Source organism: Podarcis cretensis (genome assembly GCF_951804945.1).
Source record: "Podarcis cretensis genome assembly, chromosome: 18".
Lineage (NCBI taxonomy): Eukaryota > Metazoa > Chordata > Lepidosauria > Squamata > Lacertidae > Podarcis > Podarcis cretensis.
Window position 1 is genome coordinate 4,106,980 of NC_137188.1, and position 134,220 is coordinate 4,241,199.

Below are 134,220 nucleotides of genomic sequence, written 5' to 3' on the forward strand. Positions count from 1 at the left end.
TAATATTCTTCATTTTCTTTTATCCAATTGTCCCATTCCCCGGTGTTGCTTGGTTATTTTACTTGCCAATGAATTTGTTGTAGCATCAAGCTGCATGTGACAAGAGTGGACTGTTCTGCATGGACATTTATGCCATGGGTATCTGGTGTGGCTCCCTCCAGATTCTGTTGGACTGCAACTCCCATCAGCCCTGCTCTGAGCACTGGTCAACCTGGCTGTGGCTGATGAGAGCTGGAGTCCAGATCGATCTGAATTTCACAGCATGTTATTCCTTAAAGGGGAACTACTTGAAAATGATTTACAGATGGTGTTTAACTCAGAGTAGACTTGCTAAGATTTATAAGACTGAATCAGATAAGTGTTGGAGAAGCAAGGAGGCGGAGGGAACGTTCTTTGAACATATGGTGGACATGTAAAAGGGTAAAAGAGTATTGGGAAATAATCCATAATGAACTGAAAAAAATGTTTAAAAGCACCTTCCCCCCAAAAAACCAGAGTCCTTTTTTGGGGGGATAATTCAGATGGAAATTCCCAGGTGTCAATAAAAGGATTATTATGTATGCCACTACAGCAGCCCGTGTTTTGTTAGCCCAAAAATGGAAAACGAACGAGGTCTCAACTAAAGAAGAATGGCAACTTAAACTGATGGAATATGCGCAGTTTGCAGATCTAATGTATAGAATAAGAGAACAAGAAGGGCATTCGTTTAAAGAAGATTGGAAAATGTCTATGGAATATATGGGGGGGGATTGTGTACACTTGAAAACGTTGGCAGCATTAATATACAGTGGTACCTCTGGATACGAACGGGATCCATTCCAGAGTCCTGTTCGCATACTGAAGTAAACGCAACCTGTGTCTGTGCGTGCGCAGGTCGCGATTCACCACTTCCGTGCATGCGCATGATGTCATTTTGACCGTCTGCGCATGCGTGAGTGGCAAAACCCGGAAGTAACGCGCTCCGTTACTTCCGGGTCGCCACGGAGCGCAACCCGCAAGTGCTCAACCTGAAGCAACTTCAACCCGAGGTATGACTGGAAATCCAGCAGTGTAAATAAGTTTTGATGGGAGTAATAGTAATGGAATACCAAATGGTTTAGTTTATATAAAATATGCAGGGATTTCTGCTATGTAAAATGAACCATGGAAAGAGAAGAAGGGAAGTCATTGATATTTTAAGGTTTGTATAAATGAATACTCTACATTGTAAAACAGAAAATTTAATAAAAATCACAGAGAGAGACAGAGAGAGAGAGATTTTTTCTTTAAAAAATGTTTGGGGGAACTCTCATTTTGACTCAAGTAAACCACCATTTTACAGTTCAATTGTGGTTCCAGCTGTTTTATCCCTCTGCTGCTGTCATCTGGGTTTTTGGGCTGAATGTGGAAAGAAAGGGGGAAAGGAGTAATAGAGAAACAATCCAGAATTACAGGATCATTTATCTTATTTTCATTTTTCGTCCCCCCAGGCCACTTAGCATAAAAGCTGCTGCTGACTGCTGGATGTTTACACCGAATCGCAGAGAAAATAGAATGTCCTTCAACAGCCCTCTGGTGGAAGAAGAGTGAAATGGACATTTTTCTCCCTTTTCAAATAGCGCTAAAACTCAGGATCTGCCCCAGTGAGATCGACAGTAGATTCAGAGAGAAAGGACTCGTTCACACTAAACCCTGGTGGGGTCTCATGAGGATTTCCTCCGCTCCACTTCAAAATCACAAACTGAGGTGGAAATGTGGAGCTCTGAAAATGAAAGAATGAGAAATGGAGAAAAAGAGAAATGGATAGATATGCAAAGCTTCCCCAATCCCCAGGTAATTCTACTCACTTTGGCTTCTCTTGGCTTTTCTTCAGCTGGACATACTTCACTTCTAATTTCTAACTTGTAATGGATCCACATCACCACAGACAGATCCGAGGGGCTGTTAGATTTTGCCTTCTCAAATATCAGGGAACAACCCGTGTAAAAAAGGTAAAGGGACCCCTGACTATTAGGTCCAGTCGTGACCGACTCTGGGGTTGCGGCGCTCATCTCGCTTTATTGGCCAAGGGAGCCGGCGTACAGCTTCCGGGTCATGTGGCCAGCATGACTAAGCCGCTTCTGGCAAACCAGAGCAGTGCACGGAAACGCCGTTTACCTTCCCACCGGAGTGGTACCTATTTATCTACTTGCACTTTGACGTGCTTTTGAACTGCTAGGTGGGCAGGAGCAGGGACCGAGCAACGGGAGCTCACCCTGTCACGGGGATTCGAACCGCCGACCTTCTGATCGGCAAGTCTTAGGCTCAGTGGTTTAACCCACAGTGCCACCCGCGTCCCTAACAACCCATGTGTGTGTTCACAATCATGTATGTGGAAGAATAGACTGTTAGACCTTTAAAATACACCCTTGTGAATGTCAATGCTTCCCTCTTCCCCCAGCATAGGAAAAGAGCGCATGATGGTAGGTTAAGAATGGTTTACTTACAAATTATTCAAAGGTCAGATTTCATACAGCATTCAGAAACAGTTGCACAGGCAATAAAACTTGGCTTAGTGGCGAAAGTTCCTGAATTGTTGGTATAGAAACACAAGAACAGTTTGTGAGAGCCATGGGGCTAAGCTGGAGCAACCCGCCTAGCTGAGTCAGGTAGACTGGAAGGGAACAAAGCCTTGATTACCTGGTCCCTCCCAAGGTGAGCTAAGTCTGGCAGGACAGCTTACTCTATGGTCTTAACCCCTTCATGCACTAATTACAGGTGAAACTCCAAAAATTAGAATATTGTGGAAAAGTTCATTTATTTCAGTAATTCACCTTAAAAAGTGAAACTAATATATGAGATAGACTCATGACATGCAAAGCGAGACATGTCAAGCCTTTATTTGTTATAATTGTGATGATTGTGGCATACAGCTGATGAAAACCCCAAATTAACAATCTCTTTTTAAAAAAATAATATTTATTAAAGTTTTGAAAGTTACAGAAAGAAAAAAAGAAAAGGAATTAAACATAACAAAACCATACAATACAACCCAAAAACAAAAATATTACATATACATAACAAAAATAAAACAAAAACAGTTTAAAAAAAGAAAAAAGAAACACAACCAATACTTTCAATGTTATTAACTTTATTTTGCTTGTTTCAGCGACCTCCTCACACCTCCCTTTTTTGTATTCCACTTCAATTACTGTATTTTTCGCCCTATAGGACGCACCTTTTCCCCTCCAAAAATGAAGGGGAAATGTGTGTGCGTCCTATGGGGTGAATGCAGGATTTCGCTGAAGCCTGGAGAGCGAGGGGGTCGGTGCGCACCGACCCCTCTTGCTCTCCAGGCTTCGCGCACCTCTCCGCAAGCAGCGGGAGCCCAGGGCTGGGCTCCCACGGCTTACAGAGAGTTGCCTGTTTGGGGGCTGGGGTCGGGGGAAGCTCGGGCTTCCCCCGCCCCAGCCCCGCGCCTGGGGGGGAAATAATTTTTTCCCCTTTATTTCCCCCCCCAAAAACTAGGTGCGCCTTATGGGTCGGTGCGTCCTATAGGGCGAAAAATACAGTATTTGTTTCAGCAAATCCTTTCCATCTTCCTCAGACTTCTGTCCTATTATTTAACTTAACAAATTCTAACATTATTTTTTCCTTTAATCCAATTACATTCTATTATACTTAATTCTTTATAACATTTCTGCTAAAGCCATGTAACTTCATTCCAACATCTTTCTAACATTCCTTAATTTTACAATATTTCTGTAAATAATCTTTAAATTTCTTCCAATCTTCTTCCACCGACTCTTCTCCCTGGTCTCGGATTCTGCCAGTCATTTCTGCCAGTTCCATGTAGTCCATCATCTTCATCTGCCATTCTTCCCGGGTGGATAGATCTTGTGTCTTCCAATACTTCCCGATGAGTATTCTTGCTGCTGTTGTTGCATACATAAAGAAAGTTCTATCCTTCTTTGGCACCAATTGGCCGACCATGCCCAGGAGAAAGGCCTCTGGTTTCTTCAAAAAAGTATATTTAAATACCTTTTTCATTTCATTGTAAATCATTTCCCAGAAAGTCTTAATCCTTGGGCATGTCCACCAAAGGTGAAAGAATGTGCCTTCGGTCTCTTTACATTTCCAACATTTATTATCGGGCAAATGATAAATTTTTGCAAGCTTGACTGGGGTCATGTACCACCTGTAAATCATTTTCATTATATTCTCTCTTAAGGCATTATATGCCGTAAATTTCATACCTGTGGTCCATAACTGTTCCCAGTCAGCCATCATAATATTATGTCCAACATCTTGTGCCCATTTAATCATAGCTGATTTCACCGTTTCATCCTGAGTGTTCCATTTCAACAGCAAGTTATCCATTCTTGACAAATTCTTACTTTTGCGATCTAACAGCTCTATTTCCAATTTTGATTTTTCCACCTGGAAGCCAATTTTTTTGTCCAGATTATATGCCTCCATTATTTGATAATAATGGAGCCAATCCCGCACTCTATTTTTTAGTTTTTCAAAACCCTGTAGTTTTAATCTGTCTCCCTCTTGTTCCAGAATTTCCCAATACTTCGGCCATTTGGCTTCCATATTGAGCTTTTTCTGAGCCTTCGCTTCCATTGGTGACAACCACCTTGGGGAAAACACCAAATTAACAATCTCAGTGTTATGCACTGAGTGGAATAGGATCCAAAAGGCAGCAGTCTGATTGGTCCTAGAACAACAGGATTCAGAATGCAGCAGTCTGGTTGGTCCTAGAACAATAGGATTCAGAATGCAGCAGTCTGATTGGTTTTCCACTGCCTCCTGCAGTTTGGTCAAACTCATGCTGGTAGCTTTGAGAACACTGTCCAACCATCTCGTCCTCTGTCGCCCCTTCTCCTTGTGCCCTCCATCTTTCCCAACATCAGGGTCTTTTCCAGGGAGTCTTCTCTTCTCATGAGGTGGCCAAAGTCTTGGAGCCTCAGCTTCAGGATCTGTCCTTCCAGTGAGCACTCAGCGCTGATTTCCTTGAGAATGAAGAGGTTTAATCTTCTTGCAGTCCATGGGACTCTCAAGAGTCTCCTCCTTCATGAATCACTGCCTTGCCATGGCGAAGGAGCTTGAACAACTCAGAGAAGCTATGAGCCATGCCATGCAGGGCCACCCAAGATGGACAGGTCATAGTGGAGAGTTTTGACCAAACATGATCCACCTGGAGCAGGAACCGGCAAGCCACTCCAGTATCCTTGCCAAGAAAACTCCCATTGTAATTGCTGAAATAATTTGTTATGTGAAAATAATCAATAAAAATTTCTAAAAATAAAATGTGTGCATTAAATTGCAATTGCCCATGCAATGTTGATGAGAATTTTCATGCAGGCCTTTTAAAAAAAAACCCATAACAAACAGCTTTAAACTGGGAAAAAACATGATTTTGACACCTCTGCTCAGCCTTACTCCCGCCAGCACACCTGCTGGGGGGGGGGGTTGTCCTATAAACCTCCTCCTCTTCCTCCCCCCGCCCCCCGCTGCTTATCCTCCTCCTCCTCCTCCTCCTCCACCTGTCCGTCATGTGCCACAGAGCCTTCCTCCCACAAGGAGGGACTTGATGTGCAGGCAAGGCTTTAATTCTCGTCTTTCCCCTCCTCCCCGTTTGCAGAGGTGAATTTCTGAAGGCAGGAAGGAAACCTTGGGCTGAAATCCCTACAGCTCTCATCGGGGGGGGGGGGCGGGGAGTGTCAGCTGGACAGAATCACAGCAGCAGAAAGTGGGTTGGTTTGGGGTGGGGTAAAGGGAAGATTGCATGCGGTTCCTAGACATATTGAGCCTGCTCCTTCCTTCCTCCTGCCTCCTTCCTTCTCTTAACCATCTTTTGCCATCTCGCGGAGCCTGACTGGTCCTTGCGGATAAATGAGGTGAGGATGCTCTGATTTCTATATGCGTTTATATTTTTTTTGCACCAGTCCTTTGAGGAATGCGTTTCCAGGGAAGGGAAATGGAGGCGCGGGGAGGTAGTAATAGGGAGGTCTGTGCAAAGAGGAAGGGAAATGGCCAAGGAAACTGGGGGAAAGCAGCCGAAGAGATCAGCCAGGATTTGCAAAGCTTTAAGGAGCTTTGCAGGCGTGCCAAGGGTTCTTGGAAGCATAGCAACAACAAGGGCTTGTTTGCATGTCGGATCGGAGGCATCGGGAAGGTTGTCCTCTGCGGGTTGCGCGCGGTTCTTGCTAAAAATAAGAATAATTAGGTGCGTTGCCATTTCAGCAGGAGGTTGCTGCAGCTGGCCAGGGAGACATTAAGGGGGGGGGGAGGGAATTACCACCCCCCCAAGCTTCCAACGCATGCATTGGAAAGGACAATATCCAAGCAAGGTCAGGGTGCGTGCAGGAGGGCCTGGGATGGACGCTGGTCTCTGTCTCTGTGTGTTTTTGCAAAGTCAGGCCCTTGTGCATCTTGGCTCAGTGTTGCTGCACTGACTGGCAGCCGCCCTCCAGGGCTTCAGGCAAAGGATCTTCCCGGCTGCCATATACAAACCCATTGTTCCATCTATTTCAGTACAGTCTACACAGGCTGGCAGCAGTGGCTGTCTAGGATTTCAGACAGGGGTCGTCCCCGCCCCCCAAGATTGGATCTGAAACCCCCTTAATGCAAAGCTGATGGCCTACCCCAGAGCTCTGCCCTTCCCTTAAAAACAGATCAAGATTCTAGTCCTCATGGACTGAATTAAACAGAAAGCGGCCTTCTACTGTTCCATCTAAGCTCATCACTGTCCACACTGACCGGCAGTGTCCCGCTGGGGTCTCTGGCCCTACCTGGATATGCTAAAGGTAAAGGTAAAGGGACCCCTAACCATTAGGTCTGGTCGTGGCCGACTCCGGGGTTGCGGCGCTCATCTCGCTTTATTGGCTGAGGGCGCCAGCGTACAGCTTCCGGGTCATGTGGCCAGCATGACTAAGCCGCTTCTGGCGAACCAGAGCAGCGCACGGAAACGCCGTTTACCTTCCCGCCGGAGTGGTACCTATTGATCTACTTGCACTTTGAGGTGCTTTCGAACTGCTAGGTTGGCAGGAGAGGGACCAAGCAACGGGAGCTTACCCCGTCGCTGCGGGGATTCGAACTGCTGACCTTCTGCTCGGCAAGTCCTAGGCTCTGTGGTTTAACCCACAGCGCCACCCGCGTCCCGCCTGGATATGCTACCAGAGATTTAACCTGTTCTGTGATCTCTCCCCCGCCCCCCAATTCAAAGAGGCTTCCTATCACCTGAGATGCTCCCATCCAGCTTTGCAATTCTGTGATTCTGCAAAATGGGCACAGCAAAGGCTTTGCGGGGAAGTGTGGCTTTGGCACGTCGCAGCCCCCCAAGCGGAATGGTGTCTTTGGCAGCCGTGTTGCAGCCCCCTCCTCCCAAAAGGCCCCAGACAAACCCAGATTTATATGTTTAAAAGCAGTACATAAATATTGCAGCCAGGGTGATGTGGATTCTGTGACGACATTTGTGAAACCACAATAATTGGCCTTGAGAAGAGAAATCACACCCTGGAGAATTTTAACTCTCAGTTTTCCTTACCAACATCCCCACTTTTTTTTTTAAAAAAAAATACCAAACACCCCAAGTTTCTAGACCACAAGGGAGCCAATACGCTTGAAGTCACATTTTTGGACTGGCCATATCCCGAAGTTTTAGAGTTGATAAATCATGTTTATTTTCTGTGTTTGCACCTGTCTTGCAGGACTCCTGTTTATGGGCGAGGGATGGAAAATGGGAGACAGTTGCTGAATTTGGTGCTTACTCTGTGCCCCAGTCACCCCCCCCTTTTTCCAGAGGACTTTGGATCAAACTAGGTGTAACAGCAGAGCCTAGGGCTTGCTGATCAGAAGGTCGGCGGTTCGAATCCCGCAACGGGGTGAGCTCTCGTTGCTCGGTCCCAGCTCCTGCCAACCTAGCAGTTCGAAAGCACATCAAAGTGCAAGTAGATAAATAGGTACCGGCGGGTACCTCCGGCGGGAAGGTAAACGGCGTTTCTGTGTGCTGCTCTGGTTCGCCCGAAGCGGCTTAGTCCTGCTGCCCACATGACCCGGAAGGAAGCTGTACGCTGCCTCCCTCAGCCAATAAAGCAAGATGAGCGCCACAACCCCAGAGTCGGCCACGACTGGACCTTATGGTCAGGGGTCTCTTTACCTTTACCTAGGTGTAACAGCAGCAGGCTTAACGTGCCAGAGTTTGCTAAAACTATATGAACTTGTTTGGGTTGAAAGCAGTGTTAGAAACTCAGATGAACAAAGAAACAAGGCTCCTTAAACTAAGGCTGAAACCAAGGTTGCCAACGCCAAAACACAATGCCTAGTTGTGCTTTTGAGGCAAGACGGCTCTAAAGTCTTATTTTCCAAATGATGGACTGACTGTGATGGATTCTCAGTTCAACATCTGGCTAGTTCGGAGGACAACCTTGAGCCAGGTTAAGAACTTTGAGAACTTAAAAGAAGAAAAGTCACTTGATCCAAAGATGGTCCACCTATCTATTGGCCTATTCCAACCTCTTTCTCATAATGGTGACTCAGACCGTTCATAACATAGGAATATTCTTCCCAACTGAGCAGGGCAGTGGGAGAAACAAAGACAAGCGACAACAATTCACTATAACGTCGTTCACTGCTCCTGCTCAGGCTGCACTGAAAAAGCATTTTGGTTGCTGAAATTCATTCCAATCGTGCAGATAAAATATATTGGAGAGAATTCTACAGGAGGGGGTGTTGGTGTTTGAAAACAGTGCAGATCCAAGGATCCCTAGATGGGGGAGATGTCAGGCACAGTTGTGGTGCCCAGACATCTTCACTTGGCAGATAAAAAGGTAAAGGGACCCCTGACCATTAGGCCCAGTCGTGGCCAACTCTGGGGTTGCGGCTCTCATCTTGCTTTATTGGCCGAGGGAGCCGGCGTACAGCTTCCGGGTCATGTGGCCAGCATGACTAAGCCGCTTCTGGAGAACCAGAGCAGCGCACGGAAACGCCGTTTACCTTCCCACCGGAGCGGTACCTATTTATCTACTTGCACTTTGTGCTTTCAAACTGCTAGGTTGGCAGGAGCAGGGACTGAGCAAAGGGAGCTCACCCCGTCATGGGGATTCGAACCACCGACCTTCTGATCAGCAAGCCCTAAGCTCTGTGGTTTAACTCACAGCGCCACCCGCGTCCCGTCACTTGGCTGATAGTAAGGTGCAAAATGTACCTGGCTAATTTTGAACACTGGTTGAAAGTCCTGTTTGAGGACTTCCCTTAGGGCAGCGGTTCTCAACCTGTGGGTCCCCAGACGTTGTTGGACTACAACTCCCATCATCCCTGAGCTCTGACCTTGCTAGCTAGGGATGATGGGAGTTGTAGTCCAACAACAACGTCTGGGGACCCACAGGTTGAGAACCTCTGCCTTACGGGCATCTGCTTGGCTGCTGAGGGGACAGGCTGCTGGACCATGGGGCCACCCAGCTGCAGGCCCCTTCTTATGGAACCTCCATGCCCACAGGGGCATTTGGCCACTGTGGAAACAGGATACTACTAGATGGGCCCCCTTTGGCCTGTTCCAGCCAACCCCTTGAGATGGAGGGGAATCTCCAGCTGGGACATAATCTTTTTGGGTGGGAGGCATTGTGGCCCCCTTAATATCTGCTCCCTGCTTCGTGGTGAGTTGGCAGAGCTGATGCCATCTGGCTCCTGTCAATACGCCTCCATTGGCTTAGGGTACAAGGCGTTTAACCGGTTTACCCTCCCACTGCCAACTGGAGCAGGGTAGGAATGTTGTCACCCCCTCTCTCGGATATAGACGTCATCCCAGCAATGTGGGCGGTGCTCCGAGCCATTTTGTTGTGCCTTGTGCTTCACACCCTCGCTTTCAGGGCCTTGGAGAAGGGTCGAGCAAAAGAGCCCTTTGTGCATGCTCATTGGGCAGGAGTGTGTCGGTGCTTTGGAAACCAAGCTTCCAGCTGAAGGTGACAACAGAGGCTTGTCGGTGGTAGCCCCAAACGAGCATATAAAATTCCTTGTACATTCTGTGCAGACTTTCGGCTAGAGGTGAAGGTAAAGGGACCCCTGACCATTAGGTCCAGTCGCGGATGACTCTGAGGTTGCAGCGCTCATCTTGCTTTATTGGCCGAGGGAGCCGGTGTACAGCTTCCGGGTCATGTGGCTAGCATGACTAAGCCGCTTCTGGCGAGCCAGAACAGCACACGGAAACGCTGTTCACCTTCCCGCTGGAGCGGTACCTATTTATCTACTTGCACTTTGATGTGCTTTCAAACTGCTGGGTGGGCAGGAGCAGGGACCGAGCAACGGGAGCTCACCCCGTTGTGGGGATTCGAACCACAACCTTCTGATTGACAAGCCCTAGGCTGTGTGGTTTAACCCACAGCGCCACCTGCATCCTATCTATCTATCTATCTATCTATCTATCTATCTATCATTTATAATTCCCCGCCCATCTGACTCAGTTGCTCCAGCCACTCTGGGTGGCAGGCAGCATATACAAAAAATAAAACAAAACATTGTACATTAAAAACCTCCCTATATAGGGCTGCCTTCATATGTTTTCTGCAGGTTGTACAGTTTCTTTTCCCCTTGACTTCCGATGGGAGGGTGTCCTCATCAGTTCTATGCAGCTGTGATTTCCACAGATGTCCCATGCCATTTTAAAGGGGGGGGGGCAGGGAAGTGTGCAAGGCTTTGAAACTCAGTGTCTATCATTATCTAACTGCATCGCTCTGCCGTTTCAGCATAAAACACACACACACATTCTTCCAGTCCACATTCCCAAGAGGGAGAAGCGCAGACAGACAGCGCATCTGCTTTGCGTGCACAAGGTCCCATAGTTCAATCCCTGGCTTCTCCAGATGAGGCCAGGAGGAGGCGCCCTGCATGGAAACTGTGGAGGGCAGCTGCCAGCCAGTGCAGACAATACTGAGCTTAGTGGGCCAATGAAGGGTCTGACTAAGCTAAGGTGTAAGACAGCATCCCATATCCCTAAAGAAATGGGATTGGAGGGAGAATTGCGCCCACTGAGCCTAGAGCTTGCCGATCAGAAGGTTGGTGGTTCAAATCCCCTGACGGTCAGGGGTCCCTTTACCTTTAGATAGGTAAACAGACAGACAGACAGACAGATATAGAGAAATAAATATAATTTCTGCATTGCAGGGGGTTAGACTTGATGACCCTTGGGGTCCCTTCCGACTCTACAGTTCTGTGATTCTATGATTCTACTCAAGGTAGACCCATTGCAATTACTATAAAATCTTATACCCTACACCCTTTATCAGTAGATCTCAGGGCAGTTTGCAACATAAAATTACAATAAAAAAGCCACAAACAGCATAATAAAAATAAGAACCAACCCCCCCCCCAATAATGTCCCCTCCCACAACAAATATAAAAGGACATCAGATGCCAACCAGCCAAAGGCCTGGCTGGAAAGGAATGTTTTTGCCTGGCGCCTAAAGGTGTACAGTGGTACCTATGGTTACAAACTTAATTCGTTCCGGAAGTCCATTCTTAATTTGAAACCGTTTGTAACCAGAGGTAAATGTAAAGGGACCCCTGACCATTAGGTCCAGTTGTGGCCAACTCTGGGGTTGTGGCGCTCATCTTGCTTTATTGGCCTAGGGAACCGGCGTACAGTTTACCTTCCCACCAGAGCGGTACCTATTTATCTCTTTACACTTTGATGTGCTTTTGAACTGCTAGGTTGGCAGAAGCTGGGACCGAGCAATGGGAGCTCAAACAAGATGAATTTTAACAGGGAGAAATGTAAAGTATTGCACTTGGGCAAAAAAAATGAGAGGCACAAATACAAGATGGGTGACACCTGGCTTGAGAGCAGTACATGTGAAAAGGGTCTAGGAGTCTTGGTTGACCACAAACTTGACATGAGCCAACAGTGTGACGCGGCAGCTAAAAAAGCCAATGCCATTCTGGGCTGCATCAATAGGAGTATAGCATCTAGATCAAGGGAAGTAATAGTGCCACTGTATTCTGCTCTGGTCAGACCTCACCTGGAGTACTGTGTCCAGTTCTGGGCACCACAGTTCAAGAAGGACACTGACAAACTGGAACGTGTCCAGAGGAGGGCAACCAAAATGGTCAAAGGCCTGGAAACGATGCCTTATGAGGAACGGCTAAGGGAGCTGGGCATGTTTAGCCTGGAGAAGAGGAGGTTAAGGGGTGATATGATAGCCATGTTCAAATATATAAAAGGATGTCACATAGAGGAGGGAGAAAGGTTGTTTTCTGCTGCTCCAGAGAAGCGGACATGGAGCAATGGTTCCAAACTACAAGAAAGAAGATTCCACCTAAACATTAGGAAGAACTTCCTGACAGTAAGAGCTATTTGACAGTGGAATTTGCTGCCAAGGAGTGTGGTGGAGTCTCCTTCTTTGGAGGTCTTGAAGCAGAGGCTTGACAACCATATGTCAGGAGTGCTCTGATGGTGTTTCCTGCTTGGCAGGGGGTTGGACTCAATGGCCCTTGTGGTCTCTTCCAACTCTATGATTCTATGATTCACCCCGTCACGGGGATTCGAACCACCGACCTTCTGATCGGCAAATCCTAGGCTCTGTGGTTTAACCCACAGCGTCACCAGAGGTACCACTGTATAATGAAGGCACCAGCCGAACCTCCCTAGGGAGAGCATCCCACAGACAGGGAGTTGTAGATTGGTCGTAGCCCATGAGAACAGCCCTGAAGCAACTAGATCAGGCCATAGGTGTGGAATCATAGAATTGTAGAGGATCCCTGAGGATCACCCAGCTAGTTCTCATGCTTTTGCATAAACAGCTAATTTAATTGAAGGCACTGCCTTAGACCCTTAATCTGTCTAGCTCAGTTTTGTGTACAATGGGAGCAGCTCTCCAGGATTTCAGACTTGGGGGGTGGGATATCTCTCAGCCCTACCTGGAGATACCCCTGGGGATTGAGCTGCAAGAAAGGAGAGCACAACTGAAGAAGAGAAATTAGCTAGAAATTAGCCAGGCGCCAGGAGCATTTTGCCCGTAACATTGGAGAGATGCTGCTGCTGCTGCCAGTCAGTGTGGACATTACTGAGGTAGATGGCACAGCATCAAGCAAGCATCTCGTGCTGCTATCCACCGGTGAGTGGGTGTGGTTTTCTCGTGTAAGGAAAGATTCCTAAAAGGAGGGATACGCATCTACTGAATAAATAAAGATATATCAAAACCGACGTACCAAGACTGCCCTCTTTTATTGGAGGGGTTCCTGGTTCTTTTGTTGAGTGGGGCCCTGGACACCTGCCCAAAAATTTTCCCCTGCCATATGCACACAGCAGCTGTTTATATCCTCCTCTTTCTCTCCCTTTCCTTCCTTCCCTCTCTATTTCTCTCTCTCCCCAGTCTGTGGAATGCAAGAGGAGGCGGGGCTCTGTGGTGGAGCAAGAGCCATGCACCCAACAAAATATCGGCCGGGGTGGAGGTGGGTGAGGGGGTGGGTGCACATAGCTGGCATGATTTTTAAACAAAGAAGGGAAGAAAACACTCTCCCGTCCTGCGGTTTTCCAGATAGTGGCATTCAAAAGCCTTTCTGCACCCGAGTCCGACTGTGGAGACACAGAGGCAGACCAACAAGCGAACGTGTTTGCATTAGGAAATGCCCTCAAGTAGAAGACCTTATGCATTATATCTTGTGTTGCCCCTTATACAGTCATACCTCGGGTTACAGCCGCTTCAAGCTGCGTTTTTTCGGGTTACGCCGACTCTGGGGTTGCGGCGCTCATCTCACTTTATTGGCCGAGGGAGCCGGCGTACAGCTTCCAGGTCATGTGGCCAGCAGGACTAAGCCCCTTCTGGCGAACCAGAGCAGCGAACGGAAACGCCGTTTACCTTCCCGCTGGAGCGGTACCTATTTATCTACTTGCACTTTGACGTGCTTTCAAACTGCTAGATTGGCAGGAGCTGGGAGTGAGCAACAGGAGCTCACCCCTTCACAGGGATTCGAACCGCCAACCTTCTGATCGGCAAGCCGTAGGCTCTGTGGTTTAACCCAGGGTTTCCCAAACTTGGGTCTCCAGCTGCTTTTGGACTACAGCTCCCATCATCCCTGGCCACTGGTCTTGCTAGCTAGGGATGATGGGAGTTGTAGTCCAAAAACAACTGGAAATCCAGGTTTGGGAAACACTGGTTTAACCCACAGTGCCACCCGCATCCTCAGAGACTACCTTACACTGCATTTAAAACCAAAATCGCATTTGGGTAGAAACTGTTTCTCAGGCGGCTAGTCCTAGTCTTTATAACCCTGGACCTTCTTCCAGAAGGCAGAAGGTGAAAGAGATCATTTCCGGGGTGCACACTATCCTGCGCTATCTCTGCAGCTTTCCTATGGCACCTGGAAGCGTAGATTTGATCCAAGGTGGGAAGAGGGCACCCAATTATTCTCTCCGCAGTCTTTTACAACCCTGGACAGCATTGTTTCCCCCCCCCCCCCGTGTGTGTGTTGCACACTAGTTACAAGCCTCATTCCTCTCTTGATATGGGTGGTGTGGGCCTTTTTTGTTGGGGGGGGGGTTTGCTTTTGTCATTTGGGTGCTTGGAGGTGTGTGAGTTTCTCAGGGTGGAAATACCCAGGGTTTTTTTTTTTTTCAAAGTAGGTGTTTAATGCCCCATGGGGGGGGGCAGTTTGTCTAGGTGGGGTGCTAAAAAGTAAGGTGGCAGCAGGGGGGGGGACGTTCGTTGGAGGTGTAAAGAACTGTGTGAAAAGCTGGCATCGCTGGATCAATTTCATCAATTTTGTTGAATTAATTAAACTTAAGTTTCAGCTGGATTTTGAGTAAGTGGGCAACTAATTGTCACTGCTTTGAATGTTATTGTTTCTATGATTCCATATGTATGCTTTTGTTGAGATAATAATAATAATAATAATAATAATAATAATAATAATAATAGTAATAGTTATTATTATTATTTATTTATATCCTGCCCATCTGGCTGGATTTCCCCAACCACTCTGGGCGGCTTCCAACTGAATATTAAAAACAATACAGCATCAGACATTAAAAACTTCCCTAAGCAGGGCTGCCTTCAGTTGCCTTTTAATAGTAAAATAGTTGTTTATTTCCTTGACATCTGCTGGGAGGGTGTTCCACAGGGCAGGTGCCACCACCGAGAAGGCCCTCTGCCTGGTTCCCTGTAACCTCACTTCTCGCAGCGAGATTCCTTCACTGCAGACAGTGGACCCCCAGGCTCCCTCCCAACACTACAAGCCGATGATTATTTTTCTTGGTGGGTCGTGCAAACTGCTATGATGATGGTGATGATAAATTATTATTTATACCCCTCCCATCTGGCTGGGTTTCCCCAGCCACTCTGGGCAGCTTCCAACAAAATATTAAAATACAATAGTCTATCAAACAATGAAGTGTTTTAACTTTGTTGTTAGCTGCCTTGAGCCCGGTTTTTGAACCGGGAAGGGCGGGGTACAAATAAAAATTTATTATTATTATTATTATAGTCTGAATATTTTTTTTTATTGGGCATGGGACACTGGGGATGAGTTTGTGGAACCAAGGTGGCAGGGCCCCCCCAAAAAAGTTTGGGCATCAGTGATATGAGCTGTCTTATCCCTCACTCAACAAACAGAACACCCCTCTGTCCCTTTGTGGGTGCCTTTTCCGCCTTCCCTTCTCAACCACTTGCTCTCTCTCTCTTTTCTTTCGAAGCCGAAGTCCCGTTATATAAAATCCAGGCTCGCTCAGCTTGAATTAGGTCAAGAGGAACTGCTCACGCCCCTCCACAATTCTGTTCTCCTTCTAAAGATTCAAGCGATGGGGAAGGGATGTGAGCTTTTGGAGGGTGTGTGTGTGTCTGTTTGTGTGTCCCTTGTTGCCCATAATTTGAATGCATCCCTCTTGGAAGAAGAGCTTGCCCCTGGATGAAAGGGGAGAGGCCAGCTTCCATTCCCAGAAGGATTACTCCCTTGGCCTGTTCCTAAAAGCTTTTAATCCTGCCTCTTTCTCTCTTTCTTTTAATTTGAAGGTGCAATTTTGCAAGCAGGAAACATAAAAGGCTTTTCAGGCTATTCATTCCACCCACTGTTTGTCGTATTCAGAGTTCCGGCTGAAGCTCAAAAATTATCTTCAGTTTGCAGATTAATAATAATAATAAAAAAAATTTATTTCTATCCCGCCCTCCCCAGCTGAAGCCGGGCACAGAGCGGCTAACAACAGCAACAATTATTATTATTATTAATATTCATTTCGTTTCTACACCTCATTATATTTTTAAGATAGGGAAAGTCTCTGCGGCAGAACAGCTGCTTTGCATGCAGAAAGTTCAGTCTCCCCTGGCATCTCAGAAATACCCTTGTTTTGAAACACTGCTGCTGCTGCCAGTTCGTGTGGACAGCACTGACCTAGAAGGCTGCTTCCTATTTAAACGGGTCATTGCTTTCCTTTTAAAGGGCAGGGCCGCAGCTCAGCCGAAGAGTGTCAGCTTTGCATGCCAAAGGCCCCACGTCCCCTCTCCCGAAGGTATCTCTAGGTAGGTCTGGGAGAGCTGCTGCCAGTCAGTGTGGACAGTACAAAGCTAGATGGAGCCCTAACCTGGAGAGAAAACAGCAAAGACCTGATGAAGAGATCACAGCAGAGGTTATATTTTCTGAGAATCCTCCGGAAAAACCATCTCTCAAAGGACCTGAGGGATCAAAATGCTTGATGGCATTTTACCATTGTACTGTGGAGAGTGTATTGACTTTTGGTCTCTGTGTGTGTGTGTGGTTTGGGAGCTGCACGGCCAGGGAAAAAGACTGCGGAGAGAATACAGTGGTACCTCGGGTTACATACGCTTACAGACTCCATTAACCCAGAAATATTGCTTCAGGTTAAGAACTTTGCTTCAGGATGAGAACAGAAATCGTGCTCCGGTGGCGCGGCAGCAGCAGGAGGCCCCATTAGCTAAAGTGGTGCTTCAGGTTAAGAACAGTTTCAAGTTAAGTACAGACCTCCGGAACGAATTAAGTACTTAACCCGAGGTACCACTGTAATTGGGTACACTCTTCCCACCTTGGATCAAATCTACGCTTCCAGGTGCCATATGAAAGCTGCAGAGATAGCGCAGGATAGTGCGCACCCCAGAAATGATCTCTTTCAGCTTCTGCCTTCTGGAAGAAGGTCCAGGGTTATAAAGACTAGGACCAGCTGTCTGAGAAACAGTTTCTACCCAAATGCAGTGTAAGGAGTCTCTATGGGAGTATACTGTATTTAAAAATGGGGTATTGAGGCATCTAATCATAAGCCTGCATTTTTATTAAGGCTTGATCAGGGCCTGTATTTTAAAATGAGCTTAAAGATTTTCAAATGTTCATGCCAGGCAGAAGACCAGCTGCCTAAGAACCTTGGCAAAATGTTTATTCTCCTGGACAAGGGCCCCCCCTGATTTATAGCAGAAAACAATTCTCAAAGTCAAAGGGAATTACAGGCTGACAGCCAAGGTTACACTGACCCTACATATTACAGAAGATAAAAAAAGAGATAAACATAATTAAGAGTGGGTAAATAGTAAAATAAAACCATGTGCCTCCCATTAAACTTGAGCCATATTTTCCTAAGGTTGAAAGGTCAAGAGCAGTGAAAAAGGCAACTGGCTTGGCTGGAGAAGAGAGGTTTTCTTTCTATCTTATTTTGAGGCTGGAAACTGTTCCTTCCTTTTTTACTTTGAAAAGGTTTATTCTTCTAAAAAGCTATCTATGTTATGTATTAAATATATTGGCTTAAATGTAATTATGCAAAGGAATTAGAAGCTAAGAAATGTTAAATCCTTATGCTAGATTCTTATTTCATATAGTTGGAAGAGATCACAGGGGCCATCAGCCACCAGCCCAGCCCCCCTGCCAAGCAGGAAACATCATTAGAGCACACATATGGTTGTCAGGCCTTTGTTTAAAAGACCTCCAAGAGAAGGAGATCTTTCAATGATGATGTGAACTCAAGATCCTTGACATCTGTTTAAGATAAAAATTTAAGATTAAACCATTTGTTTTGGAGGGCAATAGGGCGAGGTGAGCTGGTAATTAAGGTTCCTTGTTGAGACACATGTAAGATATATTACTACTTATTTGTCATTTATAGATAGAAGAATATATAGCTTTTTGATTCCCATAAAAGGACAGAAGGAAATGGGTGTATCTTTTGTGATTGGTTCTAGCAAACAGCCAATAGGAATTTCAACCAGGCTGATTGGACAGAGGCAGCCAGAGGAGGAGCAAGGGGGCTGGATTAAGGAAATATAAGTGCTGGCCAGAATGGCAGGAGGCCAGGCCAGAGCTTGGTAACCATATACCACTGTGCCTCATATTTATTTGTCTGACAAATAAATTATTATTTTAATTTCTCTATTGCTGCGTTGAATATTTCATTCCAGCTAAGCGTTAACCACAAGCAGGGTGCTACAGTATCACAGTTTTTAGGGGGCTAACCAGGCTGGGATAGCAGGCTTTTATGTCGATTTTTCAATTTCGTTGTTCTGTATGGGACAATGACAATAAAGACTATTGTATCGTATGGCCTGACTCAGTGTAAAGCAACATACCTGCATTGTACAGAAAGAGCTAGATATATGGGTAAATGGAAGTCGAACCTGGAGGCAGCTGTTTTGAAGGAGGGCGCGTTCATCGGCGTATGGAGGCTTCTAGTGTTAGAAATTAACCACGAAAGACTTCAACAAGGGACAAGGAAGCGTCGTATTATAATCAGGATCAAGAAAGTCAGCAGAGGGGGCATGGAAGTGACTCGAGAGCCTCAGACATTAGAACACCCGACTGAAGGTTAAGACCTAAAGGACAGACACAACCCGAAACCAGGAAGAAAGGGACGATGGACAAAATTAGAAGAGAACTTTCTTTTATATATCTTGTTCTCTCTGAGTAATATTAACGAAATAATAGATTGTGCCGGAAAGGAAATAATTGGCTTTAGCAGAAAGACTTGAAGGGATTAAGTATAAATATAAATTTAAATTCTAAACTTTAAAGTTTATGGTCTGGAAGGTAAAGATAAAGTCAAAGATAATATTGATAAATTGAGATTGATTGTTAAGATAAATTATTTTTGACAAATATGGGAAGAATTTGCTGAAATAATGATTAAATTGGAATACAAAAAGGGAGGTATGAGGAGGTCTAAGACACAAGATAATGAAATGAAGTAATTTTGAATTTATATACTTTTTTCTCTTTTCTCTTTTTTCTGCCTTTTTTCTTTTTGTCTTTGTTTTTTTTACTCTGTTGATGTTTTTAATGTTTTTGTATTTTTGAAAATTTGAATAAATATCACTTATAAAAAATAATAATATAGAAATTAGCTGGGTGCCAGGGGCGTTGTGCAACTGTTGTGGGTCCCTGCAGAGATTCCTGGATGCCAGGTGGGCGACGGGTATCTCCACCTGGCTGGCTCCTCCAGCTTCCTTAAGTAGGTCAGCAGAAGAGCTCGTTTATTTCATTTATCTCCCATCTTTTTCTCCAAGGAGTCCATGGTCCCCCCCCCAGTTAATCCCACAACGACCCTGTGAGGTGGGCCAGGAGTCTGTGACTGAGACTCCAAGGTCGCCCAGTGAGTTTCATGACTGAGTGGGGACTCGAACTCTGATCTCCCAGGTCCTCGTCCGACACTCTAACCACTACACCACCCTGCCTTCCTAGAGCCCTCCTGCTATAGGTGAGCTCTATAAATTAAGTAGATAAATCAGTGGGGGGAGGAAAGCCAATTGTCCTTGAGAGAAGGATCTGAAATATTTTCCTGGAAGTGTGAATTTGCTTTATTCTGGAATGTTTTATTTGATGTTTTTATGTGTTGAAAACCGCATTGAAGCTTTTTCTTTAAAATAGAAATGAAATGAAAAATAATGGTGATAATAACAAATTGCATCGTAAAAAAAAAAGAGGCGCCTAGACATCTTAACCTAGATTTAAGGTGCCAATTGGCGATGAGATTATATATCTCAGTTTCTAACGCTTGGAGACTCCCCCAATTTCTGCCTGGGTTTTTGTCCTCCTCCAAACTCGGACTCCACTTTGCATAAGAATGTTCCGGAACCTGTTTGGAACCTCGGAACTGCCTGCGCATGCGAGCGCCGCCAAGTTCCAAGGTATTGTCTGGGACAGAGGGACCCCTCAGAATTAGTCACATTTGAAAGAGGGGGGGGGAGAGAGAAAAGGAGAGCGGAGAGGTTTGCCGCCTCGGCTTTTGACAAAGCCTCTTTTGGAACAGATTTGGAATAAGTTCCCCTCCTCTGTGCCATGCCTGCAATTTGGCCACCGCCAACGCTTTCCCTGCAGAAGAAACGGGTCCCATCGGGAAAAGAGCCATTCATGGCCAGTTTCCTAGGAGACCACAGAACGCACCTCAGAGATGGCCACATCCTGCGGAACTTCCTCCCACCAATCTAGGTAAAGGTAAAGGGACCCCTGACCGTTAGGTCCAGTCGTGACCAACCCTTGGGTTGCGGTGCTCATCTCTCTTTATTGGCTGAGGGAGCCGGCGTACAGCTTCCAGGTCATGTGGCCAGCAGGACTAAGCCGCTTCAGGCAAACCAGAGCAGCGCATGGAAACGCCGTTTACCTTCCCGCCGGAGTGGTACCTATTTATCTACTTGCACTTTGATGTGCTTTCGAACTGCTAGGTTGGCAGGAGCAGGGACCGAGCAACGGGAGCTCACCCCGTCATGGGGATTCGAACCGCCGACCTTCTGATCGGCAAGTCCTAGGCATAGTAAAGGCAAAGTAAAGTGACCCCTGACCATTAGGTCCAGTTGTGGCCGACTCTGGGGTTGCGGTGCTCATCTCGCTTTACTGGCCGAGGGAGCCGGCGTACAGCTTCCAGGTCATGTGGCCAGCAGGACTAAGCCGCTTCTGGGGAACCAGAGCAGCGCACGGAAACGCCGTTTACCTTCCCGCCGGAGTGGTACCTATTTATCTACTTGCACTTGACGTGCTTTCGAACTGCTAGGTTGGCAGGAGCAGGCACCGAGCATCGGGAGCTCACCCCGTCGTAGGGATTCGAACCGCCGACCTTCTGATTGGCAAGTCCTCGGCTCTGTGGTTTAACCCACAGCGCCACCCACGTCCCTCCCACCAACCTAGATGTCTTTAAAAGGCGATTCACACAAGAGGAGGCTATCAGTGATTACTAGCCAGGATGGAAACCACAGGAGAACGTTGCTCTTGTGCCCGGACCCAGTAGAGGCATCTGGTTGACCACTGTGAGAACACAATGATGGTTTAGATTGGATTGATCTAGAAGCCAGACTCTTCTTGCTTTCGTATCGAACCTCCAGGACCAGAGGCAGTCTATCTCGGCTCCTAGGAATTCTGGGATATTTGGCCATTGTGAGAACAGGATGCTGAATTTGGTGGCTGTTCTGTCCAGCAGGCTGTTCTTACATTTCTTGTGTGTTTCTCTTCCTTTCCTCCCTCTGGAACCTGCAGTCAAGGCATGGTGTCTGCTGTTTTTGCTTCGATTCATTTTGTGTGTGTGTGTGTGTGTGTGTGTGTCTTTTGATAAGCGGAAGCAGAAACGGTTCCTGCAGGCCAAAGAAAGCCTGCAATTTTGCTTTCCGCCTTTTTCCCATGTTTCACCCAAACCCATCCTTACTGGGTGGGTGGTGGCAGTGGCGTAGCGTGGGTTGTCAGCACCAGGGCAAGGCAAGTAATTTGCGCCCCCTAACCCTAACCCCCAGATGTTGCGCCCGGTGCGGCCGGCCCCCCTGCACCCCCCACGCTACGCCACTGGGTGGTGGAAAAGAGGGGAGACAGTGGTGGCTTATGTAACATGGACTCAGAAGCAACGTTATGCAACCGGCTCTTAGTTATTTGAGTTGCTCAGATGGTGGTACCCGACTCCACCTTGGTTGCCATGGTGACCAGCATCTCTCTCTCTCTCTCTTTCTGTGCAATGTGTTTTCTTTCAACAAAGGTCCCCTGCATTTATTCGTCTTTCAATCGTATTTTCTGCTCCGTGGAAGAAGGAGCCCTTGACACAGAGGGGTCGATAGCAGCACACTATAATTGGCAGCCATTTCCCCAGCTCCTCAACACGCAAATCTTCCCTCGTTAATTGACTCGTGGATTCGCAAGGATGGGAGATGGGGTCGGGGGGTCAGTCCTTTTGCAGATTTTGAACTAAAGGTTAATCTGGCGTGGGAGTATTGGGTAGGCCTTGTTTGATGGCTTCAGCACTGCTTTTGGACCGAGGGCCACATTGCCCTGGTAGAAATCCATTGGGGGCCACATTCCAGCAGTGGGGAGGGTTAGGAAGTGGTTGGTTGTGGGGTAGATTTGATTTAGTTTGCACTGAAAGGTGGATCTGTCCAATCTGAACTTTCTGAAATGATACAAGATCGGAAAGTCATGTTATGAAATCCACACATAATTCAATTTTGTGATGTAAGCTTCTCCAGCCAGCCAGTTTATGCAAAAAATACCTGTACTGCATTGTGGGAAATGGTGCATAAAATGCATATCAGTGCAAAGAACATCAAAAACGTGCAGTACGTTGAGGAAAACTGCTTGCAAAAATGCGTTCATTAGAATACCGTATTTTTCGCCCTATAGGACGCACTTTTCCCCCTCCAAAAATGAAGGGGAAATGCGTGTGCGTCCTATGGGGCGAATGCAGGCTTTCGCTGAAGCCTGGTGTGCACCGACCCCTCTCGCTCTCCAGGCTTCAGGAGAGCCGCAGCGCCAGCCCCACAAGGTCGAGGGACAGCGGGGAGGCGGAACGCCGCCATCCCGCTGTCTCCCGATGTGGTTTGGAGGCTGACGGCGGGGAGATGCGTGCTTCTCCCGGCCGCCAGCTCCGCAAGCTCCGGGGACAGCTGGGAGGCGCAGTGCGTCTTCCCGCTGTCCCCGGACCTGGTCTGCAGGTGGGCGGCGGGGAGAAGAGCGCTTCTCCCCGCTGCCGGCCCCACAAGCGCCTGGGGGGGAAATAATTTTTTTTCCTTTATTTCCCCCCAAAAAAACTTGGTGCGTCCTATGGGCCGGTGCGTCCTATGGGGCGAAAAATATGGTAAATTCGTACGTAAATGCTGATTTGAATTTTCACGAGGATTTAAAAGAAAGGCTCACATTGCTGGAGAAAATGTGGAGGAATGAAGATTGAATAAATGAGAAACTGAGGCCACATCCACACCTTGCATTTAAAGCTATATCATTCCACTTTAAACAGATATGGCGTTTCCCAAATAATTATGGAAACTGCAATTTGTTAAGAAGGGTGCTGAGAGTTGTCCAATTCCCCCCAGAGAGCTGTAATTCCCAGAGTCGTATAATCCTCAATCCTTCTTCATAGGGAAACCTGAGAATTGTAGTTCTGTTAGAGATGAGCGCCGCAACCTGAGTCGGCCACGACTGGACCTAATGGTCAGGGGCCCCTTTACCTTTACCTTTTAGGGACGCGGGTGGCGCAGTGGGTTAAACCACAGAGCCTAGGACTTGCTGATCAGAAGGTCGGCGGTTCGAATCCCCGCGACGGGGTGAGCTCCTGTTGCTCGGTCCCTGCTCCTGCCAACCTAGCAGTTCGAGAGCACGTCAAAGTGCAAGTAGATAAATAGGTACCACTCTGGCGGGAAGGTAAACGGCGTTTCTGTGCACTGCCCCTGGTTTGCCAGAAGCAGCTTAGTCATGCTGGCCACATGACCTGGAAGCTGTACGCCGGCTCCCTTGGCCAATAAAGCAAGATGAGCGCCGCAACGCCAGTCGGTCACGACTGGACCTAATGGTCAGGGGTCCCTTTACCTTTACCTTTTAGAGGAATAGGGGATCTCCTAACAACTCTCAGCACCCATAACAAACGACCGCTCTCAAAATTCTTTGGAGGAAGCCCTGAGTGTTTAAAGAAATGTCCTCTGGTGTGAATGTGTCCTGAGAGAACCAAAACCAGCAGATCCTTGTGTTCCTAGATTGTGCATGAGAATGGCAGGAGAGCGCTGCTGGGGTGATAAGTTGGCAATGTGGGTCCGTCTCCCCCCTCCCCCCGTGGTGCATATTTCCTGGTTTTTTCCAGTGTGTCTGGTGCTTGTGAGATGGGGAAGTCCAGAGTATTCTATGCTCCGCTCCGCTCGGCTTGCTTCTAATCATGTTGACTCTAATTAGTTAATTAAATAAGGAGGTCTCCTGGAAGTCTGGCCTCCCTACCATGTTTCTATGGGGGCCGCTGGGGCTGTGTTCTCGCCACAGTTTGGCAAGGATCCCCTGTCCACTCGATGATTAGCCAGTTTTTCCTTCCAGGGGGTGGGGACACACCATTTTCTGGGGATTTTTTATATGGGGGAGGGAGAGAAGGAGTTGAATGCTTGGTTGGTTGGCATCCATCTCTCCCCCAAGAGACAACGGAGTGCCGTATTTTTCGCTCTATAAGGCGCACCAGACCACAAGACGCACCTAGTTTTTGGAGGAGGAAAGCAAGAAAAAAAATATTCTGAATCTCAGAAGCCAGAATAGCAAGAGGGATCGCTGCGCAGCGAAAGCAACGATCCCTCTTGCTGTTCTGGCTTCTGGGATAGCTGCTCAGCCTGCTTTCTCTCCATAAGACGCACACACATTTCCCGTTACTTTTTAGGAGGGAAAAAGTGTGTCTTATAGAGCACTCACCGCAGGGCTCTATAAGCCACCCCAAATCCTCCCTCCTTAAGTGACTTGTGGGTTTGCAAGGATGGGAGATGGGGGCAGGGGGGCAGTCCTTTTGCAGATTTTGAACTAAAGGTTAATCTGGCGTGGGAGTATTGGGTAGGCCATGTTTGATGGCTTCAGCACTGCTTTTGGAGCGAGGGCCACATTGCCCTGGTAGAAACACTTTGGGGGCTACATTCCAGCAGAAGTGGTTGTGTTGTGGGGCAAATTTGATTTAGTTCGCACTGAACGGTTGTTGTTGTTGTTGTTTAGTCGTTTAGTCGTGTCAGCCTCTTCGTGACCCCCTGGACCAGAGCACGCCAGGCACTCCTGTCTTCCACTGTCTCCCGCAGTTTGGTCAAACTCATGCTGGTAGCTTCGAGAACACTGTCCCACCATCTCGTCCTCTGTAGAATCATAGAATCCTAGAGTTGGAAGAGACCCCAAGGGCCATCGAGTCCAACCCCCTGCCAAGCAGGAAACACCATCAGAGCACTCCTGACATATGGTTGTCAAGCCTCTGCTTAAAGACCTCCAAAGAAGGAGACTCCACCACACTCCTTGGCAGCAAATTCCACTGTCAAACAGCTCTTACTGTCAGGAAGTTCTTCCTAATGTTTAGGTGGAATCTTCTTTCTTCTGGTTTGGAACCATTGCTCCATGTCCGCTTCTCTGGAGCAGCAGAAAACAACCTTTCTCCCTCCTCTATGTGACATCCTTTTATATATTTGAACATGGCTATCATATCACCCCTTAACCTCCTATTCTCCAGGCTGAACATGCCCAGCTCCCTTAGCCGTTCCTCATAAGGCATCGTTTCCAGGCCTTTGACCATTTTGGTTGCCCTCCTCTGGACCCGTTCCAGTTTGTCCGTGTCCTTCTTGAACTGTGGTGCCCAGAACTGGACACAGTACTCCAGGTGAGGTCTGACCAGAGCAGAATACAGTGGCACTATTACTTCCCTTGATCTAGATGCTATACTCCTATGGATGCAGCCCAGAATTGCATTGGCTTTTTTAGCTGCCGCGTCACACTGTTGGCTCATGTCAAGTTTGTGGTCAACCAAGACTCCTAGATCCTTTTCACATGTACTGCTCTCAAGCCAGGTGTCCCCCATCTTGTATTTGTGCCTCTCATTTTTTTTGCCCAAGTGCAATACTTGACATTTCTCCCTGTTAAAATTCATCTTGTTTGTTTTGGCCCAGTTCTCTAATCTGTCAAGGTCGTTTTGAAGTGTGATCCTGTCCTCTGGGGTGTTAGCCACCCCTCCCAGTTTGGTGTCATCTGCACATTTGATCAGGATGCCCTTGAGTCCATCATCCAAGTCGTTGATAAAGATGTTGAATAAGACCGGGCCCAAGACAGAACCCTGTGGCACCCCACTAGTCACTCTTCTCCAGAAATTGAGTTTAAATTGAGTTTAATTGTCGTCCCCTTCTCCTTGTGCCCTCCATCTTTCCCAACATCAGGGTCTTTTCCAGGGAGTCTTCTCTCCTCATGAGGTGGCCAAAGTACTGGAGCCTCAGCTTCACAATCTGTCCTTCCAGTGGGCATTCAGGGCTGATTTCCTTAAAAATGGATAGGTTTGATCTTCTTGCAGTCCATGGGACTCTCAAGAGTCTCCTCCAGCACCAGAATTCAAAAGCATCCATTCTTTGGCGATCAGCCTTCTTTATGGTCCAGCTCTCACTTCCATACATCACTACTGGCACTGAACGGTGGATCTGTCCAATTTGAACTTTCTGAAATGATACGAGAACGGAAAGTCATGTTTTGAAATTGACACATAATTCAATTTTGCAATGTCTCTCCTGGGAGAGCTTGGGCGCCCGCAGGCTCCCCGCTGCCCAAACGGTCCACCCGCTGCCTCCCCCCCAGCTGTAGGGCGGCTGAGCAGGAGGAGGCAGGGCCCTTCCTCCGACACTGATGACAAGACCCCCTTCTCGGCCTGGCTGATGTGTCCCAAAGGAAATCAGAGCAAGACGTTTGGTACCACCTGGGCTGCAGGAGTTGCCGGAAGGAGGCGGTCAAGGCGCCATCTAACTGCCTTAGGGACTCCATTCCGGATTTGTGTAGGGTTTGCCCTTCTCCCAAAGATGTCCCACAAGGCAGTGGAGGTTTAGGGCCAGAGTTTTCCTTCTCCTAGATGGGCTTCCTTTCCAAGTGGATGAGCCCCACCTGCCCCTCATTTCCCTTTATGGCATGGGCAGAAACTGCCTTCTTGACCATTGGTTTTTTTAAAAAAATAATATTTATTGGTGTTTCAAAAAGTTACAAGAATAAAAAAGAAAGAAAAACAAAAACAAAAAATACAAAATACAGAAAAATAAATAAAAAACAATTAAGAACAAATCCATCTTTCCATATCTTATCTATCATTTGCTTGTTTCCTTGTCCTCCTCACACCTCCCTTTTTTGTATTCTAGTTCATTAGTTGTTTCAGCAAATCCTTTCCTTCTTTGTTTTTATCTTACTAATTTATCTTAATATATTGTAACTTTACATTCTGACCTGTTAACAGTCCATTTTTACTTAATCCTTTATAACATTACTGCTAAAACCACATAGCTTCATTCCAGCATCCTTCTAACATTCCTTAATTTCGCCTTCTTGACCATTGGGTCCACTCTTGGCCTTCTCGGTGGTGGCGCCCGCCCTGTGGAACACCCTCCCATCAGATGACAAAGAGATAAACAACTACCAGACTTTTAGAAGACATCTGAAGGCAGCCCTGTTTAGGGAAGCTTTTAATGTTTAACAGACCACTGTATTTTAATACTTTGTTGGAAGCCGCCCAGAGTGGCTGGGGAAACCCAGCCAGATGGGTGGGGTATAAATAATAAATTATTATTATTATTATTATTGGTCTCATCTGCTCCATCTGCCAGAGCGGGTTTTCACATGCCAGAGAAGCCCCTAACTCACTGAGGGTTTGAGACCCATCAATTCCCCTCACCTGATTTAGCTGGCCAGTCGAAGTCGTTTTTCTTTTCACGATCTAGCAGAATATTTTTTTTACAAAATAAATAAAAAGATAAGTACAGTGGTACCTTGGGTTACAGATGCTTCAGGTTACAGACGCTTCAGGTTACAGACTCCACTAACCCAGAAATAGTGCTTCAGGTTAAGAACTTTGCTTCAGGATGAGAGCAGAAATCGCGCGGTGGCGGCAGGAGGCCCCATTAGCTAAAGTGGTGCTTCAGATTAAAAACAGGTTCAGGTTAAGAACGGACCTCCAGAATGAATTAAGTTCTTAACCTGAGGTACCACTGTAAATAAACTTTACAAAATGAATAGCAGATTATAGGCAACATACCCTTCTGTCAAGGGCTTCCCTCTCTTCTCCCCCCAAGTTTCCTTCCCAGCCTCGTGCTTTCCTTTAATTTATTTAAGAGGCATTTTGCCATCTGCCCAGGAGCTTTGGCACTTGAGTTTTATTTTAGTGTTGTATATGCTTTCAATTTTTATTTTTATTTTGCTTTGATCTGAGTTAAGTTCTGTTTGACGTGACCTTGTGTGGCTTCCACGCTGTATAAAGCTTTTGTGATGGTCCGATGACTTGTATACAAATGGATCTGTTCTTATCTGAGGTTATTTTAAAAGTGCATTTGGACTGATGGTTTGTGTTCTTTGTGGTTTCTGTGCAATTTGTTTTCTTTCAACAAAGGTCCCCTGCATTGGCTTTATTTTAATCTTTCATCATTAAGAGCCCAAGAAGCTCATAATCTGCTGGGCTCCCTCTAAAAGCAAACTCAAGTTGTGGATGGAGACAGGATTGGCACCAGTGAGAAACAGGAAAGGGGCCGTATCAGCACACACACCATGTTTGAAGCATTAAGAAGTACACGTTTTGAAGTACAGGCAGTCTGGTGTAGTGGGTAGAGCGCTGGTCTGGGAGAGACCAGGGTTCAAATCTTCCCACTGAGCCCTGAAGCTTGCAGGTGGAGGGTGGGGTTTGTTACTGTCTCTCAGCCTTACCTTCCTCAGAGATTCGGGGGGGGGGGGGGCGAGGAGAACTATGTGCCTTGTAACCGTGAGCTACTTGGAGGAAAGGTGCAAATGGAGTACCGTATTTTTCGCTCTATAACACGCACCCGACCATAACACGCACGTAGTTTTTAGAGGAGGAAAACAAGGAAAAAAAAATATTCTGAACGAAACAGTGGATATATGATTTTTGTGGTTCATGCTGTGGCCACAGACATGTGATCTGACAGTGAGTTTGGAGTAAAAGGTAAAGGTAAAGGTACCCCTGCCCGTACGGGCCAGTCTTGACAGACTCTGGGGTTGTGCGCCCATCTCACTTAAGAGGCCAGGGGCCAGCGCTGTCCGGAGACACTTCCGGGTCACGTGGCCAGCGTGACATCGCTGCTCTGGCGAGCCAGAGCCGCACACGGAAACGCCGTTTACCTTCCCGCTGGTAAGCGGTCCCTATTTATCTACTTGCACCCGGAGGTGCTTTTGAACTGCTAGGTTGGCAGGCGCTGGGACCGAGCAGCGGGAGCGCACCCCGCCGCAGGGATTCGAACCGCCGACCTTTCGATCGGCAAGCCCTAGGCGCTGAGGCTTTAACCCACAGCCCAATGCAAAAATCCTGAGGATCCATGCGGATCCGTGCTTTGTAATCACATTTTAAGTGGGGAAGGAAGGAAAAGCACTCAAGGGACAAGGAACACGCGTGGGGTGGGTGGAGAAGGATGCTGCTAATAATGAAGAAGAGGGGTATAAGGGGAGAAGGCTCCTCTCCCCTCCCGCTTTGCTCCTTTAAAGAAGCAGGCTCTCTGTCCCTCTCTCCTCCCCACTCCGCAGCTCTTCTCCCTCTTTGCTGTTTCAAAGCGAGCCACGGAGGAGGGAAGGAAGGGGAACCATGGATCCTCTGCTCACAACTACAGCAGATCCCCTCCGCCACCCGCAGGCGTTTGCTCCATAACACGCACAGACATTTCCCCTTACTTTCTAGGAGGAAAAAAGTGAGTGTTATGGTGCAAAAAATACGGTAAATCATAATTTAAGAAGCCAAGGGAGTAAAACAACAGCAGACACTGGATCTGAGCGCAATCCAGTCAGAAAAGAAAACTGAGAAGTGGAATGGAATGTTCCTGCAGGGATAGCTGGCAGCTGGACCAAGAACATTCCTGTTAGAAAATTGGTAGTTATAATGAGGCTCCTATTGGAACGATGCAGGGGACGCAGGTGGCGCTGTGGGTTAAAGCCTCAGCGCCTAGGGCTTGCCGATCGAAAGGTCGGCGGTTCGAATCCCTGCGGCGGGGTGCGCTCCCGCTGCTCGGTCCCAGCACCTGCCAACCTAGCAGTTCGAAAGCACCTCCGGGTGCAAGTAGATAAATAGGGACCGCTTACCAGCGGGAAGGTAAACGGCGTTTCCGTGTGCGGCTCTGGCTCGCCAGAGCAGCGATGTCACGCTGGCCACGTGACCCGGAAGTGTCTCCGGACAGCGCTGGCCCCTGGCCTCTTAAGTGAGATGGGCGCACAACCCCAGAGTCTGTCAGGACTGGCCCGTACGGGCAGGGGTACCTTTACCTTTTATTGGAACAATATTGCAATACAGTCATACCTCATGTTACGTCCACTTCATGTTACGTTCTTTCAGGTTACATCCCACGGCGACCCGGAAGTACCAGAATAACAATAACAACAATAACAATAACAATAATAAATTTTTATTTATATCCCGCCCTCCCCAGCCGAAGCCAGGCTCAGAGTGGCTAACAACAGTAAAACGATACAACATTCTAAAATCATTTCATTATAAAATCAGTTCAAATCAGATTAATGGCAACCATTGGGCTAGAGTTCTGTGAAGTCCTGGTGGAACAGCTCTGTCTCGCAGGCCCTGCAGAAAGATGTCAAGTCCTGCAGGGCCCTAGTCTCTTGGGAAAGAGCGAAAGGGTTACTTCTGGGTTTTGCTGCTCGCGCATGAGTGCAAAATGACGTCACGTGCATGCGCAGAAGTGGCGAATCACAACCCGCGCGTGCGCAGACTCTCCGCTGCGGGTTGTGCTCTTTTCATGTTGCGAACGGGCCTCCGGAACGGATCACGTTCGCAACCAGAGGTACCACTCTCTCTCTCTCTCTCTCTCTCTCTGTGTGTGTGTGTGCATAAACATATATGAACATTCCTGTTACACACACACACACACACACACACACACACCTGAACTGCAGCAAAATTTTGCAGCGCACCGTCATGTCCTAATGACAAACGCCGTTGGTTCAGAGCCCACCATCAGTTTGGAAGCAAAATGTAAACCCTCCCTGCAAAAAAAACCCGCAGTAGTTTTTACATATTAATTTATTTCCTTCAGCTTTATTTAATGTGGGGAGGGAATATGGGGTCCCCTAGCAACTTTCAGGACTCTTCTAAGTAATTACTGTTTCCCCATTTTTTGGGGGGGGGGGAAGCCATGACTGTTGTGGTATCAAAGTGCTTTCAATGTGTGGGGAGAACGTGATCCATGTCTTTTCATCTGTAGCACAGGAATCTGGGACCCGGGGATAATGACACTGGCCTACCTCACAATGTTAATGTTGTTGTGAGGATTCTCTTTCAGGGAACCCATGTCAAACCCACGACCCCGAAAGAGACTCACGCACTATTGTGTCATTTCCCCCCCCCCAACTCCTCTCGATGCAGGAATCACAATGTTCACCAGCATCACGGACGGGCTCCTGTGTTGCCTGATGGGCAAGACCCCCAACGCCGTGGGTCCCCTGGAGAGCGTCGAGTCCAGCGACGGATTTAGCTTCGTGGAGGTGAAGCCCGGCCGGGTCCTGCGGGTCAAGCACCTGGCCCCCGCCCGCCCACCGGGGGCCGAGGACGCGCCCCAGACGGCGGGCGTCGTGCGCTGCAAGCGACGCATCACTGTTTACCGCAACGGGCAGATGGTCATCGAGAACCTGGGCGACGCCGTCCGCGCCGACATCCTCCACTGCCAGAACGGCTCCGAAGCCAACGGTACGATGGAGCTGGAGGTCTCGGATGCTGCCACCCCCTCGGCCAACCCCCCCGGTCCCGGCCCTGCCAAGCGCCGCCGGCGGAAGCCGAAGAAAGTGGTCAACGTCGACTGCACCAAGTTCATCACCAGCTGCAAGGGCACCCATGGCGACGTGGTCCTCTTCTTCATCCACGGCGTGGGGGGCTCTCTGGACATATGGAAGGAGCAGCTGGACTTCTTCACCAAGCTGGGCTACGAGGTGGTGGCCCCCGACCTGGCCGGCCACGGGTGCAGTTCGGCCCCCCAAATCGCCGCCGCGTACACTTTTTACGCCCTGGCAGAAGACATGCGGGCCGTCTTCAAGCGCTACGCTCGGAAGAGGAACATCCTCATCGGGCACTCCTATGGGTAAGGGCGAGGGGAGGGTCCTGCCCTGCTCCCAAACCCCGTTCACTCCATTCCATGGAATGCTGGTTTCATTGGAGCGGGCTGGGAGTGTGTGTGTGTGTGTGTGTGTGTGTGTGTGTGTTGATTTCTAAAGCTTATTCTAACCTTCCTCGCAAGGTTGTTCTGGGAATTAAATGAGCAGGGAGGGGAGAGCCATTTCTGAGCTTCACCCCCCCCCGCACACTCCATTTCACTCTGCCCCGTGGTCCATCAAATGTCGGTTTTGCTGTGGGGGATTTCTGCAGCTTAAACCAGAACTGGAGACCATCCCCTGAGAGGAGGGAGAATTTAGCTTAGGTATATTTCGAAGGGAGCAGTAGGTTGGAGCGTATGAACCGAAAGAAAAGGAACGCATCACTGAAACCGTTTTTTAAATTGTAAACGTAAGGGAAAGAAAGAAGACCGAGACTGGGAAATGCTGTCTTGGCAGCACAGTGATAAAAAGACTGCAATGTGAGAAAAATCAGAAGAGCCCATCTAATGCTGTATTGTGTTTTTAATATTTGATTGGGAGCTGCCCAGAGTGGCTGGGGAAACCCAGCCAGATGGGCGGGGTATAAATAATGAATTATTATAATATATTAATGCAGCCTCCTGCCCCCACAGGGGCCAAAAAGATGCCCCCAAAGGGAAGCCCCCAAGCAGTATTCAAGTACAAGGCCTCTCTCTCCCCCCCTCCATTACGGCCTTTGAACGTGGAGGCAGAGCAAAGCCAAGGGTAGAAATATTTGATGTAATGGATGTGTCGTCTCCCAACTTCAGACACAAATTCACAGGTACGCTGCAGGTGACCTGAATGAAGCCATTGGTAGTCTGCAGACCACAGTTTAAATCATCATCATTATCATCCCAGGAAGCCAGGCATAGGGGCACCTTCTGTTATTCCCCCCACCCCGGAAACGTGAAGGTAGACTGCTCTTGAAAATGGAGGCTCTTTCAACACACGTGAATAGCAGTTGTTGGCAAGCTTCCTCCTTTCTGGCTTTTGATATGACCCAGCCTACTCACAACTTGGTGTTCTGGACTACAGTTTCTATCATCCAGGGTGGGCTCCAAACATCATCATCATCATCACCACCATTATTATTATTATTATTATTATTATTATTAGTATACCACCTTATACCTGCAAGTCACAGGGTGGTTCACAACAAAATCACAACATAAAAACACAAAATACATAATAAAAATGAAAACAACACAATAAACTCACCAACACATTTTAATAGGGCATCGGATGACAATCAGCCGAAGGCCTGGTTAAAGAACATTTTCTCCTGATGGCCAAAGGTAAACAACAGCAACAGCAACAGCAACAACAACAACAATTTATTATTTATTTCCCCAGCCACTCTGGGCGGCTTCCAACAATATTAAAATACAATAACCTATTAAACATTAAAAGCACCCCTAAACAGGGCTGCATTCAGATGTCTTCTAAAGGTCTGGTAGTTGTTTTTCTCTTTGACATCTGAAGGGAGGGCATTCTACAGGGCGGGTGCCACCACCGAGAAGGCCCTCTGCCTAGTTCCCTGTAACCTCACTTCTTGCAATGAGGGAACCGCCAGAAGGCCCTCAGCCCTGGATCTCAGTGTCCGATGGGGGTGGAGACGCTCCTTCAGGTATACTGGACCGAGGCCATTTAGGGCTTTAAAGGTCAGCACCAACACTTTGAATTGTGCTCGGAAACGTACTGGGAGCCAATGTAGATCTTTCAAGACCGGTGTTATATGGTCTTGGCAGCCACTCCCAGTCACCAATCTAGCTGCCGCATTCTGGATTAATTGCAGTTTCCAGGTCACCTTCAAAGGTAGCCCCACGTAGAGCGCATTGCAGTAATCCAAGCGGGAGATAACCAGAGCATGCACCACTCTGGTGAGACAGTCTGCAGGCAGGGAGGGTCTCATCCTGCGTACCAGATGGAGCTGGTAGACAGCTGCCCTGGACACAGAATTGACCTGTGCCTCCATGGACAGCTGTGAGTCCAAAATGACTCCCAGGCTGCGCACCTGGTCCTTCAGGGGCACAGTTACCCCATTCAGGACCAGGGAGTCTTCCACACCAGTCCGCTCCCTGTCCCCCAAAAACCGTACTTCTGTCTTGTCAGGATTCAATCTCAATCCATTAGCCGCCATCCATCCTCCAACCGCCTCCAGACACTCACACAGGACCTTCACCGCCTTCACTGGTTCTGATTTGAAAGAGAGGTAGAGCTGGAATATTTGGAAAAATATGTTAATATTGAAATCTTAGAATAGCTTTGGAAGTGGATAAAGGCGGTAGGGTTAGAAGTAGAAGATTTTATAAATGATAAAATGTGAAGTTTTTTTATGGTTAAAGTAAGCGTGGGGGAAAAAGATGGTTAGAAATTATGATATATGTAAACTGCTAAAGATGAAGTAAAATGAAAATCAGATAGGTGGGGCTTGGGGAAGCCCACTTAACAATGTTTAGAAAAATAAGGATATGACAAGAATTTGTTTGTATTATTTGTCTTTTCTGTTTGTGTTTTTATTTGTCTTATAAAATGAATATTTTTTTTTGAAAAAAATATAAAAAATAAAAGAGAGTTAGAGCTGGGTATCACCTGCATATTGATGAACACCCAGCCCAAACCCCCTGATGATCTCTCCCAGCGGCTTCATATAGATATTAAAAAGCATGGGGGAGAGGACGGAGCCCTGAAGCATCCCACAAGTGAGAGCCCAGGGGTCTGAACACTCATCCGCCACCACCACCCTCCAACTTATTGCACACTCCAACTTGCCCGCTTGTTTCTTCCCACAGAGTCTCCTTCTGCACCTTCCTGGCACACGAATACCCGGATCTGGTCCACAAGGTGATAATGATCAATGGCGGGGGCCCCACGGCCTTGGAGCCCAGTCTCTGCTCCATCTTCAACATGCCCACATGCGTCCTGCGCTGCCTCTCTCCTTGCCTGGCCTGGAGCTTCCTCAAGTGAGTAGCCATCTTCCTTTTTGGGCGTCTCTGGGGGTCCCCAAGACAGATCTGTCACTCTGCGTTCTTACTGAGTATAGCAGGAGATGATAAAACAGGAAAGAAATTGTTCTTTTATGCAACTGCAGCAGCCGGGTTATTCCTTGCAAAGAACTGGAAAGGGAATTAAAGGTCAAGGGACCCCTGACCATTAGGTCCAGTCGTGACCGACTCTGGGGTTGTGGCGCTCATCTCGCTTTATTGGCCAAGGGAGCCGGCGTACAGCTTCCAGGTCATGTGGCCAGCAGGACTAAGCCGCTTCTGGGGAACCAGAGCAGCGCACGGAAACGCCGTTTATCTTCCCGCCAGAGTGGTACCTATTTATCTACTTGCACTTTGGATGTGCTTTGGAACTGCTAGGTTGGCAGGAGCAGGGACTGAGCAACGGGAGCTCACCCTGTCGCGGGGATTCGAACCGCCAACCTTCTGATTGGCAAGTCCTAGGCTCTGTGGTTTAACCCACAGCGCCACCTGCAGCCCGGAAAGGAGATTAAGGTAAAGGTAAAGGTACCCCTGCCCGTACGGGCCAGTCTTGACAGACTCTGGGGTTGTGCGCCCATCTCACTTAAGAGGCCAGGGGCCAGCGCTGTCCGGAGACACTTCCGGGTCACGTGGCCAGCGTGACATCGCTGCTCTGGCGAGCCAGAGCCGCACACGGAAACGCCGTTTACCTTCCCGCTGGTAAGCGGTCCCTATTTATCTACTTGCACCCGGGGTGCTTTCGAACTGCTAGGTTGGCAGGCGCTGGGACCGAGCAGCGGGAGCGCACCCCGCCGCAGGGATTCGAACCGCCGACCTTTCGATCGGCAAGCCCTAGGCGCTGAGGCTTTTACCCACAGCGCCACCCGCGTCCCAACAGGAAATTACATACCCACAAAAGAGGATTGGCTATATAAATTAACAGAATTTGTAGAACTGGCAAAATGAACTGCGGCAATAAGATATCAAACACGTCAGAAATAAAGGTCACAATGGTTGTGGTTCGAAGAGTATATGAGTAAACACTGCTCTAAAGATAACATGATGGTATGTTTAGACTAAGGTCGTAAAGCTGTCTTGATAATATAATAGTATACTATAAAAAATAATGTAGTGGTACATGATTCGCAATGTAAATAAGAACTTGAATGAAAAAATGACAAGCACTGGTGGAGGGAAGTCACAAAGGTGTATTATCATCCTCCTATTTTATTTACTTCTTAACTTTTTTCTTTTGTTTTTCTTCTTATCCTTTCCCCCCTTTTTATTGTTATTTTTTGTTGTTATCATGATATTATGGTTGTAAGTGTATGTGTATTAATGTTTGTATGAATGTCTAATCAAATTAATTATTTTGTTATTATTATAAATGTTTTTATTAGCAATTTCAACATAACAACATATCAAAACGTATCATATTCATTATTTCTCTCTCTTTTTTTTAAAAAAATAATATTTATTACCTTTTCCAACAGTTTAAACACTACATATTCATTATTTCTCTCCTTCCCCTCAAACTCTCCCTCAAACCCTCCCCCATTAATTAATTAATTTAATTAATTAATTTTTTTAAAAAATACCTGTCACTCTGCATTCCACAGCTTCTGAGAGTGATCTGTCCTCACTGGGCTGTTGATGTGTGTGTGTAGCTTTTATTTTTAAATTTCCTTTTGTGTCATGTCTTTTTATAGTCTAAGCCCTGGGTTTGCTTATTTCCTTCTCCCTCCTGGAGTATATTCCTTTTGTGCCATGTCTTGGTATATCGATCTCATTCCTTTTCTTTCTTTCACCGATTTCTCAGCTGCCCCGGGAGCCATTTTTTAAAAAGCCGAAGAGCGTGGCGATAAATGAATAAATAAAAAACGAATAAATATCCGTGCTGAATTAACCCTGCCTGTTTGGCTCCCCTTGCAGGGCTGGCTTTGCCCGCCAAGGCACCAAGGAGAAGCAGCTGCTGAAGGAAGGGAATGCCTTCAATGTCTCATCCTTCGTCTTGAGAGCCATGATGAGCGGCCAGTACTGGCCGGAGGGGGATGAGGTCTACCATGCTGAGCTGACCGTGCCCGTCCTCCTCGTTCACGGCATGCACGACAAATTTGTCCCTGTGGAGGAGGACCAGCGGATGGCTGAGGTAACGCTTTTGCAAACATGCCCTGAATCCCCGTGAAATCCCACTCCAATCCCCTGCCTTTCTCCTTGCCCAGGAGTGTTTCTTACTGTAAAGGTAAAGGGACCCCTGGCCATTAGGTCCAGTCGCGGATGACTCTGGGGTTCCGGCGCTCATTTCGCTCTATTGGCCAAGGGAGCTGGCATACAGCTTCCGGGTCATGTGGCCAGCATGACTAAGCCACTTCTGGCAAAACCAGAGCAGCACACGGAAACACAGTTTACCTTCCCGCCAGAGCGGTACCTATTTATCTCCTTGCAGTTTGACGTGCTTTCAAACTGCTAGGTGGGCAGGAGCAGGGACCGAGCAACGGGAGCTCACCCCGTCATTGCGGGGATTTGAACCGCCAACCTTCTGATTGGCAAGCCCAAGAAGGCTCTGTGGTTAGATAAAGGTTCACTGGACGGTTAAGTCCAGTCAAAGGGGACTCTGGGGTTGCGGTGCTCATCTCACTTTATTGGCTGAGGGAGCCGGCGTACAGCTTCCGGGTCATGTCGCCAGCATGACTAAGCCGCTTCTGACGAACTAGAGCAGCGTATGGAAACACCGTTTGCGTTCCCGCCTGAGCGGTATCTATTTATCTACTTACACTTTGACGTGCTTTTGAACTGCTAGGTTGGCAGGAGGTTTCTTTACTGTAGAATTCTGCAGAACAGCAACTTCACCTCTGGCCAGAGAAACGGGATAATGTTTTCTGGTGTGCCTCAGTGCACTTGAGTGCTGTTCAATTCTATGGTTATATGCCTAGAAACAGGGAACTCCTGGAGGGTCATAAGAACCTGAAATTTGCACCAGCTGCGGCCTAAGGCAAGCTGGGAGGTGCTTCACACAGCAGTTTAGCAAGCTGCTGGGGGTAGTTCCTCCCCTCCTTTAAAAGCTTGGGGTGGGGCTTGGATAAAGAGTGGAGGGTCCTTTGGTGGGGACAGGTTAGGGGCGGGTGAGGTGTAAAAGGGCAGGTGAGGTGGGGAGCAAATGGGTAGACAAGATTGGTGAGCAGAGTAGCCCCGGTGTTGTAGTTATCTACCACTGAGTGAGTGCCCTTCCCTTCTTCCTTCTTTTAATGATAATAGTATATACAGTGGTGCCTCGCAAGACGAAATTAATCCGTTCCGTGAGGCTCTTCGTATAGCGGTTTTTTCATCTTGCGAAGCAAGCCCATTGACAGCTTAGCGGATTAGCGCTATTAGCGGTTTAGCGGCTTTTAGCGATCAGCTGTTAAGCGGCTTATCAGCGGATCAGCTGATAAGCGGCTTAGCGGCTTAGGAAAAGAGGGGAGGAGGGAAAAAAACCCGCAGGAACTCGCAAGACATTTTCGTCTTGCGAAGCAAGCCCATAGGGAAATTCGTTTTGCGAAGCGCCTCCAAAACGGAAAACCCTTTCGTCTAGCGGGTTTTCCGTCTTGCGCGGCGTTCGTCTTGCGGGGCACCACTGTAGATGATGATAGCTTAAGGATCACCTCTCTCTGTATGAACCGACTCAGACCCTGCGCTTGTTATCTGAGGCCCTTTTTTATGCCCCCCCCGAGAGGTTTGGAGGGTGGCAACAAGTGAGTGGGACCTTTTCGGTGGTTGACTCCCCTATTGTGGGATGCTCTCCCTGGAGAGGTTTGCCTGGGGCCATCGCTACATGTCTTTAGGTGCCAGGCAAAAAACTTTCCTCTTTACCCCAGGCCTATGGCTATTCTATGTGGCCTGTGAAAGTGTGGGGGAGAGGACTGTTATTATGACTATTTTATTATTAGGCTGTCTGTCACTATTTTTTTATTATTATATTTTTATCATTAAAGTTCTGTAATGTGTTTTTAATGTTGTACACCGCCCTGGAATCTTCTGTTTAAGGCCAGTACAGTCATACCTTGGGTTACAGCCGCTTCAGGTTGTGTTTTTTCAGGTTGCGGACTGCCAAAACCGGAACGGGTTACTTCTGGGTTTTGGCAGTCACGCATATGCCGAAGTGCTAAATCGTACTTTGCGCATGCGCAGAAGCGCCGAATCGCAACCTGCACGTGTGCAGACACGGGCTGCGAACGCTGCGGGTTGCGAACATGCATCTTGCACGGATCATGTTCGCAACCCGAGCGTCCACTGTATATAAATTGAAAGTTTTTATCGGTGGTTGCAAGAACCAGTGGTCCCTATATTCTGAACAGAATGCTTGTTTAACCTGGAGGTAGGCTGTATGAATTGTGTATTGCTTTGTAACGATTTGTTGGGTCTCTGGACCGTAATAAAGGTTGATGATGAAATTGAAATAAGTAAAGTAATTATTATAGTAATTATTACTGTTACAACAACAACAGTTAAGGTGGTCGTGAGATTAGCCCTCTAGGCTTCCACGGAGCAGGGAACTGCCTTTCAAAACTTCTCCTGCCCCTTTCCTCCCCCCCCAGATCTTGCTCATCGCTTTCCTGAAGGTGATTGACGAAGGCAGCCACATGGTCATGATGGAGTGTCCGGAAACAGTGAACACCCTTTTGCACGAGTTCCTGTTATGGGAGCCAGAGGCTGTCCCAGCCGTGGATGGAACAGAAGCAGAGAAGAAATAAGAAATAAAAAACCCAAAACCCTTAACAGCTACTTCGTGAAACTAGCGGCCTGCTCACGTTGCTGATTCCAGAGGGATGTTTTTTTCTGGTTTGGAGCCTGCGGCAGTAGAAGGTGCAGCTGTGGCTGGCGGACACCTCCTCCCGGCGCTGCGGGACGGGCAGAAAAGGCTCTTTCCTCCGCCTCCTCCGCAGAGAAGCAGACTGGACCTTCGTGGGCTGGGCACATGCAGGGTCGTGGCCGAGTGAGGAGGACCCTCAAGACAGGTGGGAGGGAAGGGGTCGGCCGCTCTCTGAGCTTTTGCCCTCGCCTTTCCCTTTGTAGTGTCCTCGTTCGTTTTTTCACGCTCAGCCTCTGGCAGGCTGCAGAAAAGAGGTTGTGGCACTTCCACAGGACGTGTCCCAAGATGGCAACCTCGACTCCGTTTGGGAGCCGGCCAAGCTGACTCAGGCGCGATTGAACCCACCCGGATTTGTGTACGCAACTTATTAAATCGGCGACCCTTCTCTCCCCGAATTCCCTCTGCCCCTCAAAGGCCCACCGGGTGTGGTAAACAAATTCTCCACATTGGCTGAGCCAGGAAGGAGAAGGCAGTGGGGAGATTCGAACACTTGCCCATTGCTTGAGACGAGTGCCAGTGCTAGGTTCTGCCATGGGGCAGGTGTTCCCAAGCCCCTTGGCAAGAGGTTCAGGGGGCAGGCCTCCCCAGTATTTACTCACCCATCAAACACCTCCTCCTCTTCTCTTCACATCGCCTCCAAACCTCCGCATTCTCTGGGCAGAAGGTCCTGGAGCCCTTCTGGAGTTTGGGGGTACCTCGTTCGCTTCTGGTCTTTGGCAGCTTGTAAATGTACTGTGAAAAATTGCACCACCCTAAGGTATTTCAGGGTAAAGGCACCTCTCTGCTCTCCACAATCTTTGGCACTTTGTTTGGGAGAGCAAAGTCCCCGTAACTGAGTAATTCCTTATTTTGCCAATGCCCGATTCCTCCGTATCAAACCTTCGAAAAGCTCCCCTCCCTTCCCATTCACCAGGAGAAATGGAAAAGATTTGCAAAAAAGAGTTCTGGCTGGGAATGGGGCTTTTGTTTCATTTTGTTCATCTTAGGAACAGCTGCTTTGGTCTAATGATAAAGACTTGGATCAGAAGGAAGCGGCAGGGCACAGAAAAAGGCGACTTCTCAAAATCTGCTCCTTGATGTTGCTGCTCCAAAATCTGGCGAGGCTTTAGGGGGAAAGGGCACAAACCCAGATGGATCCGGGGTGGGAGACCGTTTTGGTTTCGTGGGCTGGAACCGGATCAGGACGGGCCTCGCAGGCTGAATTTGACCCTCCCAGTCACATGACATCGCTATGATGGCACAATAGACAGGTGAGCCCCGCATCTCACCTTGAAATTGACAGATACCTTTTTCTTCCTCTCCCCCACTCTCTTAAATGAGTGGCTTCAAACAGCTTTAAGCGCCGCTCGTCAGCTGGAATTAAGCCCCACTGCCTTTTCTGCCGTAAGGCTTTCTTCCCAGCCACGGTGCACAGCCAGTGCAGGATTAGACCCAGATGAGCAGGGGGAAGGCATGGTTTGGGGAAGATGGCAACACAGGCCTGCAGGCCAGAGATTCCTGACCTCTAAGCGTTCGCCTTACTCAACAACACACCCAGGACAGAGAAATTTGCAGCCATTTTAAAAAAATTAGTATTCCAGCATTTTGCTGGGTTTGAATCGTATACTCGCAATGGCTTTGCCACCTCTCCCAATCCTAACTTTGTATGTGCTCTTCTTGATGGTTTGTTTTTTCACCAACCCAGAACCTGCCAAGCCGCAACATTCACACAAGCCACAGTACGGCGGGGAGGGTGGCCAGAGACAGATCAGTTCAGAATTGCAGTGGTGCACTGCCTGACAACTCTCTTTTGTCCCAAATTAGATTTTAAAAAGTTATTATTTGATCCTGCTGCGAGCAGGCCTCCCTGACTCAGGACTCCTATAAGCGGCTCCAAAAAAACTGTTATTTGGTTGGAACAATTCACAAACACACATACACCCTGACCATTTCAAATGCTATCTCCATCCACTCTACACGATTACCTGCCTATCCTAATCCAGCTCACGGTCATTTTGTGCAACATGTAAGAGAGTATGGGATTGCAGTTTGGGATTCTGGAATTCCAAGGCAGCCTGTGTGTGAATACCCACCACAACGACCAAACCCTTGTTGCGCGTCCACGGAAGGGCAGCCAGGACTTTGCTTGTTATGAGCACACAAAAGCAAGCCAGTGTTGAGCCTCCTTAGTAGCATCGTAACCATAATAAACAGCTTAATACCTTTTTTATTATTTTTTAAAAATCTGTATTCTTAGGAGACTGTTTTAACCAGCTTGGAAGTTGATCCATGGTTTAGTTTTGTTTTTATTTATTTCGAGCTGTGAGTTCCACAGATCCAGGCTCCTTCCAGCCAGGAGACGAAACGGGATTGTGCGATAAGTGTCACCCTAGACCCTCAAATAAAAGTATTATATTCTCAACAGATAAAGGAGTCGTTTCTTGGATCTGTCGAAAAGAGTTGAGATGGTAGAGGCTTGGAAGGATAAGTCTCCGACACAGCTGTGGAACCTATCATTGAGGGCCACATTTCCTTCTGAGAAACTTTCTGGGGGCCAACGGCAGGTAGAACAAATAGGAAATTTGCTTTTGTGCAGTAGGGCTGGTTCCTACCCTCTTGTGTCTCCTTTCAGGCAGTTAAGAGACTGGTTCTGAGTTCAGGTTTCTCCCGTCGCCTGTCCCATCCTCGTAACGACCCTCCAATGGAGGTTTGCTTGAGCCTTTCTGACATCTTCAGCCTTTACCACAAAGCAGACTAGAAATTTGCCCCTTCCAAGTGAAAGAATGAGGAAACCATAGTTGGCAAGGGGACTCCTGAAGGTCAACTAGTCCACCCCGCCACTGGAGGAAGGAAATCTAGGGCAGCCCCCGCAGATGGCTGTGCAGCTTGGAGAAATCAAGGAAGGAAGAGCTCACCCACACCTCAAAGTTATTCCTGAACTTTTAAAAAAAGTTACCGTATTTTTCGCTCCAAAAGACGCACCTAGTTTTGGGAGGAGGAAAACAAGAAAAAATTATAAATCCCAGAAGCCAGAACGGCAAGAGGGATCTGGCTTCTGGGATTCCGTGTGGCTGTTCTGGCATCCGGGATAACCGTGCCAAGCCTCTTCAGGGCAGCGGGATGAAGGCTACACCTGCCCGAAGAGGCATGGCTAAGTTAGAAGCCAGGACAGGTGTGTTGCTGAAGGGGCGCTGCGCAGTTCTCTCTCTCTCCTTCACAGGAGAGGCGCTGTGCAGAGAGGGAGAAGCCGCAGCGGCTGTCCAGCAAAGCTGGAGAAGGAACAGAAGGAGACCCTTCTCTTTCTCCTCTAGCTTCTGGGACAGGCGGGTCGCCGCGAAGCTGGAGGAGGAACAGAAGGGACTCCTTGGTGAACAGAAGGGAGTCCTTGATGGACTCAAGGGCAACCTGATCAAATTTGCAGATGACACCAAACTGGGAGGGGTGGCTAACACCCCAGAGGACAGGATCACACTTCAAAACGACCTTGACAGATTAGAGAACTGGGCCAAAACAAACAAGATGAATTTTAACAGGGAGAAATGTCAAGTATTGCACTTGGGCAAAAAAAATGAGAGGCACAAATACAAGATGGGTGACACCTGGCTTGAGAGCAGTACATGTGAAAAGGATCTAGGAGTCTTGGTTGACCACAAACTTGACATGAGCCAACAGTGTGACGCGGCAGCTAAAAAAGCCAATGCAATTCTGGGCTGCATCCATAGGAGTATAGCATCTAGATCAAGGGAAGTAATAGTGCCACTGTATTCTGCTCTGGTCAGACCTCACCTGGAGTACTGTGTCCAGTTCTGGGCACCACAGTTCAAGAAGGACACTGACAAACTGGAACGGGTCCAGAGGAGGGCAACCAAAATGGTCAAAGGCCTGGAAACGATGCCTTATGAAGAACGGCTAAGGGAGCTGGGCATGTTTAGCCTGGAGAAGAGGAGGTTAAGGGGTGATATGATAGCCATGTTCAAATATATAAAAGGATGTCACATAGAGGAGGGAGAAAGGTTGTTTTCTGCTGCTCCAGAGAAGCGGACATGGAGCAATGGCTCCAAACTACAAGAAAGAAGATTCCACCTAAACATTAGGAAGAACTTCCTGACAGTAAGAGCTGTTTGACAGTGGAATTTGCTGCCAAGGAGTGTGGTGGAGTCTCCTTCTTTGGAGGTCTTTAAGCAGAGGCTTGACAAGCATATGTCAGGAGTGCTCTGATGGTGTTTCCTGCTTGGCAGGGGGTTGGACTCGATGGCCCTTGTGGTCTCTTCCAACTCCATGATTCTATGATTCCTTCTGTTCCTCCTCCGGCTTCGCAGGACAGATGCTGCACAGAGAGGTAGAGCTGCGCAGCACCCCTTCAGCGAAGCGGGAGGAGGAACAGAAGGGGCTCCGTTCCTCCTCCCGCTTCGCTGAAGGGGCGCTGCGCAGCTCTACCTCTCTGCACAGCGCCATTCGCTCCATAAGACGCACTCACACTTCCCCTTACTTTTTGGGAGGAAAAAAGTGCGTCTTATGGAGCGAAAAATATGGTAATCATTTTTAAAAATTGTTATGAAGCCAGCTCCTTTTGGGTCCAGGTGTTCCTGATGCTGTTTCGAGGTCTGCGTGCTCAGAGGTGATGGTTGGAGGTGCTTCAGCAAAAGATGGACAGCTATAAACTGCAGGTCCTGCGTTAAAGCAGGGGTTTGTGTGTGCCAGGGTGGGATGGATGTCCTCACAGTGGCCCGTTTCAGCTCTTAGGTCCTCCTCCCCCCTTCTTGAAAGAGCTGCGAGAGCAGAGGCCGGAAGCCACATCGCCCACCAGGGGCAGGAGGAGTGGGGTGGGTGTGAGAAAAGAGGACAGGAGGCCACGCGTTTCTGCCCGATCCTAGAAAAACATTTAATTTTCACCAACTCTACATGATCCAAAGGAAGAGGAGGACCGAATTAGAAAGCTACATATAAAAAAAGTACAAAAGCATAAATTACAACATTAAAAACAGTAAAAGCACACGTCCGACGGCTACATATATATGTGTTTCTGAGAAGGGCACAGGAGACTCTGTTTAAAGAGAGATATGAACATTCAGTTCTGTCAATGTGCATCAAGAGCGAATTCAAGCTTGTCCAACACTGATCCTTCTCTCCTGTTGAGACATTGGGGAATCCAGTGGCAGGGAGTTCCGCATTCCCCATGAACTCCCAACTCCAAGCCGAGCTGGAGGGGGGTGGAGAGCCAACAAGGCAAGTCCTAGCCCAGGCATCCTCAACCTCGGCCCTCCAGATGTTTTGAGACTACAATTCCCATCATCCCTGACCACTGGTCCTGCTAGCTAGGGATGATGGGAATTGTAGGCCAAAAACACCTGGAGGGCTGAGGTGGAGGAAGCCTGTCCTAGCCCAAGCCCTTGGGCATGATGTGACGACTGCCTTGACCAGGCCACGGGTATCGTGTCGGTCGGGTCCAGCTGGTTGGGTGCTGGCCGCGCCGAGAGCGCCTCGCGAGCCAGGCAGCTGTCACTGGCCTGTGCGGATGTCCGCGGGGCGCAGCTGCCGCTCCCCCTCTGCCAGGAAGATCTGCATGGCTCTGTGAAGGAGGTGGGTGCCCAGGCAGCGCCTCCGCCTCATAGGCCAGCCTGCCACGATGCCGTAGTAATTCCCTTTCTTCTGATTGGTCAGCATCTTCAGCCCTGGAAGAAGACACAGGGGGAGCGTGAGCCGGTTGATCTCCCTAGATCTCCCAGTGGCTTTCAATACCACTGACCATGGTATCCCCGCCCCCTCCCCGGAGTGGATGTCTGAATTAGGACTGGGGGGGGGGGGAGGGTTTCCAGGAAGTGCTGCTTGGAGCTATGAGCTATCCTCTCTCTCTCTCTCTTTCTTATTTATTTATTTAGTAATTAAACCGCCCTATACCCACAGGTCTCAGGGCGGTTCACAAGATGCAAAATCACAACATAAAATACAAAATGCATAATCAAAATAACAACAACAACAATAATAATATATTATTACTATTACTATTACTATTATTATTACTATTTATACCCCGCCTTCCCTGGGCAGAGCCAGGCTCAGGGCAGCTAACACCAGTAAAATTACAACAAAAACATAATGGGGGGGACAATTTAAAATGCAGGTTAAAATGCAATTTAAAATGCAGCCTCGTTTTAAAAGTAGCCCATAGATCTAGACCATAAGGGGAGGGAAACATATGGGACAGACTGAGTCTAAACCAAAGGCCAGGCGGAACAGCTCTGTCTTGCAGGCCCTGCGGAAAGATGTCAAGTCCCGCAGGACCCTGGTCTCTTGGGACAGAGCGTTCCGCCAGTGCTGAAAAGTCCCTGGCCCTAGTTGCGACCAATCTAACCACCTTGCGACTTGTGACCTCCAAAGTGTTGTTATAACAACAACACAATAATCCCCCCTTCCCTGACACATTTTAAAAGGGCACACCCCCAATGTGGGGATCAAACCCATGACCTTGAAATTAAGGGGCTCACGCTCTACTGACTGAGCTATCATGGGATGGAGCCTGCCCTTCAGCCTTAGCCCGCTCTGGTATGTGCCTTACCAATGGCATCCACCATGCAGGCTTCTCTCGTGTAGGCTTCCACCGGAATGACGTTCTGGAAGCAATGCATGGAGATCACCCCCTGCCCGCTGGCCCAGATTTCCAGGATATGCTGGACTTTGGAGCAAGCCTGGAGGGAAGGAAGGGAGCAGGTTAGCGACAGAAAACAAGTCTTTGCTTTCAGATCTGTTTCAAGACAGGATGCCTCCCTCTGCCAAAAGGGGCCTGACTTATCCAGATGCATCTGAAAAAAACAGCTGCCAAGGCAGGAAGATGGCAGCCTCAGCCCATGCACACGGTTTCATAGGTGCCAACGGGTCTTGGACCCCTTTGCTCCTCCCAAATGGGGGTGGGGGGGTAAAATGGACTGGGCCTGAGCTGCCCCAGCCTCCTCTTCCATATGAGAGTGCAGGTAAGGCACCCAACCGCCCATCCACCTGCCTAGACCTGGCTTCCCTTGAGCCATAGAGGGGACTTGGGTGCCACTGCCTGGCAGGGAGAGGGTGCCTGGGCTGGGTCTGCTGTTGCCCCCCAGCTCCTGGCCTCAGCTTGGGCACCATTGCCTCCTGCGCCCAGGCCTCGGAAGCGGTTGTCAGGCTGGAGGGTGGGGTGGCAAGGCTCACCTTGGAACTAGTTAACATGGAACAGGTTGTTTATTTACCAGCATGATGCACAATTCAGCCAAACTTTTTGTGAGAAACATCACAAAACATCACATCTGGGTTAAATCACAGAGCCTAGGACTTGCCGATCAGGTCGGCGGTTCGAATCCCCACGACGGGGTGAGCTCCCGTTGCTCGGTCCCTGCTCCTGCCAACCTAGCAGTTCGAAAGCACGTCAAAGTGCAAGTAGATAAATAGGTACCTCTCTGGTGGGAAGGTAATCGGCGTTTCTGTGCGCTGCTCTGGTTCGCCAGAAGCGGCTTAGTCATGCTGGCCACATGACCCGGAAGCTGTACGCCGGCTCCCTCAGCCAATAAAGCGAGATGAACGCCGCAACCCCAGAGTCGGCCACGACTGGACCTAATGGTCAGGGGTCCCTTTACCTTTAAGGTGCTACTGGAAGGATTTTTATTTTATTTTATTTTGACTATGGCAGACCAACACGGCTACCTACCCATAACTAGAACTGTATTGATAGTTAGCGAAAACTATAAACACATACTTCTGGGCATAGTGATATTGTTATATTACTAGTCCTTATAAACGTTGTATTTTGCTACAAAAAAGAAAAGACCGCAAATATCCAACTCTCCACTCAACAGCCAACTCATACAATATGCTCAGGGCAGACTGTATACCAGCAAGCAGGGAGCCCCTTACTGTGACTCCACTGGCGTTATTTATCAGCTTGAAGAAGTCTTTTAGGCTCAGTAGGTCTTATTCCCAGGTAAGCATACAAGCCAAGCGCTCGCTTGGCTCCAGCCTCCCTCCTTCCAGCATTTGCCAGCAGAGGAGGGCCGGAGGGGAGAGCGGGGCACTGCCCCGTGCTTTGCTCTGCCTGCACCTGTCTGCCTTGCTTCCTCTGGCTCTGCTGGTAGTGCGTCAAGGCTTCGTAGAGGTGGCAGTACGGCCTGGAGCGCTTCCCCTTGCCCACGTAGAAGATGGCGCTGATGAATGTCCGGAAACACTCGGCTCGGCTGATGTACTGGCTGCGGAAGGGCAGGTTCTGGGTCACCCTGTCGGGCACAGGCAGAAGGGCAGAGTTAAATGGCGGAACTCGCCACCACAGGAGGCAGCGATGGACCAATAACTGGCAGTCTACCAGCTCCACCTGAGATGCAGGCGGAGACCCTACCTGCCCGTAGACTGTCTTCCCAGAGTGGTGCATGCTCTAGTTATCTCCCGCTTGGACTACTGCAATGAACTCTACGTGGGGCTACCTTTGAAGGTGACCTGGAAACTACAATTAATCTAGAATGCAGCAGCTAGACTGGGGACTAGGAGTGACCACATAACATCGGTCCTGAGAGATCTGCATCGGCTCCCAGTTCATTTCCGAGCACAATTCAAAGTGTTGGTGCTGACCTTGAAAGCCCTAAACGGCTTTGGTCCTGTATTCCTGAAGGAGTGTCTCCACCCCCATCGTTCAGCCCGGACACAGAGGTCCAGTTCCGAGGGCCTTCTGGCAGATCCCTCACTGCAAGAAGTGAGGTCACAGGGAACCAGGCAGAGGGCACAATATGGTCTCTGTGAGACACATGCACTCACAAAATGCAGCCCCCTAGATCGGGGATCAGGAACCCTTTCCCTCAGCCCGAGGGCTGCATTCCCTTCCAGAGGCGACATGCAGAGACAGAGGCCAGAGCAGGTGGAGAAATGGATGAAAATGCTACTTCCACCCAGTTAACCTAGTGGCATGATCAGAGTTCCAAGGGTGCATCCCAGCCAGGCCACCTGGGGGGTGTGGGGTGTGCAAAGCAGGAGTGGCAAGGATGTTCTGTGTAGCCTGGGGAGAATTTGGCCCTTGGACGCCTGGGCTTGAGCCTTCCCACCTGGGTCACAGAATCATGGAACCGCAGATTTAGAAGGGATCATGAGGGTCACCTAAGTCCAGCGTTTCCCAAACTTGGGTCCTTAGCTGTTTTCTGACCATGAGACTAGGGCCCTGCAGGATTTAATCTATTCCGCCTGGCCTTTAATTTGAATTCAGCCTGATCTTTTATTTCCCTTCTCTTCCCTCCCCTTTTATGAAGATCACCCGCTCTGAGATCCCGCAGCTAATTCTCCCTCGGCCTCCTCGCTGGCCCAAGTAGGACCAATTCAGCCAGCTAGCCCTGGGGATTATCTAATTGATTTTTGATTTTTATTGTTATTAATGTTTTTATACCGTATTTTATGCTGCTTTTATAATTAAGTGATTTAAAGTGTTTTAAATTTGTTGTTAGCCGCCCTGAGCTCGGTTTTTGAACCGGGAAGGGCGGGGTATAAATAAATTATTATTATTATTATTATTATTATTATTATTATTATTATTACAATTCCCATCATCGCTGACCACTGGTCCTGCTAGCTAGGGATGATGGGAGTTGTAGTCCAAAAACAGCTGGGGACCCAAGTTTGGGAAACTCCGATCTAGTCCAACCCCTGCAATGCTCGAACCCACAACCCTGAGGTTAAGAGACTTGTGCTCTACCAGCTGACAAACTCTTCTCCGTTTGAACTGGTGATCAGATGGGGCTCTGAGGCCGTGGAGCAGAGGCAAGGAGAGAGAGGCCCCAAGCCCTTTCCTCGCATGGCCAGAGAGGCCTGACAACACCCTAAGGGTTCTGTTCCGTGGAGAAGACTGCACGCTGTCAAACTATATCCTCAGTCTTCGCCCAAAACTCAGCTGAGTCTGAAAACGTAGGAATTGCCTCCTGTCCCCCCAGCGGCAGCCGGGACGGCAGAGTCGGGGAAAAGCTTCCACACCTGGGATCCAGGAGCAGATAGTTGAAGCTGGACTTGAGAAGACCCTCCCTCCACTTGCGGCTCTTGTCCGGCTGGTCGAACTGCCTGGACAAAGCCATCTCGTCCTCTTGGCCATCTGGGATCTGGTAAGTGTCCAGGGCAGAAGACAATTCCGGGCTGTAGCCTGGAGGCGAGTGAAGAACAGACAACCCCACCGCCACCAAAACAGAGAAGTTTGTTAACACATGGTGGAGAGACGCACACGACACGTAACAAGGAAAGAACGATGGAATATTATCTCAATATACGATCACAGCGGACTTTTGTTATATTGTGCACGAGCAGAATGGCGCTGAGCGATATACTGATATATTGTCCTAAACTGGTTTGAAGTCCACATCGTGATATCGGTTTCATAATTTTGGACCTGGCAATACATTGCAAATTGTGTGTGTGTGTGTGTTGTGTAAAAGTCACAATGTGGGAAAAACAGTGAAGCCAGCCGGTGCCTCTACACAGCTTCGTTCTTATGTCAGACGTCGTGATATTATCAACATTTCGCAATGTTTAGCTGGTGATATATTGCGATGTTGAAAACCAGATATCGCCCAGCCCTAGATCAGAACAGGTGTACGTGTGTGTGGTGGTGGGGATTCGTGTATTAATATTATTATTTTTAAGAGGAGCTCTCAGCCCCTTAGCCTGCAAATTAGAATCAGCAAAGGAGATATGTAAACCACTCCCCACCCTCAACTTTAAAGGCATGTCAGTTAAAGGCAAAGAAGTGCATGGGATGCCCTTTCTGGAGATGACCCTGGAGTATAGCTGTCAACTTTCCCCTTTTCTTGCAAGGAATCCTATTCGGAATAAGGGAATTTCCCTTTAAAAAAGGGAAAGGTTGAGAGCTATGCCCTGGAGGGTTTGAACCCGGCACCGTGTGCATGCAAAGCAAGGCCTCAACCAATGGCTTGAGGCCCCCCCCCCCAGGCAAAGCAGCGACTCACCTGCAGAGCCCTTCCGGGCCTTGGTCTTCGGGTCGCTCATGAGCTTCTCAAGCAGCTGCAGGTAAATTTTCCTGGTGAGTCCTGTTACAGGACCCGGGTTGACACCGAAGTCTCGAAGCTGCCGGACTAGCGCTTCGTCTGAGAGGTGGCTCAGCTCAGAGGCGGCTGGCGGAGAGCTACTGCCCACATCTGCCGGCCCGGCCGCTTGACCGGTGTATGCCCGCCAGTCGTAGATGACGGTGTCTTCGGAGCTGGTGGTGTTGGCCACGGAATCGTCCATGCAAGGGATGTGGCGCTCCACGAGGGCGTGCCCTTCATCCTCGTAAAGGTATTCCACGGGCTCGGTGGCGCTCAAGTTCACTGGACGGCCACCGGGCGACAGCTGGACATCTTGGGCAATGGGACTCATCTGTCCGGACGGGAAGGTGGACACTCTCGTAGCAGGCAGCCGGCTGAAGCTCACTCGCGAGCGATTGGCCTGCCTCTTGGTCCTACCACGCCTGGCACTTAGCCGCTCAGGTTCACCCCGAGGCAGCACAGCACCCAGGCTTTCTCGGGCACCATTCCCTGGGTGCAGCTTCTCCTCCTTCAAGGGAAGCTCTTCCTCTGAATCTGTCGCACGGTCGCTGCCACATTTGGTGTCAGAACGGTCATACTCTCTGCAAACATCTCTCCCAGAACTTCCTGGTGTATCCGGGCTGATGAGAGGGCAGCCCGAAGGGAGGGATCCTGAGCAGCTGCCTGGCTCACAGCTGCCAAGACCAGCCCCGATTAATACGGTGTCATCGAGTCCACCGTTCTTGCCTCCAGCCGCACCAGGCAGGCCGCTGTTCCTTGGGCCGGCGGATCGATCCTGCCTCTCGCCGGAGGCTGGAACCTGCCCTCCAGGGTTTCTCGTCCGCCTGGGACGCTGTGGCACCTCCAGGGTCTCGTCGAAGAGGGAGGACGAAGAGCTGGCATTGTGCGCAGCCGACGCCATCATGCGGCTTTTGGTTCGGGGCGTAACGTGCCGGGGGCTTTGGTGGGGTTGGAGCAGTGGTGAATGGCAGACCCTGGTTGCCAGCATCATTGACCTCAGCTTGGCCTCCAAGCCGGCAGGCTCCTCTTCTCTGGTGCTTGGAGGGGTTTGGTGAGGGACAGCCATTGTTTCAGCCACATCCCAGACCATCCCGGGAGGGACAGAGCTCTCATTTCCCGGGGAAGACGTCTCTTGAGATGACTTCTGTATGAGCACCGTTTCTGGAGTCCACAAGTGCCCTTCCACATCCTTGGTGCTCGTGGAGTGAGACGCTCTCCTTTCCTCTGTACTCAACCTTTCCTGAGCTTCAGGTGACCCACTCCCTTTTAGTTTGCCTTGCTGTTCCCAGGTACCAACTCTCCCAACGATGGGAGAGGAAATTTCTGAAAGGTGCTCATTCTCTGCTCCAGAAATCCCTGGCTTCTGCGTTTCCCTCAATGGCGGAGACTTCGTGCCTTGGTTCCCCCACTTCTGCAAAGGGCATTTTGCAAGAACCTGGGTCGTTTGGGAGAAACCCGGCTGCCCGCCGTTCTTGGGCCGTTCGTCCTTCCCAAAGCTGCACAGGTCCAAAGGTTGCCTCCCAGCGCATGTGTTGGAAGAAGCCCCCTTACAACCAGTTCTGTCACACAAATGTCTCAGGCGGTCAGACCTAGCAGGAGAATTCCTCTCGCTAAACGCCTCAACCGGCTCTCCGGAGCTGCTTACCGGTCCTCTAGAAGATGGGCCTAAGGACAATTCTGACATTAAACTGTTGCTCCCAGTATTGTGGGAGATGCACGTGGAACAGCTCAAGCTGGCCTCCCTTCCCTCCTGGTTCTGAGCCTCGCTGCAGCGGAGTGCTTCCGTAGTGCTTGCGTAATATTCGCTGTCGCATGAGGCATACTGGCCACTGCTTGAGCTTTCACTAAATGATTTGGCTCGTTCGGTGCCTCCACCCAGATTCCCATAGCCGCTCGGCAGGAACTCCGCATTGACCACGACCGTCTTTTCCAGGTCCGAGACTGCTGCAGCGTTCTCTCGGGTGAACAGGTAGGCGTGATCGGGCGAGGTGACGTCCAGCCCTTCGTGGCCCGTGGCTCTCACTACAAGGTCTGGGTCTAGGAAGCTGCCATAGTGGGAGAGGTTGAAGGTGGCGTTGGGATCCTGCATGCTGGCAACGGGATCTGCTTCACATTCGGACACAACTGCATGGGTGGGAGAGGGCCCAGAGATCTCCTGGGATCTGTTAGCATTTTGTATTTCGAGGCTCGCTCTCAGCTTGCGGTCGATTAAAGTGGAGGGGGGAAATGCGCCGTCTGGAGGCAAAGGGGACCCCTTAGCTGCAGTGCTCTGGACGCAATGAGTTTGGGTTGTGCCAAGATCTGCTTTGCGGGGCTCGGGTCCTCTGATGTGAAAACCCCGTGTTGCCAAGGGACTGGGGGCTGGCTGCCCAAGCATGCCGCCCAAGCCAGATGAGGCTGCCGTCTGAGCACAGAGGTCTCCCTGATTGGAGAAAGTGCTGGAAGCCAAAGAACACTCCGTTAGGAACGAAGAAGCGATCCTGTCCTCAAAGGAACAAGTTTTATCTTGGCTCTTTGGAGGACGAGAAAGGAAGGTGGGTGGCTTCGCATCCTGAAGGCTCTCATCTGGAGGATGCCGCAAGCTTCCGCCCGAGAGGATGGGGCAAGCGTCGTAAAGCCTCAAGGACCGCCCAGGGTTCAAGGTGTCTTCAGTCACGGTGGAGAGGAAGCTTTCTTCTCTTCGGTAGCCTGTATAAAAAAGAAAGAGGGGCAAACGAGGCTAGTATTATTTAATTTGAGCGTCTGAAATTAGGGAAACAGGAGTTGCTGGCATTCTGCCACACAGCTCAATCATTTTTGAAAATCGCAGAAAAGAACTGTAAAAGGTAAAGGACCCCTGGACAGTTAAGTCCAGTCAAAGGCGACTATGGGGTTGCAGTGTTCATCTCACTTTCAGACCGGCGTTTGTCTACAAACAGCTTTCCTGGTCATGTGGCCAGCAGGACTAAACTGCTTCTGGTGCAACGGGACACCGTGATGGAAGCCAGAGCACACAGAAATGCCGTTTACCTTCACGTTGCAGCGGTACCTATTTATCTACTTGTGCTGGTGTGCTTTTGAACTGCTAGGTTGGCAGGAGCTGGGACAGAGCAATGGGAGCTCACCCTGTTGTGGGGATTCGAACTGCAGACCTTCCGATCGGCAAGCCCAAGAGGCTCAGTGGTTTAGACCACAGCACAACCCGCGTCCCTCCATTTTTTAAAATATTAGGTTGGAAGGGGCTCCCAAGGATCATCAGTCCCAACTCCCTGCAATGTGGGCATTACAGCTATAGAATCCCTGACCGATAAGCATCCAATCTCTGTTTTAAAATCTACAGCAAAGGAAAGTCCACCACCTCCCAAGGGAGTCTGTTCCATTGTTGGAAAACTCTTACAGTCAGACTATTCTAATGTTTAGTCGGAATCTCTTTTCTTATTTGATGCAAGTGTCAAAAACTACAAAACGTAAAATATCCGCTCCGTAGATCAAAGATAAAGTAAGTGTATAAACAGGCAGAATATTACAGGCTGGGGGGTGGGTTTAAACTACAGTGGTGCCTCGCAAGACGAAAAGAATCCGTTCCGCGAGTCTCTTCGTCTTGTGGTTTTTTCATCTTGCGAAGCAAGCCCATTAGCGGCTTAGCAGATTAGCGCTATTAGCGGCTTAGCGGATCAGCTGATAAGCGGCTTAGCGGATCAGCTGATAAGCGGCTTAGCGGATCAGCTGTTAAGCGGCTTAGCGGATCAGCTGTTAAGCGGCTTAGCGGATCAGCTGATAAGCGGCTTAGCAGATCAGCTGATAAGCGGCTTAGCGGATCAGCTGATAAGCGGCTTAGCGGATCAGCTGATAAGCGGCTTAGCGGCTTAGAAAAAGGGGGGGAAAGGAAAAAAACCCCGCAGGAACTCGCAAGACATTTTCGTATTGTGAAGGAAGCCCATAGGAAATTCGTTTTGCGAAGCACCTCCAAAACGAAAAACCCTTTCGTCTAGCGGGTTTTCCGTCTTGCGAGGCATTCGTCTTGCGGGGCACCACTGTATTCAGATTGGTAATAATCGGAAGGGCCGGTGGGGTGGGGTCACCTTCTTGAAACCGGCGTCACTGCAGATTGTGTGAATGGTAGTGAGCAAGGCTGGGGTTGTGAGGCTGCAGCAGCAGGAGTGCCAACGATAAGACACTGGATGCCTGGGATATTTATTGGGCGATACAAACAAGTTAATAACAACAGAGTTGTTGGTCAACTTTCTCTCCTCTGCCCAAAGATCTCGTAAGAGGATGCTCTCGTTTTTATCTTAAAGGGTACAGGTAAAGGTAAAGGGACCCCTGACCATTAGGTTCAGTCGTGGCCGACTCTGGGGTTGCGGCGCTCATCTCGCTTTATTGGCCGAGGGAGCCGGCGTACAGCTTCCAGGTCATGTGGCCAGCATGACTAAGCCGCTTCTGGCAAATCAGAGCAGCGCATGGAAACGCCGTTTACCTTCCTACCAGAGTGGTACCTATTTATCTACTTGCACTTTGTCGTGCTTTCGAACTGCTAGGTTGACAGGAGCAGGGACCGAGCAACGGGAGCTCACTCCGTCGTGGGGATTCGAACTGCCAAGCTTCTGATTGGCAAGCCCTAGGCTCTGTGGTTTAACCCACAGCGCCACCCACGCTTTCATCTTAAAAACTACTAAACCAGGCTTCCTCAAACTCGGCCCTCCAGATGTTTTTGGCCTACAACTCCCATGATCCCTGGCTAGCAGGACCAGTGGTCAGGGATGATGGGAATTGTAGTCTCAAAACATCTGGAGGGCCGAGTTTAAGGAAACCTGTACGAAATATTGTAAACAGGTTCATGTTTTCTCATGCTCACACTTCCGAATTTTTTTGCTAAGCTCTGTTTCGGTATAGCAAGCAAATGAGAATGTAAAGTTTGAAATCGGGGGATAGGAGGCGAAGATAACATTGCATGGCGGGGGGGGGGGCAGAGAGCTTGACTGCTTCTCCCTACTTACTCATCCAGAGGTTCTGCTCCTCTCCAGCCTCATTCAGGAACCCTTGCAAGATACGGAGGCACATCTCGTTCCCTTCCTCCAAAGCCAGGTCGATGGCAGTGTTCCCGTCCTGGGAGAAAGAAAAGGCTAGAGGACCAAGGAGCTGGGCCTCTCCTCCACTCCCTGAGCTAGCCTGGCTTGCTAGTTCTCTCCAACCAATTTCCCTTCCCTGCCCCTCCTTATTCCAATTAACGTGGGCCAGGTAACCAAGAAAGAATTTCGCAGCTTCAACTCGTCAGCTGGCAGTGCTTCGGTTCTCCCCGGAATGGTTTCTGGTGACATCAGTGGGTCTACTCTAACTATCTTTGTAATAATAATAATAAGAATAAAAATAAATTTTATTTATACCCCATCTTCCCCGGCCAGAGCTGGACTCACGGCAACTAACATCAATAAAATTTCAGTAAAAACATAATAAGAAAAAAAGAAAAAGAAAAAAAGAATTTAAAATAAGGTTAAAATGCAGCCTCATTTTCAAAGTCAAAACCATAAGGGGAGGGAAACATAAGGGTCAGACTGAGTCCAAACCAAAGGCCAGGCGGAACAGCTCTGTCTTGCAGACCCTGCGGAAAGATGTCAAGTCCCGCAGGGCCCTAGTCTCTTGGGACAGAGCGTTCCACCAAGTTGGGGCCAGTACTGAAAAGGCCCTGGCCCTAGTTGAGACCAATCTAGCGACTTGCGACCTCCAAAGTGTTGTCATTTGTGGACCTTAAGGTCCTCCGCGGGGCATACCAGGAGAGGCGGTCCCGTAGGTACGAGGGTCCTAGGCTATGACTAGAAGAACTTAAAAAGAGCACGGCTACTGGATCGGGTCAAAGTGGGCCCAGACAGCATCCCGTTTACCACAGAGCCCAACCAGAAACCAGCAAGCAGTGTCCAAGCTCAACAGCAACTCTCCTTTCCTGCAGTTCCAGGAACTGGTATTCAGAAGCATGGCTTCCTCCGAACAAGGACTGGAATCCCACAAACACTCGCTTGGGAGCAAGCCTGCTTGAACCTGATGTGATTTTACTTCCAAGCAGGGTGGATAAAAATCAATGGTTTAAAAAATAATTAAAAAAACAGATTTTAAAAAAAATTAAATTGGATTTTTAAAATAAAATGCTTTTGGAAGAAAAATCTTTCTAAAGATAGTTTTCATTTAAGTTACATTATAGTCCAAAAGCTATTAATCAGGAAATAAGGATTTGTTTTAAGTTTTTCATGTGTGCTAAAACTCAGTCTAAGTTTTTTTTTAATTGTTTAACCACATCAGTTACAAACATGGATACATATGCTATAATGCTATTGTTTTAGTTAGTTTAAATTGTTATTAAGGAAATGATTATTTTTCTCCTTCCAATAAAGTACAGCAGAAAAGTTCTCAAAATATTAACAGTTAACTTATTAAACCTCACAATAATTTCATAATTAGCTGTCTATGTATTTCTAATAGTGTAACCCAATCAGTAATTTTTGATTTAACTGTAAAAACTACAGTCGTGGCTGGGAAGTCGAATGGAATCCATTCCGGAAGTCCGTTCGACTTCCAAAATGTTCGGAAACCCAAAGCACGGCTTCTGATTGGCTGCAGGAAGCTCCTGCAACCAATCGGAAGCTGCAGAAGCCCCATCGGACGTTCGGCTTCCAAAAATAGTTTGCAAACTGGAACACTCAATTCTGGATATGCGGCATTTGGGAGTCAAAATGTTCGAGAATTAAGCTGTTCGAAAACAAAGGTATGACTGCACAGTCGTACCTCGGGTTACAGCCGCTTTAGGCTGTGTTTTTTCGGGTTGCTGCCAAAACCCGGAAGTATCAGAATGGGTTATGCGCAGAAGCACCGAATCACAACCCTGCACGGATCATGTTCGTAACCCGAACATCCACTGTACTCTGAAAACGTATTATTCCAAAAACGAAACCTTCATCTGGTTGTAAATGTGAAGATTATACCAGCAAGAATGAGTCTTTCTGTAAAAGAAAATATGATTTAAATCAAGTCTTACTGACTAGTGATTTAAATCAGTTTGATTTAAATCAAATCCACCCTGCTTCCGAGTCAGCATGCAAAGGAACGTGCCAGGTTTGCATGAGGCAGGCTTTCGTGTCAGAGGTCGGTCCCAAAAGAGGTGTGGTTTAAGGGCAGCAGGAAGGAAAGTGACCGGCAGAATCCGAGACCAGGGAAAAGAGGCGGCGGAAGAAGACTGGATAAAGTTTAAAGACTATCTGCAGAAATATTGTAAAATCAAGGAATGCTAGAATGATGTTGGAGAGCAATTAAGTGGTTTTTAGCTGTAATGCTTAAGAGATAGGGAAAATAAGCATTTGAAATAATTAAAAGAATTAGTGGAGGATTTGCTGAACAAACATTTGGAATTGGAATATAAGAAAGGGAGGTGTGAGGAGGTCGGGGAAATAAGTTAAAAGAAAATAAGTGGATGGAAATTTTATGTGTTTTTAAATTGTTTTTATTTCTTTACTTTTGTATTTTTGTTGTTTCTTTTTTTGTTTGTTTTATTTTTGAAAACTTTAATAAATATTTCTTTAAAAAAAAAAAAAGTGTCTCTGCAACCCTGTCTCCCCTCCCCCCCACAGTGGCCTACCTGGTCTTCCAGGTGGGGATCTCCTCCTTCCATCAGCAAGAGCTTTAGGCACGTGTAGCACCCCCAGGCGGCTGCCACATGCAAGGGGGTGAGACCGTCCACAGACCTGAATCACAAGAAAATCCTGGGATTGCACCTTGCACAACGTTAGGTGCCCAAGGCCTGAAGGGCGTCAAGAGCCCCGATTTATTGCAATGGCCTGTTGTCACGAACAACGGGCAGCCAAGCACCCAGCTTAGTACTGGCAGCAGCTCTCCTACCCAGCGCCCCCAGCCCCCACCCAGAGATTCATACAAGGTGTGCATGCTCTATCACTGAGCTAAGATCTTTCCCTTTAAAGTAAAGCAGGTCTCTGGATCTGCATGGTTCCTGACGTTAAAATTTTATTATCTTGAGGTCAGACCTCGGTCCAGTAGACCTGAAGGAGCGTCCCGACTCCCATCGTTCAGCCCGGACACTGAGGTCCAGCTCCGAGGGCCTTCCGGCGGTTCCCTCCATGCGAGAAGTGAGGTTACAGGGAACCAGGCGGAGGGCCTTCTTGGTGGTGACACCCGCCCTGTGGAACGTCCTTCCATCAGGTGTCAAGGAAATAAACAACTGACTTCTAGAAGACATCTGAAGGCAGCCCTGTTTAGAGAAGGTTTTGATTTTTGGTGTTTTAAAATTTTGGCATCTCCACCCCCATCGTTCTGCCCAGACACTGAGGTCCAGCTCTGAGGGCCTTCTGGCGGTTCCCTCGCTGCGAGAAGCCAAGTTACAGGGAACCAGGCAGAGGGCCTTCTCGGTGGTGGCGCCCGCCCTGTGGAACACCCTCCCACCAGATGTCAGAGAGAACTACCATCTGAAGGCAGCCCTGTTTAGGGAAGCTTTTAATGTTTGATGCATTACTTTATTTTAATATTGTGTTGGAAGCCGCCCAGAGTGGCTGGGGAAACCCAGCCAGATGGGCGGGATATAAATAATAAATTGTTATTGTTATTGTTATTGTTATTATAGACCACTGGTTGTGCAGGTCAAATCTGTGTCCAGGGCAGCTGTCTACCAGCTCCATCTGGTACGCAGGCTAAGACCCTCCCTGCCTGCGCATTGTCTTGCCAGAGTGGTGCATGCTCTGGTTATCTCCTGCTTGGACTACTGCCATATGCTCTGTGTGGGGCTACCTTTGAAGGTGACCCGGAAACTGCAACTATTCCAGAATGCGGCAGCTAGACTGGTGACTGGGAGCGGCCGCCGAGACCACATAACACCGGTCCTAAAGGATCTTCAATAGCTCCCAGCACATTTCTGAGCACCATTCAAAAGTCAAAACTGACGCTTAATGCCCTAAACGGCCTTGGCCCAGTATGCCTGAAGGAGCGTCTCCACCCCCATCGCTCAGCCCAGACATGGAGGTCGAGCTCCGAGGGTCTTCTGGCGGTTTCCAGCCTGTGAGAAGTGAGGTTATAGGGAGCCAGGTGATGGCGCCTGCCCTCTGGAATGCCCTCCCATCAGATGTCAAAGAAAAAAGTAACTACATATTCTTTAGAAGACATCTGAAGGCAGCCATGTACCGTGGTTCCTCGCAAGACGAATGCCTCGTAAAACGAAAAACTCGCAAAACGAAAGAGTTTTCCGTTTTTTGAGTTGCTTCGCAAGACGGATTTCCCTATGGGCTTGCTTTGCAAGATGAAAACGTCTTGCAAGTTTGTTTCCTTTGTCTTGCAAGTTTGTTTTCTTTTTCTTAAAACCATGCATTCACTTCGAGGAGCAACTCATAGCACGCGGTGTGGTAGCCTTTTTTGAGGTTTTTGAAACCTTTGGTGATTTTCGAAGCTTTTCCAAAGTCCATGCTTCGCAAGACGAAAAAATCGCAAGACGAAAAAACTCGCGGAATGAATTAATTTCGTCTTGCAAGGCACCACTGTATAGGGATTTTTTTTTGGTAATGTTTAAAGTTTTATCTTATTACAGTGGTGCCTCGCAAGACGAAATTAATCCGTTCCGTGAGGCTCTTCGTATAGCGGTTTTTTCATCTTGCGAAGCAAGCCCATTGACAGCTTAGCGGATTAGCGCTATTAGCTGCTTAGCGGCTTTTAGCGGATCAGCTGTTAAGCGGCTTATCAGCGGATTAGCTGATAAGCGGTTTAGCGGCTTAGGAAAAGGGGGAAAAAAGGGGGGGAAACCGCAGGAACTCGCAAGACATTTCGTCTTGCGAAGCAACCCCATAGGGAAATTCGTTTTGCGAAGCGCCTCCAAAACGGAAAACCCTTTCGTCTAGCGGGTTTTCCGTCTTGCGAGGCGTTCATCTTGCGGGCCACCACTGTACCTCGGGTTACAGATGCTTCACGTTGTGCATTTTCGGGATACGGATGCACCGAAACCTAGAAGTTCCGGAATGGGTTACTTCCGGGTTTCTGTGCTCAAGCATGCGCAGAAGCGCTAAATCGTGCTTTGCGCATCTGCAGAAGCGCCAAATCGCAACCCACGTGTGCGCAGAGGTGGCGCTGCGGGTTCAGAACGTGCCTCCCGCACGGATCACATTCGCAACCTGAGCGTTCACTGTATGTTGGAAGCCGCCCAGAATTCCTGGGGCAACCCAGTCAGATGGGTGGGGTATAAACAGTAAATTAATTAATTACTATTATTATTAAATAGGATGTCCCTATTTTCACCGGAGAAACACTACAGGGTATGCAAATAATCTGATGCCAAATACGTTTGCTCACACTAGATGCCCGCTGGTGGGTTCAGAGCTCATTTCCCCATGGATGTAGCAGAATGACCGTGCAGAATATGGTCAAAATGGTCCAAGGCCTGGAAACGATGCCTTATGAGGAACGGCTAAGGGAGCTGGGCATGTTTAGCCTGGAGAAGAGGAGCTTAAGGGGTGATATGATAGCCATGTTCAAATATATAAAAGGAGGTCACATAGAGGAGGGAGAAAGGTTGTTTTCTGCTGCTCCAGAGAAGCGGACACGGAGCAATGGCTCCAAACTACAAGAAAGAAGATTCCAGCTAAACATTAGGAAGAACTTCCTGACAGTAAGAGCTGTTTGACAGTGGAATTTGCTGCCAAGGAGTGTGGTGGAGTCTCCTTCTTTGGAGGTCTTTAAGCAGAGGCTTGACAACCATATGTCAGGAGTGCTCTGATGGTGTTTCCTGCTTGGCAGGGGGTTGGACGCGATGGCCCTTGGGGTCTCTTCCAACTCTATGATTCTATGAATACCTGATATTGGGGTCTCCGCCATACCGGAGGATGAGGGCAAGGCACCGGATCCCACTCTCCTGCTCCATGCCGGCGGCAAGGTGGATGCCGGCAATCCCCTCAGGCAGAACCAAGTTAGGGTCCGCACCCTGCTGGAGAAGGGCTTCGACCATCCTGGGAAGCAAGGATACAGCAACAAAGAGATAAAATTCCAGGAATTAAGATCTGCAAGCCAAGAAGCCCCCAAAACCAGTTGGGGAGATTTACGTTTTGTAATAATCAGTGCTTTTTTCTAGGGGTTCTCCAGGGTTCTGGCACCGTTTTTCCCTAGAAGAAAAGCACTGATTAAAAGTGTGTCACTTACTGTAACTTCATGGAAAGTACCGGCACCTTTTTTTCTAGAAGAAAAGCACTGGTATTATTACGATATTATTATTATTATTATTATTATTATTATTATTATTATTATTTCCGGGGTAGTTTTTGTTTACATAATAAAGCTTTTGCAAAGCCAGAAAGGAACAAACGAAGAAAAGAGGGAGAAGCCGCTAGAGAAATTCACGTGTACACGTGAACAGGCGCATTCACACATGCGCTTACTCGCACTCTCCGCCCGACAGAGCCTCGCGCAGCCGGACCGAGAGCGGCAGGGCGCCTGGTTCCATTCCGCCACTAGAGGGCGGCCGAGGGGCCGAGGAGGCGCATCTGCGCATGCTCACTCCGCCCGCACATGCGCAGATTTCCCACAGGAGGCAGCGGCTACTTTCATCCCCGCGCGGCCGGCGGCGGAATCTCGGCCCGGCGGGGTCGCCTCGAGACGCAGCCGAAGAGCCGCCCGCGCAGCCCCGGCCGAGGGCCGCGCGCCCGCCGCGGCTCCCTCACAGCCGCAGTCGCAGCGGCAACGCCGCCCCCGCCGCCATCTTGCTTTTAAAGTTTGAAGCTTCCCTCTCAAGGCCTGCCTGGGTTTCTCATTGGCTGGCCGTCGCAATGACTGACTGCCCGGTTGCCCAGTAAAAAGAGGAACGAGGAGGGACTGGTAGGCGGGGGGAAAGAGAATCCTCTGTGTGGATAGGTTGAAAAGGGGCATCAGGCCTCTGCCCCTTTTCCTTTACCCGCCCGCCCTGTTGATTGGTCTGGAGTTGATGTTTACGTTACTTGATTGACGGTGTCGTTGGCTCTGTTTGTCCGCTTCCCCCATTCAGCCTAAGACAGACATAGAGGACTCGGTACTTTTGTCCGCAGACAAGATTTCCGGCATTAGCATCCATCCATCCATCCATTGATTTATTTTGCGTTCCTTCTATTAAAATTCACTGACTGCTTTTCCCTTCATTGCATTTCCACCGTTTATTTATTCATTCAGTTTAAGGGGTGCATTATCCACCCCCTCTTTTTTTTTAAAAAATATTAGATTTTCCACAATTGTAACAAAAAGCAGAATGACACACAAAAACAGAAAAAAAGAAAAATACATCAATGAACGAAAGAAGAAAAAAGGGAAAAATAAACAGATAAACAACAACAAACTTAATTATTTACAAATCCAACCTTTTAAACATCTGGGTTGACTTCCTCTAGTCCCTCCCTTCTGAGTTTCCTTGTAGTTAAAAGTAACAGCATTCCAATATCATTTCTAAACTAAAACAAATATCATTTTTAAACTCACTTTTCTTAATATTCTAAATCCCATTTATTTAATTATCACTTAATCCTAGGCCTACTTGTCTCTTTCAATTTATTTCTATTTTTTTTATTTATTTCTTTATTTTTTATTTCTTTATTTCTAATTTTTTATATTGCAATATTTATTCAAATAGTCCTTAAATTTCCTCCAGTCCTCCTGAAACTCCTCTCCTTTCTGGTCGCGGATTCTTGCTGTCAGGTCAGCTAGCTCCGAAAAGTCCATCATCTTCATCTGCCAATTTTCCACTGTTGCTAGTTCTTGTGTTCATTATCCACCCTCTCTCTTATTTCCTGATTGCATCCACATACTTTTCTTTGCCAGCCTTCTTATAACTACTTTAACCAGGGTGATTCATTTGCATTCCAGATTTCTGGAATGGAAACAAGCAAAACCCCCAATCTATTGCAGAATTGCATCTTCCAACAAACAGAGCTTCTCTTTTGCAAGACGTTTGGAAGGGAGAACTACAAATCCCAGCATCCATTGCGAGGAGAGGGGCATCCATATGGTTCTTCACTTCCGGTCTGGTTTGCAAGGAGTCTTAATTTCGCAGCTGGGTTTTGTCTGTGTCTGTGAACGATCACTGGTTTTACGGGTTGCTTGCGTTTGGAACAAAAGGGGTCGAGGTAGGTGGTTTTCCAGGAAAAGGGAGTGGTCATTTATGGGATGCAATATAATTGCTTTGGATGGGAGGATAAAGGATGCAAAGCGGATAATATTTGGTACAGAGCCTCCTTTTTGGACAGTATTTGGAAAGCTCAGTTATTATGGGGGTGGGGAGCAGCTGCCAAGCCCTGGAAAGATAATTCATATAAGTTTATTCTTCTGGTTGCAAAGGAAAATAAGAACGATGGTGACTCTATGAGTTGTGCAACCAATTTCAGTTTTGTGTGTGTGTGTGTGTGTCAAGTTATCATGATTTTTGCAAATCTCTCTCTTAGCTTTGCAAACTGCACCAAGCTGTCGTGCTGGCTGAATGATAAAAGCCGGGATCAGAGCATGATAGCCTAGCTCTTGCAGGGGACATTGTTTTCAACGCTGCAGCTCGGTTCTTGCAGAGTTGGTCTTTCTAGGAGCAACAGCCAACTGAGTAAAGAAATGGATAGGATATGTGGTAGAATCAGAGATAAAGAAAGTTAACTGTACTGTACATAAGAGTAGACCATCTCTTGCTCCATGAACTTATCTGATCTGCTTTTAAGGCCGTAAATGGTCCTGCAGCAGGGAGTTCCATAAGTCATCATCAACCTTTATTACGGTCCAGAGACCCAACAAATCGTTACAAAGTAATGCACCATTCAGACAGCCTACCTCCAGGTTAAACAAGCATTTTGTTCAGAATATAGGGATCATTGGTTCTTGCAACCACCGATAAAAACTTGGCCACTGCTAATGTTCTAGCATTTGTCCGGTCTTCCAATAGGAACCTGACATAGTGAGCCTCTGATTTTCCCGGGAAAGGTACCAGCAAGGGTAATATCAGTTCAGCCCTGGCCTGCTCATATTTTGCACAGTGCAACAAAATATGTTTTATGGAATCGATGTCTTGAGCTCACGAGCAAAGTCTGTCCTGGTAGGGAACTCCTCTCAACCTGCCATCCATCACTGCAGAAGTAAAGACATTTAGTCTGGCTTTGGTGAAAAGCCTTTGATAGTTTGGTACTGTCAGGTTTTTAATGTAAGATCTTAACTTAAAGACATGCCCATATTGTACTCCTACTGCCAGCGGACTACAGACTGCGTGTGATGGAGATCGCAAGTCACTGTGTGCATAAGTTAATTTTGCATTGCTCCAAGAAGGACTTTACCAGATCCACCACAAATCTTTTGCCTGTTGGTTTTCCTTCTACTTTTTACATTTCGTACATAATCAAGAAGTTACATTGGGTTTCAAACAGACAGCCCAGCAACATCACCTTGTTTACATTCCTAAGCAAAATGTAAACTGTCTCAAATTTATATTGCGGATACATCTTACTATTTTGACTGAAGAAAATCTATGGGGATGTTCAACACAAATGTTATCGCTGTAGAAAAGCTTGAACTCATTTAGGTTCTAAAAATCATGCATTGTGAGGATAATTTGTTTGGGAAAAGGTGTTTTTCATGCTATTAAATTGATAATTGACTGCTGTGTATTCTCTGCCACATACCTTTTGAGTAACAATTTCTCGGAGTCTTAATTTGAAAGAGATTTTGCACTCAGGTCTTGACATCCGATGCCCTTTTAAACGTATTGTGGGAGGGGAGATTTGTCTGTCTGTCTGTTTGTTATTGTTATTATTTCTTTTTATTGTGTTTTATTGCATCTGTATCCCGGCCATATACCCGCAGGTCTCAGGGCGGTTCACAACATAACATTACCATGTAAAAAACACAAAATACATAAAAACAAGAACGTTGGATTATTTGTTTCTGTTCTTATTTTTATTATATATTTTGTGGTTTTTACATAGTAATGTTATGTTGTGACCTGCCCTGAAATATTGTTGTTATTATTAGGCCATGGTGAAACAGGAGGCTGGATTAGACGGGTCCCCTTTGGCTTGATCCAGCAGCCAGGCTTTTCTTGTGTCCTTATGGAACCTCCAGGTCCAGTGGCAGTCTATCTGGATTCCTAGATTCTTAGGGGCATTTGGCCACTGTGAGGATAGGAGGCCCTTTGGCCCGATGTCCTTATGCTCCTGATCAGGTCTTCCCCCATTATGGATCCGCTGCCCCCCCAATGGAGCTGTCACCCCCAAAACCGTGTTGCTTTCTCCCCTTTCTAGGAAGGCCTTCCGGAACAGCAAAGCTGGACTCCCCACTTGACCGTGGGGCCCTGATGGACACCTCGGAGCCCAGCAGTGCAACGGAGGAGGAGGAGGAGAAAGTGACGGCCGAGCAGCGCCCCAGGACCCGCTCCAACCCCGAGGGCGCCGAAGACCGGACCCTGAGCACCCAGGCGAGCGTGGGCAGCCGCAGCGAGGGGGAAGGGGAGGCGGCCAGCACAGGGGACAGCCCCCAGAGCGCCACGGCCACCAATGGGAAAGGCTGGCCTCCCACAGTCCCGCCCACCGAGTTCCAGGTCAGGACGCCAAGGGTCAACTGCCCGGAAAAAGTGGTGAGTATCTTATTCTGTCCTCAACTTTTTCGTGCCAGCTCCTCCTTGGTCCCATGAGCTCATCCTAGAAGAGGCGGTTTTAGAGATTTGTTGGACAGTTTGGGATAGCTCAGTTGGTAGAGCATGAGACTCTTGATCTCACGGTCGTGGGTTTGAGCCCCACTTTGGGCATTGAACGGGGTTGGGATGGATGACCCTCGGGGTCCCTTCCAACTCTACAATTCTATTGTTCTATGGAACATGACCGTGATATTCTCTCTCTCTCTCAGATCATCTGCCTTGACCTCTCGGAGGAAATGTCCCACTCAAAACTGGAGTCGTTCAACGGGTGAGTGGCCTTTTCCCTTCTGGTTGGCCGACATTTTTCTTTTGCGGAACTACAATGTTTTATTCTGTTTTTTATCTGTTGAGAGTTGCCCAAAGTGGCTGGGGAAACCCAGCCGGATGGGCGGGATATAAATAAGAAATTATTATTAATATTATTGTTTCTGTTTCACATTGTGATGGAAGTTCTTTTTAATAATAATTATAATAATTTATTATTTATACCCCGCCCATCTGGCTGGGCCTCCCCAGCCACTCTGGGCGGCTTCCATAGATTTTTTTTTAAAAAATATATCTGCAATTTCAACATACCAAAATATCAAAACATCTCAGATTCATTATCCCCCCCTTTCTCCCTACCTCCCCATCAAGCCCTCCCCCCAAGACTTCCCTCAGCTTCTCTCTCTGATTTTTCAACACACATTATTCTCTGCATACTATAAAACTGTATAAATCCTTATATTATATCTCTGCTATGTTAACAATCAATAAATCTGTGTATGTTTATTCAAAACCTGCCAAGGAGTCCAATTCATTTTGTTGTCTTTTTAAGTAATTTGAAGTTCCCATTCTTCTATGAAGTCACAGTTGTCCTTATCTCGCAATTTATATGTGGGCATATTCTCTCTCTCTGGAAGGTCGAAAACTAACGCTCTGAACATCTCCCAGAAGATGATAGAGATGTTCGTCCGGACCAAGCACAAAATCGACAAGAGCCACGAGTTTGCGCTGGTGGTGGTCAACAACGACGTCACCTGGGTACTTTTTGGCTTCTTCTATCTCTTTTCTCTGACCACCCACCATAGCTGTCAAGCGTCCCTTATTTGGAGGGACAGTCCCTTATCCCAGCGCCATGTCCCGCTGCTGTCCCTTATTGATGATGTCCCTTAAATTTCCCGGGTTTCAAAGGAAGCAGCTCCTCTCCCTTCCTCCCTCTCTGCCGGCCAGGGAGGAGGGAGGCTCCAACTGTGTTGCTTGGCTGCCCGGCCTGCCCCCCTCCGGCCTCCTCTCACCAGCCTCGGCCCCCGGGAACCCCTCCCCGCCGGGACTGGTGGGAGCCCTGGGCCCTTCTGCCGCCATCCTCCTCGCGGCTGCCAAACTGAGCGTCTCTGCCTGGGGCCTCCCCTCTGCCTGTCGTTGCTGCCACCGCTCCCGCTAGGCCATACTGCGGCTGTGCCGCCGAAGGACCCGAATGAGATGGGCAGCCTGGCATGACCTAGGAATTGCTGAGGAGCCTTGAGCGGAGAGCGAGGGCAGCCATAGAGAAAGCAGTTCAGAGAGAGGAGGAAGAGGCAGAGGCGCGGGCAGGTGTTCCAAGGGCTACAAGGGAAGGACCGCAAGCGCTTCTCCCATAGATTTGTAGCGGTAGACTAGCGTAGATGGTCTGATCCGCGGATTTACTTCGGCCGCTATTTCCCCCCGCTTCCTCCCGCCCCACCTGATAGAATTGAGAGCTGCAGATGGAGCACGAGAGAAAAGATACAGAGCTGCAGCAGCATCTTCGTAGCTTGGACTTCGTTTTGCGCGAAAAGTGGTTGCTGCTTGTAGTTCTTTAATTGCAGTGTTTCATCAGCTGGTGTCTTGAGCAGCAACCTCTGGAAACGAAGGGCTAAAAACCGGCGCTGCTCTCCATTCTGGGCTGCATCAATAGGAGTATAGCATCTAGATCAAGGGAAGTAATAGTGCCACTGTATTCTGCTCTGGTCAGACCTCACCTGGAGTACTGTGTCCAGTTCTGGGCACCACAGTTCAAGGAGGACACTGACAAACTGGAACGTGTCCAGAGGAGGGCAACCAAAATGGTCAAAGGCCTGGAAACGATGCCTTATGAGGAACGGCTAAGGGAGCTGGGCATGTTTAGCCTAGAGAAGAGGAGGTTAAGGGGTGATATGATAGCCATGTTCAAATATATAAAAGGATGTCACATAGAGGAGGGAGAAAGGTTGTTTTCTGCTGCTCCAGAGAAGCGGACACGGAGCAATGGCTCCAAACTACAAGAAAGAAGATTCCACCTAAACATTAGGAAGAACTTCCTGACAGTAAGAGCTGTTTGACAGTGGAATTTGCTGCCAAGGAGTGTGGTGGAGTCTCCTTCTTTGGAGGTCTTTAAGCAGAGGCTTGACAACCATATGTCAGGAGTGCTCTGATGGTGTTTCCTGCTTGGCAGGGGGTTGGACTTGATGGCCCTTGTGGTCTCTTCCAACTCTATGATTCTATGATTCTCTCCAAAATTATCTGGCCCTTTTAACTGGTTGACTAAAATCCCTTATTTTGGCTGCTGGTCCCTTATTTTCAAATCTGTAAGTTGACAGCTATGCCACCCATTTGACTGCAGACTTCTCAGGGGTTGCGGTTTTTATTGCCCCCCTCCCCAACTGTGGCAGCTTCTGATCTGCCCCGTCACATTTCACCCGACGGTTGTGTTTCTTTGCCCAAGCCCTTTAGCCGTGGAGTTGGAGAAGGTGCTAGAATCGTAGAATTGGAAGAGACCCCTAAGGGTCATCAAGTCCAACCCGCGGCAAGACAGGAATCTTTCGCCTGACGTGGGGCTACATTAAAGGCAATTATATGAGATGTCTAAAGAAGACAACAAGAAAGGATTTAGTTACACCATTTCTAGATTTCAAAAGGAAGTCATAGAAGGGAAAGTGAAGTTGCAGAAGGGTGCATATAGTATTTTGCTAGAATGGGAAACTAAAGATGAGGAGGTGAAATCGGTCATGATCAAATGGGCACAAGATATAGGACATAACATACAATTCGAAGATTGGGAAAAACTGGAAAACAGACTTAAAATTTACAGATTGTTCTCTTCTGAAAGAAAATTACACGAAAACGATGTATAGATGGTATGTAACACCAGTACAGATAGTAAAAATGTATAAAACTGGGTCAAACATATGCTGGAAATGTAAAGAAAAGAAAGGGACGTTTTACCATATGTGGTGGGAATGCAGAGAAATTTTAAAAAATTGGGAAATGATATACAATGAGTTGAAGAAAATGTTTAAAATGACATTTATAAAAAGAGCTGTCTCATGTTTTCTACTCTATCCCCTCAGACAGTTTGGATGCCCTCTCCCAGCTTCTCAATCTCCTTTTTTTTGTGTGTGGGGGGGTAAACTGTGGGTTAAACCACAGAGCCTAGGGCTTGCCGATCAGGTCGGCAGTTTGAATCCCCGCGATGGGGTGAGCTCCCGTTGCTCGGTCCCTGCTCCTGCCAACCTAGCAGTTCGAAAGCACGTCAACGTGCAAGTAGATAAATAAGTACCGCTCCGGCGGGAAGGTAAACGGCGTTTCCGTGCGCTGCTCTGGTTCGCCAGAAGCGGCTTAGTCATGTTGGCCACATGACCCGGAAGCTGTACGCCGGCTCCCTCAGCCAATAAAGCGAGATGAGCGCCGCAACCCCAGAGTCGGTCCCCTAATGATCAGGGGTCCCCTTTACCTTAAATAACCTTCCTACTTGTAGCTTTTCCTTTGTCTTGCGATGCTCAAGGAGTTCAAGGATACTTTTAAAAAACAATTTTAAAAGTTGTGTGCCCTTGTTTCTTGTGTGATCCTTTTACATGATTGCGTATGTTTGGTGGTATTTTATGCATTGTGGGTCCTGCCATTATTTTCATTGATTACATTGATCAGTAATCCTTTATTGCAATTGTAAAGTATAAACTGCTCAATTATTATCTGCTGGTTTTCAATTTTACTGTTGACTGGTGTACACTAATGGGTAGCTGAATATTGCTTTCTTTGATATAACCCTTTTAGTTTAAAGTTATGTTTTTATTGTGACTTTTTGTAGTGGATCAGGTTTGCAAACTGCCTTGTGTGCAGTAACATAGAAAGGTGGAACACAAATCAAAAGTGAAATGAAATGAAATGAATCACCTGCTTTCTGGTTTTCTTCCCCTACCTCGCCAGCTCTCTGGATTCACCTCTGATCCTAGAGAAGTTTGCAGCTGTTTGTATGACCTGGAGACAGTGGTTTGCAAGTCCTTCAGTATCCTTCTTGCCGTGTGCCGGCGGAATTGCGGCGGGTTGGGCTGGATGACCTTTGGGGGTCCCTGATTTATGGGGATTTGGAATCTGGACTGGGAGGGGCAGGATACCAGTTGGGGCAAGAGCACACTGCGGAGAATTATCCACCTTAACTCTTCTCCCTCCTTGAAGATCTCGAAGGTCTTTTCAGCCTCATGTAAGTTTCTCTCTTTTCTCCTGGTGGGAAGGGCATTGGGTTGTTCCGGGGATGCTTCAGACAAGAAACCCTTTCCCTGGAGATGTCAGCGGGGACTAGACCCCTGGGACCTTCTGCACTACCGCACTGTGACCCACCCCTTAAAAATAAGGCGCTAGTCCTCATGATTCTGCATGAACTGCTGAGTTGAGCAGGAAGGATCCTGGTTGCCTTATGAACAGGGGAAGTGGGGTTTTTCTGTTGTTCCCTCTAGCTCAGGGGGCGGGTCCGGGGCTAGAGGAGCCTGCAGGAAACCTGCTATCAGTCCAGGTCCCTGGACCCAATTTTCCCTCCTTCTCCCTCATCTACGCAGACAGCAGAAGACAGAACTGCCCGTGACGGAGAATGTGCAGAGCATCCCACCGCCGTATGTGGTCAGAACCATCCTGGTTTATAGCCGGCCAGCTTGCCATCCCCCGGTCACAATCACGGAACAGATGAAGGTGCCCTTTTTCTTTCTTTGTTTTATAAATAATAATAATTATTTTTTGTTGTTGTTTAGTCGTGTCTGACTCTTCGTGATCCCATGGACCAGAGCACGCCAGGCACCCCTGTCTTCCACTGCCTCCCACAGTTTGGTCAGACTCATGCTGGTCTCTTCGAGAACACTGTCCCACCATCTCGTCCTCTGTCGTCCCCTTCTCCTTGTGCCCTCCATCTTTCCCAGCATCAGGGTCTTTTCCAGGGAGTCTTCTCTTCTCATGAGGTGGCCAAAGTCTTGGAGCCTCAGCTTCAGGATCTGTCCTTCCAGTGAGCACTCAGGGCTGATTTCCTTCAGAATGGAGAGGTTTGATCTTCTTGCAGTCCATGGGACTCTCAAGAGTCTCCTCCAACACCAGAATTCAAAAGCTCTCACCTGTGGCTCCTAGAAGCTGCCAGCAGGCGGCAGTGGCCTCATCCCAGGATTGGCTTTGACTGATTGACTGATCCAGGTGAGGGGAGCCGATGGGCCTCGGACCCTCAGTGTTAGGGGCCCCCCCTGCATGCGAAGACCCGCTCTGGTGGATGGAGCGGATGAGACCAAGTGGGCCCAGTGGTCAAGAAGGCAGTTTCTGCCCATGCCATAAATAATAATAATAATAATAATAATAATAATAAATTTTTATTTATCCCCCGCCCTTCCTGGTTCAAAAACCGGGCTCGGGGTGGCTAACAACAAATTTAAAACACTTAATTGATGCACCAAAAAACAGCATAAAATACAGTATAAAATGTGAATAACGATAAATTCAGAATTCAAAAATCAATTTAGGGGCAACATCCATCCAATAAACATTAGATGATCCCCAGGGCTAGCTGCCTAAATTAGTCCTATTTGGGCCTGTGAGGAAACCAGGGGAGAATTAGCTGTGGGATCCCAGAGCTGGTAATCTTCATGAAAAGGGGGAGGGGAATGGGAGGAAGGGGAATAAAAAGATCAGGCTAAGTTTAAATTGAAAGCCAGGTGGAATAGCTCTGTCTTACAGGCCCGGCGAAAGGAAGTTAAATCCTGCAGGGCCCTGGTCTCCTGGGACAGCATTCCACCAGGTCGGAGCCATCACTGGCCCTGGGGGAGGATGATCTGACTTCCTTAGGGCCCGGGACCTCTAAACTATGATTATTCATGGACCTTAAGGTCCTCTGCGGGGCAGACCAGGAGAGGCGGTCCCGTAAATAAAGGGAAGTAAGGGGCAGGTGGGGCTCAACCAGCTGGGAAGGGAGCCCATCTAGGAGAAGGAAAATTCTGGCCCTAAACCTCCACTGCCTCGTGCGACATCTTCAGGGGAAGAAAAGGCTCAGGACTAGACCCTTCGCAAATCTGGAGTGGAGTCCCTAAGACGGTTGGACAGTGCCTTGTACGCCTGTTTCTGGCAACTCCCGCAGCCCAGCTGGTGCCAAACGTCTAGGTCTGCTTCCCTTTGGACCCCATCAGTGAGGTCAAGGCGGGGCGGTCCTGTCGCCTGGGCAGCTCAGGACCTCCAGACACATTGCCCAGTCTTGCTCCCTGGGGAGGTCACTTGGGTTAGTGCAGCAGTTTGGCTTCACCCTCCGAGGCGCACTCCATTGCATCTTGAGACAGATGGATGTTGTTGTTGTTGAGTCATTTAGTCGTGGCCGACTCTTGGTGACCCCCTGGACCAGAGCACGCCAGGCACTCCTGTCTTCCACTGCCTCCTTCGAGAACACTGTCCCACCATCTCGTCCTCCGTTGTCCCCTTCTCCTTGTGCCCTCCATCTTTCCCAACATCAGGGTCTTTTCCAGGGAGTCTTCTCTTCTCATGAGGTGGCCAAAGTCTTGGAGCCTCAGCTTCAGGATCTGTCCTTCCAGTGAGCACTCAGGGCTGATTTCCTTAAGAAATCCTTAAGATTTCCTTAAGAAAGAGACAGATGGATGCCAACTAGTGAATTTTGCTGGCATCTATACCATGTTTCCATTCGTGACCGTGCTGCTGCTGCTGTTGTCTTTTCCGCACAGAAAATGCTGCAGTGCCCTTACTACTACTTTGATGTGCTCTACATCCACAACGGCTTCGAGGACAAAGAGGAGGAAACCAGCTGGAAGGTAAACGGCATTGTTGGGCCAGGAAGTGGGCAGGGACACTGAGGTTCCCTGAACGTTGCCAGTCATCTCTCAGCAGCCAGCTTGGCCAAGTTCAGGAGCAGATTGCTGGCAAGATCTCACTCCACTGCTGAGATAGATGCGCTGATGGTGGCTGCCACAATCCTAGTGACTGGGAGCTGCCGCCGAGAACATATGAGACTGGCTGCCAGCACTTTTCCGAGCATCGTTCAAAGTGTTGGTGCAGACCTTTAAAGTCCTAAATGGCCACAGCCCTGTAGACCTGAAGGAGCATCTCCACCTCCATCATTCAGCTCCATCAGACACTGAGGTCCACCTCTGAGGGTCTTCTGGGGGCTCTCTACCTCCCGGCGAGAAAAGAAGTTACAGGGAACTGGGCAGAGGGCCTTCTCAGTGGTGCCTCCCTCCCTGTAGAACACCCTTCCAGCAGATGTCAAGGAGATGAAAAACTATCTGACTTTTAGAAGACATCTGAAGGCAGCCCCGTATAGGGAAGTTTGTAATGTTTGATGTTTTAGTATATTCTGATATATGCTGTGAGCAGCCCAGACTGTTTATCATCATCATGGTGGAAACCTTGGAGTATGCAGAGACGGCAGAATTGACAGCGCTGGTGAAAGATACAAATTTCGAATCTTTCTAAGATGACTAGAAACCTTTCTAGTCTATATATAAAAAGTTTTCCCCTGTGCAAAGACCACAGTGGGGTTTGAAGTGTCAGAAAATAGCAGAAAATATTTTTACAAAACATGTTAGAGAGGATGAAATTAGATAAGACAGAATTGTAAAACATAATAATAATAATAATAATAATAATAATAATGTTGTTATTTCTACTCCTGCCCATCTGGGTTGCCCCAGCCACTCTGGGTGGCTTCCAGCATATACAAAAAAAATAATGAAACATTAAAAACTTCCCTAAAAACTTCTGTTGCAGAGTTACTTACCGTATTTTTGGCTCTATAACACGCACTTGACCATAACACGCACATCGTTTTTAGAGGAGGAAAACAAGGGAAAAAACATTCTGAATGAAACAGTGGATGTATCATTTTTGTGCTTCATGCTGTGGCCACAGACATGTGATCTGATGGTGAATTTGGGGTGACCCAATGCAAAAATCCTGAGAATCCCTGTGGATCCATGCTTTGTAACCACGTTTTTGCACCATTGCAGCCCCAGGCAACAGTGGGTGCGTGATTTTGGGGGGGCAGGCTGTAGCCATGGACATGCTATGTGATCTGATGGTGAATTTGGGCTGACCCAATGCAAAGATCCTGAGGATCCATGTGGATCCATGCTTTTTAACCACATTTTAAGTGGGGAGGGAAGGAAAAACACAGAAGGGACAAGGAGCAGGAGAGGGGTGTGCAGAGAAGCAGCTGGCTAAGAATGCAGGAGAGGGGTAGGGAGGAAAGGAAGGCAAAAGTTTTCCCTCACCTACCTACCCAAGCCAGCCAGCTCGCGCGCTCTCTCTCTCTCTCTCTCTCCTTCCTGCATGTTTTCAGCTTTCCCCTCTGCTTGCCTGGAGGGGAGGGGCTTTCCCTGCTCTTTGTTCCGTTTGAGCAAACACAGCAAGGAAACAGAGGCGGGTGGGCAGTAAGACCCTGAGGCAGAATGCAGGAAAGCAGCCGCTTCCTCTTTTCAGGTTTCCCTTCTCCAAGACGCGCGATTTGATTTTTGCCTGATTTTTTTTTGCCTCCCCTCACGCCATTTGGCTCCAGGGACCACACATTCGCTCAATAACACGCACAGACATTTCCCCTTCCTTTTTAGGAGAAAAAAATCTGCGTGTTATAGAAGGAAAAATACGGTATCTCCTTGACATGCAATTTGGGTTATAAACATTGATGTTGGGTGTGTGGGAAGTTGCTAGTTCTGCTGAATTGGAATATAATTGTTGAGTAACAGATGTAGCTTTCTATATGGAAAAAAAGAACAGTATTAATGCTGTGTTATATGGGGCAACCTAGTCTTGTGGGCGGGGTACAAATATTAAAATTATTGCCATCACTCTACCTTTGCGGTTCCTCTCTCCTCTCCAGGAGACCTTTGCTTTCTTCAGCAACCTGGACAGCAAAGGCACCAACTACAAGTACGAAGTGTCACTGACCGGGCCGGCCGTGGAGCTGCACAACTGCATGGCCAAACTCCTTGCCCACCCGCTGCAGAGACCCTTCCAGACCCACGCCTCTTACAGCATGCTGGAGGAAGAGGAGGCAGTGGAGATTGAGGCCGTCGTCTGACTTGGGGGGGGGGGGAGGAGACGTGGACCCGAAGGACACACACACACACTCTCTCTCTCTCTGTTTGCAAAACATCTGCCAGGCCAGCAAACGTATCTCTGCAGCCCACCTTCCTCATGTCCTTAGCATTGTTGGGCATTGAACTCTTTGTGTGTTTCTTCCATAAATGCAAGCTATCTGTCAGTTTCTCCCCCCCCCCAAAGCAGTTGCCAGATATTGCTGGGGGCGGGGGGGGGGAACGACTTAGGGGTGTAAGAAGTTGGCTACCTTCCTTTTTCGTGGTCCGTAGTGAAGTGGGCAGAGAGGAAGGGAGAAGGGGATGTTGAATGTCAGCTGATTAAAAAGGCCTTTCCAATGGTTAAAGTCTCCGGAGATTTATTTGCGTTCTGGGAATTTAAGAGGGGGTCCCCCCCCCTTATTTCTTTTTGAATAAATTTTATTAGATTTTATAAAGAGAGATACATGGCTCTTCTGGTCCGGGGAGACCAGCAGGATGGAGAGTTTGTTGCTTCAGGAAGGGGGGACACCTTTGCCTCTTCATGTCTCTGCCTCCTGGCCTCCCGCCTCTCCTGCTTCAGCTTCTACTTCTTATTCTGGACTGCTGTCTGCCACAGACTCTCCCCGCTCACTAACTCCTGTTATCCCTTCCGTTTCTGACACCACCTCTTCCCAGTCTTCTCCCTCGGCTCTTTCTTGCCACTCATCATCATCCCACCACCCTGAGCCTTCTTCCTTTCAGGGTTCCCCAGCTGGTTCCTGTACGTCCAATCAGTCCCTGACATCTGGCTTAATGGTTCCTATTAACCTGGAGACTGAACATTTACATGGAGGTTTTCCCCCAAGCAATCGGAGACTATGCCTGCATGCAGCCAACCTCTCCTCTGCCCTTTTCAGCCCTCTTCTGGTTCTGGGAGATCAGCAGGGAGGGGAGCTTATTGCAGCAGGAGAGGAAGACACCTGCCTGACCCATCTCTGTCTCTTCCCCCTCTCCCCTACATCCGAATCTGGGCTGCTCTCTGCCACAGACTCCCCCCACTCACTAAGCCCTGTTACCTTTTCAGCTTCCAACACTCCCTTCCTCCCAGTCTTCTCCCTCCACCCCTCCCTGGGCTCTGAGCCTTCTTCCCATGGGGGTCCCCCAGTTAGTTCCTCCCGCAGTTCCTCTGTGTCCAACCTGCCTGTGACATGGCTCCAGATCGAGAGGCTTGGAGGGTTACATTTGTCCCTTGAAGCTGAGATTCCTCACTCCTGATCTAGCGAGACAAAGCAGCCTTAGGTCCATTCATTGCCACCCGTTTACTCTGAGCAGGATTGAGTGCATGCCACCCTTGGTTATTGTTGTTGTTTTTCCATTCGCCACCCGCCGGTTTGAGGCTGAAGCAGAGGAAAAGGAACTTGCCTCCTGCTGCTCCCAGCTCAACTCCTCCCTCTCGCTGAGGACAGGAAACATGTCCAGGCTGTTTGGAGTTTTGAAACAGGAAAGGACGGCTGCCTGCCATTCCGGCTGGACTGGCAGAGAGCAGACTGTTTCTCCCTTGCCACCTTCCAGTTTAGCCAGAGGGCAGGAGAAGCTGGAATGGACAAGGTGAGTGCAAAAGGTTTTGTTTTATATCTGAAGGAGCGTCTCCAACCCCATTGTTCTACCCGGACACTGAGGTCCAGCTCCGAGGGCCTTCTGGCGGTTCCCTCACTGCAAGAAGTGAGGTTACAGGGAACCAGGCAAAGGGCCTTCTTGGTGGTGGCTCCCGCCCTGTGGAACGCCCTCCCACCAGATGTCAAGAGAACAACAACTACCAGACTTTTAGAAGACATCTGAAGGCAGCCCTGTTTAGGGAAGCTTTTAATGTTTGATGTATTACGGTATTTTAATATTTTGTTGGAAGCCGCCAAGAGTGGCTGGGGAAGCCCAGCCAGATGGGCAGGGTATAAATAATTTATTATTATTTTTATTATTACAGTGGTACCTTGGGTTACATACGGTTCAGGTTACAGACGGTTCAGGTTACGTACTCCGCTAACCCAGAAATAGTACCTTAGGTACTTTGCTTCAGGATGAGAACAGAAATCATGCTCTGGCAGCGCGGCAGCAGCAGGAGACCCCATTAGCTAAAGTGGTGCTTCAGGTTAAGAACAGTTTCAGGTTAAGAACGGACCTCCTGAACGAGTTAAGTTCTTAACCCAAGGTAAAGGTAAAGGGTAAAAGGACCCCTGACCATTAGGTCCAGTTGCTTTATTGGCCGAGGGAGCCGGCATACAGCTTCCGGGTCACGTGGCCAGCATGACTAAGCTGCTTCTGGCGAACCAGAGCAGCACACGGAAACACTGTTGACCTTCCCGCCGGAGCGGTACCTATTTATCTACTTGCACTTTGACGTGCTTTCGAACTGCTAGGTGGGCAGGAGCAGGGACCGAGCAACGGGAGCTCACCCCATCGCGGGGATTCGAACCGCTGACCTTCTGATCGGCAAGTCCCAGGCTCTGTGGTTTAACCCACACTGCCACCAACCCAAGGTACCACTGTATTATTATTGTTTTTTAGGGTGGTGGGGGTCCTGAGTCTTCTCAGCCCCTTCCTCCTGCCACTGCCACTCTCTTTCCGCAACTTCCTCCGTCGCTTCCCTTCCTGTCCAAGCAAGGAATAGTGCAGGAACAGTCCCAACTACTTGGGAGTAGACCCACCAAAACAAACAGGGGCCTTGGTTTTTTTTTTGCCATGTCCGCTCATTGCAATGGTCTGTCTCAGACCCTCCATGGGTCCTTATTTTCCAGGGATAATCCCGCATTTACAGAAGCCGTCCCAGTTTCTGATTTGGTCCCGAATATCCCGCTTTTCCTTAGGACGTCCCTATTAGTAGTGCTAAATCGCACTTTGTGCATGTGCAGAAGCACTAAATCGCAATCCGCGTGTGTACAGACCCGCAGACGTGGGTTGTGAACACTGCGGATTGCGAACGTGCACCCCTCACGGATCATGTTCACAACCCGAGTGTCCACTGTATAGGGAAGTTTTTCAATGTTTAATGTTTTGTTTTATAGATATAGGAAGCCGCCCAGAGCGGCTGGGGAAACCCAGTCAGAGGGGCAGGGTTTAAATAATAAAATTATTATTATTATTGAATAGGATGTCCCTATTTTCATCGGAGAAATGTAGGAGGGTCTGTCCTTGCCGGACCCCACCTGCTCAGGCAACTGACGACAATCCATTCCCTTTTCTTTCTTTTTAATGCACTTAAATAGGAAGCGTTTCAAGACAGGAAGCCTTGGCCAGAAGGATGCAAGTCTCCCTTTCCTGTTTTCCACAGAAACAATGGACTTGCTTGTCCCTCCTAAATCTCTCTCACGCATGAAAGCTCCTTAGCTCACCACAAAAGATCGCTGATCCCAACTAAGGTCTGCAATTGACCTGACGCCAGCTTGTGAAGGGTCAGTCCGTTGTGCTCCTCTCCCAGTTTTGGACCACAAACTCAGCACTGCCCTATAAAAAAGCATTATTCAGAATAGCGGTTTGCACTACACACCAAGGAAGGTAACGGCACAACAAAATGCGAAACCGTAACCATGAATTGCACATGGGTTTAAAATCCAGTTAAAACCATGTGGTTTCATTCATTTGACAAAGCGGACAGACCTGATCCAGGGACACCAGCTTTCCTAAGTCTCATAGGATCGTAGAGTTGGAAGGGAGCCTGTTAGGTCATCTAGTCCAACCCCCTGCAACACAGGAATGTGCAGCTGTCCAGGGATCGAACCTGCAACCTTGGCATTCTCAGCACCACACACTAACCAGCCAATAATAATAATAATAATATTTTTTTATTTATACCCCGCCCTTCCTGGTTCAGAAAACCGGGCTCAAGGCGGCTAACAACAAATTTGAAACACTTTAAAACAATTATAAAAGCAGCATAAAATACAGTATAAAAACATGAATAACAATAAAATTAAAAAATCAATTAGATAATCCCCAGGGCTAGCTGGCTGAATTGGTCCTACTTGGGCTGCTTAATTGATGCAACAAAAAGCAGCATAAAATATAGTATAAAACGTGAATAACAATGAATTCAGAATTCAAAAATCAATTTAGGAGGGAAATCCAACCAATAAGCATTAGATTAGCTGAGCTATCCAGGATGACAATGGCCATTTGCACTCCCTTTGGCTTTCCTTGCGTATTTATCCTTATTCATATCCCACTTTTATATCCTCCCAGGGGGTTCAAGGTGGCCTTTGTGGTTGTCCTCCCCCTCCCTATTTAATCCCCCCTCTGCCAGGTAGGCTGAAAGAGGCAGTGGCTGGCCACCCAGTCAAGGTGGAGTGGCAAGATTTGAACCCTGGTCTCCCACATCCTAGATCAGTGCTTCTCGAACTTTCTCTCAGCCAACTTTTCAGGATACAGTGGTGCCTCACAAGACGAAATTAATCCATTCCGCGAGTCTCTTCGTCTTGTGGTTTTTTCGTCTTGCGAAGCACGGCTATTAGCGGCTTAGCGGCTATTAGCAGTTTAGTGGCTTAGCGGCTATTAACGGCTTAGCGGCTTAGCGGCTATTAACGGCTTAGCGGCTTAGTGGCTTTAAGAAAAAGGAAACAAACTCGCAAGACGTTTCGTCTTGCGAAGCAAGCCCATAGGGAAATTCGTCTTGCGGAACGACTCAAAAAACGGAAAACTCTTTCATCTAGCGAGTTTTTCGTCTTGCGAGGCATTCGCCTTGCGGGGCACCACTGTATAAATCTGCTTGCACCACACCAAATTTTTTACTGATAAGAAATACATTGGAAGGCAAAAGAAGCGAGTCCTGGCAGTGGCAGTGGTCTGTTTGCAATACAGAACACAACTACTTTATAATATGATCGTGGGATATTCAAGAAAGTATAAAGCAATGCAGCTACAGAAAAACAGGAATCCTTTCCAAAATATAATTGTAAACGAGCCTCTTATATATGTGTAGCTCAGTGAGAGACGTGAGCTTGCTTTTCCTGGGTAATCTCATTTATAGGGTCTAAATTTGAGACAAGCATTTCATCAACGCAAATAAGCCTTGCTCTTTTCTGATTCTTCAGATTTGTCACAGTTGAAAATCCTTGTTTTGGATTACAGCTAGGATTGTCCTCTGTATTGCTTGATGCTCTTGCTCTCAATTCAAAAAGATGTCTATCCATATTCTGCAAATAATTAAAATTTTATTTTTTAAAATATATATTTTCCCCTCCAAAAATATTTCAAAGCATTTAGCATCATATACAATTTTTTAAACACACAAAGTTTCTTCTTGGCTTCCCACCCATTCTTCTCCTGACGTTTGCTTTTTACTGTTCTTTTTATTAGCTGTTTTATAACGCACCTATTTTTAATTGTCTAAACCCCGCTACCGATAAATCTTCCAGTAATCTACTGTTTTTATTTCAAATCCTACCAGTGACGTCATATATGGGTGATAATTCCATAGGTAATCCATTCGTGGTCTCCCTTCTTCCTTAAACATTTTCATAGAATGAACACCTCTTGCACCAGAAAGATCTAAACATCTTCCTGATGTTTAGTCGCAATCTCCTTTCTTGTAGCTTAAAGCCATGGGTTTGAGTCCTGCCCTCCGGACCAGGAGAAAACAAGCTTGCTCCCTATTCCACACGACAGCCCTTCAGATGTTTGAAGATTATGTCCTTTGTCATTATGTCCTCTTAATTTGGCAGTTAATTTCTCCGTTTCAGCATAGTCCATCAGATTCACAAGCCATCCCTCCTTAATTAGCAATCCTAAAAAGTTATTTTGGTACTATACTATACTTCACAGAAATGCTTAAATGTTTCTTTTGTGGGAATGTTCAGGGATGCAGGAGAGGATATATTGTCTGATTATAGCCTTTCCAACTTGTGTTAACAAGTTCACAATTTAGCAGAGTAACATTCCCCTGTTTAAACTCACAGCGGATACGTTTGCTCAGGTTCTCTAAAGCCTCTGTAATAACTGTTCTGGTATTTCCCCCTTATTCCCTCATAAAAGATAAGACACAACACAGTCTTCTATAAAAATATAAAAAGAGTTTACTTACTCATATTCTGTTCACAATTGGATCCCAGAAGGCAGACTTAGCTTAGAAAAGTAACATACACCTGGAAACCATCTCCTAAGGAGATAGTCCCTTTGTCCTCTCTTGGCTGGAGGCCAAGAGAGCATTTTTGGCTAAGCAGATGTTGCTTCTTCAATGCATGTAGTCAAAGATAGAGACATGGCTGCCCTGCCCTGTGCTTTTGTCATTACCTGCACAGGTGAGGCCATGCCCACCTCTAGTCCAGAAGGAAACAGGAAGTTTACCTGCTGGCTGGACAAACATTCCTCCCCACGTGTAAACATGTTCACTCTAGGAATGTTGTACTTGACTGCTCTTGTGTTTCACATCCCACATCTTTGATCGTCCTTGAATCTTCCCTCCAAATTTGCCATCCTCTCCTGCCACACCGGGGTGGCGCACTGCAGCCTTTGAGTACCACTCTAACCACTGCACCGCGCTGCCTTGTCAGGTGTCTTCTTAAGCTCTTGTAATAATAGATTTACAAGGTAAGGATCTCCCCCATTATATGCACAGGCCTTTCTGGATAAGCGTGGGCTGCACCTGTTGAATTGCAGCCTGTCACTGCTCCATCCCACAACAGCGCTGACAATATCCTTTCTGATTTTGCTCGCGTCCCTGCCTTCTGGGAGCCAGGGGGACGAAGACCCTGCAGGCGAGAGGTTTGGGGGTGATGCGCCTGACGAAGGAGCAATCCTCCGCTACGAAGAGCATATCACAGGGCTGTTGGTCACCATTGCCCGTCTCCACGGCCGAATTGAGAACCTGCAGCAGAGCAAGGCCAGGTTAAGTTCTCCGGAAAAACAATCTCTCAAAGGACCTGTTGATGGCATTTTACCATTGTACTTTGGAGAGTGCATTAACTTATGGTCTGTGTGTGTGGTTTGGGAGCTACACGGTCAGGGGAAAAACAATGCTGTCCAGGGTTGCAAAGACTGCGGAGAGAATAATTGGGTGCACTCTTCCCACCTTGGATCAAATCTACGCTTCCAGGTGCCATAGGAAAGCTGCAGAGATAGCGCAGGATAGTGCGCACTCCGGAAATTATCTCTTTCAGCTTCTGCCTTCTGGAAGAAGGTATAGGGTTATAGAGACTAGGACTAGCCGCCTGAGAAATAGTTTCTACCCAAATGCGATTTTGGTTTTAAACGCAGTGTAAGGTAGTCTCTGTGGAAGTATATTGTATTTAAAAATGGGGTATCAGATTTTTTAAGGGGGCTAACCAGGCTGGGGATAGCTGAGATAGCAGGCTTGTTGGGTTTTGAATGTTTTATGTAGATTTTTCAATTTCGTTGTTCTGTATGGGACAATGACAATAAAGATTATTGTATTATCATAAATCAGGGTACAGGGGGGCAATAATTCTCTTTGGCACAAAAGCCCCCTCCCTTAAAAGGATTCTCCACTCCAGGCTACTCATGGCTACTATGTTGAGGCAGTAATGCTTCTGAATATCAGTTGTTGGGAATCTGTGGAACTCCTTGCCCCATGAGGCAGTGATGGCCACTAACCTAGAATCACAGAATTGTAGAGTTGGAAGGGACCCCACGTGTTATCTGGTCCATGAAATGATGACATTAGACCTTTTCTAGAATAGGAGGGGGGTTGTAAGAGCAAGAACAGAAGGATTTTATTTATTTTTTGGGTTGGATCTGAACTGAAACGTCCTTCCTTGCAGGGAGGATGACGACCTGTGCTCTGACCTGTGCTCTGAGTACACGGCAAGTCTCCCACGGTGTTGTCTGCCGTTCCCAAATCCAGCAGCGGCCCTGCCTCCTCCGGCAGCCCATCCAGAAAGAGGTAAGGCTTTGCTGAGTTTGTGCAGGGCGATGGTCTTTCCTCCAAAGACCAAAGCAGGTTCCTTGTCCTCCTCGTTCTTGAATGAAAAGCTGAACTCACCCTGGGGTTTAAGGAGGGAGCCGTTCCTCAGCCTAGAGATGGTAGGAGATTGCAGTCAAACGTAATTGTGCTCGAGTACTAGTTAGTGCAGGGACGCAGGTGGCGCTGTGGGTTAAACCACAGAGCCTAGGACTTGCCGATCAGAAGGTCGGTGGTTCGAATCCCCACGACGGGGTGAGTTCCCGTTGCTCAGTCCCAGCTCCTGCCAACCTAGCAGTTTGAAAGCACGTCCAAGTGCTAGTAGATAAATAGGTACCGCTCCAGCGGGAAAGTAAACGGCGTTTCCGTGCGCTGCTCTGGTTCGGCAGAAGCGGCTTAGTCATGCTGGCCACATGACCCGGAAACTGTACACCGGCTCCCTCGGCCAATAAAGCGAGATGAGTGCAGCAACCCCAGAGTCCGTCACGACTGGACCTAATGGTCAGGGGTCCCTTTACCTTTACCTTACTAGTTAGTGCATGAAGGAGTTAAGAGTATAGAGGTCTGTTCCTAGACGCAGCTTGGTCACGCCCCCTTACTTCCAGGAGGGAGGAAGTGAAGCTTCAACTTTTTCCTTTCCTCTTCTCACCGTGCAATTCACCAGGATGGATGAATCTGAACTGGATGTGGGTCCAAAAAGGAGATGGCATTTGTGCCGGGGGTATCTCCTTTGGCAGGGCTGGCATTCTAGGCCTGAGGAGCCACCACTGAGAATGCCCTGGGGGGTTATGTTATGTTGTAAATAAAATTCCAATAAAAATTAAAATTAAAAAAAGAGGAAGAATGGGTGCCTTTTTTCGGGCTACTTAAAGAAATATTACAGCATGACGAATTCGTGAGCAGGATTTGAGCTTTGAGCAGCAGAAGCGATTAGCGTATAATATTGTGGTTATGATTTGATTGATAGAAGGGAGAAGGGGAAGAAACAACAATTCCATGGAAAACAGGGTGGGAATTCGATAAAAATAAGAGAAAATACGAAATTGTGTTCTGGCTGCATACGGTAAAAAATGTTAAAACTTAGTAAATTATAATTGGAAAAAGAATACTTTTTATTATTTTTAAACTCCCATTCCCTCCTCCCGTATCTTTTCCAGACGACCTCTTCCTTGATGTCCACAAGGCCGTCACGTCCCTGGAGAACACCGTCTTTGCTCACCGAAGCTGCCTCCCCAGCGCCAAGGCAGAGCTGGAAGGATGCCTGGAGCCCAAGAAGGTTGGCAAAGCCACATTCCTCCTCCTCCTGGGGGCAGGGGCCGTTTGCCCGCCTGAGGGGTCCACATTCTCTTTCAGGGGAGGGGGGGAGGGCATCACTAAAGGCCAGCACCTGCTTGGTGTCCCTGAGGGGGTTGAAAGGGTATTGGAAGTTCTTTCTAGTCAGTACCATAATAATTATGCTTACCGTATTTTTCGCCCCATAGGACGCACCGGCCCACAGGACGCACCAAGTTTTTTTGGGGGGAAATAAAGGGAAAAAAAATTATTTCCCCCCCCCCAGGTGCTTGTAGGGCCGGCAGCGGGGAGAAGCGCTCTTCTCCCCGCCGCCCGCCTGCAGACCAGGTCCGGGGACAGCGGGAAGACGTGCTGCGCCTCCCAGCTGTCCCCGGAGCTTGCAGGGCTGGCGGCCGGGAGAAGCACGCGTCTCCCCGCCGTCAGCCTCCAAACCACATTGGGAGACAGCGGGATGGCGGTGTTCCGCCTCCCCGCTGTCCCCCAACCTTGTGAGGCTGGCACTGCGGCTCTCCTGAAGCCTGGTGAGCGAGACAGGTCAGTGCGCACCGACCCTTCTCGCTCTCCAGGCTTCAGCGAAAGCCTGCATTCGCCCCATAGGACGCACACACATTTCCCCTTCATTTTTGGAGGGGAAAAAGTGCGTCCTATAGGGCGAAAAATACGGTATTTGTCGGCAGTTTGCAGAAATCAATCATCTCCAAGTGTGGCGGCCTTGAGTCTACAGGACCAGTTTTGGAGACTCTCTGCAGCTGCCACCTGGGCTCGCTTATCAACAGTTCTGATACTCTCAGTTCAGATATAAACAAATCAAAGCGGCTACCAAATGCTTTTCCAAACCAACTGTTTTTTAAGTAGTAGCCTATCCGGGTTGTTGTTGTTTTTTAGTTGTTTAGTCGTGTCCGCCTCTTCGTGACCCCCTGGACCAGAGCACGCCAGGCACTTCTGTCTTCCACTGCCTCCCGCAGTTTGGTCAAACTCATGTTCGTAGCTTTGAGAACACTGTCCCACCATCTCGTCCTCTGTCATCCCCTTCTCCTTGTGCCCTCCATCTTTCTCAGCATCAGGGTCTTTTCCAGGGAGTCTTCTTTTCTCATGAGGCGGCCAAAGTATTGGAGCCTCAGCTTCACGATCTGTCCTTCCAGTGAGCACTCAGGGCTGATTTCCTTCAGAATGGAGAGGTTTGATCTTCTTGCAGTCCATGGGACTCTCAAGAGTCTCCTCCAGCACCATAATTCAAAAGCATAAATTCTTCGGCGATCAGCCTTCTTTATGGTCCAGCTCTCACTTCCATACATCACTACTGGGAAAACCATAGCTTTAACTATACGGACCTTTGTTGGCAAGGTGATGTCTCTACTTCTCAAGATGCTGTCTAGGCCTGTCATTGCCCTTCTCCCAAGAAGCAGGCGTCTTTTAATTTCGTGGCTGCTGTCACCATCTGCAGTGATCATGGAGCCCAAGAAAGTAAAATCTCTCACTTTACCAAATATAACTGGGAATCCAAATTCCAAATTCCAAGAAATGGAACATTAAAGGCTTACCTCCCCCTGGGGCTGTATAATTAATCCATATGTTGATTCGACCAGCTGGTCAGACTTAGCAAAGTTACCTTCACTTCTCAATGGCTGCTTGCAGACTACGTCGCTCCACTCCACCATAAATCTCAGACAAACATCCAAGGTTCTTTGGCGTCTCCAGGCAGAAGAATAGCTTTTGCTGGGTTTCAGGGGGGGGCGGCCAAAGGCAGGGGACTATCTCGGGTGTCAACAATTGCCGTCCAGCCGTTTTGGGTGGCTTCAGCCTCAAAGGAAGGGAGGATGCTTAAAACGCCATCTGGCAATTCCAGGAGTCCTTATCTGGCTGGGATATAAGCTTGTTTTCCGGGAGTGTATCTTTCCCCCTTAATATTTTTTAAAACTCCTACTCACTCTGCTGCGGCTCACAGGAGACTTGCTTCAGGCACCATCTTCTAACCTGTGAGAGTCGAAGTCAACATGCTTCTTAAATTGTGGTGCCCAGAACTGGACACCGTATTCCAGGGGTGGTCCACCCAAGGCAGAACAGAATTCCCTTGATCCGGACACTAGACTTCTGTAGATGCAGCCTAGAATAGCGTTAGCCATTTTTGCTGCTGCATCACATGGTGGGCTCATGTTAAGCTTGTGGTCCACCAAGCAGGGGTGGAGGAAGGGGTGGTGCGGTGGGTGCGGTCTGCCCCGGGTGTCACCACTGAGGGGGGTGACAAAATGTCGGGTGGCATGCACTGTGGGGCCTGCAGCTTGCCCGAGCCACGTGTCTTGGTGGCTTGGGTGCGCACAGGCTCCACGTTGCCCAAAGGGTCCGTCTGCTGCCTCCCCCCCCCAGCTGTAGGGCAGCTGAGTGAGAGGAGGCAGGCAGATTCTGGAGGCCCCACAGTGCGTCCTGCCCTTGCTCCACCCCTATGGGCAGTTCACCCCGCCCCTGGGCGCACCACCCCAGGCGTCCGAGCAGTTTCCTCCACCACTGCCACCAAGACCCCTAGATCGTTTTCACATGTACGCCAGCTGCAATTTGTGAAGCTGGTTCTTCCCACCTAAGGACCCTCACAGCCTAGGACCCTTGTACCTACGGGACTGCCTCGCCTGGTCTGCTCCGCGGAGGACCTTAAGGTCCATAAATAGCAACACCCTAGTGGTCCCGGGCCCTAAGGAAGTCAGATTAGTCTCAACCAGAGCCAGGGCCTTTTCAACATTGGCCCCGGCCTGGTGGAACGCTTTGTCTCATGAGACCAGGGCCCTGCAGGATCTGATTTCTTTCCGCAGGGCCTGTAAGACAGAGTTGTTCTGCCTGGTCTTTGGCTTGGAATCAACTTGATCCCCTCCCCCTCTTTCCTTTTTCCTTTCTCCTTCTGTGATGGAACTCCTATTTGGGGACTTCCCAGTCGGGATAGTTGGCCTTGGTGAAGATTTGACGTTTTCATCCCCAAAAAAATTTGATTTGAGTTTCTACTGAAATGAGGTTGCATTTTAAAGTTGTATTTTAATCTTGTTTTTAAGTTGTATTTCAATCAATTGTCTATATACCTGGTGTTATCCGCTCTGGGCCCGGTCTTGGCTGGGGAGGGCGGGGTATACCTAAAACTTCAACTTCTTGTTCTTGTTGTTGTTGTTGTTGTTGTTGTTGTTGTTCTTCTTCTTCTTCTTCTTCTTCTTCTTCTTCTTCTTCTTCTTCTTCTTCTTCTTCTTCTTCTTCTTCTCCTTGGTCTGGAAACCAAGCCTGATGAGGAACGGTTGAGGGAATTGGGGATGTTTAGCCTGGAAAAGAGGGGACTGAGAGGAGATAGGTGAGCCATCTTCAAATATCTCAAGGGCTGCCAAATTTAGGAGGGAACAAGCTAGTTTTCTCCTGCTCTGGAGGGTAGGACTCGAACCCATGTCTTCAAGTGACAAAGAAAGGAGATTCTGACCAAACACATGGAAGAACTTTCTGACAGTAAGAGCTTTTCTACCGTGGAAAGGGGGCGGTGGGTTCTCGTTCCTTGGAGGTTTTTAAGCAGAGGTTGGATGGACATCTGTCCGGGAAGCTTTAGCTGAGATTCCTGCATTGGAATGGATGACCCTCAGGGGTCCCTTCTAGCTCTACAGTTCTATGCTGCATTCTACGTTTCCGAGCACAATTCAAAGTGTTGGTGCTGACCTTTAAAGCCCTAAATGGCTTCGGTCCGGTATACCTGAAGGAGCGTCTCCACCTCCATCATTCTGCCCGGACGCTGAGGTCCAGCGCCGAGGGCCTTCTGGCGGTTCCCTCACTGCAAGAAGCAAAGCTACAGGGAACCAGACAGAGGGCCTTCTCGGTGATGGCACCCGCCCTGTGGAACGCCCTCCCATCAGATGTCAAAGAGAAGAACAACTACCTGACATTTACATCTTAAGGCAGCCCTGTTCAGGGAAGTTTTAATTTTGATGTATTTTTAATCTTTGTTGGAAGCCACCCAGAGTGGCTGGGGAAACCCAGCCAGATGGGCGGGGTACAAATAAATTATTATTATTATTATTATTATTATTATTATTATTATTATTATTATACATTCTAATTTCCCAGGGCCTGGAAGATAGCCTAAGGAGATTCCAAGGAAGCAAGAAAGATCCGTGGCCCCAGCCGGACCCGGAAGCCCAGACTTCTGGAGCAGGGTTCCTGGCAGATGGGCTGAGCATCTACGAGAGAGAAATCGCCTTGTACGAAGAGAGGAATGCTATGCTCCGTGAAGAGCTGGAAGGCAGGGACGGCGAACTCGACAGATCAAAAGCTGCCCTCTGTGCTTACCAGGAGGAGAGGGATAAACTACAGAGGAAGGTGCGCTCCAGCTTTGAGTTCGTTCCTCCGGATTCCCACATCCCTTCGAGAATTCTGTTGTATTTTTATATAACAAGTTAATTTCGACTTCACCACCTGTTTCCTGCGATGTTTTGACTTCCCACCCTTGAAATTAATCTGTTAAAATCTGTGGAGCTCCCTCCCGTTCAGATGTCCAGGAGATAAAGAATTACACAACTTTTAGAAGACACCTGAAGGCAGCCCCGTATAGGGAAGTTTGTAATGTTTGATGTTTTATTATGTTTTCATATGTGCTGGAAGCTGCCCAGAGTAACTGGGGAAAGCCAGCCAGATGGATGGAGTATTAATAATAATAATAATAATAATAATAATAATAATAACTCCCATGATGTTTTTATTCCCACCCTTTTCCTACTCCATTATATAGCCTGCTTTTACCTATTACATATCTCCTCTATTACAAATTATTTTTATCCTTTCCCATCCGCTGCCCCCCCTTCAATAATCTCCTCCTCTCACACAGTCTATCAATTTTAAGAGCCATTCTTCCTGGGCTGAGATTAATAATAATAATAATAATAGTAATAATAATTTATTATTTTCCCCCCGCACAGTATTCCTCCTTCTTTTCATTTCTGCACATATAGGATTCTGGCTGCTGTTGCTACATAGGCAAATAATTTAGTCATCGTTTTGGGGACATTCATCCCTATTACACCTTAGAGAAAAGCTTCAGGTTTTTTGGGGTTACCAACCTTAACATTTTCTTCATCTCATTATGTATCCTTTCCCAAAACCCCTTGTATTCCATTCTGTTTTTTTAAAGTTCTCGCAAAAACCGTACCATCAAGTTAACCACCTCCCTGCCTCTTTAGCCTCTCCAAATGCCTTGTGATGCCGCAGAGCAGTGCGAGGTGTTGGGGCGACTCAGGTAGCGCAGCAATGCTGTTTGTCTCGTGTTTCCCTCCAGGTCAAAGATCTCCAAGGGGCCCTCTCCGAGATGGAAGCACTTCCCTACGGAGCCACCAGCTCGGTCAGGGAGAAAGAGTCCTTGGGATTCCAGGTGAGTTTTTTGGCATCCAGAAATGGCATATACAGTGGACGCACAGGTTGCGAACGTGATCCATGCGGGAAGCACATTTGCAACCTGCAGTGCCACATCTGCGCATGCGCAGGTCATGATTAGGCGCTTCTGCACATGCACAAGCGCCAAAACCCGGAAGTAATCCGTTCCGGTACTTCCAGGTTCAGCGCAGTGCGCAACTCAAAATCGTGCAGTCCAAATTGTATATAGCCCGTGTTATGACTGTACTGATGATCACCAATTCGGGCAGCTTAAAAGAGAACCTTCCTCGCTAGACTCTGCACCATTGCTGGGACTCGGGTGGCGCTGTGGTCAAAACCTCTGAGCCTCTTGGGCTTGCTGATTGGAAGGTCGGCGGTTCAAATCCCTGCGACGGGGTGAGCTTCCGTTTCTCTGTCCCTGCTCCTGCCAACCTAACAGTTTGAAAGCATGTCAAAGTGCAAGTAGATCAATAGGTACCACTCCAGGGGGAAGGTAAACGGTGTTTCCATGCGCTCTGGTTTCCGTCATGGTGTCCCGTTGCGCCAGAAGCGGTTTAGTCCTGCTGGCCATGTAATAATAATAATAATAATAATAATAATAATAATAATAATAATATTTATACCCTGCCCATCTGGCTGGGCTTCCCCAGCCATTCTGGGCGGCTTCCAACAAAATATTAAAATACTGTAATGCATCAAACATTAAAAGCTTCCCGAAACAGGGCTGCCTTCAGATGTCTTCTAAAAATCTGGTAGTTGTTTTTCTCTTTGACATCTGGTGGGAGGGTGTTCCACAGGGTGGGCGCCACCACCAAGAAGGCCCTCTGCCTGGTTCCCTGTAACTTGGCTTCTTGCAGCGAGGGAACCACCAGAAGGCCCTCGGAGCTGGACCTCAGTGTCCGGGCAGAACCTAACAGTTTGAAAATACGCCAGTGCAAGTAGACAAATAGATACCACTGTGGCAGGAAAGTAAACGGCGTTTCCATGCGCTCTGGTTTCCGTCACGGTGTCCCATTGCGCCAGAAGCGGTTTAGTCCTGCTGGCCACATGACCCAGCCACATGAAAATTGTTTGCGGACAAACGCCGGCTCCCTCAGCCTGAAGCGAGATGAGCGCCGCAACCCCATAGTCGCCTTTGACTGGACTTAACTGTCCAGAGGTCCTTTGCCTTTGCCTTACGCCACTGCTCTCTCATGAAACTAGAACTTGCAGACAACCAAAAAGATTCAGGATGGGCAGAAGAAAGGACTGGGAACTATAGTTTCCTCAAGGCGTGTTGTCAGGAGAAGCCTGATCCCTTCAGAGAAATGCAGTTTCCCGAGTGGTTTAACTGCCAGTCTCTCTTTCCCAGGGGAAACCTGTGAATTGTAGCTCTCTAGGCTCAAGAGGCGACTCCTAAGAAGGTTCAGCAGCCTGAACAAACTACAGTTTCCAGGATTCTTTGGGGGAAGCTCTCGCTGGTTAAAGCGGTGTGATGATACTTTACAGATCAAGGGCAAACAGATTCTAAGGAAATTCAGAAAAAAAGATGTAAATTTGTTTATGTATGCCACAACGGCTGTGAGAATACTCCTGGCCCAGAAATTTAAGCAGCAGGAACTTCCTACATTGGAAGATTGGCAGATAAAGATGGTAGAATATGTGGAGATGGCAAAGGTGACAGGGAAGATTTGGAATCAGCGAGACGAACTGTTTCAGAAGGACTGGAGCAAATTTATATTTAATATGAAAGGAAACTGTAAAGATTTGAAAACGTTTGTAGGTTTGAATTGAAATGCTTTGTAATGTGAAAATAAGGAACCGATTTACATATAAGGAGGTAATTTTTATGAAAAAAGAAGATTTAAAGTTAAAAAGTGGCTATAGAAATGCGAGAATTTATTAAAAGATGTTTGGAAGTCAGAAAGAAGGAGGGAAGGAAGTCGATGCTCTGTGGCAGATGAAGATGATGGACTATATGGGATTGGCAGAAATGACCGGCAGAATCCGAGACCAGGGAGAAGAGTTGGTGGAAGAAGATTGGAAAAAATTTAAAGATTATTTACAGAAATATTGTAAAATTAATGAATGTTAGATTGATGTTGGACAGAAATTAAGTGGTTTCCAGCTGTAATGCTTAAGAGATATGGAAAATAAGGTTTTGAAATAAGTAAAAACTAATGGCGAGGATTTGCTGAATTAATAATTTGAACTGGAATATAAGAAAGGGAGGTATGAGGAGGTCTGGAAAATAAGTTAAAAGAAAATAAGTAAATGGAAATTCTATGTGTTTTTAGTTGTTTTTATTTTTGTATTTTTGTTGTTTCTTTTCTTTTTGGATTACATTGTATCATTCTTGAAAACTTCAATAAATATCCTATAAAAAAAAAGGAAGTCGGTGCTCTGTTTGAGCAATGCTTTATGTTATAGATTTGTGTCATGATATGTAATTAAATGGGGGCGCGGGTGGCGCTGTGGGTTAAACCACAGAGCTTAGGACTTGCCGATCAGAAGGTCGCCGGTTCGAATCCCCGCGACAGGGTGAGCTCCCGTTGCTCGGTCCCTGCTCCTGCCAACCTAGCAGTTCGAAAGCATGTCAAAGTGCAAGTAGATAAATAGGTACCACTCCGGCGGGAAGGTAAACGTCGTTTCCGTGCGCTGCTCTGTTTCGCCAGAAGCGGCTTAGTCCTGCTGGCCACATGACCCGGAAGCTGTACGCCGGCTCCCTCGGCCAATAAAGCGAGATGAGCGCCGCAACCCCAGAGTCGGCCACGACTGGACCTAATGGTCAGGGGTCCCTTTACCTTTACCTTCTGTAATTAAATATGGAAAACTCAATAATTATTTTTTTTTTAAAAAAAAGAGCAAACAGATTCTAGAGCCTCCTTTCCCTTCCCGCTGTATATATTTACTCTTTCTTTTTGAATATATATCACAAAGAGGACTCTGCCTCAAGTTGTCTTGCTTTGCCCTCTAGGACCCACTCGTGGCAGCCCAAAACTTTGCCTGCTGTTTCCGAGGCGCCCCCAGTGCCCACCCCGCCTGCTGCCTGCACCCCGGGCAAAGCCCACATCCTGAGGAGACCCCTGCAAAAGGCATGGAGGATCAAAGGCAGGAGCTGCGTGGGTAAGGCTGCCCCGACTATTCTCTCTCTCCCTTTCTTTTTTTAATCATTTTATTTTGAAAAAAAAATTTGGGGAGTCAAACTTGCCAGTTCTACATTGTTGTTTTTTTAAAAATAATTTTAATTAAATTTTCCATTTTAACAATCCAATCAAATCACTTTAAATATTCCAAATTATACAAATACATATCATATAGTCCAAATCTTCTGCCAAATTATACATTTTTATTGGGACTTCCCATGCTTCAAGTTCTACGTTTTGTGTCAGCTTCAGCTGACGCAATATTTGGTACCGTCTCTTCGCATCATTTTTGTGCATATAATATTCGCATTAAAGAAATCAATTTACCTGTTTCTATTGTGGACACCTGTATGAGTTGTCCCTACTAAAAAGCCTTCTGGTCTAGCTGGACCATAAAGAAGGCTGATCGCCGAAGAATTGATGCTTTTGAATTATGGTGCTGGAGGAGACTCTTGAGAGTCCCATGGACTGCGAGAAGATCAAACCTCTCCATTCTGAAGGAAATCAGCCCTGAGTGCTCACTGGAAGGACAGATCCTGAAGCTGAGGCTCCAGTACTTTGGCCACCTCATGAGAAGAGAAGACTCCCTGGAAAAGACCCTGATGCTGGGAAAGATTGAGGGCACAAGGAGAAGGGGGCGACAGAGGACGAGATGGTTGGATAGTGTTTTCGAGGTTACCAGCATGAGTCTGACCAAGCTGCGGGGGGCAGTGGAGGACAGGAGTGCCTGGCGTTCTCTGGTCCATGGGCTCACGAAGAGTCGGACACGACTAAACGACTAAACAACAACAACAACAACCTTAAATACCTTTAAAAAATAAATAAATCTCGTTATAAATAATGTCCCCAAAGTCCTTCACCATGTCCACCACAAAATGAGCCAACTTTTCCCTTATTCCCTCACGAGCCACAAGTTCAACCTCCTGGGGCTCAGAGGTGAGATCAAACTGGTAGAAACACCCTGAGCAGACGCTGCACTCCCAGGATCTCAGGCTTGTAGAGCTGGAGGGAAAAACAAGGGTCATCTAGTCCAACGCCATGCAGTGCAGGAATCTCAACAATGAACTACAGAGTTGGCCGCAGAGCATGCTCAGTCCCTTTGAGAGCAAGAAGGACTTGTCCCCTTTTGTTTTGACTCAGATTGCTTTTTAATAATAATAATAATAATAATAATAATAATAATAATAATATATTATTTATACCCTGCCCATCTGGCTGGGCTTCCCCAGCCACTCTGGGCGGCTTCCAACAAAATAATAAAATACAGTAATCCATCAAACATTAAAAGCTTCCCTGAACAGGGCTGCCTTCAGAAAAGTCTGGTACTTGTTGTTCTCTTTGTGTTCTCTGGTGGGAGGGCGTTCCACAGGGCGGGCGCCACCACCAAGAAGGCCCTCTGCCTGGTTCCCTGTAACTTCACTTCTCGCAGGGAGGGAACAGCCAGAAGGCCGTCGGCGCTGGACCTCAGTGTCTGGGCAGAACAATGGGGGTGGAGACGCTCCTTTAGGTATACTGGGCCTTTGAGGCCATTTAGGGCTTTATTATTATTATTTTTTAAATAATATTTATTAAAAATTTTCCAGAATAAAAAGGAAAGATAGCAAGCAAGAAAGAAAAAACAAATATGATTTACACTTGGTTTCAGTGGCATCTTTCCCGGACTTCCCCCCCTCCCCCTCTTGTATTCCATTTCCCTTAAATTGATTCCACAGATTCTTACCCCAAATTTTAAAACCTTATTTGTAATTTTAAATAACCCATTAATTCCAAATTAATTTATCTTATTTATCTTAATGAACCATTTCTCCTTATATTTTATATAATTCCCTAAGATCGACCCCATTTCCCTTCCACGAATTCCCCTATTTTCAAACAACAAACATGAAAAAAGAAAAGAAAGAAATAATATATAATTTTACAGCCTTTGGATTCCAAATCTCCCCCCCCCCCCCCATTCCCCGGTTCCAATCCCCAAAGTTCATCCATTGTCTACTGCCAGCCTGGTGTATCCACGTCTATATCTCAACTCCACTTTGCCGTCTTTTGATAGCTTTTAATTTCAGAAAGTCCAATCTCGAAAAAACTCTCAGAAAAAGTCATTGTTCTTCCATCCAGACCTCTATGTTTAAGAGTCTAACTTAAATTCTATTTCTTGGTCCTTTTAAAATCTGGATGTTCCAAATACTCCGGCTTCAAATTTGGTCCAGCTCTTATTCCTCAGGTTGCTTTTTCCTGTTCTGCTGCAGAAACCTTCTAATTCAGAAACTTCTTGTTCTCCACAGAGGCTTTTGTTATTCAGGAACATAACTTGCGTCAAGTCCCTTCCTTTCTTCAATAGATAAATCCATTGTCTCCTTTAGTATAGAAACCTCTGTAGACAAAATAATGCTTCGTTTTTGCAGCTTTCCCAAGAGATAACAGATCCTGCTCAAATTCATAGTATTTTTCCACTTGCTGCTACTGTTGCAATGTCCCAGCCTCCCTCTAGAGGGAATATGGTAACTTAATTTCTTTCAAAATCAGACCCAAAAGTCAAATAACTTGTTGCCTTTATTTCCAATAATTTATGTCCAAATTGTAACAAATCTAACCAGCAAAGCCATCGTAACAAAGTTCTCTTTTATTTTCCTGCTTTGACAGCTACTTTGACAGCTGTCAAAGTTTCTGTGTCTCTTCACCAGTCTCTCATAGCGGATCGTTCCCGGTTCCCGGGGGGGTTGCATTTTAGTTCCCACAAATCAGTCTTCTCCTCCAGCACAATTATTGTAATTTCCCTTCGTGAAGTTAAAATTTTTTTTCAGGTAAACAAGTTCATCTCTCGATCTTAGTTGTCAAATCCTTGCGTTGAGCCATCTACAACGGGGGGGGGGGGGGGCGGACTTCCTTTTTGCACTCCCCCCGCTCGCTCCAAATTCAAAGATCAAATTTCCCTTTTAAGTCCAATCAATTTACTCACGGGTTGTTCCTTTTACTCCAAATCCGAAATTTTCAAAGAAGAAGTCGTTGCTCTCCGCCGAATGGCATGCGGCTTCGCTGGGCAGGGGAAGCATTGGACTCACAGCACCACACCCCCCCCGTCACCCGCACCGCAGCCTTTAAAAAGGCTCCTTCACGGGTCGGGGGGGGCGCAAACGGTGCCCGCCGAGTCACCAAGTCCATGGGCATCTCCGCCCATGGTTTTTGAGGGTCCCCGCGTCGCCGGCACGGCAGGACCCGACCCCTACCCAGCTGACTCCCTCCGGAGCTCGGAGGGAGTCCGCCATTCGGCGATGGCGCCGACCCGGAAGTCCCCCCCCCCATTTAGGGCTTTAAAGGTCAATAACAACACTTTGAATTGTGCTCGGAAACGTCCTGGGAGCCAGTGGAGGTCTTTCAAGACCAGTGTTATGTGGTCTCGGCGGCCGCTCCCAGTCACCAGTCTAGCTGCCGCATTCTGGATTAGTTGTAGTTTCCGGGTCACCTTCAAAGGTAGCCCCACATAGAGTGCATTGCAGTAGTCCAAGCTTTCTTCTGTGAAACCCTGAAACATCCACCCCTCCAAGGATGCAAATTCCCCCGCCTTTTTCAAAGCGGCCCCTGCTTGCCCCAATTTCCATCGGCACTCAGCACCCGAGTTTGCTATTAGCGGGAGCTGCGGGAACAGCAGAATTGTGCTGAGCGTCTGCTTCTCCCCCATCCAGATTCACCGAGAAGCTCCAAGGCCTCAACCAGCTCCTCTCGGTGACTCTGCAGGAGTCCAAGGGCGACATGGAGGGCATCAGTTTGTTGCTGGGGCAACGGGAATCTGAGGAGACCGCCCTGCGCTTGGCTGTCTTGTGCAGGTGAGCAGGGGTGTCGGCGACGGAGCACGCGCTTTTCAAAACGGCTTGCAAAATTTATATTTGTTTTGTGTAATTTGTGCACCTTTTGTGGAGTGGCTAGAGGCAAGGGAATGATGGGGGGCAACCGGCTGAGAGACCCCAAAGGGAAGAAAGCTCAGAGCCCGGGGAGGGGTGGCAAGTCAATGGTGAGTGGTCAGAGGTGTGGGATGTGAAACACAAGAGCGGTCAAGTACAACATTCCTAGAGTGAACATGTTTACATCTGGGGAGGGATGTTTGTCCAGCCAGCGGGTCAACTTCATGTTTCTTTCTGGGATGAAATAGACTTCCTCTGCATGTGACTAGAGGTGGGCGTGGCCTCACCTGTGCAGGTAACAACAAAAGCACAGGGCAGGGCAGCCATCTCTCTCTCTTTGACTACATGCATCGAAGAAGCAACATCTGCTTAGCCAAAGATGCTCTCTTGGCCTGTCTCCTTAGGAGATGGTTTCCAGGTATATGTTACTTTTCTAAACTAAGTCTGCCTTCTGGGATCCGATTGTGAACAGAATGTGAGTAAACTCTTTTTATACATTTATAGAAGACTGTGTTGTGTCTTATCTTTTATGAGGGAATAAGGGGAAAATAGCAGAACAGTTATTATAGAGGCTTTAGCGAGCCTGAGCAAACGCATCCGCTGTGAGTTTAAAAAGGGGAATGTTACTCTGCTAAAATTGTGAACTTGTTTACACAAGTTGGAAAGGCTATAATCAGACAATATATCCTCTCCTGCATCCCTGAACATTCCCACAAGAGGGAGAAGATTGGGAAGACGAGGTGTCAGAAGCTGAAGAGGCGGGGAGAGTCTGTGGCAGAGAGCAGTCCAGAATCAGAGGCGGAAGCTGAAGGAGGGAAAGGAGGAGTTTGTGGCTATAAGCCATTAATAGGCCTTATTCTTCGTGAATTTGTCCAGTCCTCTTTTAATGGCAAGCTGGTGGCCACTGTTGAAGAGGAGGAAGGTCACAGATATCTCCCCCTCCTGCTGCAACAAGCTCCCCTCCCGGCTAGTCTCCCAGAACCAGTAAAGACGTAAAAAGGGCGGAGGAGAGGTTGGCTTCACGCAGGCATAGTCTCCGATTGCTTGGGGAAACCCCCAGAAAGCAGGGAGCTTAGATGGCTGTGGGGAGGTGGGGACTTTCAGCAACTGATCCATGGGGAAAGGCTTTCCGAGAAAAACCTCCTGAGCAGACCTTGTTCCCCCTAATAAAGAGCTAACTTCAACTTATTGCTGGAGCGCTCCTGACAGTGCCGCTCGCTGGTCAAGGAGGACCCACAAAAACCTCCAAAGCAGTTTGCAGGAAAGGTAGAACCAAGAAACGACCAAATATTGGAATTTTCCAAATTGCTTGGGTGCTTTGCAAATTAATGCAAATATCTTTGCATTTCCTGGATTTGTCAGTGAACGCTGCTTGGAGGCCTACGAGGTGCTGCTATCCTTGACAGCAACAAAACTGCACCCAGAAACAGAGGCAGGAGGAGAGGAGGGAGGCCTGTGCCCTGCAGGTGAGCCACCGTGGAGGTTTTTGATGTTCTTTTTCAAAAGTTTACAAACTTAATAAAAGGTAAAGGGACCCCTGACCATTAGGTCCAGTCGTGACCGACTCTGGGGTTGCAGCACTCATCTCGCTTTACTGGCCGAGGGAGCCGGCGTACAGCTTCCGGGTCATGTGGCCAGCATGACTAAGCCGCTTCTGGCGAACCAGAGCAGCACACGGAAACGCCGTTTACCTTCCCACCGGAGTGGTACCTATTTATCTACTTGCAATTTGAGGTGCTTTCGAACTTGCAAGGTTGGCAGAAGCAGGGACCGAGCAACGGGAGCTCACCCCGTCACGGGGATTTGAACCGCCAACCTTCTGATTGGCAAGCCCTAGGCTCTGTGGTTTAACCCACAGCGCCACCCACGTCGCTTTAAACTTAAACTTAATACACAATACTATTTTCCAATTAATACTCATTTATCAATTGACTTCCCCTTTCCCCTCTCCATGGTTTCCCCATATTTTCTAATGTTGCCGCATCTTATTATTATGCTGTGTCCTATTCTTTCCGCTTGTTCCCAGATATTTTTTTCTGCTGTTCTTCATTCAAATCCTACTTGCATTTTTACACGGGTGCAATAAACTTATTCTACAAAATAAAACAATACTACAGTAAACTTATTCTACAAAATGGTCCCAATCCTTCTTAAAAACTGTCTCTTCTGGACCTCTAATTTTCATGGTTAAATTTGCCAATTCGGCATATTCCGTCAATTTTAACAGCCACTCTTGTTTTGTTGGTAGCCCCTCATATCGCCATTTCTGCAGACCCTCCCAGGGTCCCTATTTTCCAAGGACATCCTTGATTTAGAGAAGCCATCCCGGTTTCTGATTTGATCCTGGAATGTCCCACTTTTCCTTAGAATGTTCCTGTTTTCATTGGAGAAATGTTGGAGGGTATGGAGTTATCAAACCACTGAGCCGTCTGAAGGCAATCCTCTATAGGGAAGTTTAAATTTATTTATTTTTAATGTTTTCTTATGTTTTTATATACCGTATTTTTTGCTCTATAAGACTCACTTTTTCCCTCCTAAAAAGTAAGGGGAGGCCTTATTCTTCGTCTTACGGAGCGAATGCAGGCTGCACAGCTATCCCAGAAGCCAGAACAGCAAGAGGGATTGCTGCTTTCACTGCGCAGCGATCCCTCTTGCTGTTCTGGCTTCTGAGATTCAGAATATTTTTTTTCTTGTTTTCCTCCTCCAAAAAATAGGTGCGTCTGGTGCGTCTTATAGAGCGAAAAATACAGTATGCTGGAAGCTGCCCAGAGTAAATAGTAAAATTATCATTATGGAATGGGATGTCCCTATTTCCATTGGAGAAGAGTTGGAGGGTATGCTTCTGCGCATATATCACCTTGTTTTCAATGTTCTCAGCTTACCTGTACAGGTGTCCATTGTACGTTTACAGAAGCTGTACCATACCACTGTAAGCTGTCATGCCTCCCCCCCCCCCCAAGTCCTGGGAACTGTAGTGAGTTAATGGCGCAGAGGGTTGTTAGGAGACCCCCCCCTCACAGCGCTACAGTTCCCGGCGCTCCCTGCAAACAGGGATTGACGGTTAAACCGCCAGGCAGAACAATGAGGACTGGGAACTTGTGCAAGCTAAGGCAGCTTCCTGTGTCCAGAAACATCTGCTTCCTGGCTCTCTAACAGATATTCGTAGGGCAGCCGTTGACGTAAAACGCTTAACCCTCTTTCCGCCCTTCCTCCCTATCGCAGGGCGGTTGTCAGAGGTGAAATTGGCAGTGTTGGGCGAAGCCTATCGGTCTCTGCGACGTTGCGGAAAGGACGTCTCTGGGGGGCCTGGTCTCAGCTGCCTGGAGCAGAGGTGAGGAAAAGGGAGCTCAGACAACCCGCCTTGCAGGATCTGCATGGGATGGCAAGGAGGGAGAATGAGCTGTGAGGCAAATCATTATTATTTATTAAATTTGATGAAACTTGGTCCTCCTTCTTTCCGTACATAAGGGAAATAGATAACAAATTTCCCCCATAAATTTCCAGGCCCTTGATCATCTTCGACATCTTCCAGCTTGTCAAAATCCTTCTTAAATTGTGGTGCCCAGAAATGGACAGAGTATTCAAGATGTGGTTTGACCAAGGCAGAACAGAGTGAGACTATGACTTCCCTTGATCTGGATGCTAGACTTCTGTGGATGCAGCCTAGAATAGAGTTAGCCTTTTTATTTTTGCTGCTGCATCACCCTGTTGACTCATGTGCCACTGTATTCTGCTCTGGTCAGACCTCACCTGGAGTACTGTGTCCAGTTCTGGGCACCACAGTTCAAGAAGGACACTGACAAACTGGAACGTGTCCAGAGGAGGGCAACCAAAATGGTCAAAGGCCTGGAAACGATGCCTTATGAGGAACGGCTAAGGGAGCTGGGCATGTTTAGCCTGGAGAAGAGGAGGTTAAGGGGTGATATGATAGCCATGTTCAAATATATAAAAGGAGGTCACATAGAGGAGGGAGAAAGGTTGTTTTCTGCTGCTCCAGAGAAGCGGACACGGAGCAATGGCTCCAAACTACAAGAAAGAAGATTCCACCTAAACATTAGGAAGAACTTCCTGACAGTAAGAGCTGTTTGACAGTGGAATTTGCTGCCAAGGAGTGTGGTGGAGTCTCCTTCTTTGGAGGTCTTGAAGCAGAGGCTTGACAACCATATATCAGGAGTGCTCTGATGGTGTTTCCTGCTTGGCAGGGGGTTGGACTCGATGGCCCTTGTGGTCTCTTCCGACTCTATGATTCTATGATTCTATGATTCTATGTTCAGCTCGAACCCATGGCTTCAAGCTGCGAGAAAGGAGAGTCCAACTCAACATCAGGAATAGCTTTCTGACAGTAAGAGCTGACTGACGGTGGAATAGTTTGCCTTGGAAGGCTGTAGATTCTCCTTCCAGCGGTTCTCAACCAGGTGTTGTTGGACTACAACTCCCATCATCCCTGAGCTCTGGCCTTGCTAGCTAGGGGTGATGGGAGTTGTAGTCCAACAACATCTGGGGACCCACAGGTTGAGAACTGCTTAAACAGAGGTTGGATGGAACCAGGTAGAGGGCCTTCTTGGTAGTGGCACCCACCCTGTGGAACGCCCTCCCACCAGATGTCAAAGAGATAAATAACTACCAAACTTTTGAAGACATCTGAAGGCAGCCCTCTTTAGGGAAGCTTTTAATGTTTAATAGGTTATTGTATTTTAGTGTTCTGTTGGAAGCCGCCCAGAGTGGCTAGGGAAACCCAGCCAGATGGGCGGGGTATAAATAATAAATTATTATTATATTATTATTATTATCTGTCCAGGATGCTTTAGCTGAGATTCCTGCACTGCAGGGTCTCTTCCAACTCTACAATTCGATGATTCTAAGTGCAGAACCTGACATTTGTCCTGGCTGAAATTCATTTTGTTAGTTTGCATGCAGTTTTCCAATCTGTGGAACCCATCTTGAGTTGTGATTCTGTCTTCTGTGGCCCTGAGAGTCCTGGGCTCAATCTGTAATTGTCTGGGGCTGATGAGAGTTATAGTTTGAAACATCTAGAGAGCGCCAGGTCATAGGAGCCTGAATTTCCCCCCCTTTCCCATTCAGGCTCTCAGAGCTGCGCCGTTCAGAAGAGGGCGAGAGGAAGGTGTTGCGGGGATACATCCGGCGCCTGAGAGAGGAGCAGGCCTCCCTGAAGCTCCCGCCCTGCCGGCCACCTCCCGGGCCCGATTCTGCCGCAGCCAGAATCACCTCCCGGATCGGGACCAAGGTGGCCGCGGTCCAGAAAGCCTTGCGGGAGACGCTTCCCTCCGAGGCAGCTCAACCCAGGATGGAGAAAACACGTTTGCTGCAGGAGTTGCAGGAGGCGAGGGTGAGCGATGGGAGATTTGGACTCTCTTGTGCAAAATAGTCCACAATAAGTTTCTAGTCCTTAGTGGTTTTTTTTATCCCATTAACCTATCGTGCCTCAGCCGAGTCTGATAATTTTTTCAGCCTTTCCCCCTGTAGCAGGTGGGGCTGAATCTCTCCTCCTGTCCTGAACCCTTGGCCTCCCTGGCGGCAAGTCAGTAGGTCCAGCCCCCAATCCGGCGTCAAGCCACGCGTCCAAAGTCCAAAGCGAAGCAGATCCTGGAGCATTCAAGACAAGATCCACCAGCGTGGGGCAACTGAGTAGACACAGCCCCTCCACTCTGCTCCCTTTTGGACAGACATAGCCAAACTCGGCCCTCCAGATGTTTTGAGACTACAATTCCCATCATCCCTGACCACTGGTCCTGTTAGAAAGGGATGATGCTCCCAAAACATCTGGAGGGCCGAGTTTGCCTATGCCTGCTTTTTGCACCAATTCAAGCATCTGGGCTCGACCAGGCAGATGCATTGCAGTGGGGTTGGGCTGGGTGACCCTCGGGGTCCCTTCCAATTCCCCAGCTCTGTTATTCTGTGGCCCTCAAAACACCACCACCACAAACTGGCTTATAAGTATAAAACCAAATTTACTAGAATAATAAGTAGAATAGAGATAGACTTGTAACCATTCAAGCTTTTAATGTTTGATGTATTACAGTATTTTAATATTTTTTTGGAAGCTGCCCAGAGTGGCTGGGGAAGCCCAGCCAGATGGGCGGGGTATAAATATATTATTATTGTTGTTGTTGTTGTTAATATTAACAAACATACTAAGGTGCCATGTGCAAAACAAAGCCTGGAGACACTGTAAACATGGAGTGGATAAATGTACAACTGTATCTTAACAAGTTAGGTAAAAGTAAAGGGACCCTGACCATTAGGTCCAGTCGTGGCCTACTCTGGGGTTGCGGTGCTCATCTCGCTTTATTGGCCGAGGGAGCTGGCATACAGCTTCCGGGTCATGTGGCCAGCATGACTAAGCCGCTTCTGGCGAACCGGAGCAGCACTTGGAAAAGCACGAAGTGCAAGTAGATAAAGAGGTACCGCTCCGGCGGGAAGGTAAACGGCGTTTCCATGCGCTGCTCTGGTTCTCCAGAAGCGGCTTAGCCATGCTGGCCACATGACCCGGAAGCTGTACGCCGGCTCCCTCGGCCAATAAAGCGAGATGAGTGCCGCAACCCCAGAGTCGGCCACGACTGGACCTAATGGTCAGGGGTCCCTTTACCTTTTTATGACTGTATTGATATCGTATCATTGTATTTGGTCATCGTGTTGCCTTGGATATTACTGACTATTGTTTGCAACACAGGGGTTAAATTGTTTAGTTCACTAATCCTGCCAGTTCACGACACCTCCTAATTCTGATCTCAGGAGGCCTTGAGCTCCCTCAACACCCGCTTGCACCTGATGGAGAAGGAGAAGCAGAGACTGGCGCTGCAGATGTACACTTTTCGGGCTCAGGAGGCCGCCTGCCTGCTGATGGCCCGGATCCTGCAAGGGGAGCGCGATGAGCTTCGTGGGCAGCAAACTGCGTCGACAGGAAGCAGCAGCAGCAGCAGCTGCAGTGGAGAGGACTCCTCGGAGGTAAGTCTCACAACTGAACGGTAGATTGTGCTTATTTTTTTCCCTTTTGGGCAAGAATAAGGATTCCCCCGCAGGTGGCGCTGTGGGTTAAAGCCTCAGCGCCTAGGGCTTGCCGATCGAAAGGTCGGAGGTTCGAATCCCTGCGGCGGGGTGCGCTCCCGCTGCTCGGTCCCAGCGCCTGCCAACCTAGCAGTTCGAAAGCATCTCCGGGTGCAAGTAGATAAATAGGGACCGCTTACCAGCGGGAAGGTAAACGGCGTTTCTGTGTGCGGCTCTGGCTCGCCAGAGCAGCGATGTCACGCTGGCCACGTGACCTGGAAGTGTCTCCGGACAGCGCTGGCCCCTGGCCTCTTAAGTGAGATGGGCGCACAACCCCAGAGTCTGGCAAGACTGGCCCGTACGGGCAGGGGTACCTTTACCTTTACCTTTAAGGATTCCCCAAAAGGTAAGAGAGTTCTTTTTATACGCTACGGTCACAGCAAGAGTTCTCATTGCAGCAAGTTGGAAGAGCGACAAGCCGTCGGGGTAAGGGGGGAAGCTGTGCTTGGGATTCGGGGGGGGGGGGCGGGCAGCACACTGTTGCCCCCCCCCCCATGCTCCTGGAGGAGGGCAGGGTGTGGCTTCCTTTGATGGGGGAAGAAACCTCCCCCTCCCTCCCTGCTTGACATTTCCTTTGGAATTGTAATAGCATCACCTCCATTGCCATATTGCGGAAACAGGGGAAGAGGGGGCTGATGGGGAAATGTCCGGAAATCCCAAAGTCTAAACTCAGAGACCTTGACTTATGTCTCGCAGGTACCACTGTATTATGCATTTCTGAATTTCATATTACCTTTAATTGTCCTTAACTAATAATTCTCCTCATTATCTTCCTTGCAATATTTCAAATAATTCACCTTACAAAACTTCTTGCAAACCTACCAGCGTAATCGGTTCATCGCAATTGCTTTTCAAATAGTCCGTATATTTACTCCAGCCTTCTGATAACCTCTGGTCCCGCAGGTTTCGAATCCTTCCTGTTATTTTAACCAATTCTGCATAGTCCATCAGTTTCATCCTCGAAGAATGGAAGACGAAAGTGGGCGCTCCTTTTCATTCCTGTTTCCTCTCTGTGGCGCTGCAGGACTTTGCCCCCATCTGCACTTCCAAGAGGGACGCTTCCCGGTCTTCTGAGGATGGTGGAGTAGAGCAATCCGGCGAGGAAGGCAAGATGGAGGCGCTGAGGCTTCTTAACACTCTGACGCGGTGAGTGCGATTCAGCTCACGGCTTGCAGTTCCCCGGTTTTGAGGGTCCACAAAGCGCTTATTCCTGTGTGGTGGGCGTGCAAAGCAGCTAAAGGTTTTTTGCGGAAAAGGAATGCTTAAAAGGACGTTCCCCCCCTGCCAAAAAGACCAGAAGCATTCCTTTTAGGAATCATTGAGTCAGATGTACCAAAGAATCAAAAGAATTTATTTTTATATGCAACTACTGGTGGCCGAAGGGGACGCGGGTGGCGCTGTGGGTTAAACCACTGAACCTAGGACTTGCCGATCAGAAGGTCGGCGGTTCGAATCCCCACAACGGGGTGAGCTCCCGTTGCTCGGTCCCTGCTCCTGCCCACCCAGCAGTTTGAAAGCACACCAAAGTGCAAGTAGATAAATATGTACCACTCTGGCGGGAAGGTAAACGGCGTTTCCGTGCGCTGCTCTGGTTCACCAGAAGCGGCTTAGTCCTGCTGGCCACATGACCCGGAAGCTGTACGCCAGCTCCCTCGGCCAATAAAGTGAGATGAGCGCCATAACCCCAGAGTCGGTCACGACTGGACCTAATGGTCAGGGGTCCCTTTACCTTTACCTTACTGGCGACCAAATCTTACAGGCTGGGATATCAGCGAGTCTAACCAGTAGAATGAGAGATCAAGAGGAAACTGTTCAAAGAGGATTGTGATTAATAATGTGTGAACAAATATATAATAATAAATGTATTGTAGGCAAAAAGGTGCCTAGTCCTCTGTGAGGGCACCACAGCTGTCTCGGTGGAAATTTGGGGGGGGGGGAGGATCCCCTCTGCCCAAATTGCCCAGCCTCACTGTCCATCATCATCATCATCATCATCATCAACAACATCAATAGAATTGTAAAATTGGAAGGGACCCCGAGGGTCATCTAGTCCAACCCCCACAATGCAGGAATCATTTTCCCAATGTGAAACTCGAACCCACAACTCTGAAATTAAGAGTCTCACACTCTGCTAACTGAGCTATCCCAGTTATTATTAGAACCATTGAATCATCGAGTTGGAAGGGACGCCAAGGGTCTAATCTGCTGCAATGCAGGGATCTCAGCTAAAGCATCAATAATAATAGTATTATTATTAATTAAATTTGCGTACTGCCCTTCATCTGTAGATTTCAGGGCATTTTGCAGTATAACAATAAGAAAGAGAAAAACACCAAATACATAATGAAAGCAAGAACGAAGCAAACCAATAAGTCCCCCTCCAACTGAGTGCGAACTCACTGAAACCTATGGGTCAACTCTGAGCCAGGCATGGTGGGTTTACAACCCCAGATTCTCCTGCTATTACGGGCATCAATCTCCCGCCGGCCTGCTCCAGTTGCAGAGAGCAGTAGGTACAAAATTCCCTCCATGTTCTCCTCTAGTGTAAACGGCAGGATCGAGGAGCTCAAAGACCGGATCAGCTCCCTTTTGGCTGAGCTGGAAGAGAGAAGCCAGGACAGCAGAGCTCAAGAGGCGCAGCAGATGGAGCTCACGAGGGACTTTTTCAAAGCACACAGGTAAGTTTGGAGTGGGGGGTCTCCCCCAAAAGGCCTCTGAACCCCCAAGAGACCCCTGGCACCCCCTTATCTGGTCCGAGCTAGCCAGCGGCTGCTCTGAAATCCCCACAAAAGGTAACCAGCCCTCTATTCAGAACCACTAAGGACTCGAATCTTGCTTTGTCTGAAAGGGAAAGACCTGCTTTGAATGCAGAAGGTCAATCATTGGCGGGGATGTTGCCCTGCCCAAAACCCAGGGGAGCTGCTGCCAGCCAGTGTTGGCAAAACTGGAGACTCAAAGAGTCTGACTCAGGAGAAGGCAGCTTCCTCTAGACTAGACTAGAAACTGGCTTGCTTTTTTTCCTGGTAAAGGTTGCAGCTTAGCTGCGGGACACCTGCTTTGAATGCAGAAGGTCCCAGGTGGGGGTGGGGAGACAGACTCCCTCCCTGAAACCACAGAGAGCTTGTGCTGCCGGCCAGGGCGGACCACGCTGAGCTAAACACTGAGGTCCAGTGCCGAGGGCCTTCTGGCGGGTCCCTCACTGCGAGAAGTGAGGTTACAGGGAACCAGGCAGAGGGCCTTCTCGGTGGTGGCACCCGCCCTGTGGAACACCCTCCCACCAGATGTCAAAGAGAAGAACAACTACCTGACATTTAGAAGACATCTGAAGGCAGCCGTGTTCAGGGAAGTTATTAATGTGTGACATTTTAATGTACTGTATTTTTCGCTCTATAAGACGCACCAGACCACAAGTCGCACCTAGTTTTTGGAGGAGGAAAACAAGGAAAAAAATATTCTGAATTCCAGAAGCCAGAACAGCAAGAGGGAGAAAGCAGAGATCCCTCTTGCAGTTCTGGCTTCTGGGATAGCTGCGCAGCCTGCATTCGCTCCATAAGACGCACACACATTTCCCCTTACTTTTTAGGAGGGAAAAAGTGAGTCTTATAGAGCAAAAAATACAGTATTTTTAATCTTTGTTGGAAGCCGCCCAGAGTGGCTGGGGAGGCCCAGCCAGATGGGTGGGGTACAAATAATAAATTATTATTATTATTATTATTATTATTATTATTATTATTATTATTAAACGCCATCCCGTCTGGCTCCACCATTTTCTCCGTTTCCCCTTCCCCTCCAGCGCCCTCGTCCTCGCCTACCAGAACGGCCGCAAGAAGCAGGAAGCCCAGTTGCACCAGCTGGAGACGCAGATCAGTCTGATGGGTCAACGGCAGAGTGGGCAGTTGCAGTCGCTGGTGCGAACCCTCCGCGGTTTGGAGGGCAGAGTGGGCAGCCCAGCCTCCACTTCGCACAAGACATGCTCAGGAAGGGAGGGCAGGAGGCTCCCTGTCCTGTCGGGAGAGGAGGGGGAAAGGGCATCTAAACACGTAGAATCATAGAATCCTAGAGTTGGAAGAGACCACAAGGGCCATCGAGTCCAACCCCCTGCCAAGCAGGAAACACCATCAGAGCACTCCTGACATGGTTGTCAAGCCTCTGCTTAAAGACCTCCAAAGAAGGAGACTCCACCACACTCCTGGGCAGCAAATTCCACTGTCAAACAGCTCTTACTGTCAGGAAGTTCTTCCTAATGTTTAGGTGGAATCTTCTTTCTTGTAGTTTGGAGCCATTGCTCCGTGTCCGCTTCTCTGGAGCAGCAGAAAACAACCTTTCTCCCTCCTCTATGTGACATCCTTTTATCTATTTGAACATGGCTATCATATCACCCCTTAACCTCCTCTTCTCCAGGCTAAACATGCCCAGCTCCCTTAGCCGTTCCTCATAAGGCATCATTTCCAGGCCTTTGACCATTTTGGTTGCCCTCCTCTGGACACCTTCCAGTTTGTCCGTGTCCTTCTTGAACTGTGGTGCCCAGAACTGTGGTCCCTATTTCCATTGGAGAAATGTTGGAGGGTCTGGAGTTATGCGTCCCCCGAGCCAAGGAGATAAGTCGCTAAACAACCGCCTCCCCTGGTCTGCCCCGCAGAGGACCTTAAGGTCCATAAATAACCATCGTTTAGAGGCCCTAAGGAAGTCAGACTCTCCTCCACCAGGGCCAGGGCCTTCTCAGTGGTGGCTCCGACCTGGTGGAATGCTCTTTCCCAGGAGTGCAGGGCCCTGCAGGATTTAACTTCCTTCCGCAGGGCCTGTAAGACAGAGCTATTTCGCCTGGCCTTTGAATTCAGCCTGATCTTTTATTTCCCTTCTCTTCCCTCCCCTTTTATGAAATCACCCGCTCTGAGACCCCACAGCTAATTTTCGCTCGGCCTCCTCGCTGGCCCACGTGGGACCAATTCAGCCAGCTAGCCCTGGGGATTATCTAATGGATTTTTGAATTTTATTGTTGTTCATATTTTTATACTGTATTTTATGCTGCTTTTATAATTAAGTGTTTTAAAGTGTTTTAAATTTGTTGTTCGCCGCCCTGAGCCCGGTTTTTGAACCAGAAGGGCGGGTTATAAATACAATTATTATTATTATTATTATTATTATTATTGAAGACATCTGAATGGACACAGGCATAGCAAGAGAAGATCAGAAAATATTCCTCTATGCCACAGGAGCGGCAAGGATCCTAATTGCTAAAAACTGGAAAAAAGAAACTGTGCCAACAAAAAAGGAATGCAAGACAAACTGATAGAATATATTGAACTGGCTAGATTAACAGAGGCAATTAGAAATCACACTAGACATGAGTTTCAAAAAGCATGGGGAAAATGCAGAGAATACTTCACACAACAGTGCCCTAAAATACATACCTGAACTTGTTTCGAGGAGGAGACTTTGTGGATATTTACCGGTAAGTTATAATTAGAAAAATCTTAATAATTATTCATTAAGGGTACAGTTTATAAGAAGTAAACAAGGAGGCCAGATACAGGATAAAGGAAGTCTTTTATTTGGTTGTTTGTATTGTTGTATGTTATGCTCATTGTATGTTATGTTCACGTTTAACGAGGGTGGATTGTGTATTGGGGGTAGGGTGGGGGGTTTATATTATGTTGTAAATAAAATTCCAATAAAAATTATTAAATAAAATAATTTCCATGTTGCCCTCGGGCCTCCGGAATGGATCCCATTTGCAACCAGAGGTAAAAAGGTAAAGGTAAAGGTACCCCTGCCCGTACGGGCCAGTCTTGACAGACTCTGGGGTTGTGCGCCCATCTCACTTAAGAGGCCAGGGGCCAGCGCTGTCCGGAGACACTTCCGGGTCACGTGGCCAGCGTGACATCGCTGCTCTGGCGAGCCAGAGCCGCACACGGAAACGCCGTTTACCTTCCCGCTGGTAAGCGGTCCCTATTTATCTACTTGCACCCGGAGGTGCTTTCGAACTGCTAGGTTGGCAGGCGCTGGGACCGAGCAGCGGGAGCGCACCCCGCCGCAGGGATTCGAACCGCCGACCTTTCGATCGGCAAGTCCTAGGCGCTGAGGCTTTAACCCACAGCGCCACCTGTGTCCCATGCAACCAAAGGTACCACTGTATAAACTTCACAGGAGATTCATAATGGGAGTGGGGGGAGTTATTGGGTTGTTGTTTTTATTTTGATTATATATTTTGTGGATTTACGTTTTGATTTTGTTCTCTGAACCGCCTCGAGACCTCCGGGTATAAAAGTATATAAATTCAATAAATAATAATAATAATAATAATAAAGAGAGGAGGAGGAAGAGGCCAGACTACTGACATCCACCAGGGGGCGCCTTTGCCCAAGAGTCATACTCCATGTAGACCTACTGAAGTCAATGGGTTTTTAAGCATTTTAATGAATGGGCCTTGAATGAATCCCATCCTCCAATTTCAGTAGGTGGATTCAGAGTGTGAACAACCTTCTACGCAATCCAGTAGTTAACCAAGAACCAAAGATTGAGGTTGCTGATGAGGACATAGAGATTCAGGTTTACTGAACGTGTGAATCCCGTAGCGATTTGCAATCAAGAGTCGGCAAGCGAAGACACAGAAATAAAACCGCACAAACATTGGCAAATACAGAAATACCGGTTGGAAGAGCGTGAGATTTTTAATCTCAGGGTTGTGGGTTCGAGACCCATGTTGGGCGAAAGATTCCTGCATTTCAGCGGGTTGGGCTAGATGACCTTTGGGTCCCTTCCAACACTATGTTTCTATGATTTTTTTTTTAACATCACACAAAACAGTTCTAACAGTACAACTGCATTGTTGGTGGCCCCCTTCCCACCTTCTGCCACTGTGAATTTATTTCTCTGGCAACCATACTGAGAAAAAGCAGGCTTAAAAACACACACACACACACACACACACACACATGCAGGCCTAATTTCTACTTAGAGTGGGCGCTAGAATTCTAGAATCATAGAAATTGTGTAGTTGCAAGGGACCTCCAGGGGCCATCTATTCCAACCCCCTGCCACGCAGGAATCTCAACAAAAGCATCCATGACAAACGACTGCCTTAGGTCCATTTTTCTACTGCGAGTCAAGCTTTGCTGGATGAGACCCAATGCAAATAAAACACTGAAGTCTAGAGAAAATAGTAAAAAACAATATATAAATCAATCAAACCCTTGGTTTGATTTTCTTTCTTCTTGCTTCCTAGGAGGTGACCCTTAGCCTCCCTTCATAGCTCCTGACCCTTATCATCTGAATTCTCGGACAACCCCCTTCTCCCCCCCAAAAAAACAACCCTCTTTTTTGAAAAAAAATGTTCACCGCTGTCAGCAAGATCAAAGGTGAGAGGCAGGGGTTTGATAAATATTCGCTAGACAACGGAGTCAGTGACCCCCACAAAGGAGAAGTTTTCGAAACCAGACTCCTGGCTGGGGACCAAATCCAGGGGTTGTGGCCATACTGACCCCCCCCCAAAAAAAAACCCCAGTCTGCCTTTCTGTCCCCTCCTCCCACGCTGCTAGACTCGATTCCCCCCTTCCGGGCTGATTTATCTTATGCTAATTAAAATTCCACGCACACACCCAAATATAGAGAATCTGATAGCAGGGATCAAGCTCTCCCCCCCCCCAAAAAAAAATCTGGAGGTCAGGCCGAGAGTGAAGGGGTGGGGGGGATTGTGGGAGGGGGGGGAGTTGGAGCAGGTTGGAGGTCTTGGGAAAGCCTGTTTAAGATCTCACGATAAGGACTGCCTTTCACCCGAAAGGGATATTTCACATTCTCAAAACATTTCTGATTCACATTTTGGAGGTCTGGAAGGCAAGCCTGATGAGGAACGGTTGAAGGAAGCTGGGTATGTTTAGCCTGGAAAAGAGGAGACTGAGAGGAGATAGGAGGTAAAGGTAAAGGTAAAGGTAAAGGGACCCCTGACCATTAGGTCCAGTCGTGGCCGACTCTGGGATTGCGGCGCTCATCTCGCTTTATTGGCCGAGGGAGCCGGCGTACAGCTTCCGGGTTATGTAGCCAGCAGGACTAAGCCGCTTCTGGTGAACCAGAGCAGCGCACCAAAACGCCGTTTACCTTCCCGCCGGAGCGGTACCTATTTATCTACTTGCACTTTGAGGTGCTTTCGAACTGCTAGGTTGGCAGGAGCAGGGTCTGAGCAACGGGAGCTCACCCCGTGGCGGGGATTCGAACCACCGACCTTCTGATCTGCAAGTCCTGGGCTCAGTGGTTTAAACCACAGCACCACCTGGAAAAGAGGAGACTGAGAGGAGATAGGAAAACCATCTTTAAATATCTCAAGGGCTGTCATGTTGAAGGGGGGGGGGAAACAAATGGCACAGAGGATGATTGCGAGAGTATCATTTCAGAAATGACCTTCCTCTCTTTTCGGCTGCAAAAGGCTTTCTCCCTCTGGCGCTCCTTTTGCGCCCCCCTCCAGGCCTGTGGGTCATTCCTGCATTGTGCGGGTTGAGCTAAATTACCTTCAGGGGTCCCTTCCAACTCCACGATTCTCTGCTTCTGCTTTAAGCCTCGCAGGCATCCTTAGCCCTGTCTGCGCACCCCCTGCCTTATTAAGGGAGTCAATATGTCTCTGTCCATCTCCCCTGGGTGCGGCAGCGTAGCGCAGATGTCAAGACAGGAGGACTCTACTCTCCCTGCTTGAAGCCCTTGATCGCTCGGGGGCTTTCAGAAATGTAATAATAAGAATAAAATATACTTCTTCTTTATTGCAATCTAATTTAGGGTGTTCCAGTGGCCTACAGGGGTATCCTGGTGTCCCTATTTTCTAGGGACAGAACCGGATTTACAAAAGCCATCCCAGTTTCTGATTTGATCCCGGAATGTCCTGCTTTCCCTTAAAAGGTAAAGGTACCCCGACCGTTGGGACACGGGTGGCGCTGTGGATTAAACCACAGAGCGTCTTGGGCTTGGCGATCAGAAGGTTGGTGGTTTGAATCCCCGCGCCGGGGTGAGCTCCCGTTGCTCAGTCCCTGCTCCTGCCAACCTAGCAGTTCGAAAGCACGTCCAAGCGCAAGTAGATAAATAGGTACCATTCCGGCGGGAAGGTAAATGGCATCTCCATGCGCTGCTCTGGTTTGCCAGAAGCGGCTTAGTCCTGCTGGCCACCTGACCCGGAAGCTGTACGCCGGCTCCCTCAGCCAATAAAGCAACATGAGTGCCACAATCCCAGAGTCGGCCACGACTGGACCTAATGGTCAGGGGTCCCTTTACCTTTTACCCCTGACCGTTAGGTCTGGTTGCGGACGACTCTGGGGTTGTGGCGCTCATCTCGCTTTCCTGGCCGAGGGAGCCGGCTAGGTGGGCAGGAGCAGGGACTGAGCAACAGGAGCTCACCCCGTCGCAGGGATTCGAACCGCCAATCTTTTGATCGGCAAGTCCTAGGCTCTGTGGTTTAATCCACAGCCCCACCCGCGTTCCAGGATTTGATCGCAGAACATCCTGCTTTCCCTATTTTCATCAGTGAAATGTTGGAGGTTCTGGAGCACACATCCCCAAACTTGGCCCTCCAGATGTTTTGGGACTACAACTCCCATCATCCCTAGATAACAGTACCAGCGGTCAGGGATGATGGGAATTGTAGTCCCAAAATATCTGGAGGGCTGAGTTTGGGGGGTGCCTGGTCTGGAGTTATGCGATCGCTGAGCCAAGGATATGAGTAACTAGTCAACCTTTAGAAGACATTTGAAGACAGCCCTGTATAGGGACGTTTTTTAAAGTTTAGTGTTTTATTTATATATGTTGGAAGCTGCCCAGAGTGGCTGGGGAAACCCTGTTAGATGGGCAGGGTATTTTTATTTTTATTATTATTATTATTATTATTTGATGACGCAGCTCCCCTTGCTTTGCCTTTCCACCCTCGAGGTGCAGCTTCTAAGTTTTGCAATTGCAAAACTGTTTCTAAGATTCTGCTTTAATATTAACGCCACGTTTTTTAAAGGGAACTCTGGGTGAATGGCAGGTGATTATTTTAAACGACGACAAATAATCAATAATGATCAGCAATAATAAAAGTATCGTTTATAAAATAAAATTAACCGCTTCCTTAAGGAAATGTAAAATTCAACACTCTTTCCCCCGGCTGCTGATGTTACGAAAGGCTGGATGAGAAATTCCTGGCTGTCAGGCCTCGTAAATGCTTCATCTTTGTGTTGTTTTGCCTATGAATTTTGCAAGGCGTTGCACGATGGCGTTGGCAAAACTCTGTGTCTCTCCGGGACGTTTCTGTAGGTCGTGAAATATCCTCGCCTCCTTTTTTTCTTGCATTTGCAAACCCTCATTTATTTATTAATCAAAACCAAACAAAGAAAACCGAAAATTTGTTGGCCTTTTCTGAATTCCCAGGGCAGTTGTAAACTTTTGCATTGCCTGGGAAGGTAGAATGGTTAGGCGGCTTTTGGGAAAGGAATGCATGAGGAGGAGGAGAGATTTGGATTGGGGGAGATGGAATTATACATGGATGAACAGTGCGTACAGGGGGAAATTGCCCACAGACCATCATCCCTGCATGTTAGGATGGAATCTGGCTGCCGGTCATGTTTTCTTGACACTCCCTCTGTTTGGCTAGGGGGGCTAGAGAAATCCATCTTCGAGGAGAGAATGGGGGACGGGACGAAAAGCTATTAATTTTCCTTCCTGCAAACATTCTTTGAAGCTTTTCATTGTCGCCAGCCAGGGTCCAAGTGTCAAAGGGCAGCTGATTCGAGGATGGCGTGGCTTTCAGATGGAAATGTGGGCAGGGAAGCGTGTGTGTGTTTGTGTGCATGCGTGGGACATGATTGTGTGGTGAACCATCCCCCCCCCCTTTGATGGTCTACAGAGATCAGGGCTTGTGGCAAGAGCGGGAGTGGGTTAGATTTCGTTTCTGAGGGAAGGTGCAAAAATGCCAGCAAGGCTTAACTTTGCCATTGCCCGAGAGCAGCAAAGAGCACCGGTTCTCCCTCTTGGCTCAGGAAAAACTCAGCTGGAGGGACTGTATTGGGAACAGCTGCCTGGATTATACCCTTGCAGATTAAACCGGTTTCAGCGACTTACACCTGTAACTTAAAAGCACTTAAAGTGTTCCAAGCAGTTATGTGCAGCGCTGCAATCCTGCAACAACAAGGCACCGCAGGCCCATTATACCCATACTGCAGGTCAGAAGACCGAGGCTGGGAGAGGGAACCGCTGGGTGAGTGGAATGGTGGGAGGAACCAGCCGGGGAATCCCTAAGAGGAGAAGGCTCAGAGCCTGGGGATAGGAAGTGGGGAGACAATGAATAGGGAGAGGGAGAAGACTGGATGTGGTGGAAGCTGAGGAGGCAACGGGGTTTAGTGAGCGGGGAGAGTCTGTGGCAGAGAGCAGTCCAGAATCGGAGGCAAAAGCTGAAGCAGGATTGGAGGGAGGCCAGGAGGGAGAGAGGAAGTCTGGCTGGTAAAAAGTCACAGATGTCTCCCCATCCTGCTGCAACCAGGATTTTTTCTGTACTGCCATGTGTCCCAAACGCATCATTGAGACTGGAGGCAAGTCTCCCATCAGTAGAAGTACGGACTTGGCAAAGAACTCTTAACTTCTGGCTCCGCCTAAACTCAAATCCCCCTCGGTTTACTATCCTTAGTACTTCAAGACTCCCATAAAAGTGCCTGGCTTAAAACCGTCTATCAAAAACTTCCCTCTTGTGGCCTATCCCCACAACACCTACTCACTATGGGTCCCACTAAAGCAAATAGTCTAACTGGTCAACGTCTAAAAGATATCGAACATCAGAACAACCTGGCCACTATAAGGAAATTCTGCCCTTGGTACGTTCAGTTTCCACCTCTCCATTTTGATTCTCTGGCCCCATACCTGCACAAACTTATTATCCCAAAACACAGGCGTGCTTTTACACTTGCAAGACTGGGTGTTTTGCCGTGTGCGGTACTTGAGGGTTGATTCCAAAAGATCCCGCCTGAGAAACGTCTTTGCCCCCGTGGAGACGGTAGCACCGAAACAGAGGCACACGTCCTCCTGTCCTGTACTCTCTACAAAGACCTGAGGAACGAGATCCTCACCCCACTCGTACTAACCATCCCAGGGCGCTCAACCACTGCCACAATGTCCTTTCTTCTATCAGATCAAAATGAGCAGATAACAGCAAAGGTGGCTAGGTTCATAGCAGGGGCCATCAGAATAAGGGCCACTAACTGACTGCTGATCCAGGACTTTAAAGTGTGCTCTTATATCAAATTTCCTTTTCTGCGTATACTGTAATGTTTTACTGTTGCTATGGCCATTGGCTAATGCGTATAAAGTTTTATCTCTCTCTGCTGCAACCAACTCCCCTCCCCGCTGGTCTCCCGGAACCAGGAGAGACATGAAAAGGGCGGAGGATAGGTTGGCTGCAGGCAGGCGTAGTCTCTGATTGCTTGGGGGAAACCCTGGAAAGCAGGGAACTTAGACAGATGTGGGGAGGCAGGGACTTTCATCCTCAGCAACTGATCCACGGGGATGAGCTTCTCTGCATCTGTGCTGATTGTACTTGCATGGTGTGATTTGCTGCTGGCTGGCTCCTGGCCGAGAGTTCCTGCCACACTGAACTTGAGCTCCTTGAGCTCTGACTCTTGTTTGTTCACTTGCATTTATACCTCACCCTTCCTTTCCAAAGAACTCCAGGTGGTGCACATGGTTCGTTCCTCCTCATTTAGCCCCAGGGTTGCCATATTTGAGCTTCCTCTCCCCCCAAAAAATTTTAACTAAATATAATTTTTTGAGCTATTTTTATTGAAATTCGCCAAAATCAACACTTGCGACATGGGTTGCCATCCTTCCGGATTTTCCGGGACATTTCAGCGATTTCCGACAGGACACTGTTTCCCGCAGTCGAATCCTGGCAATGTCTGGGGAATTCCAGGCGTATGGCTACCCTCTTTAGCCCCCACAACAACCCTGTGAGGTAGGTTAGGCTAAAAGGCAGTGATTGGCATCACCCAATGAGCTTCATGTCCAAATGGGGGGTTTGAATCCTGATCTCCAGAACCTAGCCTGACGCTCTAATCATGACACCTTAATGACTCTCTTAGCTATGCTCAAGATCCAGCGTGGTGCTGTGACCAGAGAGCTGGATTGAGGGTCACTTGCCAGAAGCCACGGAACGGGAGAGGGTTCGAATCCTGCTTCCTGATTTTCTGCAGACATCTCTTTGGCCACTGTGAGAAGAATTTGCTGGGGATGTCTAGCCTGGGAAAGAGGAGACTGAGAGCCATCTTCAAATATCTCAAGGGGCTGTCATGTAGAAGGGGGAACTCCCAGCTTGTTTCCTCCGGCTCTGGAGGGTAGGACTCGAAACCGTGACAAGAAAGGAGATTGCGACAAAACATTTGGAAGAACTTTCTACCACTGCAAGACCCTTTTGACAGTGGAACGGGTTCCCCCTCAGAAAGTTGTGGACTCTCCTTCCTTGGAGCTTTTTAAGCAGATGTTGGATAGCCATCTGTCATGGATGCTTGAGTTGAGATTTTTGCCCAACTGGATGGACTTTATCACCCTCGGTGGTCCCTTCCTGAAGGAGCGTCTCCACCCCCATCGTTCTGCCTGGACACTGAGATCCAGCGCCAAGGGCCTTCTGGGGGTTCCCTCACTGCGAGAAGCCAAGTTACAGGGAACCAGGCAGAGGGCCTTCTCGGTGGTGGCGCCCGCCCTGTGGAACACCCTCCCACCAGATGTCAAAGAGAAGAACAACTACCAGACTTTTAGAAGACATCTAAAGGCAGCCCTCTTTAGGGAAGCTTTTAATGTTTAACAGACTACTGTATTTTAATACTTTGTTGGAAGCCGCCCAGAGTGGGCGGGGTATAAATAATAAATTATTATTATTATAATTATTCCAACTCTACCATTCTGTGACTAGGTGGGCCATTGGCCTGATCCAACAGCCATATTGCTTATTGTATGTCTTCCTCTATCTCTTTGGGGGTCTCTGGTCTCTGCATTCCCAACCCCCTCCATTCCCCAGATATCTGCCCCTCCTCTAATTCACACAGCGCTCCTTTGTCTCCCTCCCTCCCCTAGACATCGGCCACATGGGCACACATCGATTGATCCCTGCCCCTCCGGCTATCTGTCTGTCTGTCCCACCCCCCAGCGATTCCTCATTCCACCCCCTCTGCAGAAGCCAGGCTCCCTGCGGACTCCCCAGCTCAGACAGGACAGCCACCAATCCTTGGGGGCTTGTTGCATTCCCTCCCCCCACTCGATCCATCCCCATTCCCCACACCCTGGCTTTTGCGAGGGATGGAAGGAGGCTGGGGGGGGTTACTTCCCCATTGCCCTTCCTCCCCCAATCCCCAGGCCCCTTCTCCCCCCTCCCCAAACAACGCCCCCCTCTCCGCAGTAGGTTTCCCAGGGGAACGTGGCCCGGGTCTTGCCCCCCTGCCCCAACCTGACAGCCGGGATGGAGGGTTTGACCCCCAGGTTGAAGGTCACTGCTCTCTGCTCCAGCTCCCTTTTCTGATTCAAATTGGGGGCAAGAGCTTTGTGTGGGGAGGTCAAGCTTGAGCGAGGAGGGGGGGCGCTGATGAAAAGGGGTTTGCGGTGGAAAAGGGGGAGGGCGACCAGTCCCCCCCACCCAGCTTCTGCTCTTCATAGCTGTCAACTTTTCCCTTTTCTTGCGAGGAATCCTATTCTGAATAAGGGTGGAGGAGCCCACAAAAAGGCCCCAAGTCCTTGTGTGGGGTGCCCTTTAATTGTGCCCCCCCATACAAACACTGATGGGTCGCCTTGAAGAGCCAGGATTTCTCGACTGGGAATGCCTCCAACATTTGTCCAATGAAAATAATACTAATAATATATATTATTTTTTATACCCTGCTCATCTGACTGGGTTGCCGTAGCCACTTTCGGCAGCTTCCAACAGATAAAAAAACATAAGGAAACATGAAATATGAAATAACTTCCCTGTCTAGGGCTGCCTTCAGATGTCTTCTGAAGGTTGTATATCTCCTTGGCTCGGGGGTCGCATAACTCCAGACCCTCCAACATTTTCCTGATGAAAATGGGGACATCCTAAGGAAAGAGGGACGTTCCTGGATTAGATCAGAAACTGGGATGGCTTCAGTGAATCTGGCACTGCCCATGGAAAATAGGGACACCGGGAGTGTCTCTAATAATAACATCCCACTGAAATAAAACAGCTACTTAGTCTGAAAAGGAACAGGGGCAGAAGGAAGAAACTTAAAAAGTGAAAGAAGAGAAAAAGAGAGAAATATTTCCGGTTCCCTGTCCTGCAGCTAAATATAGTATTAAAAGCCAACCATCCTGTCTTTTGCAAACCAGTATTTTTCCAAATCCAGGTATTAAACCATTCTGGAAACTGTAGCTGTTGGAGGGCACTAAGAACCCTCCTAAGGGTGTCCTAAGGGACACAGGTGGCACTGTGGGTTAAACCACAGAGCCTAGGGCTTGCCGATCGGAAGGTTGGAGGTTCAAATCCCCGCGACGGGGTGAGCTCCCGTTGCTCGGTTCCTGCTCCTGCCAACCTAGCAGTTTGACAGCACATCAAAGTGCAAGTAGATAAATAGGTCTTGCTCCGGCGGGAAGGCAAACGGCGTTTCCGTGCGCTGCTCTGGTTCTCCAGAAGCGGCTTAGTCCTGCTGGCCACATGACCCGGAAGCTGGACGCCGGCTCCCTTGGCCAATAAAGCGAGATGAGCGCCGCAACCCCAGAGTCGGCCACAATGGTCAGGGGTCCCTTTACCTTTAAGGGTCTCATAACCCTCAGCACCCTGGACAAACTACAGCTCCCGTGGTTCCTTGGGGGAAGCTACGGCTGTCAAAAGAGGCATGATGGTGCAGATGGGGCTTTTGAGTCTGTCTTTCTGCTCCCCGATGAGCCCATTTTGCAAAAGGAAACCTGGGCATTGGCAGGCCTCATTCTGCAGAGGGGTGCAGGCTACTTGCCATTCCTCGTCCTAGTGCCTGGTGTGTCCACCCCCCCCCCACCCAGCAACTTCCCCTGCTTGGCAACATCCGAACAGATGTTTCTCCACAACTGCCCAGCCCAGTGGGTGGGTTCCCCTCCCTTATTGCATGCCTCTCACCCCCTCCCTTCGCCTGCGTTCCAGAGTCCAGGAAGGTCAAATGGCAACTCCGCTGGCAAGGCGAGAGGGCAGAGGTCGCCACACGCGATGGAGAAAGAGGCGAGGGGGGGCGAGTTCAAACTTTGGAACTGCTGCTGGAATGAGAGCCTCTCTCTTTCTCTCCTCCCAACTCCTCCAAGCAGCTGAAATATTCTTGCATCCTGGGAAGCCATGAGTGACTGAATCCTCTGTGTTGCAACAGAAATGACTTTTTCCCCTGCCGGGGGTGTGTGTGAAGTGTGCTGTGGGGTCCCCTGAATGTGACGGATGAGAGGCAGTGTGTGTGGGGGTGTGTGTGTGAGATTTATTGTTTCATTTTATAATGCATATTAAAGGAGATAATTATAATCACAACAACAACAACAACAACAACTTTTTTTAATTTAAGATTTTGTTGATTTACAAAAGTGTGTTCAATGTCTCTCTCTCGTATTTCCCCCCCCCCCATGTAACATTTTTACAAATCAGTTTCATTTGTTGAGACATTAGGAAGAAGAGGGGGAAAGAGGTGGGTGGGGAAGATGGGGGGGTTGGGGGGGTTGGGGGGCGATGTTTCTATTTTACTTACTATATTGTAGGGTTTGGGGTCAGTGTTGCTTGTGCAGGTTCTCTGCTGTTCGCTTGTGTTCCTTTGGTAGCGAGAGAGTTGGGGTTGGCCTAGGGCAGCCTGTCTCAACCTGTGGGTCCCCAGATGTTGTTGAACTACAACTCCCATCACCCCTAGCTAGCAAGGCCAGAGCTCAGGGATGATGGGAGTTGTAGTCCAACAACATCTGGGGCCCCACAGGTTGAGAACCCCTGGCCCAGGGTGTGGCTGTTCATTTGTGGTTGGCTGCGGTGGTCTTTGTTTTCATGTGTGAGTGGGGTGGGTGGGTGTTTTGGATCAGGTTAGCCATATTGATTTGTATGCTGTTGGTGAATTTTTGTCACTGTCTTGTTGGGCTGTGTGTGTGTGATAAAGGGGAGCCATACCGGGGTGAAGGCGTCTTCTTCTATTTGTCCCTGTGTCAGTTTCAGTTTATTGGTTAATTTTTCTAGTAAGGCTGCTTCCCATGCTATTTGGTCCCATTGGTCCATGCTTACTCCTGACAGGTCTCTCCAGTGTCTGGCTATGATTCTTCTGGCTGCTGAAAGTAGAAGAACTTTTTTCAGCCAGAGCTTGGTTCCTGCACCTCTCAGGGGGGCGCCATTGCCATTATAAGAGATCCAGTGTGGACGGATCCCAACGAAATATTAAAAACACAATAAAATATCAACCATTAAAAACTTTGCTATACAGGGCTGCCTTGAGATGTCTTCTGAAAGTCGTATAGTTGTTCATCTCTTTGACATCTGACTGGAGGGCGTTCCACAGGGAGGGCACCACCACCTCTGCCTGGGTCCCTTCTCGCAGTGAGGGAACCAGCAGAAGACCCTCAGAGCTGGACCTCAGGACCAAGGCTGTTTAGGTCTTTAAGGGTCAGCACCAACACTTTGGATTGTGCTTGGAAACATACCTGGAGCCACTGAAGATCCTTTAGGACCGGTGTTATATGGTCCCGATGGCAGTAATTCAAGTGTGAGATATCCAGGGCATGCACTACACTGGCGAGACAGGGAGCAGGCAGGTAGGGTCTCATCCTGCGTACCAGATGGAGCTGGTAGACAGCTGCCCTGGATACAGAACTGACCTGCACCTCCATGGACAGCTGTGAGTCCAAAATGACCCCCCGACTGCACACCTGGTCCTTCAGGGGCACAGTTACCCCATTCAGGACCAGAGAGTCCCCCCAAGACCTATTTTTTTAAAAGCAGGAAGAAAACATCCTGCCCACTGAAGGAGACGACAGATGATTAAAAACCATAGTCCCAGCTGCAAATAAATGTTTTTGCCTGGCTCCCGAAGATATGTAACGATGGCAGTAGGCAAGCTTTTCTGCAAGCGGGAGGTGCCACCAATGAAAAGACCCCATTCTCATGTTGCCACTTTCCTGTGGAGGGGGTCCGTGGAGAAGGGTGGGACCCTTAAAATGGAGACCCCTCCCCCAGAAGGCGGAGCTACAACTCCTATTTAAGGTTCAGTCTGAGGCTGGCTGGTGCTGAAACAACACCTGAGCTCTGCTCTGCTGAACGGAGCTGTCTAAGGTACCACTGGACCTGAAGACTTTTGCCTCCCCTCAGCCGCTGACTTGCCTCAACCCAGACCTTGCCACACATGGCTCTAACTCAGACTTTGCCCGATTTCCCCTTGCTGCCATATGCTTTCCCAGATCTGAACTCTTCACTTGGGCCCAAGAACCTTTGCTCGGCTTTGACCGGTGCTCAAAGCAGAACATCCATTCTCCGCTGACTTTATCTTATGTCTTAAAAGTCGGATTCAGAACCTCTGAAGGTGCCACTAATCTGAGTGCCTCTCTGCGTGTATTTTTTTAAAACCAACTTAAAGAACCTTCAAATCTATCCTTCATCTACCTAAACTTGAATTGGCAGACATGAGGTGGTTCAGCACAGCCAATTTCCCTTTTAGTGGTTTGAGAAGTGGGATAAAATTTATTTGAGCCACACCAGGACATCAATAAACAACCTGGTTTCCATTCTGCAGCTAAGCTTTCGTTCTCTGTGATATGCCAGGAAGTAGCAGGCATGAGGTAGCCCCCTAGGACCAGTTTTCCTTAGAGCTGGTGTTAGAAGTGGGATGGAATTTATTGGGGCAACACTGAGATATAAAAGATAAGCTGGTTTTCTGTCTGCAGTGAGGCTTGAATTCCCAGTGAGAGTCCCAGGAAGTGACAGGCACAAGGTGGTCTGCCAAAACCAGTTTCCTTTAAATTTGGTGTCAGAAGTGGGATTTACTGGGGCCACACCGTGTCTTAAAAAGGACCTGGTTCCCCACATCTTGTCTTCCAAAGCAGAAAATAGGCAGGGGCCTGAAGGAGACCCATGAAATCGTGTTCTTCCATGCATGAAATGACGAAAAGCTGGAGATTGAGGGGACTGGGTTGGGGGTGGGTAGTGAGAGAATGCAGACCTGTTTGAAAGCCAAAATAACAACAAGGACAGAGCGTTGAGGGGAGGGAGACGGCCAAGAGGCCTCTTTTGTATCTCTGAATCAAGCCAAGCAGGCCAGGGCAGAGGAGCCCCCAAATTCCTTCAGAGATCAAACGCCCTTCGCCAGCTGGATAAGAGATGTCAAAACAAATAGGGCGTCTGGCCAGGGAGGGGGGAGAGTCTTGGGGTGGGGTGGGGAACTGGGCTTGCAGCGGACAGATCCGATATCCCTCCTTTGTGGCGCAGCTTCTGCGATGGGAAAGGAGTGGGAAGGAGAGGGAGATAGTCATAAATCAGACGCTGGCAAGGTTGTGAAGAGAACAGCCAGATGCTGGGGGGTGGGGGGGTGGAGGTGGGGTGGGGTGGGGTGCCCCCCAGCCCCCCCTTGCTATGCTCTTCCAGCAGAATTCTCCAGAAAGAAGTGGCCGTGGCATTGCTGCTGTGGAAACAAACCTCCCCGAGGCTCCTTCAGTCTTGGAAATCTCCGTGGTCACTGTCTTTGGGTGTCTTTTACCCTCTGTGTATTTCATAGGATCGTAGAATCGTATGGGGACCTGGGGATCATCTAGTCCAACCCTCTGCCATGCAGGAATATGCTGCTGTCCCGTACGGGGATCGAACCTGCAACATTGGCATTATCAGCGCCATGTACTAACCAACGGAGCTCCAATTAATAATAATGAATTGTTATTAATTTGTTGTTTAGTCGTGTCCGACTCTTCGTGACCCCCTGGACCAGAGCACGCCAGGCACTCCTGTCTTCCACTTCCTCCCGCTGTTTGGTCAAACTCATGCTGGTAGCTTCGAGAACACTGTCCCACCATCTCCTCCTCTGTCGTCCCCTTCTCCTTGTGCCCAACATCTTTCCCAACATCAGGGTCTTTTCCAGGGAGTCTTCTCTTCTCATGAGGTGGCCAAAGTCTTGGAGCCTCAGCTTCAGGATCTGTCCTTCCAGTGAGCACTCAGGGCTGATTTCCTTCAGAATAGAGAGGTTTGATCTTCTTGCAGTCCATGGGACTCTCAAGAGTCTCCTCCAGCACCAGAATTCAAAAGTATCAATTATTTGATTGTTGTTTTGTTGTTTAGTCGTGTCCGCCTCTTCGTGACCCCCTGGACCAGAGCACGACAGGCACTTCTGTCTTCCACTGCCTCCCGCAGTTTGGTCAAACTCATGCTGGTAGCTTCCAGAACACTCTCCAACCATCTCGTCCTCTGTCCTCCCCTTCTCCTTGCGCCCTCCGTCTTTCCCAGCATCAGGGTCTTTTCTAGGATCACTTCTGATCACTTCTTTGCTTATTCATTAATTTGTACATTGCCCAAGACCCACAGGTCTCGGGGCAGTTAGAGCATAAAACCGCAATACAGTGGTACCTCAGGTTACATACGCTTCAGGTTACAGACTCCGCTAACCCAGAAATAGTACCTCGGGTTAAGAACTTTGCTTCAGGAGGAGAACGGAAATCGTGCTCCGGTGGCAGCAGGAGGCCCCATTAGCTAAAGTGGTACCTCAGGTTAAGAACAGTTTCAGGTTAAGAACAGACCTCTGGAACGAATTAAGTTATTAACCCGAGGTAGCACTGTAGGAAAAACACAAATTACCGGTACATAATAAAAATATTATGCATGCAGAATATTATTTGCACAATGTTATTGGGGCATTTATACACCATCCTGCGTCCATTTCTGAGCTAGATGGGACTTGGTGGAAGACAGTTGCCTCCATCCCTTCCAACACAGATGCACAAGATTTATTCCTGCAGAGGGTGGCTGCTGAAACATGCAACTCCCTCCTGAAGGCTGTGCACTGACGGAGACGGGATGCCTTGGTCCACTGCACCAGAGCTGGCTTAGAAGTATTTTGTAGCGCATTCTCTATATTGTAGAGAGTAATAGTTCTGCTCTGTTCTTCCTTGGTCTAACCAAACCTGGAGTCCTGTGTCCATTTCCAGGCACCGCAATCCAAGAAGGATGTTGGCAAGGTAGAACATGTGCAGAGGGGAGCCACCAAGATGATCAACCCAGATGACCAAGGGTCTGGAAACCAGCCTTATGAGGAATGGTTGAGGGAGTTGGGTAAGTTTAGCCAGGAGGAGATATGAGAGCCATCTTCAAATATCTCAAGGCCTGTCACATGGATGATGGAGGAAGCTTGTTTTCTCCTGTTCTGGAAGGTGGGACTTGAACCCATGGCTTCGAGTTACAAGAAAGGAGATTCCACCTGAATATACTATGCTACCACTCAGTGGATTTGTAACTGGCTGACTGAACGAACCCAAAGGGTGCTCATCAATGGTTCCTCTTCATCCTGGAGAAGAGTGACTAGTGGGGTGCCACAGGGTTCTGTCTTGGGCCCGGTCTTATTCAACATCTTTATCAACGACTTGGATGATGGAAATGTAAAGTATTGCACTTGGGCAAAAAAAATGAGAGGCACAAATACAAGATGGGTGACACCTGGCTTGAGAGCAGTACATGTGAAAAGGATCTAGGAGTCTTGGTTGACCACAAACTTGACATGAGCCAACAGTGTGACGCGGCAGCTAAAAAAGCCAATGCAATTCTGGGCTGCATCAATAGGAGTATAGCATCTAGATCAAGGGAAGTAATAGTGCCACTGTATTCTGCTCTGGTCAGACCTCACCTGGAGTACTGTGTCCAGTTCTGGGCACCACAGTTCAAGAAGGACACTGACAAACTGGAACGTGTCCAGAGGAGGGCAACCAAAATGGTCAAAGGCCTGGAAACGATGCCTTATGAGGAGCGGCTAAGGGAGCTGGGCATGTTTAGCCTGGAGAAGAGGAGGTTAAGGGGTGATATGATAGCCATGTTCAAATATATAAAAGGATGTCACATAGAGGAGGGAGAAAGGTTGTTTTCTGCTGCTCCAGAGAAGCGGACACGGAGCAATGGTTCCAAACTACAAGAAAAAAGATTCCACCTAAACATTAGGAAGAACTTCCTGACAGTAAGAGCTGTTCGACAGTGGAATTTGCTGCCAAGGAGTGTGGTGGAGTCTCCTTCTTTGGAGGTCTTTAAGCAGAGGCTTGACAACCATATGTCAGGAGTGCTCTGATGGTGTTTCCTGCTTGGCAGGGGGTTGGACTCGATGGCCCCTGTGGTCTCTTCCAACTCTATGATTCTATGATTCTATACGGAAAACCTTTCTGACAGTAAGAGCTGTCCCACAGAAGGTTGTGGCCTCTCCTTTCCTTGGAGGTTTTTCAGCAGAGATTGGGTGGCCATCTGTCGTGGATGCTTGAGCTGAGATTCCTGCACTGCAAGGGGTTGGACTAGATGACCCCGGGGGGTCCCTTCCAACTCCACTATTCTATGTTTCTATTATAGTGGTACCTCGGGTTAAGTACTTAATTTGTTCTGGAGGTCCGTTCTTAACCTGAAATTGTTCTTAACCTGAGGCACCACTTTAGCTAATGGGGCCTCCCACTGCCGCCACCACACAATTTCTGTTCTCAACCTGAAGCAAAGTTCTTCACCCGAGGTACTATTTCTGAGTCAGCGGAGTCTGTAACCTGAAGCGTCTGTAACCTGAAGCGTATGTAACCCAAGGTACCACTGTATCCCTTTAAGCCTCTTAAGAGTGGGTCAAGCAACTGGCAGGGCCATCGTGGGTAGGACCGTAAAATCAATGCAATGTTGACAGCAGGTGGTGGTGAGATTCCTCTCCAGCAATGTGCAAGAATTTGGGAGTTGGTGTGAATGTCCACAAAAGTTTGAGTCATATATGCACGCACGCACACACACACACAGAGAGAGAGAGAGAGAGAGAGAGAGCGAGAAGGAGAAGAAGAGGAGGAGGAGAAGGAGAAGAGGAGGAGGAATAATTTTGCAGACTTGTGTTCAAATTAGCTTTAAAGGTGGCACACAAATTCCCAACCTCTGCCAAGCAAGAACAAGATTCCAAGGGGTCCCAGATGTTCATGTTTTCATTGAGAATCAAGACACGGCAGAAATTGTAGTGACTTTGAGATATATGTTTTGTTCGCATATACAGTGGTACCTCGGGTTAAGAACTTAATTCGTTCCGGAGGTCCGTACTTAACCTGAAACTGTTCTTAACCTGAGGTACCACTTTAGCTAATGGGGCCTCCCGCTGCTGCTGCGCTGCCGCCACGCAATTTCCGTTCTCATCCTGAAGCCAAGTTCTTAACCCGAGGTGATATTTCTGGGTTAGCGTAGTCCGTAACCTGAAGCGTCTGTAACCTGAGGTACCACTGTATACATATAAACCAGGTGAGGGGAGCCAATGGGTGTCACACCCTCAGTGAGTGAGGAGCTTCCTCTGCATGTCAGACCAGGACCTGTGAGAGCCCATGGTTCAAATCCCCCACTCACAGCGGCGTAGTGTGGGTTGTCAGCACCCGGGGCAAGGCAAGTAATTTGCGCCCCTAACCCCTAACCTGCCGCCGCTGCCAGCTTCTTCTTGCTGCTGCCTGGGCTGGGGTATTTACAGTAAGGTAGCCACGGCGGCGACGGCGGGTCTGTGTCAGGTGATCTGAGGCGAGTTGCCGCTGGCGCTGCCGCCCAAACGACGCTGCTTGCCCGGAGGAGGAGGGCAGAGAGGCGAGGAAAATGCAACATGGCCCAGCAGCTGCAGCAGCGGCGGCGGCGGGGCTGTGAGGAGGGGCTGCCTGGCACGCCCTCCGCGGCCCTGACGCGCGGGGACCGCGGCGAGCGCTGAGAGCCGCTGCCTGCCGGACGCCTTCAGCCCGGACGTGCGCACAGCTCGTCGCTTCCGCGAGACATGGGGCTCTGCTACAGCCTGCGCCCGAGGCTCTTCGGCGACTCCGGAGGCGGCGAGCGCGCCCCCCCCCCCAGATGTTGCCCCCGGTGCAGCCGGCCCCCCTTGCACCCCCACGCTACGCCACTGCACTCAGCCATGACACTCACTTGGTGTGGCCTTGGGCCAGCCAACCACTCACTCTCGGCCTGGCCAACCTCACAGGGTTGTTAAGAAGATTGAATGGGAAGAACTATGTATGTACACATCCTTTCCCTGGAGGAAAGACAAAATATGCAGTCGATCAGTCAAGGGTGAATATGTATGAATCATGAAGGCCTCACTGGGCAGGGCCCTTAGAGAAACCACTGACCCACAGGCCTCACCTGTGATGGCCTGGGATTCAGACTCGGATGCTGAACCTGAGGGATCCCAGCCTGCACAGGAGTCCCCGCCTCCAGAACCAGCTGAGCCGGGGCTGGGGCTTGAGCCTGAAGGGTCCTCACCTGTGCTGGGTCCTCAGGTGCAAGCACCAGCTGAGTCTGCTCTGGCTCCTGAGGTGATGGAGGACCCATTGCCTGCAGGTGCTCCACTCTCAGCCCCATCAGAGGAAACCGAGGTTGCCTCTGGGTCCGGGAACCCTCCAGCCTCTCCTGAGCTGCAGAGGCTCAGGGCAGAGAGGCGGAGGGAACTAAGTTCCCGCAGGAGGAATGCTCTCCTCCAGGCCAGGAGAGGCGAGTCACCAGAGGATTGGGGCCGCCCTATGCCTCGGGGCAAATAAAAGCCAGCCAGCCCAGTCCCAAGTTGTGGGAGCAACATTGTTGGTTGCTAGTTCCTGCCTGAGCTCCTGACCCGCCCTGGCTCCCTGCTTGCATGCCTGTTTCTGACTTCACCTTTCCTGCTTGGCAAGGGGTTGGACTCGATGGCCCTTGTGGTCTCTTCCAACTCTATGATTCTATGATTCACCTGACTCCCTGCCCTGCACCCAGCTTCAGCTACTATGGACTGCCTCCACGTTGCACCTTTGACCATGGACCGGACTTGGACCTCGCCACTTGGGCAACCCACGGGACCAGTACATCACCTTTACCTACAATCACAGAATCATAGAATTGTAAGGGTCCCCAATGTCCTCTTTTCCAGGCTAAACATACTTCAGCTCCTTCAACCATTCCTCATCAGGCTTGCTTTCAAGACCCTTGGTCATCTTGGTTGCCTTCCTCTGCACACCTTGTCAACATCCTTCTTAAATTGTGGTGTCCTGAACTGGACACAGGACTCCAGGTGTGGTCTGACCAAGAAAAAACAGACCGGGACTATGACTTCCCTGGATCTGGTCACTAGACTGCTGTGAATGCAGTCTAGAATAGCATTAGCTTTGCCCCCACCCCACCCCCGGCTGTATCACACTTGTTTCCATCCCAGCTTGGAAGAAGAAGAAGAAGAAGAAGAAGAAGAAGAAGAAGAAGAAGAGGAGGAGGAGGAGTTTGGATTTGATATCCCGCCTTTCACTCCCCTTCAGGAGTGTTAGCCCTTCAGCGGCTAACAATCTCCTTTCCCTTCCTCCCCCACAACAAACACTCTGTGAGGTGAGTGGGGCTGAGAGACTTCAGAGAAGTGTGACTGGCCCAAGGTCACCCAGCAGCTGCATGTGGAGGAGCGGAGACTTGAACCCTGTTCCCCAGATTACAAGTCCACCGCTCTTAACCACTACACCACACTGGCTCTCTCTCTCTCTCGAAGAAGAAGAAGAAGAAGAAGAAGAATTTTATTATTTATACCCCGCCCATCTGGCTGGGTCTCCCCAGCCACTCTGGGCGGCTTCCAACAAAGCATTAAAATACATTGGTCTGTTAAACATTAAAAGCTTCCCTAAACAGGGCTGCCTTCAGATGTCTTCTAAAAGTCTGGTAGTTGTTCTTCTTTGACAACTGGTGGGAGGGTGTTCCACATGGCGGGTGCCACAACCAAGAAGGCCCTCTGCCTGGTTCCCTGTAACTTGGCTTCTCACAGGAAGGGAACCGGTAGAAGGCCCTTGAAGCTGGACCTCCGTGTCCGGGCTGGACGATGGGGGTGGATATGCTCCTTCAGAATTACAAGGCCAAGGCTGTTCAGGGCTTTCAAGGTCAGCACCAACACTTTGAATTGTGCTTGGAAATGTTCTGGGAGCCAATGTAGGTCATTCAAGACCAGTGTTATGTGGTCTCGGTGGCCGCTCCCAGTCCCCAGTCTCGCTGCCTCATTCTGGATTAGTTGTAGTTTCCGGGTCACCTTCAAAGGTAGCCCCACGTAGAGCGCATGGCAGTGGTCCAAGCGGGAGATGACCAGAAATGTCATTAGGGATGGAACTTTTTACATGCAAAGTCTGAGCTCTGCCACCAAGCACCAAGGCAGAGTAAGATTCTGGTCCTCATGGATCTGCATAAATAGGTGCTTTAGGTGAAATGCAGGACACTCCTTTATTCAGAGACCGAACTTTGTTCAATCTTGCTATGCAACATCTGTAAGAAAGTGCCTATGGGAAGGGTGTCCCCCAAAGTGTGTGTGTGTGTGTGTGTGTGAATGTCACGTTGCCATGTTGTACACACCCTAGAAAACGTCTGGCCTTTCCTCAGAGGCTACCTTCATATGACCACCTTAAAGTCTTCAGTGACTTCAGGGCTGCCCACATCTCCCTCCAGAATCTGAAGCCAGCACAGAGGTCACTCCCCCCTCCCTCTGCAAGAAGCAGAGGATTCTGGGTTGAGCTGACAGGGAATCTTTAAAATTTACGTTCTGGAGGCGTTGGGCGCATGGCTAGCCCAGCCCTCCTTTTGTCTGGTCTGCCCACGCCTCCAGATTTATTTATTTTCCCCCTGACTCAGCAGACTGTTGACCTCGTCTGTTTCCCAGCCGCGGATTTTTCCTCCGAGAGGCGGATGAGCAAATACTTATATATGCCAGGGGGAAAGAAATATAGAGTCCAGGAAGTGGCTCAGATGTTTTTGTGGGAAATGGATGAGCTCAGAAGGAAAAGTGCTTGGGAAAGCAAGGAACGCGTGGGGCGAACTGGTTAGGTGCACTCCCCACCCTGAAAACCATCATCAACTCCCATATTGTCTAGTACGGCTAATTCCATCTTCCTTATATACTTCATATGTGTCTCTGGATTTTGTTGGGGTGTATCGCAAGAGCAGTGGGACGCAGGTGGCGCTGTGGGTTAAAGCCTCAGCGCCTAGGGCTTGCCGATCGAAAGGTCGGCGGTTCGAATCCCTGCGGCGGGGTGCGCTCCCGCTGCTCGGTCCCAGCGCCTGCCAACCTAGCAGTTCGAAAGCACCTCCGGGTGCAAGTAGATAAATAGGGCCTGCTTACCAGCGGGAAGGTAAACGGCGTTTCCGTGTGCGGCTCTGGCTCGCCAGAGCAGCGATGTCACGCTGGCCACGTGACCCGGAAGTGTCTCCGGACAGCGCTGGCCCCTGGCCTCTTAAGTGAGATGGGCGCACAACCCCAGAGTCTGTCAAGACTGGCCCGTACGGGCAGGGGTACCTTTACCTTTACCTTTACCGCAAGAGCAAGGGAAACCACAGAGCCTAGGAATTGCCAATCAGAAGGTCGGCGGTTTGAATCCCCGCGACGGGGTGAGCTCCCGTTGCTCGGTCCCAGCTCCTGCCAACCTAGCAGTTTAAAAGCACATCAAAGCAGTGGCGTAGCGTGGGTTGTCAGCACCCGGGGCAAGGCAAGTAATTTGCACCCCCTAACCCGTGGATTTGCGCCCCCTAACCCTATCCCTAACGCTAACCCCCAGATGTTGCGCCCGGCCCCCCCTGCACCCCCCACGCTACGCCACTGCATCAAAGTGCAAGTAGATGAATAGGTACTGCTCCGGCGGGAAGGTAAACGGCATTTCCGTGCGCTGCTCTGGTTCGCCAGAAGCGGCTCAGTCAAGGTGGCCACATGACCTGGAAGCTGTACACCGGCTCCCTCGACCAATAAAGCAAGATGAGCACTGCAACCCCAGAGTCGTCCGCAACTGGACTTAACAGTCAGGGGTCCCTTTACTTTACTATCGCAAGAGCGCAATAATATTGGGGAAGCATCACAGAACGATGAATCAAGCAGAATTATATGTGGATAGTCCAGAATAGATCTGCTGCTAATGCACTATGGTTGGGTGGAATCACAGAATTGTAGAGTTGGAAGGGACCCCTGAGGGTCATCTAGTCCAACCCCTTGCAAGGCAGGAATCTCAGCTGAAGCATCTGTGACAGATGGCCACCCAACCTCTGCTTAAAAACCTCCAAGGAAGGAGAGTCTACCACCTCCTGAGGGAAACCGTTCCACTGTCAAACAGCTCTTACCTTCGGAAAATCCTTCCTGATGTTGATTCAGAATCTCCTTTTTTGTAAACTTGAAGGCACTGATTCTCCAGAGCAGGAGAAAACAATATTGCTCCATCTTCCACATGAGATAGTTGAAGATGGCTCTCATATCTCCTCTGTCTCTTCTTTTCCAGGCTAAACATGCTCAGCTCCTTCAACCGTTCCTCATCAGGCTTGGTTTCCAGACCCCTGATCATCTTGGTTGCCCTCCTCTGCACACCTTCCAGCTTGTCAACATCCTTCCTAAATTATGGCACCCAGAGCCTAGGGCTTGCTGATCAGAAGGTCGGCGGTTCAAATCCCCGCAATGACCGGGTGAGCTCCCGTTGCTCGGTCCCTGCTCCTGCCAACCTAGCAGTTTGAAAGCACATCAAAGTGCAAGTAGATAAATAGGTACCGCTCCGGCGGGAAGGTAAACGGCGTTTCCGTGTGCTGCTCTGGTTCTCCAGAAGCGGCTTAGTCATGCTGGCCACATGACCCAGAAGCTGTACGCCGGCTCCCTCGGCCAGTAAAGCGAGATGAGCGCCACAACCCCAGAGTCATCCGCGACTGGACCTAATGGTCAGGGGTCCCTTTACCTTTACTTTAAGCTTGTGGTCCACCAAGACCCCTAGGTCCTTTTCATATGTCCTGCGAGTAAGCCAGCTGTCCCCCATCTTATATTTGTGCTGCTGAGTCAGGGTTTTCATTATCAATCATTAAGGTGCAACTCTGTGTGTTTGTGTATCGGGAAGAGCAGCAGAGTTCTACGGGGGCTTGTCACCAGGTGGTGGGATGACAGGCGTCTCCCCGCCACGAGTCCCCAGGGATGCGCTTGGCTCGTCTGGCCTCCTGGACGGGGAGACAACTCCAGGCCAATCAATGCAGGCCTTAATTGATCACCACAAGAATGGCTTAGGGAGACAGAGCAATTATATGTACACACTCACAGGCGGGGAACCCTTTTTCATCCATGCCAAACGGTGGCCTGGGTGACCTTGTCCAACATCCTTTCTGCCAGATCTCATCCCACCTGCTCAGGTGCTTTGTTCCACCTAAGAACATCCATACCCCCAAGTACTGTTCTTGGGGGACAGGGGGTGGGCTGGTGTGGAGGACTCCCTGGTCCCGAATGGGTTAACTGTGCCCTTGAAGGACCAGGTGCGCAGCCTGGGAGTCATTTTGGACTCATAGTTGTCTATGGAGGTGCAGGTCAATTCTGCATCCAGGGCAGCTGTCTACCAGCTCCACCTGGTACGCAGGATGAGACCCTCCCTGCCTGCAGACTGTCTCGCCAGAGTGGTGCATGCTCTAGTTATCTCCTGCTTGGACTACCGCAATGCGCTCTACGTGGGGCTACCTTTGAAGGTGACCTGGAAACTACAACTAATCCAGAATGCGGAGTACATTTCCAAGCACAATTCAAAGTGTTGGTGTTGACCTTTAAAGCCCTAAACGGCCTTGGTCCGGTATACCTCAAGGAGCGTCTCCACCCCCATCATTCTGCCGGGACGCTGAGGTCCAGCACCGAGGGCCTTCTGGCGGTTCCCTCATTGCGAGAAGGAAAGCTACAGGGAACCAGGCAGAGGGCCTTCTCGGTAGTGGTGCCTGC

The 134,220-nt window shown here is 48.6% G+C and overlaps 4 protein-coding genes across 8 annotated transcripts; 3 read left to right on the top strand and 1 right to left on the bottom strand.

Moving 5' to 3' along the window:
* Positions 1 to 1,416: 1,416 nt before the first annotated feature.
* On the top strand, positions 1,417 to 42,010 carry ABHD8 (abhydrolase domain containing 8). Of its 2 annotated transcripts, none has more exons than XM_079960793.1 (5): positions 1,417 to 1,812; positions 31,241 to 31,949; positions 34,776 to 34,946; positions 36,879 to 37,095; positions 39,521 to 42,010. In XM_079960793.1, exons 1-5 carry the CDS (start codon positions 1,779 to 1,781, stop codon positions 39,674 to 39,676), a joined length of 1,287 nt encoding a protein of 428 aa, XP_079816919.1. In that variant the 5' UTR covers positions 1,417 to 1,778; the 3' UTR covers positions 39,677 to 42,010. The 2 variants fall into 2 exon arrangements, with proteins under 2 accessions (XP_079816919.1, XP_079816920.1); XM_079960794.1 differs by lacking the exon at positions 1,417 to 1,812 and adding an exon at positions 5,561 to 5,864.
* A 2,621-nt stretch (positions 42,011 to 44,631) lies between these two features.
* ANKLE1 (ankyrin repeat and LEM domain containing 1) lies at positions 44,632 to 62,403 on the bottom strand. Its single transcript, XM_079960447.1, has 9 exons — positions 62,186 to 62,403; positions 61,607 to 61,759; positions 58,402 to 58,507; positions 55,778 to 55,886; positions 50,724 to 53,489; positions 49,741 to 49,903; positions 47,837 to 48,008; positions 46,331 to 46,460; positions 44,632 to 45,446 (listed from the first exon to the last, which is right to left on the bottom strand). The coding sequence occupies exons 1-9, from the start codon at positions 62,296 to 62,298 to the stop codon at positions 45,274 to 45,276; spliced, it is 3,885 nt and encodes a 1,294-aa protein (XP_079816573.1). The 5' UTR covers positions 62,299 to 62,403; the 3' UTR covers positions 44,632 to 45,273.
* A 113-nt stretch (positions 62,404 to 62,516) lies between these two features.
* Positions 62,517 to 76,096, top strand: BABAM1 (BRISC and BRCA1 A complex member 1). Of its 2 annotated transcripts, none has more exons than XM_079960836.1 (9): positions 62,517 to 62,621; positions 66,041 to 66,372; positions 66,642 to 66,700; positions 67,335 to 67,455; positions 70,615 to 70,693; positions 70,864 to 70,888; positions 71,241 to 71,370; positions 73,383 to 73,469; positions 75,533 to 76,096. In XM_079960836.1, the coding sequence occupies exons 2-9, from the start codon at positions 66,094 to 66,096 to the stop codon at positions 75,731 to 75,733; spliced, it is 981 nt and encodes a 326-aa protein (XP_079816962.1). In that variant the 5' UTR covers positions 62,517 to 62,621; positions 66,041 to 66,093; the 3' UTR covers positions 75,734 to 76,096. The 2 variants fall into 2 exon arrangements, with proteins under 2 accessions (XP_079816962.1, XP_079816961.1); XM_079960835.1 differs by lacking the exon at positions 62,517 to 62,621 and adding an exon at positions 63,762 to 63,895.
* A 422-nt stretch (positions 76,097 to 76,518) lies between these two features.
* On the top strand, positions 76,519 to 108,575 carry USHBP1 (USH1 protein network component harmonin binding protein 1). 3 transcript variants are annotated; one of them, XM_079960530.1, is made up of 15 exons: positions 76,519 to 77,318; positions 82,315 to 82,583; positions 83,477 to 83,598; positions 84,774 to 84,892; positions 88,990 to 89,241; positions 90,194 to 90,286; positions 93,245 to 93,393; positions 97,094 to 97,234; positions 98,672 to 98,775; positions 100,532 to 100,640; positions 102,392 to 102,656; positions 104,063 to 104,275; positions 105,318 to 105,520; positions 106,918 to 107,052; positions 108,168 to 108,575. In XM_079960530.1, the coding sequence occupies exons 1-15, from the start codon at positions 77,310 to 77,312 to the stop codon at positions 108,424 to 108,426; spliced, it is 2,442 nt and encodes an 813-aa protein (XP_079816656.1). In that variant the 5' UTR covers positions 76,519 to 77,309; the 3' UTR covers positions 108,427 to 108,575. The 3 variants fall into 3 exon arrangements, with proteins under 3 accessions (XP_079816656.1, XP_079816655.1, XP_079816657.1); XM_079960529.1 differs by having other exon boundaries at positions 82,431 to 82,583; positions 105,399 to 105,520; XM_079960531.1 differs by having other exon boundaries at positions 82,435 to 82,583.
* The last annotated feature ends 25,645 nt before the right edge of the window (positions 108,576 to 134,220 follow it).

Coding starts and splice junctions, on each gene's coding strand:
- USHBP1 (XM_079960529.1), top strand. CDS start 77,053: ATGCCACCCTTGGTTATTGTTGTTGTTTTTCCATTCGCCACCCGCCGG. Junction 77,319..82,430: donor GAGAAGCTGGAATGGACAAG/GTGAGTGCAAAA, acceptor GCCTTCTGGGAG/CCAGGGGGACGAAGACCCTG. Junction 89,242..90,193: donor GGGATAAACTACAGAGGAAG/GTGCGCTCCAGC, acceptor GTTTCCCTCCAG/GTCAAAGATCTCCAAGGGGC.
- BABAM1 (XM_079960835.1), top strand. CDS start 63,775: ATGGTTCTTCACTTCCGGTCTGGTTTGCAAGGAGTCTTAATTTCGCAG. Junction 66,701..67,334: donor AAACTGGAGTCGTTCAACGG/GTGAGTGGCCTT, acceptor TCTCTCTGGAAG/GTCGAAAACTAACGCTCTGA. Junction 70,889..71,240: donor GAAGGTCTTTTCAGCCTCAT/GTAAGTTTCTCT, acceptor TCATCTACGCAG/ACAGCAGAAGACAGAACTGC.
- ABHD8 (XM_079960793.1), top strand. CDS start 1,779: ATGGATAGATATGCAAAGCTTCCCCAATCCCCAG. Junction 1,813..31,240: donor AAAGCTTCCCCAATCCCCAG/GTAATTCTACTC, acceptor CTCTCGATGCAG/GAATCACAATGTTCACCAGC. Junction 37,096..39,520: donor AGGACCAGCGGATGGCTGAG/GTAACGCTTTTG, acceptor CTCCCCCCCCAG/ATCTTGCTCATCGCTTTCCT.
- ANKLE1 (XM_079960447.1), bottom strand. CDS start 62,298: ATGCGCAGATGCGCCTCCTCGGCCCCTCGGCCGCCCTCTAGTGGCGGA. Junction 58,508..61,606: donor GGCGGAGACCCCAATATCAG/GTATTCATAGAA, acceptor CTTGTGATTCAG/GTCTGTGGACGGTCTCACCC. Junction 53,490..55,777: donor GGAGCAGAACCTCTGGATGA/GTAAGTAGGGAG, acceptor TTTTTTATACAG/GCTACCGAAGAGAAGAAAGC.